At 37.2% G+C, this 138978-nt stretch overlaps 17 protein-coding genes, 1 long non-coding RNA gene and 1 pseudogene across 39 annotated transcripts; 7 read left to right on the plus strand and 12 right to left on the minus strand.

Annotated features, from left to right (window-relative positions):
• Nucleotides 1-17824: 17824 nt before the first annotated feature.
• LOC103937289 (anthocyanidin reductase ((2S)-flavan-3-ol-forming)-like) lies at nucleotides 17825-20795 on the minus strand. Its single transcript, XM_048590918.1, has 6 exons — nucleotides 20604-20795; nucleotides 19354-19520; nucleotides 19066-19266; nucleotides 18812-18971; nucleotides 18505-18721; nucleotides 17825-18184 (listed from the first exon to the last, which is right to left on the minus strand). Exons 1-6 carry the CDS (start codon nucleotides 20731-20733, stop codon nucleotides 18040-18042), a joined length of 1020 nt encoding a protein of 339 aa, XP_048446875.1. The 5' UTR covers nucleotides 20734-20795; the 3' UTR covers nucleotides 17825-18039.
• Nucleotides 20796-23894: 3099 nt separating this feature from the next.
• Nucleotides 23895-26200, minus strand: LOC125480318 (protein HEAT-STRESS-ASSOCIATED 32). The gene is made up of 5 exons (XM_048590987.1): nucleotides 25937-26200; nucleotides 25479-25670; nucleotides 25123-25330; nucleotides 24266-24489; nucleotides 23895-24179 (listed from the first exon to the last, which is right to left on the minus strand). Exons 1-5 carry the CDS (start codon nucleotides 26057-26059, stop codon nucleotides 24069-24071), a joined length of 858 nt encoding a protein of 285 aa, XP_048446944.1. The 5' UTR covers nucleotides 26060-26200; the 3' UTR covers nucleotides 23895-24068.
• A 977-nt stretch (nucleotides 26201-27177) lies between these two features.
• Nucleotides 27178-28427, plus strand: LOC125480383 (protein DESIGUAL 3-like). The gene is given in 4 exon segments (XM_048591184.1): nucleotides 27178-27423; nucleotides 27551-27593; nucleotides 27596-27755; nucleotides 28110-28427. Coding segments are annotated over 4 exon segments (519 nt in total). The 5' UTR covers nucleotides 27178-27324; the 3' UTR covers nucleotides 28327-28427.
• A 132-nt stretch (nucleotides 28428-28559) lies between these two features.
• On the minus strand, nucleotides 28560-29263 carry LOC125480384 (histone H2A.6-like). The gene is made up of 2 exons (XM_048591185.1): nucleotides 29039-29263; nucleotides 28560-28921 (listed from the first exon to the last, which is right to left on the minus strand). The coding sequence occupies exons 1-2, from the start codon at nucleotides 29225-29227 to the stop codon at nucleotides 28712-28714; spliced, it is 399 nt and encodes a 132-aa protein (XP_048447142.1). The 5' UTR covers nucleotides 29228-29263; the 3' UTR covers nucleotides 28560-28711.
• Nucleotides 29264-30702: 1439 nt separating this feature from the next.
• Nucleotides 30703-32220, minus strand: LOC125480382 (probable transcription factor At1g61730). The gene has a single exon (XM_048591183.1). It carries the CDS (start codon nucleotides 32074-32076, stop codon nucleotides 30916-30918), a length of 1161 nt encoding a protein of 386 aa, XP_048447140.1. The 5' UTR covers nucleotides 32077-32220; the 3' UTR covers nucleotides 30703-30915.
• A 1493-nt stretch (nucleotides 32221-33713) lies between these two features.
• Nucleotides 33714-35109, plus strand: LOC103956099. The gene has a single exon (XM_048591447.1). The coding sequence runs from the start codon at nucleotides 33766-33768 to the stop codon at nucleotides 34852-34854; it is 1089 nt and encodes a 362-aa protein (XP_048447404.1). The 5' UTR covers nucleotides 33714-33765; the 3' UTR covers nucleotides 34855-35109.
• A 2765-nt stretch (nucleotides 35110-37874) lies between these two features.
• Nucleotides 37875-39174, minus strand: LOC125480326 (oxygen-evolving enhancer protein 3-2, chloroplastic-like). The gene is made up of 3 exons (XM_048591000.1): nucleotides 38837-39174; nucleotides 38185-38480; nucleotides 37875-38092 (listed from the first exon to the last, which is right to left on the minus strand). The coding sequence occupies exons 1-3, from the start codon at nucleotides 39138-39140 to the stop codon at nucleotides 37994-37996; spliced, it is 699 nt and encodes a 232-aa protein (XP_048446957.1). The 5' UTR covers nucleotides 39141-39174; the 3' UTR covers nucleotides 37875-37993.
• A 1603-nt stretch (nucleotides 39175-40777) lies between these two features.
• On the plus strand, nucleotides 40778-45848 carry LOC125480419 (kinesin-like protein KIN-14C). Its single transcript, XM_048591266.1, is given in 19 exon segments — nucleotides 40778-41013; nucleotides 41222-41464; nucleotides 41577-41721; nucleotides 41965-42074; nucleotides 42200-42319; nucleotides 42433-42636; nucleotides 42828-42888; nucleotides 42891-43036; nucleotides 43134-43208; nucleotides 43293-43439; nucleotides 43510-43648; nucleotides 43755-43864; nucleotides 44176-44248; nucleotides 44251-44336; nucleotides 44403-44623; nucleotides 44782-44863; nucleotides 44960-45064; nucleotides 45167-45271; nucleotides 45367-45848. Coding segments are annotated over 19 exon segments (2397 nt in total). The 5' UTR covers nucleotides 40778-40968; the 3' UTR covers nucleotides 45547-45848.
• Nucleotides 45849-46476: 628 nt separating this feature from the next.
• Nucleotides 46477-48180, plus strand: LOC125480317 (thioredoxin-like protein CXXS1). Its single transcript, XM_048590985.1, has 3 exons — nucleotides 46477-46744; nucleotides 46957-47079; nucleotides 47667-48180. The coding sequence occupies exons 1-3, from the start codon at nucleotides 46631-46633 to the stop codon at nucleotides 47817-47819; spliced, it is 390 nt and encodes a 129-aa protein (XP_048446942.1). The 5' UTR covers nucleotides 46477-46630; the 3' UTR covers nucleotides 47820-48180.
• A 449-nt stretch (nucleotides 48181-48629) lies between these two features.
• On the plus strand, nucleotides 48630-50968 carry LOC125480294 (transcription factor ILR3-like). The gene is made up of 5 exons (XM_048590917.1): nucleotides 48630-49040; nucleotides 49744-49806; nucleotides 49977-50054; nucleotides 50173-50335; nucleotides 50461-50968. Exons 1-5 carry the CDS (start codon nucleotides 48913-48915, stop codon nucleotides 50725-50727), a joined length of 699 nt encoding a protein of 232 aa, XP_048446874.1. The 5' UTR covers nucleotides 48630-48912; the 3' UTR covers nucleotides 50728-50968.
• A 4069-nt stretch (nucleotides 50969-55037) lies between these two features.
• Nucleotides 55038-57255, plus strand: LOC125480466. Its single transcript, XM_048591347.1, has 4 exons — nucleotides 55038-55155; nucleotides 55643-56077; nucleotides 56192-56430; nucleotides 56875-57255. Exons 1-4 carry the CDS (start codon nucleotides 55038-55040, stop codon nucleotides 57253-57255), a joined length of 1173 nt encoding a protein of 390 aa, XP_048447304.1.
• Nucleotides 57256-58709: 1454 nt separating this feature from the next.
• Nucleotides 58710-61939, minus strand: LOC103956699 (cysteine-rich receptor-like protein kinase 29). Its single transcript, XM_018649272.2, has 7 exons — nucleotides 60948-61939; nucleotides 60619-60756; nucleotides 60349-60476; nucleotides 59898-60108; nucleotides 59550-59787; nucleotides 59290-59440; nucleotides 58710-59201 (listed from the first exon to the last, which is right to left on the minus strand). Exons 1-7 carry the CDS (start codon nucleotides 61822-61824, stop codon nucleotides 58845-58847), a joined length of 2100 nt encoding a protein of 699 aa, XP_018504788.2. The 5' UTR covers nucleotides 61825-61939; the 3' UTR covers nucleotides 58710-58844.
• A 3984-nt stretch (nucleotides 61940-65923) lies between these two features.
• LOC125480467 (uncharacterized mitochondrial protein AtMg00810-like) lies at nucleotides 65924-66415 on the plus strand. The gene has a single exon (XM_048591348.1). It carries the CDS (start codon nucleotides 65924-65926, stop codon nucleotides 66413-66415), a length of 492 nt encoding a protein of 163 aa, XP_048447305.1.
• A 10604-nt stretch (nucleotides 66416-77019) lies between these two features.
• On the minus strand, nucleotides 77020-79798 carry LOC125480393 (cysteine-rich receptor-like protein kinase 26). 2 transcript variants are annotated; one of them, XM_048591214.1, is made up of 7 exons: nucleotides 78942-79798; nucleotides 78690-78818; nucleotides 78471-78598; nucleotides 78177-78387; nucleotides 77845-78082; nucleotides 77542-77713; nucleotides 77020-77460 (listed from the first exon to the last, which is right to left on the minus strand). In XM_048591214.1, the coding sequence occupies exons 1-7, from the start codon at nucleotides 79762-79764 to the stop codon at nucleotides 77125-77127; spliced, it is 2037 nt and encodes a 678-aa protein (XP_048447171.1). In that variant the 5' UTR covers nucleotides 79765-79798; the 3' UTR covers nucleotides 77020-77124. The 2 variants fall into 2 exon arrangements, with proteins under 2 accessions (XP_048447171.1, XP_048447172.1); XM_048591215.1 differs by having other exon boundaries at nucleotides 77563-77713; nucleotides 78942-79797.
• A 2458-nt stretch (nucleotides 79799-82256) lies between these two features.
• LOC108865419 (cysteine-rich receptor-like protein kinase 44) lies at nucleotides 82257-89565 on the minus strand. 17 transcript variants are annotated; one of them, XM_048591204.1, is made up of 13 exons: nucleotides 89260-89565; nucleotides 89011-89057; nucleotides 88085-88246; nucleotides 87905-87964; nucleotides 87276-87337; nucleotides 87074-87124; nucleotides 86848-86908; nucleotides 84262-85882; nucleotides 84020-84157; nucleotides 83799-83926; nucleotides 83135-83706; nucleotides 82888-83038; nucleotides 82257-82799 (listed from the first exon to the last, which is right to left on the minus strand). In XM_048591204.1, the coding sequence occupies exons 8-13, from the start codon at nucleotides 85058-85060 to the stop codon at nucleotides 82479-82481; spliced, it is 2109 nt and encodes a 702-aa protein (XP_048447161.1). In that variant the 5' UTR covers nucleotides 85061-85882; nucleotides 86848-86908; nucleotides 87074-87124; nucleotides 87276-87337; nucleotides 87905-87964; nucleotides 88085-88246; nucleotides 89011-89057; nucleotides 89260-89565; the 3' UTR covers nucleotides 82257-82478. The 17 variants fall into 17 exon arrangements, with proteins under 17 accessions (XP_048447161.1, XP_048447157.1, XP_048447159.1 ...); XM_048591200.1 differs by having other exon boundaries at nucleotides 87042-87124; XM_048591202.1 differs by having other exon boundaries at nucleotides 87276-87342.
• Nucleotides 89566-96808: 7243 nt separating this feature from the next.
• Nucleotides 96809-97272, minus strand: LOC125480396. Its single transcript, XR_007260811.1, has 2 exons — nucleotides 96992-97272; nucleotides 96809-96868 (listed from the first exon to the last, which is right to left on the minus strand). It is a non-coding gene; the product is annotated as an uncharacterized LOC125480396 (long non-coding RNA).
• A 4337-nt stretch (nucleotides 97273-101609) lies between these two features.
• Nucleotides 101610-127003, minus strand: LOC103944164 (cysteine-rich receptor-like protein kinase 44). 5 transcript variants are annotated; one of them, XM_048591218.1, is made up of 7 exons: nucleotides 125929-126944; nucleotides 125625-125756; nucleotides 125421-125551; nucleotides 125121-125331; nucleotides 102375-102612; nucleotides 102128-102278; nucleotides 101610-102039 (listed from the first exon to the last, which is right to left on the minus strand). In XM_048591218.1, exons 1-7 carry the CDS (start codon nucleotides 126746-126748, stop codon nucleotides 101719-101721), a joined length of 2004 nt encoding a protein of 667 aa, XP_048447175.1. In that variant the 5' UTR covers nucleotides 126749-126944; the 3' UTR covers nucleotides 101610-101718. The 5 variants fall into 5 exon arrangements, with proteins under 5 accessions (XP_048447175.1, XP_048447178.1, XP_048447176.1 ...); XM_048591221.1 differs by lacking the exons at nucleotides 125121-125331; nucleotides 125421-125551; nucleotides 125625-125756; nucleotides 125929-126944 and adding exons at nucleotides 102737-102947; nucleotides 103036-103163; nucleotides 103257-103388; nucleotides 103493-104458 and having other exon boundaries at nucleotides 102375-102444; XM_048591219.1 differs by lacking the exons at nucleotides 125121-125331; nucleotides 125421-125551; nucleotides 125625-125756; nucleotides 125929-126944 and adding exons at nucleotides 102737-102947; nucleotides 103036-103163; nucleotides 103257-103388; nucleotides 103493-104456.
• Nucleotides 116659-117881, minus strand: LOC125480395 (cysteine-rich repeat secretory protein 38-like). The gene is made up of 2 exons (XM_048591222.1): nucleotides 116967-117881; nucleotides 116659-116846 (listed from the first exon to the last, which is right to left on the minus strand). Exons 1-2 carry the CDS (start codon nucleotides 117739-117741, stop codon nucleotides 116767-116769), a joined length of 855 nt encoding a protein of 284 aa, XP_048447179.1. The 5' UTR covers nucleotides 117742-117881; the 3' UTR covers nucleotides 116659-116766.
• On the minus strand, nucleotides 118053-120979 carry LOC125480392 (annotated as a pseudogene).
• Nucleotides 127004-138978: the final 11975 nt, after the last annotated feature.

The raw sequence follows: 138978 nt of genomic DNA on the forward strand, positions 1-138978 counted from the left end.
TCCGCGCCACGTAGGCTTTGTAATTTTTAGGGTCAACAGCACTCTAAAAATCTCATTCTACACTCCTCACAAATGTATTTTTCTTTCCTAATATAGAAAGTTTAGAGTGTAGAATGAGATTTTTGGAGTGCTAATAACAATTCCCTTTTTTAAAATAGCAGTCATACCCCTAACAATTATATTATTTACCATAGCCCATCCAACACAACTTCAAAGAAATTAATGTGTCTCATCAGCTTAACTCCTCTTCGATTATTTTTGCAGAATCACTTTCGAAAATTACATGTAAAATTAGTTTGTATCCTTTATTTCTAAAATCAGTCCAATCCGTCCTCAATCATTTTTGCAGAATCAGTTTCAAATACATGCAGAATCAGTTTTATATATATTTTTAGTAGAACCAGTCTCTTGCCACAAAATTCGTTTGAGAAGGTGTAGACTTTAATTAGTAAATACGTATCAATTTTTTTTCCTTAAATTAATTAACAATAATTAGAATACAAGTTAACAAAAAATGTTTATGAGGTGGCATGCACTTCATCATTTGGTACCCGAATTTGATACATAGATTTAGTGTCGTTAGCATTACTTATAATAAAATGACTCCATCAATGAATTTTTTTATGAGAATATGAGAATATTTCTGTTCATATTGGGGAAGTTTCCCTAACATGGCATAAAACAAAATCGCCGCCCAGTATCTTGCAAGCATGGAATTTTTGTGGTGGATATATTTCTACATTTTTCCAAGTTCAAAAATACAATCCACATCCCCATAAACAAGATTTACTGATTTTCAGTCCCTTCTTCCTCTTTTTAGCAAAGACACAAACAATATACGAACAACATAGGAGTCCAGTTGTCCTTTCGTGTAGGGTCATTTTTTCATGTCAATTTAGGTAACCCAATACAATGATTTATTTTTAAATGTAAATGACACTTATTTATACGATATATAATAAATTAATTTAAATCCGTTTAGTCTGCCTAGGCCCTGCCCAAGAAAAAAAATTATGTGAGGCTTCACTTGTTACTGGACAATACTGAATATCACTGCCATTTACTAAAGGCATGCCACTTGGTAAGCATTAAGTACAATATTTGTCATAGATTTTATATTTAAAGTTTTCATAATAGAATTTTCTTTTAAATGGCTAAATAATATACACCATTAAATTTATCTATTGTCCCATTTTTTTTCCCTCAGCTAGGCATCTCCTTTTTCTTATCAGATTGCCAGCCGCTTATTGTCTTCTCCTCCCCTTACTTGGATAATTTTTTGGCTTGTGCGTTAAGAAGAGAAGAATGGCTTTTTGTTGGTCACTGGGGGAAGCTGGGCTTTACATTTTTCCCGGTCAATCGTCTCTTCGAAAAACTCTGCAAATGATCCCATTCCTCTCCAAAACATATGTAATTGTAGCTGCCTATCTGTACGTCCGTTTTGCGGGTCGTTCTTCCCTTTCGAACTTGCGTGTCAATTTGAGCAAACATGGAGTTGAAGTCGATCACATGGGATTTGTGATCGGCATTGCGAGGGGGTCCGCATTGGGACTGCTGGTGCCGTGGTGGGATGGTGGCACTTACGATTTTTATGAGAATATGAGAATATTTCTGTTCATATTGGGGAAGTTTCCCGAACGTGGCATAAAACAAAATCACCGCCCAGTATCTTGCAAGCATCGAATTTTTGTGGTGGATATATTTCTACATTTTTCCAAGTTCAAAAGTACAATCCACATCCCCATAAACAAGATTTATTGATTTTCAGTCCTTTCTTCCTCTTTTTAGCAAAGACACAAACCATGTACGAACAACTTAGGAGTCGAGTAATCCTTTCGTGTAGGGTCATTTTTATCTACCAATCTTGCGGTCAGTTTGATCAAACAGACAGTCCAAGTCAACCACGTGGATTTGGTGATCGGCATTGCGAGTGGGTCCGCATTGGGACTGGTGGTGGAGATGATCATAGTGGCACTCTGCCTCAAAAAAAATTTAATGAGACTAGAACGCCGACAGTACATGTACTTGAAGAGATGTTTTTTTAAGTGCCTCTCAAATTGTGTATGACATTTGGCATAAAGCACTTTAGGTCCGTTTTCAAGAAATTTCATTAAATAGCATAGCTAACACACTATGTAATAGTGTGATTATCAAACTGAAATGTTCTAGTAATGTGATACAAATAGTATTATTAGATACTAATTTAAATTGGTTTTCAATATATTAGTTAGAAAGTTGTTCACAATTGGATAATGCGAGAGATACCACCTATTATTTTAGGTATGTATGTATGTATGTATTTACCTACGTATATAGGTATATTTTGTATGTATTTTAAGTTTTTGTCTGTGTGGTTAAATAAGGAGACAAGTGTTATTTACACACTCAATTTTACGTCTCACACTCCATTATTAAATTTTTATCATTAATTTTGTTCAATTTATTTGATTTGACGGGCGGAAACTAAGAAGGTTATGTGAGAAGTGCAAAAGCATGCGTGGATAGCATTAACCAATTAAAGTAGTGAGGGTTTGAATTTGAAATGAGGATCCTCTCTGGATCCTCTTTGTGAGGATTTGGGGATTCGTGAACCGTGTCTGTTCATCTTACATTGTGTGGTCAGAAATCATTTTGAATTTTGTTATTTAAAATTGAACATAAACGGTACCTGACTAAAATTGACCGCATAATATACGATAAACGGATCTCCGGGATCCTTACAAAGAGGATCCGAATTCCTACATTTGTAGGCAAGTTTCACATTGATCCTTCAATTAAGTTTCTTTTTAAATGTAGACTCTAATTGTGTTACGTGTTTCATTTTAATTTTTCGACAATTAATGTATTTGGTTTGACCATCTTATTACTATAGAATTATTATTTGACCCTTGAACTAGACACCATTGATAAACAAAAGTGTACACTCTAAAGGACTAAACTGGAAGAAAATTTTGATTGTGACAGAAATACGGATGATACACCATATGTTTTTATATAAGTGGTGAGAAATTTTATTTTTTAAGTTATTAACTTTTTAACACACATATCTATCATTTATATAGTGACACGTAATATACCACCCTATTCTTTCTTCCTCCACTTTTTAGCAAAGACACAAACCATGTAGGAACAACAGTAATGGGGAAGAAAAAGGGTTGGTGTGGGTGGAGGAAAAGGATGGCCCGCATTTCTAGGCTTTTTTTATTTGTTTAGTTAACAGTTGACTTAACAACCAATTAAACAGATGTACGAAACTATCCCAAAATTAAGATTTGAGGTATGATTATGAGATGAAAAAAATTTCATGTACCAAATATTGAAAACTACAAAACTTCAAAGTAGTAAACTAAGATTAACCCTTAAATTTATCTACCGTCCCATTTTTTCCCTCGGCTACGCATCTCCTTTTTCTCATCAGATTGCCAGCCGCTTATTGTCTACTCATCCCTTTCCTTTGTTTTGTTGCATTTCTTTGAAAAATCTGGAAGAAAAAAAAAAACCCCCACCTTTGCCTTTTTAGCAAAGGCAAAGTTTCCTTTTAGCAAAGACACAAACTACGCGCCAACAATAGTTTCCAAAAAATAAAAAAACTACGTACCAACAACATAGTACTTGAGTTGCTTCTTGTTTGGCCAAAAAGTTAAAAGTACTTTAGCATAAAGCACTTTAGGTTCGTTTTCAAGAAATACTTGCATTTTCATTAAATAGTATAACTAATACACTATGTAATAGTGTGATTATCAAATTGAAATGTTTTAGTAATATGATTAGTAAATGTGATACAAATAGTATTATTAGATACTAATTTAAATTGATTTTCAATATATTAGCTAGAGAGCCGTACACAATTGGATAATGCGAGAGATACCATCTATGAAAACTAAATTTTGTAAATTTATAAAGTGGACGTTGATGATTAGGTTGGTCTACCTAATCATTACTCCTCACAATTACACACCAAGCTTGCCTCTTTTGGGTTTAACCTTGTATGCGTCACCCACCCATATCCTTCCTCTTTAAAATGACGTAGAAAAAGAGAGCCAAAAGTTGTTAAATTTTCGTCTTCGTACTGTAGCCACTCGCTCACCCACCCACACGCCGTCGTTTTGCGGGTCAGTTTGATCAAACAATGAAGTAGAAGTCGATCACGTGGGATTTGGTGATCGGCATTGTGACGGGGTTCGCATTGGGATTGTTGGTGGGAACGGTGGCGCTGTGCTGCAACAGAAACCGACGGAGAAGGTGTAGGCGGATACAATCGCAGAGGTCCATTTCGGCTCTGAAAGAGACGGCGGCTGGCAAAGGAGTGAGTAACGGTGGCGTTGGCTCCTGAAACACCATCACCGTCTCCGAGCTCTCGAACTTGGGGCAGGACTCCCCCAGAAATTCAGAGTGGACCAACATGCTCATGTGGCTGGAGGGACTCCGTCGGAAGAGCGTCGTGTCCGTTTGTGGTATTCCCAAGTATTATTTTAGATATGTATGTATTTACCTACGTATATAGGTATATTTTGTATGTATTTTGAGTTTTTGTCGGTGTGGTTAATTAGGGAGACAATGCTATTTACACACTCAATTTGACATCTAACACACCATTATTAATTTTTTATCATTGATTTTGTTCAATTTATTCGATTTGACGGACGGAAACCAAGAAGGTTATGTGAGAAGTGCAAAAGCATGTACGGATAGCAATTAGGATTTTGAGGGATTTTAATTCTTTTAATGAATTTAGAGATATTTAATTAGGATTTTAAGTAATTCTTTAAAATTCAATGTGTATTCAATCAGGATTTTAAGATAATTTATTAAAATCCTTAGAAATCCATGTGTATTCAATTAGAATTTAAATAAGTTATAACATTCCAGGTGTATTCATTTAGAATTTGATTTTAAAGAATTCGAAAAAGTTGAGGAATTAGAGGGAATATGAGAGATTTTGTAGTGTATTTTAAGCATCTACAAATCTCACATCTCCTTATGAGATTTCTAGAGAATTTAATCAAAATTTTACATGGAATCTCTACAAATCAATTAGGCTCCAAAAAAATCTATGGATTTATAAATTCATTGAAATCTTTCAAATTCCCAATTGAATGCACCCTCCTAAAGTAGTGGGGGTCTGAATTTGGAATGAGGATCCTCTCCGAATCCTATTTGTGAGGATTTCGGGAATTCGTGAATCGTGTCCGTTCATCATACATTGTGCGGTCAAAAATTATTTTGAATTTTGTTATTTAAAATTGAACACAAACAGTACCTGATGAAAATTGACCGCATAATATACGATGAATAGATCTATGAGATCCTTACAAAGAGGATCCGAATTCCTCAATTTGTAGGCAAATTTCACATTGATCCCTCAATTAAGTTCCTTTTTAGATGTAGACTCTAATTATGTTACGTGTTTCATTTTAATTTTTTGACAATTAATGTATTTTGTTTGACCATCTTATTACTATAGAATTATTATTTGACCCTTGAAATACACACCATTGATAAACAAAAGTGTACACTCTAAAGGACTAAAGTGGAAGAAAAATTTCATTGTGACGGAAATACGGATGATACATCATGTGTTTTTATGTAAGTGGTGGGAAATTTTATTTTTTAAGTTATTAACTTTTTAACACACATATCCACCATTTATATAGTGATACGTAATAAATCACCCGTGTTCGTTCTCTTCTAAAGTTGGACATTGTCATTAATATTGATTTGTGACATATCCTTTGTACCATTGATTGCATAAAATACCTGATGTAATGCAATTAGAAACCAGAGGATTCGATGACACATTATTCCTCGGGTACGAGTTTGAGAAGAAAGGGAATGATCACAATTTATAACTTAGCATCAATTTCATTGGATCTTTTACTTGTATGACTTAGATGTCTCGTATTTCTCAAAAAAACGATTCGATTGATGGGATTTGGAATGATACTTATGAAGTCGATGATATCAATAAGATTGATATTCAAATATTTCTTCTTACAACATATTGATTTGACCCCATAAGCGGGACCACCATCCTATAGCATATTGTCACCAGAAGCCCGTATTTCTTCTAAAGAATCTCCTAATTGTTCCTGAGCAACTAGAAAGAGATTCTTTAACCATAAAGAATTCAATTCAGATGTAGGATACCTATCTAGAAGTTTTTGCAACTTAATCATGTATGATGGAATCATCAAAGATTTGACCCTTTCGAACTCTGTCTGTAACTCACTATAGGCTCGAGAAACAAAGAAAAGATGTGTACGAACGAGATATCCAGCAACAAGAAGAAGGAAAAAGAATGAATAGAGGAACTCCCGAACATTTGGCAATCTCAGATGTGTCGATATCAATGGTGACTCATTATTTCGATGAATCATTTCTTCGGACAGAAGAAGATTATGTAAACACTAACTCGAAATATCACTTATCAGATTCCATCGTGGAAGACACAATTTTTTCTGAAGAATTCATCATGATATATCTAATCCATGCATAATATCATGAAAACTGGATACAAAATTTTGGCTGCTACTTAGTATTGACAATAGGTCTGAAAAAGTATCTAAAAATATCAAATTTAGATAATTGTATACTGTTGAAGTAAGGAACCATGGCATATATGTTTGGAATATATTCCATTTTGAGATAGTTGAAAAAGCACTATCTCGTTGAAAGGTTCTATACATCCGCCCTTTCTCAAGACATTTATTTAGACAAAGACCCCGTTTTTATCTCTTTTCGGATGGTAAATATTTCTCAGAACATAGAGTGTGAATCAAACCCATGTTTCAATTAAAATTGAGATACTGATGCAAGTTCTTCCCTTCTGAATTAGACAAATTCATATCTAAAAGAGGTTGACAATAAGTTCTTTCAAAATTGACTATATGTCCCTCTGTTAGAAGTGTTCCAGAAATGTTTACGATCGAGTAAATAGCTTTACGAACGAATGGATCAAATCAAATTGGAAAAAGTAAAGATTTGTACAAGTTATCCCTTTCATCACCATTTTGTGGAAAATCATTAGGTATGAATATTTTAGACATCTGTAACTCGATTGGTGAAGTAATTTCTTTCTCCAAAAAAGTGTTTTTTTTTTTTTTTTTTTTTTTTTTTTACAGCCACACAAAGAAAATATTTTGTTGCGAATGAACAAGATATTAAGGAATTGTCCATACGTAAAATCATAATTATTGATATGAGCCTTTTCCACATAAAAAGGAATCCTTTGTTACAATAGAAGCAAAAATGGTGTGAATTATTCAAGAATCGAAGTCGATTTGCTTTATAAAAAGAAGATATCAATGATTGGGAATTGTTTAATCATTTTTCTCCGAGGAAGAGGTGAAACATAATGAACTTGAATTTGGGACAGCTGTTCGAAATCTTAGTGAAAAACTGGATTTGTTATCTCATGCTTGCTTTTTGTGAAAAAATACCAATTGAAGCGGAGGGTTTCTTCAAACAACAAGGAGCTGGGTCAACTATTCAATCAAATGAAATTGAGTATGTTTCCCATCTCTTCTTGAGAAACAAGTGGGCTATGCAAAATTGTGCTCAATTTCATACGCGGCAATTCCACCAAGATCTCTTCTTTAGGTGGGGGAAGAATTTGCACAAATTGGATTTTTTGAGGAACATATTGAGAGAGAATTGGTTAGACAATGTGTGGTTATTAAACAAAAATCGATTTTTTAGCAAGTTACGGAAGGCATCGTCAAATATTCGTTCAACTAATGGATTCTAGCCAATTGAAAAGATCCTCTGATCAATCTAGAGATCATTTCGATTCCATTAGTAATGAGGATTCAGAATATCACACATTGATCAATCAAAGAGAGATTCAACAACTAAAAGAAAGATCGATTCTTTGGGATCATTCTTTTCTTCAAACGAAACAAATAGAGATAAAATCAGACTGATTCCCTGAATGCCTTTCTGAATATTCCTCAATGTCCCGGCTATTCATGGAACGTGAAAAGCAGATGCTTCATCCGCTTCCAAAAGAAATTGAAGAATTTCTTAGGAATCCTACAAGATCCATTCGTTCTTTTTTCTTTGACAGATGGTCAGAACTTCATTTGGGTTCAAATCCTACTGAGAGGTCCACTAGAGATCAGAAATTGTTGAAGAAAGAACAAGATATTTCTTTTGTCCCTTCCATGTGATCGGAAAATAAAGAAATAGTTAATACATTCAAAATAATTACGTATTTACAAAATACCATCTCAATTCATCATATTTCATCAGATCCGAGATGTGATATGGTTTCAAATGATGAATTAGATATGAACAATTCCAATAAGATTTCATTCTTGAACAAAAATCCATTTTTTGATTTATTTCATCTATTCCATGACCGAAAAAGGGGGGATACACGTTACACCACGATTTTGAATCAAAAGAGAGATTTCAAGAAATGGCAGATCTATTCACTCTATCAATAACTGAGCCGGATATGGTGTATCATAAGGGATTTGCCTTTTCTATTGGATTGGATCAAAAACAATTCTTGAATGAGGTATTCAACTCCAGGGATGAATCGAAAAAGAAATCTTTATTGGTTATGCCTCCTATTTTTTATGAAGAGAATAAATCTTTTTATCGAAGGATCAAATAAAAATGGGTCCGGACCTCCTGTGGGAATGATTTGGAAGATCCAAAATAAAAAATAATGGTATTTGCTAGCAACAACATAATGGAAGCAGTCAATCAATATAGATTGATCTGAAATCTGATTCAAATCCAATATAGCATTTATGGGTACATAAGAAATGTATTGAATTGATTCTTTTTAATGAATAGATCTGATCACAACTTCGAATATGGAATTCAAAGGGATCAAATAGGAAATGATACTCTAAATCATAGAACTATAATGAAATATACAATCAACTAACATTTATCAAATTTGAAAAAGAGTATGAAGAAATGGTTCGATCATCTTATTTTTATTTCTCAAACCGAGAGATCCATGAATCAAGATCCTAATGCATATAGATACAAATGGTCCAACGGGAGCAAGAATTCACAGGAACATTTGGAACATTTCATTTATGAGCAGAAGAGCTGTTTTCATTTTCAAGTAGTGTTCGATCGATTAGGTATTAATCAATATTCGATTGATATTGATTTTGATTGGTCTGAGGATATCAACAAAAAATATTTGTCTAAGTTACTTTCTTTCTTTTTGTCCAAGTTACTTCTTTTTTTGTCCAAGTTTCTTCTGTTTTTGTCTAACTCACTTCCTTTTTTCTTTGTGAGTTTTGGGAATATCCCCATTCATAGGTCCGAGATCCACATCTATGAATTGAAAGGTTCGAATGATCAACTCTGCAATTAGTTGTTAGAATCAATAGGTCTTCAAATCGTTCATTTGAAAAAAAAAATTGAAACCCTTTTTATTGGATGATCATGGTACTTCCCAAAAATCAAAATTCTTGATCAATGGAGGAACAATATCACCATTTTTGTCTAATAAGATACCAAAGTGGATGATTGACTCATTCCATACTAGAAATAATCGCAGGAAATCTTTTGATAACATGGATTCCTATTTCTCAATGATATCCCACGATCAAGACAATTGGCTGAATCCCATGAAACCATTTCATAGAAGTTCGTTGATATCTTCTTTTTATAAAGCAAATCGACTTCGATTCTTGAATAATCCACATCACTTCTGCTCCTATTGTAACAAAGGATTCCATTTTTATGTGGAATAGGCTTGTATCAATAATTATGATTTTACGTATGAACAATTCCTCAATATCTTATTCATTCGCAACAAAATATTTTCTTTGTGCGGCACTTAAAAAAAAAAAAAGAGCTTTTTTGGAGAGAGATGCTATTTCACCAATTACAAGTGTCTAACATATTCATACCAAACGATTTTCCACAAAATGGTGACGAAGGGGATAACTTGTACAAATCTTTACATTTTCCAATTCGATCCGATCCATTCGTTCATAGAGCTATTTACTCGATCGCAGACATTTCTAGAACACTTCTAACAAAGGGATAGATAGTCAATTTTTAAAGAACTTATTGTCAACCTCTTTCAGATATGAATCTCTCTGATGCATAAGGGAAGAACTTGCATCAGTATCTCAATTTCAATTCAAACATGGGTTTGATTCACACTCTATGTTCTAAGAAATATTTACGATTCGAAAAGAGAAAAAAACGGGGTCTTTGTCCAAAGAAACGTCTTGAGAAAGGGTGGATGTATAGAACCTTTCAACGAGATATTGCTTTTTCAACTCTCTAAAAATGGAATATATTCCAAACATATATGCCATGGTTCTTTACTTCGACATGATACAAATACGTAAATTTGATATTTTTAGATACTTTTTCAGACCTATTACTGATACTAAGTAGTAGCCAAAAATTTGTATCCATTTTTCATGATATTATGCATGGATCAGATATATCATGGCGAATTCTTCAGAAAAAATTGTGTCTTCCACAATGGAATCTAATAAGTGATATTTCGAGTAAGTGTTTACATAATCTTCTTCTGTCCGAATAAATGATTCATCGAAATAATGAGTCATTATTGATATCGACACGTCTGAGATCGCCAAATGTTCGGGAGTTCCTCTATTCAATCCATTTCCTTCTTCTTATTGCTGGATATGTCGTTCGTACACATCTTATCTTTGTTTCTTGAGCCTATAGTGAGTTACAGACAGAGTTCGAAAGGGTCAAATCTTTGATGATTCCATCATACATGATTAAGTTGCGAAAACTTTTGGATATGTATCCTACATCTGAACTGAATTCTTTCTGGTTAAATAATCTCTTTCTAGTTACTCGGGAACAATTAGGAGATTCTTAAAAGAAATACAGGCTTCTGGCGGCAACATGCTGTGGGGTGGTGGTCCCGCTTATGGGGTCAAATCAATACATTCTAAGAAGAAATATTTGAATATCAATTTCATCAATTTCATAAGCATCATACCAAATCCCATCAATCGAATCACTTTTTCGAGAAATACGAGACATCTAAGTCATACAAGTAAAGAGATCCAATGAAATTGATGCTAAGTTATAAATTGTGATCATTCTTTTTTTTTTTTTTTTTTTATATATATATATATATAAATTGTGATTATTCCCTAAAGTGTGGAGGACTTGATGCTAAGTTACACAATCGGTGGATTTGTCATAATAATTTGTACTGCACTCATTATCTACAATTTGAACCCTACTTATAAGTAGAGATGAACACAATTAAATCGAAGTACTTTAAGTGGCTCTACTAACACCTTAGAAATCTTCTTTGTTTTGATTGCTTCAGTCATTTTCCCTAAACGTTGTCTTCCTCTTTCAACTCCAAACACTCATCATCTTTGATTTTCTTCATTTACTCCTCATTCTCACATACCATCCCTTCCACAACCTTTGCCCAAAGCTAGAAGGGACTCACCTGTTTTGGCTATCAGATCTAAACCCTCCCTTAATAGCTCCATTCTTGATATAATTAAAAGCATACTACAAAGTAGCACACAAATGTTCTATTGATTTTCCTTATTAACACTAAGATTTGTCAATTGTAGCATATGAAAATAAGGGTCTTTCCCGCAGAAGATTGTTTTATCTAACTACTTAAAATGTCACAAAAACTGGGTTGTTGTCCCTACTAACCAGCCACCGAAAAATAATTAGTAGACTAACTTACACTTATCTAAAGTCTACGGAATTTTATATGCAGATACTAGACACACAGAGCTACACTTACACAAATTTTTGGGATTTTTGGAGTTGATTTGCTGTTTAAATTAAATCCAAAAAAACAGGACAAAAAGTAGTTTGCAAATTAAGAAAAATGAGTTAGGGGAATTGCTATCCACCACCAAATAATCATGCAAAAATGTTATGTTTCATTCAAATTCCTTCTATTTCCAAATGAAGATGCTCAAGTTGGCTCAATGTTAGAACTCAACCTATTACTCTTTCTTATGTAGTATGTTAAGAGAATGGCGTTTTCAACTTAACTTAGTCCTTAACATGCAATCTAGAATGGTGTGTTCATAGATTTAACAAGTAGAAATCATTAAGAATGAAAAGAGTTTGAGTCATCACAAGGCATCGTAAGTACTAGCGTTGTCTTACTTATCCTAGAAATTGGTTCACATGTTAATCGCAATTAACAAGTACTACCCTAGAACATATGTAGGTCCTCATTTGATAAGGGCAGACACACACATATTCATAGCATTAGAATCCTAGATATGCTTACTAAGTATGCATCCGTAGAAAACACATAAAGAATTCATCAATGAGACAAATAATGAACCAATTTTCATCCATTCATAAAAGTAATTCAAACGAAATGTTATAACAAACTTGCAATCATATTTGGGGCTTCAAAACAGTCCCTAACTACTAAAAATTTGGTTACACAATCCTTAAGTTAAAACAAAAGATAGACATGAGTTTGAGAAAATAGAACCGAAAGAAATCGACTAAGGCTTCCCCCCTTTCCTCCCTTCCCCAAAGCTGCTTTTAAACCAATTCTTTTTGTATCATTTTCTTCTCCTTAACTCACCCACTAATAGTCATTTAGTGATGACAATAAGTGAGAGGAAATGCTAAAACAAATGTAACTTTTTGGGCAGCCTTTATGCCCATTACTCTCACTTAATTTTCCATTTCCTCTTATATTTGAATAGGTGTTAGCTGGCTTGTTCTTGGCTGCATCAGTTTTGGCTGTTAGTTTTATTGGATCTATTGCTTTCAATGCTTTCTTGCCAGTTACAAACTGCTCAGCCTCTTGGGAACCTTTTAGTATTAAAACAGCCATAACTTCTTCTAGAAAAATGATATTAACAATCCGCGAAATGCTCCAGAAAATATACATCCGTAGCTTTCCAAGCATGTAAGGTTATTCTCTAATTCATTCTGAGCTGTCCGCAACTTGCTTCCAAAGTCAGCTGACTTGCACAGGCAGTTTTGACGAATTTGTTACTTAAAATTCCACTTGTGCTATTTTTCTTTTCTTTGCTTGATAAATCCTACAAACAAAAAAACAAAGTAAATAGCTCAAAAATATAAGGAACTAACTAAGAAAAGACAAGTGAATTTGATATAAAATATATATAAATATAAGCTTATCAACTCCCGACTGGCATGCCAGAAAATTCGGGTCAAGCGTGTTGCGGCCTAGCCCAAAGTGAATGTGTTTTAGATGCCCCATTAGCCCCATCCCCTCCCTTTTTGTTTTGGTTTTTAGCTCTACTTGTTGGGGCTAGTGTTGGTGGTTCTAATCTGGTGACTCCTATCCAATGTGGCGGTTTTGGTGGCGAAATTTGGTTGGGGAGATCTCTTTATTGTGGGTTGAAAAATTTTATGATCTGATACCTTCGCTGAATTCAATGCGAAGTTGGTTTTCTTGGGACAGCTACCCTTGTGGCAGTTGGCATGGTGGTTGTGTTGACAATATAGTCGTATTTCTGCCTGTGCAAGATAAGATGTTAGTTTTTTTTATTTTTATTTTTTATTTTTTTTTATTTTTTATTTTTTATTGTTCTCCCCTTTTTTGTTTGGGCTTTGGCTACCCCCAATTGTATTAGGGTTACCTATTGTCGTTTGTAACAACCCGTCCTAGGATTTACTGAACAAAAAAGGTATGTTTGTATTTTCACTAAGTTTTGGGATATTAAAATTGGTTTTTGGGTCTTAAATGGTGCGCCCAAGAGGCCTACCCCTGATTTGTTCGTCCCCGGTCCCCTCACCCTGAGATCTCTCTCGTCTTTTCTCTTCTTTCTCCGAGTTCTCTCTTTCAACTCTCACCTTCGTTCTCTCATCTCTCTCTCGAACAACATACAAATGCACGCAGAGCACCCATCATTCGCGGCCCCGACGAACTCATCACCCTCGAGACTCCCTCGTTAGGATCTCCAAATCGTTGAAGTCACACACTCTCTCTCTCATTCTCACCTATGTTCTCCCTTCCTGCACACCCTCATCTCCCTCATCATCAACCATCGCAACAACAACAAAACACCATCACCATCACCATCACCCCTACAAACTAGGATTCAAAGAAAGAACACCACAAAGCCTTCTCTTCCTTTCGGTCGATACTGTTCATCATATTTTCCATCGTGTTTCGTATTTTTCCGACGTTAGTAAGCTTCTAAAAACCCTTGGGGTGTGTTTTAGGGTTAGATCGAAGCTTGTTGTAAGTTGTGTATACGTTTGAATCGCAGAAATAGCTTGGAGTAGCGTTTCTAAATTTTTTTACGAGCACCGTCCTTTTCGAGGAAATTTTCAGCCAAACCACTGCAAGTTGGTTGGTGTGCAAGGTATCAATCTCTTCGTCTCGCTGAGTACTACAACTTTCATTTTTGTTTCACTCGATTTCTTTGAGTAACGATTAAGTTATGAGCCTTGGAAAATCAACCCAGAAACCGGCCAAAGGGTGGCCTGAAAACCACCCTTAACCCAGGCCTTTGGGCCGAGTTACACAACCATTTTACCCAAGCCCTTGGGCCAAGCATTTAGGGCCGAACCCAAGCCTTAGGCCCAGCCCAGGTTCCAAACCCATGAGAACCCAAGTCCCTTTTAAACCAAAACCTTGGGCCTTTGTGACCCAAGCCCAATCCCTTTTAAAACCCAAACTCATCAGAACCCAAACCCAAGTCCAAACCCTTTAACCCTACCCGATCCAACCCAATACCCTTGACCCGGATCTGTTGACTTTGACCTGGTCTGACCATTGACCTATCAACGGTCAGCGTTGACCTTAACCGGTCAACGTTGACCTTAACCGTTGACTTTTTGAGTTTTCATGCGGGACCCCTCCTAGGCTAATTTCGATGTCCTGAAACCTTTTCCAATGTCCTTTTTCCTAAGGTAAATCGTTTGAGTAGAGTTTGACTAAATGTACCATTTATGTGCTTAGGGGCAATTAATTATGACGTTTTCATCTTCGCTAGTTGCGTGGCTCTTCGGTAGCTAAGTACTGTGAGTGGACCCCCTCTAAAAATGCATGTTTTGATAGTAGAAATGCATACATGAAAAGCGTGATTTGATGACTATGTTTTATGAAACATTTTGTGAGATAACATGTTTACTAAAGCTATTTAGAATTATTACTATTTTTCCTATAACCCGTATTCTAATAGAATATCTGATGGATGACGATATGATATTTAGAACATGTTTAGAAAACCTCTTTATAGTAGTGATGATTGATGACTTTATACTATGAAGTTGCTTTTCAATATATGTATGTTCAATGATTTTGTACTTACCTAGTGGTCCTTATTCTGCTATGGGACGTAGGGATAGATTCTGGTCCGTCCCAGGCGACAGTTTGGTGTTGGCATAGGGCCTGGAGTGTGTTTCCTCTGGCTATTAGCACAGGGACGGGGAGCCTGCATGGGGCCTGAAGTGTATTTTCCTCTGACTGTCTGCTCAGAAACGGGGATTTGGGCTCAGAAACGGGGATTTGGGCTCAGAAACGGGGATTTGGGTAAAGCACACTTTGTTTTGGGCATTGAAATTGTGAGGAATATGTCAAGGAGAACCATTGGTCTTTCTTAAAAGAACTATATTGACAAAGTTCTTAAAAGAGTCAACATGGCAAATTGCAGCAATGGTAATGTACCTATAGGCAAAGGAGATAAACTTTCCTTGGCTCAGTGTCCAGTTACAAACCTTGAGATTGAAGACATGAAAAGTAAGCCTTATGCTTCATTAGTGGGAAGTGTGATGTATGCACAAGTATGCACTAGACTAGAAAAGTAAGCCTTATGCTTCATTAGTGAGTGTCTTAGGGATATTTCAATCGAATCCTGGTGTGGCACATTGGAATGCAGGAAAAAAAGTTCTAAGGTATTTGAAGAAAACTCAAGATTATGTTTTGGGGTTTCATAGAGTAGAAAATCTGGAAGTGGTATGCTACATTGATGCCGACTTAGGTGGTTGTGTGGATGATAGGATGTCAACAAGTGGATATATTTTTATGATGTGTGGAGGAGCAGTCTTATGGAGGAGTACGAAGCAAACTACAAGGGCTATGTTTACATTGGTTGTTTCGAGGCAATGAAGCAAAGTAATTGGCTAAGAAACTTAATTCGTGAAATGGAGGTTGTAAGGAGCATTGAAAAGCCTTTGAAGATCTATTGTGACAATGCTGCAACTGTTTTCTTTGCTAAAAACAATAGAAGATCAGAGGCATCAAGGCTCATGGACATCAAATATTTGAAAGTTCAAGACAAGGTTAGGGAGAAAGTAATCGAGATAGAACAGGACGTTCAACATGATTGCAGACCCATTGACAAAGGCCTTACATGTGACAGCTTTCCAACAACATGTAACTAATATGGGTTTGCAAGGATGTCTTGATAATGTTTGAATGTGGGAGTAAGGTATGATAACTTTATTTATATTGATGATTTGATGTTTATAAAGCTATGTTGTTTGGTATAGCTTCAGATAGCATTTCTTATATGTAATTTGCATTTTTGGTTATTTCATGTGCTTCATGGAATGTTACGTAATGCAGAAATAACGAAGGATACATAAAGGTATCGAGAGGACCAATAGAATGTGGGAGGAATACTGGTACCATTTAGCTCTACTGAAGCTCTCCAATTTACGATGCTTTCGCTTGGTTTGATCAGTTTGTAATTCTGGGTACTCATATGATGTATTATGTATGAAGTTTTCTTGAGTTCAACTGATGAGTTATTGTGGATGATTGTAAAAGTCATTATGATTAATAAAAGTTAGTGATCACCTTCGTTTGCTTGAACATATATGTTGTGTATGGTTTAATTATACTCATGTGGGAGAATGTTAGAATTTTTCCATGATGTGAGTAATAATAAAACCATAGTTTAGAGTATGTCAAGAAAACAAATGGACTTATATTAATATTGGACTTGTGGTAATTTAATTATGATAAATTACGGAGGAGGGAAACAATAGAACTCACTTTTGAATTAAAGTTGGTTTCAAACTCTAAAAACTGACATGTAACTGTTGCCCCGATAGGAGGGGCGGCTATCATTTTAGACAATAAATATAGCTTGGTCCCTCTTCTCAGATTACCATGTTCATATAGTACTAGTCCTATTGAAAGTGAGAACTATTACGAATCTAAGAGAAGAGACGAACCTTGCTGCTAGTTTTCATGACGAATCCTGCAAGTAAGCTCATTGTCTTGTACACTTCAATGGAATACTTTTACTGAGTGATGATTTCATGTTGATGTAGTTTATGGTTTGGTTGATGATGTTGATAAACAATGAATGTTTACATTCTAGGCTGCCATCAACACGGAGGATAGACTCCGGTGGCAAGTGATTATGGATTCTCACCTCGACGGAAAGTTCAACACAGAACAGCTGGCGAATGTAGCTGATCTCGCTTACAAATGTGTGAGTAGTGTGTCCAGAAACCGGCCGTCAGTGAGGGGCATTGTACAGACCTTATCGTGGATTTTGAAGATGAGGCATCACAAGAGGAACTGCACGTACTGCTCAACTCCTGCAGCTGAAGAAACTTTCTTTGAAATCAATCTGCTGGAGAACAAAGATGCTTTGATTGAACGCTGAAGGCGGACAAAGAGGTCACCAAACTTAAAAGCTCAGTGTCTTGTACTTGTACATTAAACTTGTTCATGCTTATTCATCTTTTAATTGTAACCTTTTCGGTTTTGATTCGTTAATTGTGCTTAAACGATCAGCCGTTTTCCTAAAAGGACTTATCGTGTAGAAACGGCATCCTACATGTTAGGACTATGAACATGCCTTCACACAAAACACCGCCATTCCTGTGGTTCAACAAAAAAGCAAGCCTCTAATTCTCATCAGAAAGCAACACGCCGCTGTTGCTTTTTCTTCGCTGCTCGATTTTATTACCATTTGCCTAACTCAGCAAATTACGATGCTTTTTAACAAGAAAATTTATGGTAAGCCAGACGATAGAGAGATAGCTAGCTCGATACACGCTGATCGATTACACACATTTTGTGATCCATATAACATGAGGATCACAAGCTAGTGAGACTTGGTTTTTCTAGTTCTGTAGCAGCCCCTTTGCCTTGAAGTACTCCACAGTTTGGTCATATATTTCTTCGATGCCATACTTAAAATCGAACCCCTCCTTGATAAGCTTCTCTGAAGAGATGATCAGTTTGGCCTTGGACGGAAAATCTCCAAACCTGCAATTACAACGGAGAATGAAAAAACCATCCGAAATTGTACAATAGCTGGTTGAGCTCGAGTTCAAATCTAAACCCTTTGAATTTTACTTCAACAATCAATGCAACTTGCCAACTTTTAAGTTCCAAAACTTAATCAGAATTTTCTTGGTAGAAACATTTGAGGGTGACTATAAAAAGCGAATGCAATGTCGAAGTACTAGAACTTAAAACTATAGAACGAAAAAACACCCGGTGTACATAAATCTAAACATACAAATCATCATCAAAAACAGGAATTTATAAATCTAAGTTTTCGAATACTAGGATTACGGGCTTACTCGGTGGGGACTTTGTACTGGGGATATCTTTTGTTGAGGAACTTAGCAAGCTCAGGAACGCCGGTGTTGGCTGCACAGCAAATGTACCGACCAGATGCAGATTCTTTCTCAGCCAAAAATATATGAGCCCGGCAGACGTCCTCCACATGTGTAATGGATATCGAACCTGATAGCATTTGCATACCTTTCAGGGCCATATTTATGAGGAAATCATCTCCTGTAAAACATTAAAAGAAATCATCAGAACACCATGCTTATCGGAGATATAGTGCAAAGTAGTTCATTGTTCTAGCTTCTGGTTTCAAACCTGTGATTAAAGCCATGGCAAGGCCGATACTGCTGGGAACGTCTGGAGTGAGAGAAGGACCAGCCATAAGAGAAGGGATCACAGTGATTAGATCAATGTTGTTTTCTTCGGCAAATTTCCAAGCGGTCTTCTCAGCTAGTGTCTTGGAGGCAGGGTACCCCTGCAAATTTGAGAAAACGTTCTTGTTTGATCAATTTATTCAGCGAATTTCTAGACACTAGACCTATTTAAAGACGAAGGATTTGGTGACATACCCAAGTGGGTGGCTTTACATTAGTCAAGAACTCCAAATCACTCCAATCCTTTTCATCCACAACCAAACCTGTTCCGTCAAGTGTATTGATCGAAACTGTAGCAGCTGATGATGTCAAAACAACGCGCCTAACTGTTTTGGCTTTCACACACGACTTCAGAACATTTAGTACCCCTTGGATTGCTGGTTTGATCATATCATTCTGTTAATTGACAATGTTAGTATTACCACTGTCCTCAACTATACAGAATGCAACATTTCATCAAGAAATTCTCACAAAATCCAGGACCTCTGGGTCCTGTGAGGCAAAGTTGACAGGGGTTGCAACATGGAAAACAAGATCACAGCCTGCTATTGGGGCATCGAAGCTCCCTTCATCAGTTAGATCTCCTGCTAAAATCTCTAGCTCACCCAACTCTTGTAGTGCTGTGAGGTGGGAGACCTTCTTGTGGTTGTCTGCACCCAAATGTATCAAAAATTGAAAACCAATTCATGCCAGCACAGTAAAACAAGAATTTAACTGATAAGTTTTCTCAAAATTTACTGATAACCTACAAAATTACGAAGGCCTCTTTGTATTCCAACAGTAAATTCAGATGAGTAATTAAATCATATTATGAACTTTTACCTTGTCTTGTCACTAACACCTCTAGCTTAATCGTCATATTGGATTTACTCATCACATGCCAAGTACAACGTTTTGAAGTTTCAATTTTTTCTACTAGAGACGCGAAAAATGACAAACTTTTCAGTGCAATGGTCCTATATAAGGTAGATGGAAACAGAGTAGGATTCTCTTTCCTTTGAATTCCCTTCCCCTCTGGTCCCCTTCTATTTGAGCTGTCACGAAAGTGAGAGAGGAGAGGAAGGAAGGGGAGCAGTGGCGGAGCCAGGATTTCATGTATGGGAGGGCATCTCACAAACATAGGTAATTTGAACTTAGAGCATGAGAGACTGGTCCCTTCGCGTTTGTTACTACTACTAACTAGCTTTAATGAACAAACTAATTTGACTTGACATCGACTATGTAGTATAAGAATAATATTTAGTACAGCGAGGGAGTTAGTCCCTGCATGTCCCCTTTAATCTCATTTAATTTAGTCCCTCTACTTAACACGCACAAGATTATATTAGTATGTAGTCTAGCCCAATGACAGTTAGTGAGGCCAAACAATCGCATTTTTAGTGGTTCTGCCATTGAAGAAAAGGTAATTTGGAAGAAAGATAATCCTAGTACGACAAAAACAGCCTTGTCAGGAGGACTGAAAGTGAGGCCAAAGCATCAGTACTGACAATACATGTACTTTGTCTTCGTTCTTTGGTTATGAACATGGTTTTTTACTGGGCATAAATAGCAGTTGACAGAAAAGAAAAAACAAAAATTTGAAACTTCAAAAGAAATTGCATACGAGTTAGTCAAGATATTCACCAGCGTTTTTAATGTCGTTATGTATTAGAGTAGTCTAGAATATCGTCTGGTTGAAAAAAAAATAGATAAATTAAATAAATTGGGAAAAAAAGGAGAAGAGGGAGTCTGACCAGCGTCTCTGACGGTGGTTCTGACGGCGTAGCCCTTCTGGAGCAGCAGCTTGACCAGCAGAGACGCCACGAAACCGGTTCCGCCTACGACGCAAGCCGTCTTCTTTGAGATGGGTTGTTGGGTGGCCATGGCTTCCTCTTCCTCTGTCAGATTTTCAGCTGAAAAGGTCGGTGGGAATTATGGGAGTGGTGTTTTGTGTAACGGGGGATTTACTGGTTAAATAGACCGAGTAGGCACAGTCGCTGTTGGCAGAAGTTTCATCCAATCGAATCGGAAGAGGAAGAAGGTGAGCACGTGAGGATCTAAGAAGCCACCAACTCACTATGCAATTTCAGTCATTCCGTTGTGATCATTCCCCCAGGTGTAAAGGAGTTTTTCGACAAAACACCAAAAACAAACTTTCCTGCTATAATATATCTGTCGACCCAAAACAAATAACAAAACAAAATGGAAGCGGGACTTCAAAATAATCATTCTACACTTGACATTGGCAATGGTTAGAAAATTTGTCATTCAACTGACAAAAACCTTATCTGTGACCTTTGTGGAGCGTCGATAATAGTTCACAATATATATAGAGTTAGTTTGAAAATGCTTTTAAAATAACCGAAAGTATTTCTAATGAAATATAGCATTTCAATTGTTTTTTAATGATTTACTTGAGTTTTTACTAATAATTATTTTGAAAGACAATTTTCACTTAAAAAAAATTTCAATTATTTTAAAAACACTTTAAAACGAAGACGTACCTCCCAATTATAAAGTATTCTTACCCTTGATTCTTATGCTAAAACCGTTTTCATCTTCTTTTTTTGAGTTATATTTATTATGACTTGCCTGACAGACATTTCAACTTTTAGTTTGATTTATTAACGTCCGTTTCATAGATATTTCGTTTTTTCAGATTCTATATTGATTTCATGCTGGAAATTGAGAGGAAACACATTAACGAAGAAATGCAGATGAAGATGCGACAAATATAACAAGAAATGTATACAAAGTGATAAACTGAACCCTTATTCAAACGTGGAGGGAAGTTTAGTGACTTATTTTGGAGCCTAAATAAAGTTGTTACTTGTTTTGAAGCCCAAATAAAGAATCCAAAGCGAATCTTGCTGATTAGAAGACCAAGAGCAGAATAGGAAAGCAATTGGAATATCTAGCCTGATTTGAAGGAGTCAAATAAGGAAAAACGTTCAAAACCTTGGCTTAATGGTTGGGATCAACTTGCAATCAGCTGCAACCCTATTTAGCTTATAAATACTAGGGTTTTAGATCACTTTTATACAAGCCCCCTTTGGGGTCACCTAGAGCTCTCTCTCTCTTCTCTTTCTTTGGCTTTTCTTTCATAAACAAAATCCTATTTCCCTTCACCATCCGTTGCCACCGAAGAAACCATGCAGCCGCTCTGTTATTGAAGAAGTTCAACATCAGAATTGCTTCAAAACGGTTTCTTCTATGAACTTGAATTTCACTCATGTTGTTCTTGATATTTATATATTTTGTAATCATGTTGTGTAATTAAGTTTATAGCTGAGGAAGTCAATGTAGCTTTGCAAACATACTCTAGCATTCAAATTACCAAAATATATATATATATATATATATATTTTACCGCGAATAATTTTTACACATTCTACTCTCCCTCCAACTACTTTTCCTCGTCTTTATTTATATACTTTATTTTTTATCTCCAGCACAAAAATAAAAAATTAAATCTAAAAACAAAATAATTATCAACTAATGCCGAAATAAGCGAAACGATGCACGAAACGACATGACTTTTTTGGTCCGTAAACAACGGAGACTTGTTTGAAATGAGCTAACATTCTGAAACGTGCAACACCGAGTAGGAAGGAAGTAGGTCCTTTTTCCACACACTATTGCACACCTAACCACAAGGGGAGCTGTCTTGCATTATTGCCAAATAATAATATCATTACACATTTTTTTATTAGGAAAATAAAAGTCTAATTTCATTTTACACGCTTTAAGTTTAGAGAGATTTTTAAAATAAATCACGAAAATTTTATTTTATCATATTAAATAAACCGTATTTGCGTCATGTTGACAAAAAGAGTCGCTTTAGTTGAGAGTTAGATGTTTAAGGAGTCAACGTGAAAAATTAGAATCACATTACTTGTTTTAAAAACCACCTCAAACCTGAAGGGTTAAAATGTTAGGTTTCAAAATATGGAACTTTAACAAAAAACTCTCGGTACTGTTAATTTTAATGAAAGATCACATTTTTACAGTAAAATGTTAATCATGTTATTATTCACTTTACTCTTTATTTTGTCTTTATCGTTAAAACTCAAGCTATTTTCATTAATTTTCCTAAGCATTGTGACTAATTGATCAATTGCTAATAGAAACATAGGTGTAGAATTAATTTAACAACAAAAAATAATGTGAACTATAAAGTAACATTCGTACAAATATTCTAATCTTCTTGAATGCAAAAGCCGTATTTGCCCTTGAGCCTACATCACGTGAGAATTACCTGTAGACACAGGGGAAAAAGTCTCGCGTATAACATATTGTATTTCCATATCTCCCTCTCTCTCACCGCATCACACGAACCCCAGGTGATGATGCACCTCCACCTAAGACCATCTCCAACGGAAAGGGTTCATAAGGCTAAGAGGCTGAAAATAGCTCGAAAATTATCTCTAACCGAAGGCTAATCCAAAAAGCTCATGGGCCCCACTGGACAAAAAAAGGCCAAAGGACCAACTGGCTGCTCAAGCCAGGCCAGAATTTTCATTATTCCTGTAAGTTATATCCAACAGGAATAGTAATCCAAAATTTCAAATACAACGGCTAATTACCGTTGGATTCATATATATTTTTTTTTTTGACCAAATTTTTTTTTTATGAATTTAATTTGTAATTTTTAAATTTTAAGTTGTTGTAATTTTTAAATTTAAATAATAAATTATGTTTGATCCTATGATCCTTGGTTAGAGACGGTTTTTTGTAACAAGGTTAAAACAAGCCATATGACCCCTTGACCCTCGGAGATGAAGGCAAATATGACCTTATACTATTCATTAAAATGTTAATATCTTGAAGGACCAGAGGGCTCGTTTCGGTTGGAAATGGCCTAAGTTTCTCTCTGCCGCACGATGATCTCTTCACTACAAGAGTTATATCCTAACATGCCTGCGTATGTAGTAAAGAAAATAGATCCCTACAAGGCTACAACATCAATTTTTCGCACAACGTCAATTATTCAAACTTCAACTTAGGTTACAGTACTCAGAATTGAGTCGTCTGAATTAAAACGATTACACAAAAACCCCAACATAAATTTACTGCAAAAATGACCAAATTTAAGGTACTTCGATAACGTTACATGCACCGGAGGAACACATACATATGCGATTTCAACAGGACAATGGTGATGTTTCCACACATTACCACACCTTTGGTTCTCGCCATTTTTGTAATTATAAAAAGTTTTAAAACAGAAAATAAGAGGAACCCAGCACAGATGCATGATTTTTACCTAAGTTGCGTCCCCGGAGGCACTCGAGATCCATCACATGGGAGTGGTCCACGAAGAGATTCACCTAGTAATTCAGGCAAACAAGAACGATTTAGCAGCATGCGCCTATACACAAAGAAGAAATGAAGAGAGAAAAATATGAGTGTATACCCTTGGACCATATTGTTTGATGAACCACTCTGATGTTCTTGGATTTGAAGCTTCGAACATGGTCTTCTCAACCCCCAGACGCCCAATAACCTTCGCAATTATGTCTGCCCGCAATGAGTCAGCTTGTTTACAGACATCATCAGCGTCGATCATTATCATGTCGGCCCCAGCCTCTAAGCATCTCTCAGCCCTTCTAATCAGAAGATCAACATCTTCAACAAATTCTAAGAAAACAAAGACAACAGTCATGTTTATAAGTTATAACCAAATAACCATAGGGGTGCTCCTACTACTGCACCATATTTCGTGTAATATGATCACAACACACGTCAAGGAAATGTTACCATCTCAAACAAAAGCAATAATCAGAAAGACAAATGCAAGAAGGAAGAATCATCAGCGTGAAAAAATGACTGCAGAACTTTTCTCGAGGTGCCGCGTGGTAATATTGTTAGTTGCTAACTCTTATTCATGGTATCATGCAGCCCAGTAATCGAATGTACAACAGATATTGATATTACATACACCAGACAAATTCAATTACTTGGATTCATGCCATTAAACCGAAATTCTACGTTTCTTTACTTAAGGTTGAAGCGCAATTTTTTCCTCCTTTTTAGGCCTTTGTGGTATGCTATTTGTTTGCGAATGTGAACTAACCTTCACATAACAACGGAACAAAAGGACGAGGATTGGCAATTTCTGGAATTCAGTTTCTATATGTTTTTTAAGCTCGGAGCTATTAAATGTCCCAACAAGAAAATATACAAGTTGTATGCAGAGCTCTCGGACAATATCTAGCTATCAAGGCAAACATATCATTCACTTATTTTTTGAGGAAAGATTGCACGACATACCAGATGATCGTGGGCTTGGAACAACGTAGGCTCCAAATGCTCGATCACCTACAGGAATGTCGGACTTGTTAAACTTGACCGCAAACTGTGGCTTCGCTTTCAGACCACCGCTCTTAATCAAGCGCACGTATCTCAGAAGAGTTTCTTCAGGAAGTTCAAGAGATCCCACATTCAGCTCGATTGTGTCAAACCCCAAGCTCTTACATTCCTAAAGAAATCATAACAGAACACTGAATCATTGCCACTAATAACATCCAAACAAATACACGCAATAATATACATACATACACACACACACACATATATATATATATATATATATCACTGAAATAATGAAATTCTTCCAAACATCTCACCTCCACATACTCTTTGAAAGCCGATGGACCTTTTCGAAGCAAATTTTCAGCCCAATCGCCGGTGCTGACATATACATCATGCTGGTGAGCAACATCAGTCACTTCTTTGATAAACGATTTCGGCATTAAGCTGTCGGAACCTCCAGAAAACTTCAAACCATCAACAAACTGCCCCATGGACTCAAAAATATCCTGTAATAATGTAACATTTCCAATAATTAAAAACATTAATCACCAATTACAACAAATTATGATAAACCCACATCAACTTTTCCACAAATTCAAAAACCCAAGTCCTAAAATCTTGAAAGAAAAGAAAAAAAACTTGAAAATTTCTAAATGGGGCAGGCCAAAATTTTGAAATTTACATAGCAGGACAACATTTTGTGAAAAACCAAAAGCAAAAATGATGATGAAATGAATCCAAGGGAAAATAAAGATGAAATTTTGAGAAGTACTTGGAGGACGTTTTGGCTCAAGAGCGAGTAATGGGGGCCTCTCATTTCTGTGACGCCATAGCTTCGAGGTTTTTCGGGACGGTCTTCGTTCTCCTCGAAGTACTTCCATCTGTACGCCGCCATCGTCTTCCTCCTCAGGAATCGAGCTCACAGGACGAATCAGAGACTGAGAGTATTGGAGAAAAGGAAAGGGAAAGGCAATTTCTTATTGTGGTTGTCTACAACTTTCTCTGGTTAATTCGAGAAGATGACAGTTGATCTAGTTGGTTCTAGAAATGTTTTGAGATCAGATACAGGAGGCAACTCAAATGAACTGCCACTTGTCCGCTCCTCCATGTATCCAGCTGTAGAGCTGGCAAATGGTTGGATCGGTTTAATGGGTGGGTTGATTCGGGTTTACGGGTTAGGTGCAAATTGTCACCTCCATCCAACGGTACAATCCAACTTGAGAAAATACTTTTGCTCAGTCACTTCATTACTTGTCGTTATAAGAGTTTAAATTTTGATATTTGTGTAATAGATAGATTAAATATAATTTATTTAACTATAACTAATAAGGTAGTGAGCATCATATCGTTTAAAGGTAATGAGCAAACAAATCCTCCCAACTAGTCCATCTTAGACATCAGTGGATGACAAATACAAGTGGTATAACATGTGTGTGCTACATTGCTTAAGAAGTCGAGATTGTTATGCCCAAGAATTTCTCCCAATTAGGATCCAATATACATGAATTTTTACTTTGATTTTAGCACAATGATATCTTAAACTACTTCTATCGATGAGGAATAAATTGAGCTTTGGTGCAAAAAAAGCCAAGCTGTTGCTAAGAGGCTTATGGAATTGAAGAAATAATTTGAAGGGAAATGTGATTCTTCTCGGCTGTCATACACGTAAGAATCTAAGTTAATTCCCAATCCCAACCGCATGTAGATGATGAGAAATTTTTTAATGTGCCGGAAACACGATTTAATACACAAAGTGTTACAATACAATTAATTGAAAATTCTTTTTTACAAATTTCCAACTAATTCTAGTGGAGTTCCGGACTTTGTTATTAGCACAATGAAAAATTTCTCGTGGATGATACTCTACTTTCCTTGCTCCCCATGAAAGGAATCCAAAATTCAGAAAGCAAAGAATAACAACAGGCAAAAGAAGGAAGAATAAAGGTTTACCAAAAAAAGAAATGAAAAAGGAAGAATAAAGTGAAAACTGTCAAGACAAAAGAAGCTTTTACTCATAAAAACCACAGCTAATTTCCTTCCTAATCTGTCAGATAGACAGCCTCTCCCTCGTCCCTCCTCTACTACATAAACCCACCGGCAGGCAGAAGCTGCCTATAAACTCCACACCCATCATCCCCTCCTACAACCAACCCTGCAAAGATGGTTAAAAACGCGACTCCTCTCGTCTGCCTCTCGGTCTTGATTATGGACGTCGTGGCCGGAATCCTTGGGATTCAAGCTGAGATTGCTCAAAACAAGGTAAAACAAATTACTATTTGACATGTATGCATAAATTTATGCTTCCGGCATGCGTAACGAGCCAAGCAATGCCCTTTATTTGAGTTACTAATCTATATATGGAAATTTCTTGGCATGTGAAAAACAGGTGCACCATTTGAAGGTGTGGATCTTTGAGTGCAGAGACCCAAGTTACCAGCCTTCAAATTAGGGTTGGCAGCTGCTGTGATACTAGCAGTTGCACATGTAATAGGCAACTTGCTTGGTGGCTGCATTTGCATCTCGTCCAAGGAAGACTACCAAAAAGCCACAGCAAATAAACAATTAGCAGTTGCTTCCCTCATCTTATCATGGTAATTAACTAATTATCCACAATTAATTAACTTCCTGGCCTTTTATCCAAAATGGTTTTTGAAATAGTATAACTCACTTTGATTCTTGAGATTTAAAATTGATATAAGCGGCTCCTTAATTGTCCACCATCAATTATTTTGTTCGAAATTTCTGTTAAATTAAAGATATTTTTGTAAAATTAACATTTTCACTTAAACTAAGGATTTTTTTAATTAATAGAGATTGTTCACACGATAACCACTTCTAATTTTAAATCCAAAAACTAAAGTAAAGAGTAATAACAATCTTAGAGACGAGTTTGGTTAAAAATCGTTTTAACTTCCTAGCACTAGTCTATAATCAACATTATGCAGGATTACATTGGCGGTGGCATTTTCACTGCTGATTGCGGGGACAATGTCAAACAGAAAGTCGAGAAAATCGTGCGGGTTGTCACACCGTCGGGTTCTGTCCATCGGAGGGATCTTATGCTTCTTCCATGGATTGTTCATCATTGCATATTACGTCTCTGCCAAAGCCACGTTCAAAGAAGGGAAACTCAAACCCACCACACCCGGCAACCCAGCTTGACCTCCTCCAGCTTAATCACTTAATTACCATTTGATTAATTTTGTGTTTACTGTTTGTAAACTCAAGTTTAAATTATAATGAAGAACAGATTGGAGTTGAAATTCTTATCAATCGCCAAGAACTTGTCAAATTTCCCAAAACCCCAATTCGAAATTCATGTCAATTTCGTATCTTGATTTTCAATTATTAAATTTAAAATTCTCAAGTGGAGATCGAATATAACGAACAACAAATTCGACCCATAATTTCATCTCTTTAAATTGATCAAACCAAAAAGCAATCCAAAAATTGCTCAGTTTCTAACCTCTCTAAACCACACTACTTTCCATTTTTTGCATTTGTGCCATCTCTTTTTTACAAAAGGGAACTAATCGAAGCTCAGTTTCTAGTCTTCGGCGGGGCCAGATTTGCCGGTGCCGGTTTTCTTGGGGAGGAGCATGTTGTGGATGTTGGGCATAACGCCGCCGTTGGCGATGGTGACGGCGCCGAGCAGCTTGCTGAGCTCCTCGTCGTTCCTGACGGCCAGCTGGATGTGCCTCGGCACAATCCTCGTCTTCTTGTTGTCACGTGCGGCGTTTCCGGCCAATTCCAAAACCTAAAAATCCAATTTTCAAAGAAATCAAACTTTAATTCAACAAATCAAAATTTAAATCACAGAAAAGATAAAGATGCAAAATTGAGAAACAATTAAGGTTCAGGTTGAGAAATTGACCTCTGCGGCGAGGTATTCAAGGACGGCGGCGAGGTAGACAGGGGCGCCGGCACCAACACGCTCGGCGTACTTGCCAGCTTTCAAAAACCGAGCGATACGGCCGACGGGGAACTGGAGACCGGCCTTGCTGCTCCGAGACGTGGCCTTCTTGGCGGTGCCGGAGCCGATTGATTTTCCTCTTCCGGCCATGGATTCTAAGAGCGGTGGATTTCGAGAAGAGAGAGAGAGAGAGAGTCAAATTATTCGCGAAGTAAATGAAGTTATGAAATAGCGGGATGAGTGTTTTGGGGAGTTTCTAGGTTTATATAGGGCGTTCGCTGCTTATGGAGAATTAGAGCCAATGAGAGGGAGTGACGCGGATTGAAATCTGTGGCCGTTTGTTTTAAAATAATTGGACGGTTGGATGGTGATGTTTGGATTCAGCCGGTTCGGTTGTGCTTCTGTATTTGTGTGAGAGCGGGAAGTACAAATTTTCACTGGGATTAAATATGGATTGACCAATTTTGACCATGTGCTTTTCAAATTTGTTTTGCTTCAATATATTTTAATTCAAGAGCAAAATTAAAAGAACGAAGAAGCTGATGAGTTTTTCTTCTGATGAGTGCTGTTACGCCTACTTATCTGTCAATTAGACGTCAAAAGTTTCTCATTTTTGTTAATAAGTGCTGTTACGTCTACTTACTCGTCGTAAATTTGCTATCACATTGTTGTAAATAACGCTATAACATATTAAAAATTTTTATAAAGACAGTTTTTTTTTTTTTAAAGCAACTTTATTTGTAGTCAAAAGATCGTTTATTGGTGTAAGGATGGGTTGGTTTTAATTAAGTTTGTCAAGTCTCCATCACTTAACACTACAATCTAATGATATTTTTCTTCATTTATAAATGAAAAGTCTTAAGTTTGATTCTCGCAAATGACAAATTTGAATCACATTATTGCTAGCCCGTTGTGAGGCTAAGCTCACCCATTCTCCTTAGTTGGTGGTTGGACAGGAGTTGGACGCGCCCTAAAATCAGCGCATGCATACTCCCCATTCCTCCACCAAGATAACGGATTAGATTGTCTCCCCAATACAAATCATGACCAGAAGATTTTAATCACCTGCATTCGACAAGATTCGTGAAACTCTACAAACCAAGAATCCCAAACACAACTCATAGACACCAACTCAGCCAGCCCTTGGTTTTTCTTTGGTACTAAAAACAGCGTTATAAGAACACAAACAGGAAATAAGCATCGCACAACCAATGCACATCACCACCGAAGACTGCATTCAAGAAATGGAATCAACAGCTCCACTGCCTGGCCGCTGGTGCAAACATTTTGGAGATAATGTAAGACCTCCAAGCATGTCAAGTACCAGATTACTGGGAAGATCATACGAAAGACCCAATCAAATGATTGAACCATGACTATGAGGACAATGAAGCGCATCTAGCGAATTAAAATGTGTTTTGAATGATCATTCCCTTCTACGCTACGATTATAGTGACCGAAAACAATTGCAGCTATTTAACAAACCGAATAATACCACAACATTAGTAATGTACCTAAGATTTCAACGACACTCAGCAAGATAACTGATTCACCGCAGCATTATGTAACCCTGCTTAACATTATCAGAGATAGCAACATAACACAGCGGAATAATAGATACTCGATGGAAACAAAAGATAGCACTCTGCCACAACAATAACCTCAAATAAACACATAGGAAGACACCGATGGCCAGCCATTATCCGAGCAAAGATCTAATAGACAAACTTAGCAACTAAATGCTACAGAATTCTTAATTAACAATTACTAAAACCTTAAACATGGTCTTTCTAGACATCAACACAAGCATCTCGACTTGCTATACCTGATCCAACATTCTAATGGTCGGATGAATTTAAAGCCTCCAGAATCACCTTCGTCTGATCTCTCATTAACTCGGACCGCTTCACAAAAAGCTCCAATTCAGCAACATGCAGCTTCCTCCATTTCTCCTTCAACTCAGCTCGCTTGGGCCCTCCAATCAACTCCAAACCCTGCTTCACCAAACGCTCCGGCAACCCCAGCTCGCCGAAACCCTTGTCAAAACCAATCACCTCACTCAAACTTTCCGAAGAGCACGGGGTCAGACCCAAATCCACCTTCGCAGCCTCCTTTGGCGGCTCCGGTGAGCTCAAACTATCAGCTCTAATCGAAGCGAGAGTCTTGGTATTCCTAGCTTTCCCATTAGACTTTGGCTGTTCAGACAGCCCGCTGACACCACTCGACCCATCCCCGCTACTGCTGCTACCCCATACCTTCTTGGACAAGTCAAACACCTTCTGGTCATGAGCTTTAGTAGGATTAAACTTCTTCTTCTTCACATTCGTCGCATACTTCTTCTTCAGCCGACGAATCTTATCTTGCAATTGGGTTTTGTTCACATCAACCTTCAGCGATTTCTTGATAAATTCATGGAAGGCACCCATATCGGAATACGGGTCCGCCCCTTTCTTGGTGGTGTAATCAACCATGCCCTTCAAGATAATTATCTCATCCTCATCGCTCCAAATCCTCTGGAACAGCTTGGACTTCTTCGCTTCCTCCTCGAGCTGGTCCGGTTCCTTCTTCTTGAGCCGCTTTGAATCCTTGGGCTCGGTCTCGCTCGGCCGTTTCGACCCAGATTTCGCCACCGGCGTAGCAGTAGCCGCGGGCCTTGATCTGGGCTTCTTTGTCTTCGGCGTCTCTTCCATTGGCTTCGAGGCAATCGGCTTCACCACCAAATCCTTATCCACATCGGAATCGGAATCGGCCTCGGAACCAGAGGATGAAGACTCCGGCTTCGAATTGGCGGCGGAGGAGTCCGGTTTCTTAGATGGCGGCTTTTTCTCGGAAACCGGTGCGGAAGACGAGATCTTCGGAGGCAGTGGCTCTTCGGGTTCGGAATCCGACCCAGATCCGGATTCCTCCTCTTCCCCTTCTTCTTCCGATGAGACTTCCTCATCCTCCGCCGAAGAAGCTGCCGGGGGTTCGTCCAGCGGAGATGGGCGCTTGGGAGCCATGGGAAGAGATGGAGATTTAGGGTTTTTGGGAAATTAGGGATTCGAACCGGGAACTTGAGAGACTGACCTTTTTCTTTTAGGGGAATTTGTGTGCGCGAAAACGGCAAATAAAAGTCACCGCGTCGAAGTTGAGGAGGTCAATCACCTTGGAAAGTAGCACTGTGTGTGAACGATATAGTGACCTTTTATTTGCTCCGTTACCTTTTATTCCTGACCCTTCGATTGGATGAAGTCATCAAACAATATTATGAAAATACTTTTAAGCAAAATGATTACTGAGAATAACACAACTCCTCGCTTTGATCTTCAATAATGAAAGTTGATATCAATGGTCTCTGATTTTGTCTATTGTAAATTATTTTGGTTTTTTTGAAAAAAAATCTGTCAATATATTTCATGAAGTAGATAAGGTAATTTGATAAAAATACCTTTAAAAAATGATAACGTGATCATTCACTTAACAATTTAACAAAATATTAAAAAACAAATATTTTACACGAAGATCAATATCGAAATGCGATTAATTAGTTAAATCAGTTGTTGAATTAATTTGCATCTTCTAGAAATCAAAATACAGAGTTGCTTTACCACATAGCAGCTTATTTTAATGGCTGCAGCTTGTTCTGAATTGATTGGGAGGGGGCAAATATAAACAGTGAATCGAGTAATTAGCCTTCTTTGTTCTATTAGTCTTGTCTAGAGGTGGCAAAATTAACACATTCGATTGTTAATCGGTACTCGTTAAGATTTGTTTAATTTGATATTACTTTAATATAGATGTGAGATTCGTAGTAGTGATGATAGTGTAAGATGAATTCAAACTAAATGGATCTTAATGGGTACTTAATAACAACTCAATGTATTGATTTGCCACATCTAATCTTGTCCGCCAAAACCTATAGAAGTTTGTGAAATTACGTTTACGGTGAATTTCTTATTTCGTTAGTTTTATTTGTGCATATATTTCTCGTATATATTCACCATTTGGACGTCACTTTCTTGATTCTATTAGCCTTGTATGCGTTGAATAATGTGAAAGTCGTCCCACATCGGCCATCTTAATTACAAAATAATTGCAACTTGTATTAAATGGTTTCACGTTTAATTGTATCGACATCCCGTATGATTGGTAGTGGCCCGTTGACCCATATATGTCTTTCATATATAGCTTAAAAGACATTCCAAAATTCTCATAGATTATAGAGGATGCAAACCTCAAGTCAAATTTGTGGAATTCAGGTAATTTCTTTTCTTATTTTTTCTAAGCCCTTCTTCTTTACGGTCTTTTGATTCAAAGCTAGGCTTTGAATTCAAAGCTAGTTACCTTAGGAATTAGGGTTTTGGTTTCGAAGCTAGGGCTTTGTTACCTTAGGAATTAGGGTTTTGGTTTCGAAGCTAGGGCTTTGAATCAAAGCTAGGTTATTCTTAAACCTTAGGAATTAGGGTTTTGGTTTCAAAGCCAGGGCTTTGATTAAAGCTAGGTTATTCTTAAACCTTAGGAATTAGGGTTTTGGTTTCAAATCTAGGGCTTGCGTAAATATCAAAACTCTGTGCATATCAATTGACTAGCTAGCTTAATATTGACCTTCTTGTTCTAATTCTGATTTGGGATTTGTTCTCTGTCACTCTAGCTTTGAATCTCTCGTGGTCGTGCTCTTCTAGTGTCCTTGAAATATATTGAGATCGACAATGATGTGTTACTACCAAAGAAGAAAAAGGCCGACACAGGTATCGTCAGAGCTTCCTTTTGAAATTATCAGTGAGATTTTGAGTTGGCTTCCTGTGTTGTCTTTGTTGAGATTCAAGTGCGTGTGCAAGCAATGGTTTTTGTTGCTTCAAGACTACAAGTTCATTGCAAAGCATAGCGATCGGACCCGTTGCATCCTCTCACCTTATTATCATTGCGAATGGGAAAACAAATCGATTGTCACTGTTAGTGATAAAAAGTTTGAGCTCAAAGGTTACTGTTCTGGCTTGTCCTTGGAGAAGAGCACAACATCTCAAGTTTGCCGCATTAGAAATCCTGCGACCTGCAAAGTGCTCTACTTGCCTGATGCACACGACGAGGGTTCCAAAGAATTAATGGACCTCGGTTTGAATTCACTCACTGGTGAGTGTAAAGTGTTCCGTGTCTACTTAGATACGGCACAGGAACAGGTAGGTATTGAAGTGATAACAATCGGAAAGGATGAAATGTGGAGACCTTTGCACAAACAAAACAAGAATTGGCTGGGACGAGGCAAACCGGTGCTGAAACAATCTCGTTGTGGGGCAGATAAGGTTGAATGGGCTCTTCACTTACCCGAAATTATAACCGAGGGACGTAAGTTGTGCTTACAAATTCATTCTCTTGATCTGTGGAGTGAACGTCTCACCACTACTACCCTGCCTCAAGGAGCTTTCGTAGATTTGGAGAATCTCTGGCCTTTTCTTTGGGATAATCGTCCTGCCATTGCTGATATAGTAGGGGGGGACCTTCACATCTTGGTGTTAGTAGACTTCAAAGAGCACAAATGGAGTCAAAACAAGATCATCTTTCCCTTGAAAAATTTAGAGGTCGACGACACAATTTTGACGGATAAACTTGTACTTATACAAGGTCGTTCAAATCAACTCGTGTTTCTAAACGGAGAACAACTTATTTCATATGACATTGAGAAAAAGACTGTTAAGGTTTTTGCCAATTTAGAATCCTTGAAGGAACGAATACCTCGACTTAAGTCAACCCTCATGACTCTCAAGGAAATGACACCAGAAATTAAAGGAGCACAAGGCTAGAGCAATGATGTGTACTTTCACTCCACATGGATTCCTTGTTTGCAAAATCTCGTCTTTCTGTTCATCTTTTTAGATTGTTTGTGTTACAGTTTATGCTGCTCTCCAAAGGGAAGTTTGAACTTTTTAGCCACACCTGTTGTAACATAGCACTTGTGCCAAGATTCCATTACATGTTTTGCTGAGTTTTGTCATGTCATGTGGAAACATAGCTAGAAACCCTTAAATGTTCCCTTGGACTTCTTAAACGTCGACGCACTTTTGAAGCAAAAACAAGACTTTTAATTTAGTTGTACCAGTTGCTAAATTTTAGTTTTCTAGCTAAATTAAAAACAGCCCTACAAGCCTAAGTGTCGTGAAACATATACGGGAGAGTCCCCCTACCAGAATTTCTTGTCTAAAAACCTCTTAGTAGTAAACTTGCGGGCCTTTACCACATTAAGTGGTGGAAAGGAGTTGAGACCTTGTATGATGGCATGGATACGAACCCCGTCGGTGGCTAATATAACATCTAATCTAACAAAACCTATAGTTTGACAAAAAAAAAAATTGCGGGCCAAGGTGTTATCATGGAATTTAGATCACGGTAAAATTCATCTCTCTCAACTTTTTTTTTCTGCTTTTCTTCTTTTCAGTCATTTAAATGGAATTTTGGTGATTCGAAAGTTGTATGTTTTGGTTTTAGAACATTTTTCCAGAACCTTTCTGGAATTCAGCACTAGGGTTTTTATACAAATTATTCCAAACGAGTATTATTGAATCCCAAAGGGTCTTGTTCTTTCAATAATTTTGTTTCCCATCAATCTCTTCCACTGATAAAATAAAGATTTATACCCTCTGAAGATGACTTCAGTTAACTTTCTGATACAGTAAACGAGTGGTGCGACCAGAAGCATCGGAGCCTCCCTTTGAGATTATCGTTGAGATTTTGAGCTGGAATTTAGAGTCTTTGGTTAGGTTCAAGTGTGTGCAAGTTATGGTGTCTGTTGATTGGTCAGGTTTATCACAAAACATGAGAGCCTGGCCTGTTACGAGTGGCTTCCTACCGATTATAATTTCAACATTGAAAGCCGTTATGCTGGCTTGTTTCTGGAGAAGAGGGGTTCTTCTCAAGTTTGTCGGATCAGAAATCCTGCAACCCACCAAGTACTTTACTTGCCCGATTCACATGAGAGTGTCGTACAAATGTACATCATTTTCAATTCACTCGCTCATGAATGCAAAGTGGTATGTGTTCATTCTCTCGATTGAGAGGCAATGCACCTAGGATTTGAAGTTCTAACGGTAGGGAAGGATGACAAATAGAGATCCTTGAAACAACCAAACCAAAACTTTTTGGAACATGACAGACTGGTGGTGGAACAACATTTTTCACTTCAGATAAGGATGGAGGGATTGTTCATTTACCTGAAATTCTAACAGATTGGATATGATTTGTACCTAGAAGTTCCTTCTCTTGATTTGTGGAGTGAATGCTTCACCACTACTACTTCGCCCGAAAGAGTTTTCTCAGATTTGCAACAAGTTCCGTTTTTTCTATGACTGTCTAGCGGTTTCTGATATACCAGAGGGAGCCCTTCATGTCTTTCTGTTAGAAGACTATAAAGAGCACAAATGGAGTGGAACCAAGATCATCATTCCCCTGAAAATTTTAAAGGACAACCCACTTTGGAAGGATCAGGTCGTTATTGCCATGGTTCATCGTGATATAAATATAATCAAGTTTCATGTTGGAGATGAAAGTTTTATATATGATGAAATTGGAGAAAATTGAGAAGTTGATCATGAAAACACAGGTTGGGGATAGAAAGTTTACTGTATATATGCCAAGCCTGATGAGTTTGAAGGGAATGAGAACAGAAAGCGAGACGATGTCATCTTAGAGAATCTTGTTTACTTCATGTTCATCTTAAACAATCTTGCTTTATTACTCTTTAGGAGCAGTTTGAAACCTTTTAGTTACATAAGCTGCAACGTTTTGTCTTCATACACTTGAAGTGGCGGAGTATTCAATATTGTCGAATATTTTAAATTTTGCGCATCTATATGTTAAAAAAACAAGAGTGGCAAAATTGCAAAACATATTTTCTCAAATTTGTCGCATCATGCGGAAACATAGCTAGAAGCCCTTAATGTCTTGGTGACCAAAACTTGTGGGAGTGGTTGAATTTTCTCTAGTTCACATCAAAACTGTGTATTTGAATTCATGACTAGCGTAATAGTAACCGAGGGTCTCCTTGGTACTTTTTTTCTAATTCTGATTGGGATTTGTTAATTTTGTTTTGTCATTCTAGCTTTGAATTAATCCCATGTCCAATACAATGGGACAATGTGTTGCTACCGAAGAAGAAGAGGTGTCGAAGCAACGATTACCAGAGCTTCCCTTTGATACTGTCACTCGATTTTGTTGTGGCTGCCTGTGGTGTTTTTGAAGAGCGCTTTGAGCTTGAACCTTTTAGTTATGCCAATTGCTACATCGATGCAAAAAAATTTGTCTTCTGAACATGAACATGTCGTACAAATAGATGCTGTTTTCAGTTCACTCACTTGTGAGTGTAATGAAGTGACATTTGTTTGTGATCTCGATCGGGAAGGATGTCAATTGGAGATGCTTGAAACATCCAAACCAGAATTTGTTAAAACAGGGCAAACTGGTGGTGGATCAAGCAGAATTTTGTTCATGCAGATACAGCGAAGGAGGGGTTTTGTATTTACCCGAAAGTTTAACAGATGGACACAATTTGTACGTAGAAGTTCATTCTCTTGATTTGTGGAGTGAATGTTTAATCACGAGTACTTTTCTGGGAGGGATCCTATCAGATTTGAAACAAGTTTCGTTTTACCTTTGGGGTGACCGTCTAGCGGTTGCTGATATAGCAGAGGGAGCCCTTAACGTCTTTTGCTGTAAGAAACTTTATGTTCATCTTAAGAATTTTGAACCTTTTCTGTTACACCAGTGTTTTCACTGCATCTTTTTACGTGGAAAACAAAAGAATATGTTCACGATTTTTATGCAGAAATAATGACATTTAAATATCACTAGATTTCCTCCAAATAGCATCCGAACAATTTGATCTCACAAACAGTCAAACAAAGCTCTTAAAAAGCCTTACATATCAAATACATTAATCCCTTTTAGGGTTTAACCAAGCTTTGCAAGAACATCACTGAGGGAAGATACGGTCGCGGCGTAGTACTTCTCTGCTTCCGGGGTGCTCTTGATCTTCGCTGCATGGTCCAACTGTCCCCAGACACAAAACAAAAGTACATGAATCATGTACAAACCAAAATCTATGTCAAATAAAAGACGTGTATGTGACATGGTGAACTTACGCCGTCAATGTCTTTGAAGAGCTTTCCAGCGAGTTCCTTGAGGGGCTCCTTCTCGCCTTTAGGTTTGGCAGAAATGACGGTCTTGAGGTCATAACGGAGATACGAGGCTCTGAGACGAAGATCGTTCTGGACGTAGGGCCATGCCTTTTTGTCAATGAACTCCTTGACAGCTACAATTTCCTTGGCTGATTCCTTCGCCCGCGCGGCAGCCTGAGCCGGAGTGAGCGGTTGGAGGAAGAACCTCTCCTTCAACGGCAGGTCAAGGTCTCTTGGCTCATCCGAGTTTAGGGTTCCAGCTGCCACAACAAAAACAAATTCACCTTCATGAGTTCATCAACGCACCCAATAAACAATTCATGCACATCATATTCTCAATGATTCAGATCAAACTAAACATGTTGTGTTGCAAATCCAATTCCAATGTTTAATTCTGCAATCAAAATAGTGCTTTTGAAATAAGCATTTGCAATTTTGTGTTTCTAATAAAAACAACGCTTATGAGCAAAAGTGCTTCTATAGAAACAGTCTCAAACGAGTCCTAAAACATTGTACATTTTTCATGTAACAGGTTTCTATATTATGTTTTAGTATTCTAATGCAATTGCCATGCTAAGATTGAAAATAGCGACAAGATCAAGAGTGAGGGTCTTACGCAATCCGCCGGAGGGAGGTGGAGGAGGACCGACTTTGATGGGCTTAGCCTCGGCAAGCACAGCTTGGACAAATGACCCGGAGGCCAAACCAACTGCGACGAGACCAAGCACTGCCCTACGACTAGTTTCGGGCTCTGAAGGCACTTGCTGGGCTCTAATGGTGAGCCCGGACCTCGCCACGGCTAGCCTGCCGGTGCTGCTGACCGTGTTCAAGCGTGATGAGCTGCTTAGGTGGAGGCTGCCCTCCAAAACTGCCTGGGAGGAACCGTGCAGGCCAGCCATTGAAGCCATAGCTTGTGCCATTTTCTTAACCTCCTTAACTTTTTATTTGTTTTTTTGGCAATGATCAGTTTTCAGTGGCAGAAATGTAGAAATCATATGTTTTGTTCTATGCTTATGTGATGTAGAGTGGTCTTGGGCAAGGACCTTATCTGCCATTTTCTTGTTGGATAAATTGGATATGGTTATTAGCCAATTGGGATTTGACAAGTGTTCCTTGTTGCATTTTCTATTTGACAAGCTGGATTATGTTCCAACTAGTACTCTGTCATTCTGACACCTGGACTCCATGAGATTATCACAATGATGTTATTAGTCTCTCTAGCTACATAATACCATTCATTTCAAGTTGAAAGATTAAAGTGAAACATTGTCTATATTTTATTTGGAAACTTCGCGGTACGAGAGAAATTTTTTTAGCGTCTAGAAGTTAAAATTCACAAAGGCATTAAACTCGACTTCCTTTAAATCATAATAACGAGAGCGCCTTGCATAGTGTCATATTGAATTCTGATTAATGAAAATTCTAAGAGAAATTCACCTACACTGTGATTATGACGTTTTCCAACTCACTTGTACTCATGCGTTAAAGTTTTCATATGTCAATGCGTAATGGACTTTAGATACTGCCACAACGACATACTCATTGTATGAAAGTTCTTTAAAACTCTGAACAAAAATAAATTAATTAAGAGGAATCATCATGTCCATCTACTTTCAAGTTCAATTTTTTGTCAAAATCTCATATAGTGTATAGTCGTATACCAAATAAGTTATAGATGAGTTTGCCATTTATGTGTTAAATCCAAATTTAAATGTCTTCCAGAATTAATGAAATTTGAAATTCCATTCAATGAATTACTAGCGATGCAAATCTAGGTTTTACGTCAGAATACTAAATCCAATTCGAACAAGAAAAAAGAAAAAAAATATTAAATAATGAATGAAAATGCTTCGTTTCATTTTAGTTTTCAAATAGCGATATTCGAATGCAACTTACTTAAATTCCTCTCCCGATTGAAGCCTTCTAAGTTCTAGTCTCTGTACTGTATGGAACAGCATCCAAAAGGGTCCAAAATTACAATACATGACAGGTGAAAATGCGGTTCTTTGTACTTTTTAGTTTGTTATTTCTCTTTTGTTTAGTCTTTTGGTGTTGCTTATCCGCTTTACAAATTTCAATTATTTGGTGGCATTTTTGACTTTATACCATTGAACCTGGATCCTCTTCGGATCCCAATATCCCAAGTCTAGGGATCATTTAATTCGGGGCGTTGAAATTTGATCCAACGGTTACAATTATTATAACTTTAAAGGGGTCTCATGTTTGTAGCTTTTTGATCGAATTTCAACGGCTCGAATGATTTGATCCCTAGGCTTAGGATATTGGGATCCGGAGAGGATCCGGGTTCTATACCATTAACCACAAACAAATGTAGAGTTAGGGATGGTTCAGGAATGGTATTTGGAGATGAATAGTTTTTTAGTGTGATGAGAACATGACCTGAATGACCAAGTATCATAATACAATTGATTGGGCTTTTAAAACCGTAATTCATTAAGTAACTTGGCCCTTTGAAACCCGCATAAACCGGCCCGGCCCGGCCCATATAATCACCAACGTCCTTTTGGAAGAGCGTGTTGATGTTTGTACCGCCAGATCCAATTTCAAATTTTCACTCTCTGTCTCTCTCTCCTTTTTCTCTCACACACTCTTCTCCAACTCTCGAGCCCTATCATCCGCCAAATCCCCAATTCGATTTCACCAATCAACTCTGCAAATTCAACGTCACACCCTTATATCAGACCGTCGGCTCCACCAGATCGGCAGCTAAGAAGCGGAACCTGATTAATGGCGTCTCGCAACCAAAACAGGGCTCCTCGGAGCCCGTTTTCTGTAAGTGAGAATAAAACAATTAAAATTTTCAGTTTTGATTTTGTTTGCTTAATTCGGTGGGTGATGAATTTGTTGTTTTGGGTTCAGAATGGAAGAAAAATGTATGAAATGACTTTTGGGGTTGGTTGAAAATTAATGGTTATGTAGGATTGTGTAAATAAAGGTTTCGGATGGGGGATTGTAATGGTGAGTTTTTTGTTTTGTGTAGAAAAAGAGTAGTCTTGATGAAGTTCCCTTAGACAAGCGGCGGAGAATCGAAACAAGAAAACCGGAGGTACCGAGTAGTATGGGCCGCCAACGACCACCACTCGCTGTTGTTAAGCAAGACGCAGCAGGTACAAGCGATATAGGCAGTGTGGAGGGATCAGAGTGTGCCAATGTTGAGTTTACGAAGGAAGAAGTTGAGGCGTTGTTGATTGAGAAGTTAAAAGTGAAGAAATTTGATCATAAGGTTTATTTCTCACCCCAATTGTTTTAATAACTAGGGCTTTCTTGTGTGATTGTTTTGAAATCTGAATTGATGTTTTTTTTTTGTAACGTTTTTTTATCTGGTCATATGGCAGGGGAAAGCTGAGCAGTTAGCTGATTATAGTAAGAGGCTGAAGCTATGCATCAAATGGTTGCAGGAAGTTGGGGAAGGCCATATTCTCGAGGAGGAAAAACTACGGAATGCATTGGCTTCTGCAGAAAAAAAAAGCGCGGATACTGGTATTTCTTTATTCTTTATTCATGCCATTGTCTGTTGGAGTGGCACAACTTCGTAACTAACCAATGAATTGCTTATGTATGGTGGTATATTAAGTATTATAGAGTTTTCAGATGGAAATCTCAAGTGATTTGTCAAGTAGTATCGTGCTTTTGTTACAAGTGAACCTATGTGGTTATGATATTTAAGAGATTTTGTTCAAAGGAACAGATTTGTAATATGTGTTCAATTTGTTTATTTTTAAGAGGTGGAGATGAAAAACAAGGTCGACGAGCTCAATGCTGTAAATTCAAAGCTGAGGGAAAATATAGCTACTTTAGAAGAGAAACTTGCGAAAGAAGAATCAGAGAAGTTGGTAAGGTTTCCAGTCATGCAGTTGCACACTAATTTTTGTGATATGATTGTCATTCCCGCTTTTGGTTTTTTTTTTCTTGGGTCTTTTCTTCGCATTTTATTTTCATCCTTTTGTTTAACATTCAGGATGCGATTGCTAGTCACAGAAGTGAAAAGGAAGCAAGGGATGCTGCTGAGAAGTTGCAAGCTTCTCTCTCACAGAAGCTTGAAATAGTGCGGGAGGAGAAATTAGTTGCAGACAAGAAGGTAATACAGTCAGATTTTTCTCTTCCTACTGCATATTACCAATTCTTTTCCAAATTCTCCTCCGGTTTATCAAAATTTGCATTCGGTAATGTTTCTAAATTATGCCGCTGCAGGTTTCTTCGTATCAGGATTTATATAATCGAGCACAAGAGTACAACAAGAGTCTACAACAGTACAATAGCAAACTCCAAAAAGATCTTGAAACTGCCACCGAGTCTCTCAAACGAGTTGAAGATGAGAAAAGGACAGTTCTGGAGACGCTTAGCAATTTGAGGGTTCACAATAAGGCATTGCAAGATGAGTTGACTAAAGTAACAGTACGTATCTGTGCAGCAATCCTTGTTTTGATGATATATACTTTTTTGTCACCTTTCACCACCCTATATATATCCTAGTTCAATTTTTTTGTCAACTGAGAGACGATTTTCTTGGGAAATGACCCATTTATTTACCTGAAATCCAAGAATATAACACGCCTTTTTACTGTATGTACATGATTTGCGTGTAGGCCTCACTGGACGAAACATTAAAGCAGAAGGAATTATTAGATAATGAAATCAAATGCCTTCGTGGGAACTGCAGCAAGTTAGAGATGACCGTGATCGCCATGCAAGAGAGATTCAAGATTTGAGGGATCAAGTGGTGAAGTACAAGGAAAACACTGAGATGTCGTGTGAAGAGTTAGATAGATTGATGAGAAAATCAAAAGCCTTGGAGGTTCGTATTAGATTCTTTATTTTGTTTTAGTTTTTTTATTTTATTTCATGATTTCCTGCTGTATCAACTTTTTAATATTGTGGGCATGCTTTTTTAGGAAAGAGATTCATCTCAGAAACAGGAGATAGATACATTAAGGCATGAGCTAAATGCTGCAAATGATAAATTGAAGGTAATATGAATTCAGTTGGGGTTTTAAAATGTTGCTTATACCTGTCAATTTATAAGTTAACATCTACTGTTTACTTTCTCTTAGATGGTCAGTCAATCCGCTTCAGAAACATTGACAGAATTTGAAGAACATAAGAGAATCGTACAGGAGTTACAAAATCGTCTGGCTGAATCAGAGCTGCAAATACTGGAAGGAGAGAAGTTAAGGAAAAAGTTACATAACACTATTCTGGTAATTTTACCTATGCTTAACATGTTATAGAGTTAATAAGATTTCAGGGTACTAATCTTTTCTTTAATAGGAATTAAAAGGTAATATTAGGGTGTTCTGTCGAGTGCGTCCATTGCTACCTGACGATGCCAATGCAACAGACGCCCCTGTAGTTTCTTATCCTACAGGAACAGAATCTCTTGGCAGAGGCCTCGACTTGGTACAGAGTGGTATGGGCATGTCTAATAATTTTTTACTTTAATTAGTTTAAAATATAAGTGTACACCACTTTACTTAGATTTTTTTTTAATCTAATTCCACTATAAATGTTTGCAGGCCAAAAATTTAATTTCACATTTGACAAAGTGTTTCACCACGAGACTTCCCAACAAGATGTTTTTGTGGAAATATCGCAACTTGTACAAAGTGCACTTGATGGCTACAAGGTATAAGTTGAATCTTGTTCATGTGTTTTTAAAGGAATTAAATGTTCATTGGACTGAATTTTTTACTTTTTCTTCCCATTATTTTGGTTTCCGAGTCCATAATCGAGATAACTTTTGCCCTTAGGAATTAGCTGCCAGTGTGTAATATTTTGTGTATTTTGGTTATGTGCTGATCGTTTTTCTTTCCCCTTTAAGTATTTTATGGATTATGTTTTTAGAATTAGAACTGCTTCCAATTTCTTTGGTGAATTCTTTTACCTTTCATACAGGCAAATGCATGCACTGAAATAAAAATTGATTTTCTTTTTTAGGTCTGCATATTTGCGTATGGTCAAACAGGTTCCGGAAAAACTTATACTATGATGGGCAGGCCAGATGCTCCAGAGCAAAAGGTTTAATACCTCGTTCACTCGAGCAGATATTCCAAACGAGTCAAGCTCTTCAGGCCCAGGGTTGGAAATACAAAATGCAGGTACTATAACTTGTTTTTTGTTTGTTTAGGTTTGCAAATTATAATGTCCTTTCAAAATATGTGCAGGCCTCGATGCTTGAAATATACAATGAGAACATTCGTGACTTGTTATGCACTGGTCGTTCAAGCAGTGCAGACTTGTCAAAGATAGAAAATGGTGTTTGCGGAAAGCAGTACACGATAAAGCATGATGCAAATGGAAACACATATGTTTCTGACCTAACGATTGTTGATGTTTGCAACATAAACCAAATTTCATCTCTTTTACAACAGGCTGCACAGAGCAGGTATGCATCAAAAGTATTCGAATTGGTCGTGATATTTCATATATGTTAGTTCATTTTGAGTCACTTTCATATGAAAGGCTGCACTTAGCAATGTTACTGTCAAGTTTTCAAAACATCAAATCTGATGTGGCTGTTCATTCTTGAATGCTATTTCTTAGGTCTGTAGGCAAGACTCATATGAATGAGCAATCTTCGAGAAGCCATTTTGTTTTTACCTTGCGTATATCTGGGATTAATGAGGTTTGTTTTGCGCTGATGTGATGTTATTGTTCTTCCTTACCAATCTTTCATTCGCTTTTTAAGTTTGATTACTGACACGCTTTCTTGCCTTGGTAGAACACGGAACAACAAGTCCAGGGGGTCTTAAATCTTATTGACCTTGCCGGTAGTGAAAGACTATCAAGGAGCGGTGCAACTGGGGAGCGTTTGAAGGAGACTCAGGTTCTTTTCTTCTTGAAAATCTCCAATCTTCTTTCCCGAATAGATGTAAATATATTCTCAAGTTTTATATTGGTTAGCTCACAATATGACATTAACAACCAGGCCATTAACAAGAGTCTCTCATCATTGAGCGACGTCATATTTGCTTTGGCGAAAAAGGAGGACCATGTTCCTTTTAGGAACTCCAAACTGACATATCTTCTACAGGTATAGTAATCTTTGATTAGTTTTACCATTATGGCAGCTTGCTTTGTTCTTTGATTATTTTTAACATTATGACATCTCGTTTAATGTACAAACAGCCTTGTTTGGGAGGAGATTCGAAAACATTGATGGTTGTTAACATCTCCCCGGATTCCTCTTCGGTTGGGGAATCCCTCTGCTCACTTCGATTTGCCGCTAGGGTCAATGCTTGCGAAATTGGGATTCCTCGGAGGCAAACCTCCATGAAACCTGCAGATAATCGCTTAAGTTACGGCTAGCTTTGTCATCTTTTCTGTTTGGAGGTTGGTTGCTGTCGTCTGTATGTGGGAAAGGGTGTGTTTTGTAGGTCTTGTGCTTTAAGGTACTACAAAATTTGTACTTGTAGATTTGTATCGTGTACTGAGAGATCAGTACGTTGTTTTCTATGCTTATAAGTTATGACAATATATATATTTATTGTTTTAGTAACTTGATTTATTGCTGTATGAGAAAATATTCCTTATTGGATCAACACTTATCACAAGTAATGATTGGCATATTCCTTTGTTAGTTGAATACAATAACAACATATCTTAATCTCTCTAATTGGGTTGGCTGTATGAGTCCAGAACACCACGTGTCCTATTTTACCTCAATAAGGTACTTGAGTGCATTGAGACTTCATTAACTCTTTGATATGGAACCATTTTTACATCTTCTTATGTCTACTCACGTGTTGTTCGATTTCATGTCCGTTTCGAATACTATAAAAGTAGTTGATGTTACATTCTAAAATTGATTTGCTATAGAGATACTAGCACAACTCTTTATAAGCCGTTGACTTTACTTAGCTTTCTGATGAGAAACAATCTTCACATCCTCACAATAAATAGCCGAAAAAGTACCCTAATTTTTTTTAGTTTTCACTATTTATTGTCTTTTATTTATTTGACAAACATACATATTTAATCACGTCAGTAAAAATAATTTTTTTTCCCCATGCAGTAAGCACTAAGTTTGAATTTCCCGTCTAACACTATAAATTGATACAATTAATATATTTTAATTGTAAAAAATTTGTCAACTTACCAATGAGGGTAAAGGGGGCAAAATCATCATACCATAGTTTGCATTATATAACGGTGGGGGTCCAAAAACATTCATATCTATCCTAATCTCTTTTCTCCTTTTTGATAAAACTAAACTGTCTAGCCCGTTGTTTTCAAACCGTGACAAAAAATAAGAATAAAGTGGTATTAGCAGCATCAGAATTCCAGAGTTTTACAGAGTCACGGATATCCGAATCAAACTACAAAAGGCCACCTAACTGAGCCAACCGTGCCAAGCAAGAGAAGCAACAGAAAGCAGAGAAGGAAGGGGAAGATGGCAGGTCAACTACAAGAAGAGCAGCAGGTAACTAGGCCCAAAGTCATGAAGGTTGACTCTGTGGAGACTTGGGACTCGTATGTTTCCCAAGCCACCAACCAAGGCTGTCCTGTACGTCTCCTCAACCCTCTCGATTTTCAGTTTAATTCGAGCGCTGTTCTAATCTAATCTAAACTATTTGAAAAATGAGGATTCGAATTTGCGCGAGAGCAGCACACCGCTCTAGCTGACTTGGCTGTTGCACGTGAACATGATTAATTTGATCACAGTTGTGGAATTATGAGTTCGTTGTTGAATTGGTTTTTGGTTGGATGTGTTTGTAGATTATTACACATTTCACTGCTTCGTGGTGCATGCCTTCGGTGGCTATGAACTCATTCTTCGAGGAAATTGCCTCAGATTATCCGGATGTTCTGTTTCTCACCGTTGATGTCGACGAGGTTAAGGTAATTAACCTAATTTCTTCAAACAAACATATGTCTAGTCTCTATATGTATGGTTATATATAATTATCGAACCGGTAAAGTTATATGTTAGAACCCTGTTTGCATTTGGTGATGGTTTATGTTGTGAAGGAGTTTGTTCAAGCCTTTCTTGAATCTGTTACTCAACAACACTTAATTGATCTTCTGAACTCGACCAGATTCCGACCTTTTGGTCCGGTGTTTTCGAGTGATATCTAGTTTGAGGTTATGTCAAACTTTACGAGTTTTACAAACCATTTTGGTGCAAAAGAAGATTCAAAGAAATGGTAATGGAAGAGGACTAAACCTCTTTTCGGATATTGCTTGTTGAATTGAGTTTTTGGCTTGACATCAACCTCTTTTGGAGCGTTCACTCGTGTGTTTACAAACCTTTTCGCTGCGAAGAAAAGGAAGTTTGAAGACTTTCCTGTCAAGTAATTGCAGCAATCTAGCAAAAGAGAGGGACTAAAAGCTCTTATTACAGCAACTTTTCTCTAAAGATTTTGATGTTGTTTATGATGGCGATACCGATATGGATGTAAATATCTCTTTCCCTTTTGTTTTCATAGGAGGTAGCGACCCGACTGGAGATAAAGGCGATGCCAACGTTTTCGCTGATAAGGGACGGTGCAACGGTTGACAAGCTCGTGGGTGCCAATCCGGAAGAGATAAGGAAAAGGATTGAGGGTTTCCTTCAGTCCAAACGTGTGGATGTTGCGTAGAACTAGCAGCAGTGTGATATGATGCAGTTTGAAATAGTGAAATAAGTGGTTGTGAATGGTTTTAACACAGATATAAATGATAAGCTTTTTCTTTGGCTGCTGTACGGACGGCGTAAACCGAAAACCTACCGATGCTTCAGTTGATAAACTTGTCACTATAACATTTTGTGCTTTGTAATTTTGTTTCTTCTGTTCTTTCTGTCTCTAGTGATTGTGCTCTGAAGATGTTGTAATCTTTGACCTCCAGAAGTTGTAAATTGTGGTTGTAAGTGCAGTGGGAAATTCATATAAATGTGGGAAGAAGTTGTAAATTGTGCTTGTAAACGTTTCTTAAATAATACATAAGTTTTGGGCGGATAAATTAGCAGGCTTCAATCGTATAACACGGATGTGAAAAACTTAATTGCATAACTGCACCAAACAATCAGGTCTGTATTTCCTCGTACTAGCGGTCAAACAAGGCCTATTAACATCGGACTAGGATTCTTTCTCTTTTTCTTTTCATTCCTTTCTATATCCTCCTCTCAAATTTTTTATTTTGTCTTTATCTTTTTATGAAAAATTAATATAAAATATTGTTGTGATTTAACCGTGACCAATAAAATAAGAAGAGAGGAAAAGGAATGGAAAAAGAAAGAGAAGAGAATCGTTCTCCATTAACGTCAAAGCTCGTTGATTTCATGGATTGGATCCAAAATAAAAGGCCCATTTGTTTGGAATTCAAGGCCCAACTCAAAGAACAAAGGACTAAAGATAAAATAAATCAAAATAAAGGGGTGCAAAACGAAAAAACGAATAATTTTGCAGCAGCACGTTTCGTGGTGGCTGTGCAATGGCGACGCACCACCTCCATTTTTGTTTGCTTTTCCATAAATTCGCAATAAAATAATATCTCTTCCCCTTTCTCTTCCTCCCACATATATATTTCCTACCACCGAAATCCCATCGACCAAAATTCACTCAGAAAATTATTTAATAAAAAATATTAATTAGGGAATATTCCCTCCCATTGCGTTTCCCGGCCCATCACGGCGGCGCTGTCTCAGCGAGGGTTCACCGCCGGAAATTCGGAAGTTCCGGCAAGCATTAAAACATGGGATCGCCGCCGCAAAATCCCAACTGGGTCTTCGATTATGGTGTGATTGACGACATTCTTCCCTCTCTTGACCCGCCCGGTTTCTCTTGGCCGGATCATTCATTTGCCGGTCCCACCGCCCCCAGGTACCGTATTCACATTTTTTGCAATAAAGTTCATTTTTTTGCTGCAATTGGATTTTCCCTGCTGTTGAATGTGATTTGGGTGTCAATGTTTCTGTGGAGATTATTCAATTTATTTTATTACTGTTTTATTCGAAGTGTCAATTTTCAATTTTGTTTATCAATTCCGGATTTTCTTTTTAATTTTTAATTTTGGTTTGATGAGCGAGCGGTAATATAATAATATTTGAGGACTTAATTTGATGATTTATGATAAGATAATAATGAACTGCTAATAGGAAGGTCATAGGTTCGAGTCGTGAAAACAGCAAAGCAAGGGTAAGGCAGCATAACGTTCACCGACCCTCGCACAACGTAAGCTTTGTTGGCTTGAGGTTGCCCTTTTATAATAATGGACTGGAGGGAGTTTTGCGAGTCTAATATTTGTCATTAACTGCTTAATTTTGTTTTATTTGTATTCCAAATTATGAGAAATGCTGGCCGTTTTGGGTTATGAAATTGATTGATGTTATAGTAAATGTGCTTTGACCATTTAGTTGAATTTACTCCGAAGAGTCCGGAGAGGATGGCGGAATTTGATGAGTAATGTGCTTAGACATTGTGTTGAAAGTGTTCCCTTTGATCATTTTCTGGCTGTACATGTTGACCAAGATCAACTTACCTTTGTTTTGAGGACGAATTCATTTTCGTGTTGCTATTTTCTCAGCGTGGAATTTGATGACTCGTTTGGAAATCCAGATAGCATGAAGGAAACTGGGTTGCGGAAACGGTATGTTTACTCAGTCTTTTTCTTCTTCACTTGTTCAACGGATAATGAAGTACTAACCTGTTTGAGTTCATAGGTTTTTGGACTTGTTTTTGAACTTGTTCAGAATAATTTTGCTATGTATTTATCCTTCTGCTTCATCATGGTTGAATTACACATTGTTTCCATCGCAGGGCGAGGACTGGATCATGCAATGTGTCTGGTTCTAAGGCATGTAGAGAGAAAATGCGGCGGGACAGACTGAATGACAGGCATGCTCTAGTTCTCTAGTTCTCTAATGCTTAATGATCTCTCTGTTTCTCTGTTTCTCTGTCTGTCTGTCTCTCTCTCACTGTCTTTTTCGTTTTGACTTTTTTGCGTTACTTTAAGGTTAGTGGAATTGAGTTCTATCCTTGAACCTGAAAGGCCACCCAAAACTGACAAGGTTGCAATACTGGGTGATGCTATTCGAATGGTAACTCAGTTACGCGGGGAAGCCCAACAACTAGAGGAGTCAAGAGCGAATCTGCAGGAGACAGTAAATGAATTGAAGGTATGTGTGGCTTTGTCCTTCAGATTACCTTTTATTTATTTTATGGTATATATGAATATGCAGTTCGTGTGAGAAGCTTCGTTCACTTTAACTGCTTGGATGGCTGAGTGGATGCTTTTGTGTAGGCTGAGAAAAATGAACTTCGTGATGAGAAGCAGAGGCTCAAAGCAGAGAAAGAAAACATTGAGCGGCAAATGAAAGCGTTGGGTACTCAACCAAGCTTCTTGCCTCACCCTGCTGCAATTCCAACTCCGTTTTCTGCCCCGGGCCAAGTTGTTGGCGGGAAAATGATGCCCTTCGTCGGATACCCTGGAATGTCCATGTGGCAGTTCATGCCACCGGCTGCAGTTGATACCTCACAGGACCATGTTCTCCGCCCTCCCGTTGCTTGAGTTGTCAGCTTTGAATTATGGCTTCTCGGTCTTGTAGAATCCTTCAAAGTTGTTTCTCGTTAATGATTATCGTGTTCTAGTTTTCGACTTTCATTGACTGCTTTGGATAAACATTGTAGTTCTCATCAAACATTTACCTTGGTCATTTGTATAATTTTCCAAATTTTGACCTGTAAACTGATCGGGATCGACGATTTCTGTGCTGTAAGATGCAAACTTGGAGGCATTCATTACACCTTTAGCAACTTATGTTTCCTTCTATAGCAAGTATTCGAAATTGTTCTCTTGAAGATCGAGATGCTAGAGACTTTGCACGACAGGTCGTTACGAAATTGTTCTCTTCAAAATCGGGTTCTAATAATTGAATTCAATAATTAATTTTGGATTTAATTAATCTTTTATTTTTCAACAGACATATCCGAAAGGATGAAGTTTGAGAACTTCTGAAAAGTATAAGCCACACGCCTTTTACGTTGAATAGTCACCTCCCAAAATCATATATGTTGCGAACAGTTATATGACTACTTTAATTATATGCATCTACGTACTGAGATAACCACAAAGAAATACGCCAAAAACTAAGTTTTCAGGTGTTGGAATCTTAGTTTATATCGTTGAATCCTGGTGAAGCAATTGCTGACAGAACTCATAGAGGAGGGGCGAATTTCTATTTCAATGATATTGTGGTATGCAAGCCTCGATTTTATCTTTATTTTATCTGTTTAATAGTAATTTCGTTTGTTCATACTTTGTCAATATACTTAATTGCAATTCATTGTTTATTAGCATATTCGAATTTATTTCTATATATATATTTGTTATTGATTGCTAATTAATATCAAACAAGGTCTTCCATTAGGTCCAAGTACTCCATATCTTTTCTTACTATCTCTTTCAAAATCTTTATGGGTCACACATCCAACGAAGCATTATGATCTCCGCTCAAGGACGGAGCTGCCATGGGCCTAGGGGGGCGGATGCCCCCACTGAGATTTTTCTGATGCTGGCATGCTGCTCAAACTGATCTGGTTCTGCAACAGCAAAGCCCCCACTGAGATTTTTTTGGTTCCTTCGATCTGGTTCTGCAGAAGCAGAGCTGGGTCTTTGTTTATTTTTTTTCTTCTCAAAACCAGGCCAACACGACGTCATTTTGGTCATGGTAAAAAAAAAATTAAAAAAAAATGCAAACGAAACGGCCTCGTTTCGTATATGTTTGGAGAAAAAAAAAAAGTATGTTATAGTGGGGGACCGCTTGTCCCCACGGTCCCAGACTCCCATTCCATCTCTCTACTTTGTTTTCATTACCCTTTGCTACTTGCCAATCAGAGAGCAGCGTGGACCGCGGTGCTGCTCTTCCCCCAACAACTTGAAATGGAACGGAACAGGAGGAAAGTTGCTCTTCCCCCAGCCACGCCAGCAGCCAACCACTCCAGTCAGCCACTCTCTAGTCGACATATATATATTTAGGTAAATTTTTTAATTCTTAAATCCATAATCCCTAACCTTAATTAATTATTTAAGACGAATTTTTGTTTAATTGGTATAGAAATATAGAATCATATGGATATGGTCATGCACTAATATGGTTATTGACTTATTGATTATTGATATGAATTCTATGATTATTGATGAATGAAATTATGAAATTACGAATTCTATGAATATGGGTATACATTTATTCATATGATTAGTTGAATTAAATGTTTATTTGTTGAATAATTTGTATGCTTATTGGTATTGGTTAATTGAATTATCGCCTTGGTTGGATCTTGGTTTGATTAGATTGCTATGTTAATCAAAATGTCCCCTGTAGTATGTTATAGGGTTAAAGTTTTACATAAGTGTTTTTTATGTAACAACCCGTCCTGAGAATTACGTAAGAAAATAGGTATTTTTGTATTTTCACTAAGTTTGAGGGATACCTTCCTTTTCAAAATTGTTTTTGAACCTTAATTGGTGAGCCCAAGGGACCCACCCCCTGTTTTGTCCCCCGGTTCCCTTTCCCTTTTTTTTTTTTTTTTTTTTTTTTTTTTCTGAAAAGTCTCTCTTCTCTCTTCTTCATCTCTCTTTCTCCATTCCCCCTCTTGGTGCTCTTTTCTCCGAGCAGAACACACCCACACACACACACACACACACACACACCCATGCCCACACCTATAGCTCTTTTCGAACCCCGTGGTTGTGTTTTGGACGTCAAACCACGAAGAAACCACCTCGGAGACATTTCCCAGTTTTCCGGCGAGCACTGCCCCTTTCGAGGCAATTTCCGGCCAAATCACGGTGAGTTGGCCGGCGTGAAAGGTATCAATCTCTTCGTCTCGCTGAGTACTACAACTTTCCTTTTTGTTTCACCCAATTTCATTGAGTATTGAAGAAGTTATGCTCATTTGAATCTTACCCAGTTTCCGGCGGACACCCGTGGCTTCCAAGCTGTTTTCCGGCCAACTACGACCACTGATGACACGAACCAAGGGTATATTTCAATTCCTTACCTTCGGGGCTTCAATTTGGTATATTGAATGACATGTTTTGGTTGAGTTTTGAGCTCCATCGGAGCTTGGGAATTCTTCGGCCGAAATCCGGCCTTCACCCTCCTTGGAAATCCGGCGAACCACCCAAACCCAAGGCCTTTGGGCCTTTCCTGCCAAGCCCAAAAACTTGGGTAGCCCAAACCCATAACCCTTTTATTTAGGCCTTTGGGCCGTATGGTTTCTAACCTAAAACCCAACCCACCTAACCTAACCCAATTACGCTAACCCAAAACCCTAGCCCAAAACCCTAACCCAAAACCCTAAGGCCCTGACCCGTGACCCTGACCCGTTGACTGTTGACTGGGTCGACGGTCAGCGTTGACTTTTGACTTTCACCAGTTAACGGTCAACGTTGACGTTGACCGTTGACTTTTTGGGTTTTCATGCGGGACCCCTCCTAAGCTAATTTCGACGTTCTAAACCTGTTTCCGATGTTCGTTTCCCCAAATTCAATCGTTTGAGTAGAGTTTGACTAAATGTACCCTTTATGTGCTTAGGGGCGATTATCTGTGGCGTTTCCTTCTTCGCTAGATGGCGTGGCTTTTCGACGGCGAAGTACTGTGAGTGGACCCCTTCTAAAAATGCATGTTTTGATAGTACAAATGCATACATGAAAAGCATGATTTGATGATTATGTTTTATGAAACGTTTTACGAGATAACATGCTTACTGAGACTAGTTTGAATTATTACTATTTTTCCTATAACCCATGTTCTTATAGAATATTTGATGGATGACGATATGATATTTAGAACATGTTTAGAACACCTCTTTATAGTATAGATGATGCATGACTTTATACTATGAAGTTGATTTTCAATATATGTATGTTCACTGGTTTTGTACTTACTTAGTGGTCCTTTCCGCTACGGGACGTAGGGATATATCCGGTCCGTCCCGGGCGACGGTTGGGTGTTGGCATAGGGCCTGAAGTGTGTTTTCCTCTGACTGTCTGCTCAGAGACGAGGAGCCGGCACGGGGCCTGAAGTGTATTTTCCTCTAACTGTTGGTTCAGAGACGGGGAGCCGGCACGGGGCCTGAAGAGTTATATCGGACATTCACTAGTGTTTATTATTTATGCGATTTATGATTTAAAACATTGCACGACAGGCTAGGGTTTGGAAAACCTATATTTATCATTATATATATGTGTTTTCAAAAAACCTGGGGGTTAGTATGTTGATAACTGTTTTATTATATATATATATATATATATATATATCAACCTGGTCCACTCATGTTTGTTTTGCGCCCCCTTCAAGACTTAGAATCGAGGCATACAATCCCGACGTCTAGGCACTTCCACATCGGCATCTTCGAGTCCTCTCGATGTAGGACCCACTCCTTTGTTTCATTCAATTTTATATTATTTTCTTTTAGTGTTCTAGATTAGAGGTGTGCTCTGAACATGATCCTTATTTGCATATTAATTATTCTTTTATATTTATAAATCTTATTTATCCCTTATTTTCAGCATTTGCACTTAATAAATGGCTTTCGTCACCCTCGGGTGTCGGCCAGCACGTGCCTATCCTGGTATTCGGGGAATATCCGGGTCGGGGCGTGTCACTTTAGCAACTTGGTTTCAAAAGGTCTCAGTTGCATATCTAACTTGTTTCTCATGTGTTTTCATCCTGAAGGTTAGAAAAGATGGGATTTTTGTTGAGATTTTTATTCTAAGAATTTTATTGAGATTTTTATTCTATAAATTCTAAAAATTACGTATGAATCTTATATGTTATTGGTATCAATATGAATGACTTTGCAGACTGAAACATCATGGAAAGGCTTTTCAAGAAAATATCAGTGCCACCATCCTCAGTTATTGAGAAAAATAATGATACTCGTGGACAGGATAATACAGAATTTATTTTATCAAATCTTCCATCAGATCCTGGTAAGCGAATTCGAATTTTGGATTACAATCCTAATATTCGAGATCAAGTACGAAGAGCGTATGTGCTAGCTGGTCCTCAACAACCTAAAACCCATAATTTTCCTTACAAGAAATATGGAGACACGCAAAGGCGATTCAACCCTGCTTGGTTGGATGATTTTCCTACTTGGTTGGAATATAGTGTAGAAAAAGATGCTTGCCCTTTGTCTGTGTTGCTACATTTTTAAACCAAACATTGGAGAACAAGTAGGTGGTGATTTCTTTGTTGGCGAAGGATTTTCTAACTGGAAGAAGAAAGAAAGACTTCTAACTCATATTGGAGGTGTCAATAGTGCACACAATCAAGCATGGAGTAATTTTGAAGCTTTAAGGAGTCAAAAGCAACATATCCAGTCTTTTTTCTCTAAAACTCATGATGAAGCTCGAATTCAATATAGAGCTCGGTTGAATGCATCAATTGATTGTTGTCGATTTCTTTTGAGACAAGGGCTTGCATTTCGTGGTAATGATGAATCTGAACATTCAAGCAACCATGGAAATTTTCTTGAGCTTCTACAGTTTCTTGCCGACCACAATGAGGATGTGAAAGCCGTTACTTTGAAAAATGCTTCGGAGAACCACAAATTGACATCACCAGATATTCAAAAAGACATTGTAAATGCTTGTGCAACTGAGACGATCAAGGCTATTATTGAAGACGTTGACACTTCGTTGTTCTCTATTTTGATTGATGAATCTTGCAATGTATCAACGAAGGAACAAATGGCTATTGTATTGCGTTATGTGGACAAGAATGGGCATGTCGTTGAGCGTTTTATTGGCATTGAGCATGTTACTAGTATTGATGTTCTCTCACTCAAGGAAACCATTGATGAGGTATTTTCTAGGCATAAATTGAGTATGTCTAGGTTGCATGGGCAAGGTTATGATGAGGCCAGCAATGTGTAAGGTGAATTCAATGGTCTTAAAGCTCTTATTATGAAAGAAAGTGGTTGTGCCTATCATATTCATTGCTTTGCACATCAACTTCAATTAGCTCTTGTAGTTGTGGCAAAGAAGAACATCCAAATTGAGTCTCTTTTTAATATAGTTACTATTTGGGTAAATGTTGTTGGAGCTTCATCGAAGCGTTGTGATCTTCTTCGAGAGAAGCAATCTATTGCAGTTATTGAAGCACTAAACAGTGGTGAGTTTACAAGTGGGAAACACAAAAATCAAGAAACTACTTTGAAACTTGCTGGAGAAACACGTTGGGGTTCACACTTTGGTACTTTAGTAAGTATAATGACTATGTTTTCATCCATACTTGATGTACTTGAAGTAATAGCAGATGATGGAAAAAGCTCTCAACAAAGATGTGAAGCGAATAATTTATAAGATTCCATGCAATCATTTGATTTTGTGTTTAATCTACACTTGATGAAAGATATACTAGGAATAACTAATGAATTGTCACAAGCATTACAAAGGAAGGATCAGGATATTGTAAATGCCATGAAGTTGGTTGGAGTTTGTCAGCAAATGTTGGAGATAATGAGGAAAAGTGGTTGGGATTCTTTACTTAGTGAAGTCTCAGAATTTTGTCTTAAACATGATATTGATGTGCCTAATATGGATGATATGTTTCTTTCTTGAAGGCGAGGGCAAGGAAAAGCACAAGAAGTCACAAATATGCATCATTATTGTGTTGGGATATTTTTTGTTGTTTTGGATTGGCAGCTTCAAGAACTAAATAATCGTTTCAATGAGACCAACATTGAGTTACTTCTTTGTTTGGCATGTTTATGTCCAGCCGACTCCTTCTCTGCTTTTGATAGCCAAAAGCTATTGAGTCTTACCCAGTTTTATCCTAAAGACTTCTCTATGAATGAGCTGGTGATACTTAAGATTCAACTTGAGACTTACATTTTGGATATGTGGTCTAGCATTGAGTTTTCAGGTTTAAAAGAGATTGGAGATCTTGCAAAAAAAATGGTTCAATGCAAGAAACACAAGGTGTATTCGCTGGTTTACTTGCTTGTGATATTAGCACTAACTCTTCCAGTTGCTACTGCAACCGTTGAAAGAGCATTTTCAGCCATGAAAATTCTGAAGAATTGATTGAGAAATCGGATATTAGATCAATGGATGAATGATAACATGATTATTTTTATAGAGAGAAATATTTGATGGTATTGGTAATGATGTTGTCATGCAACGCTTTCAGAACATGAAGACGCGTCGAGGGATATTGTAAGGGACTGTTGTATGAAAAACTTTATGGATTAATATATAAGTATTGTGTTTAGTAAATTTTTGAGCTTTGTAATTATGACTTTATTGATTGAGGATGCCCCCATTCACACAAATCTTTGGCTTCATCCCTGTCTCTGCTACACTCATTTTTGGCACGTGTTGTTTTTTGACTCCCCAACATTCCAAGTAAGATCTCTATCAAATTCTCCATTCTTTTACAAGATAGATCCAAGATAACGAAAACGTTCACTCTTTAGTACTTCCTGATCTTCAATCCTCACCTCTATCTTATATGGACTTCCATTTCCATTGAACTTGCCTTTCATACATTCTGTCATCGCGCAAATACAACATACTTAATTAAATAGTAAACTCTTGAGACGGAATTTCACCGCCTCTTTGTTCCCACACAATACCTAAGAAGCCCATCCACCCCAACACGGCCGCCCTCCACCAACGCGAACGACTTGAGCTTGGCGAATGAAGATGCATCACTAGGTTTAAGCAGCACAGAGACGAATGCATAGACCAGAGCACAAGAAACCAAACCCACCAAGAGGCGGACGAGAGAAGATCAATGTGGGGCTTCTCGGTCGTTTTGCTTCCAACCGATTTGAGAACAGGGGGAGAAGAGTGAGACTCAGAAGGGAATTTAGGGTCTCTGGGCAAAGATTTTTTATTTTTTTATTTTTTATCAAATGATAGATTTTGTTAGATTAAATGTTAGATTAGAGAGTTTAGAGATTATGGCGTTGACTTTGGACAAGATTGATCATGGTGAGAAAGAGGGGAACAAAATAATAGGGAACTGGTGCGACGTCTAGGAGGGACAGATGAGATGAGAATCGGGAGAAAATGAGGGAGAGGAGAGAGAGTGTTGGTAGAAAATAATTAGTGGATTAATAATAAAAAGAGTAATAAAATATGGATGAATAGTGTGTCTTTTTAGGTAATTATACATATTCATTATGTTTTTATATAAAAGTTTATTAAACACTTCGATACTACTTTTGGACTCAAAGCACTTTTGCAAATCTAATTCACCAAATACATGTCATTTAGTAATACAGTCTAGTGATATTCATTTTCACTTGTATGTGAGAGGTCTAGGTTCAATTCTTGCCAAAGACGAGTTTGAACTATATTATTGCTAGCCCATTGTGAGACTAAGCCTACTCCCTCCCCTTTAGTGTAGATAATATTATTGGTTAAAAAAACACCAAAAATCTAATTGTTTTATTTCACAACTGATTATTTTTACAGCATAATAAAAACAGTTTTTTTTTCAAAATACAGCAATACCAAACTAGTCCTTAATCTCTCACACAAGGTCCCAAGCTCATAGCAATTACCTAAACAAGAGTAAATTGTTGCACCATTGAAAAGAACAATGAACCATGTAAACGCTAAATTACACATCATAATAAAAAGAAATGCAGTTTCCATCTAAAGAGTTATCTAGGATATACTTCGGTTATCATCGAAACCTCTTTTTCTGGTGCTTTGACAGAGCTGCTCTTGGATCGATCCGACCCGGTTGTCATCACCTCTGAACTATTCCTCCATCCCAAAGACATGTCAGATCCAACGTTACTATCCCTGAAAAATGCTGGTTGTGAGGGTACTGGAAGTGTGACTGAGTAACTATTAAGCATTAGAACAATAGCATTCATGGTTGGCCTATCAGCTATATTTTCTTGCACACACAGTAACCCAATGTGGATGCATTTCATTATTTCATTTCTTGAACCATTCGTCAATGTGGGATCGATTAGATTCGAAGCTGTCCCTTGCCTCCAACATATCCATGCCTGCAACGATTGTAAAATTTGTAGAAACATAATTAGGGGTTTAATTATTTTTCTTGATTGCAATATGCATGTTGTTTCAAGTACTTACATAGCTTAGAAGATCCTCCACATTTTGTCCATGACGAAAGCAATTATTTTTCTGTCCGCTTACTATCTCCAAAACTAAGACACCAAAACTATAAACATCCGACTTAACAGAAAAGTGCCCATATAATGCATATTCTGGAGCCATATATCCACTGCATATCAATAACAAGAATAATGTTGTTTTTAACATTGACATATTGAATTATTGATATAGATTTACACAATTCTAATACAAGCCACGTAGAATCGTCAAGCACTTACTAGGTCCCCACAATTCGACTGGTGTTGCCTTGTGTTTGATCAAGCACGAACAACTTTGCCATGCCAAAATCTGATATTTTGGGGTTCATTTCTTCATCTATCAATATATTACTAGCTTTGAGATCACGGTGAATAATTCTTAGCCGAGAATCCTCATGAAGGTAAATAAGTCCTCGAGAAATGCCTATTATGATTCTGTAGCGCCTATTCCAATCCAATTGTGTGCGCTTAATTGGGTCTGCATTTTAATTAAAAACAAGAATATAACGTTTGTTGTATGTTACATTATGATAAAATTTTGAAGTTAAAGCCAAAAAGGAGAAGAAGATCACACTGATGCATAAATACCAAATATGATGTGGTCGAGACTTGCATTAGGGACAAACTCATAAATAAGAAGCCTTTCAATTCCTTCCAAGCAGAAACCCAAGAGCCTAACTAAGTTCCGGTGTTGAAGCTTTGCCACTAACAAGACCTCATTTTTAAACTCCAAATCTCCTTGTCCAGAATTTACGGAAAGCCTTTTCACTGCTATTTCTTCTCCATTCAATAACCTACCCTGGAAGAGTATCAAAACAAAAAGGTTTGCATTGGTGTTGCCCGTGTGATGTTGTCAAGATTTCAAAGGCATGTTAGGTTTTATCACAATAAGCCGGCCTCGGTGTTACTAATAGTGGAATAATTGTTATGTTGTATTTTATTTCGTCAGGTATGAAGTGAGATTTTATATTCTTCAATATACATACATACATACATACATATATACATAGATACATATATATATATATATATATATTACCTTATAAACAGAACCAAATCCCCCTTGTCCTAGTTTATTGGCTTCAGAAAAGTCATCTGTGGCAACTCTAATGGTGTCAAAATTGAATTGCAAGGATTCTACCCTTCCCATTTCGTCCGCATCTTCTCCTGGGGTACAAATTTAACAAAATTTACATAAGTTCATATCTAAAATAGTTAGATCTAGATGTTGTAACAGTAGTAAGCTTCTCCACTTGAAGGAAATTGAGTTAAATGTTGCTGTGTTTATTTTGTCACAGTACGTACGTACCTGGGACTAAACTACTTTGAATCTTTTTCCTTGCCTTCCGTACTCTTAGACAAAAGCACATTAACATAACTAGTAACAAAGAAGCAATAATTGGCACAAAAATAATGATGACAATCCGAGATTTGTTGCTCTTCGATCCTGCAAAGTAAAATCAGAAATATATCTTTTTTTTTTAATTTTTTTAATTTTTTAGAAAACCTCGACGGTACGAGGAGAAGAAATATATGTTTTTTCATTGATCAATTAAATGGAGACCAGTGTAAAGCAAATTACTAGAATCATAGGTGTATGTAATGGAGTATACATACATATACGTTGTGCATACATACCTTGTGAAGTATTTGTGGTATTGTTTGATGGTGGAAGAGAAGATACTGATGGTGGCATTGATAGTGGCACGGGTGGCGGGCCTGGCGGCGATGTCAATGGTGTAAAAGTTGTAGGGTCAATGAAGCTGAAAACCTCGAATCTAAAGTTACAGCTAGGACTAAAAACTCTCCCACCTTCTGTCCCTTCACAACATTTGTGGATATCTACAAAAGCTCCGCCTAAGCAATCACTGCACGCTTGCTTGGATATGTCCGGCGTGCACTGCGCTAGTGCATATACTGTTTGGGAAGTTGGGACACTTGCGTTTCCATATGCAAACTTCCGAAGAGAACCACCCGCTGCAGCCTCATTTCTTATCCTGTCCGCTACCTTCCTCAGCTCTTGGTTGAATCCATCCAGGCCTGACGACGATATGTTATTAGGATTCTGCACATAGAAAGAAGGACTAGCTTCCATAACGCCATAGAAGGAGCGGTTTGAGTAGCGTAGCATGCATTCGTCGTGCCAACCAATTGCTTCCTTCTGATTAGGGCAACGCTGAGGCAGAGCATATCGGGAGTTATTTAGGCAGGTGCGGCAATCTTCCGCCATGACATCTCCTCTACAAAGTCCGATTGCATAAATTTGTTCGTTCGACGAGTTTTCACCATAGGATGCATTGTAAAAACCGTACCCGTCACCGTTTTTTTCAGAGGGCAGGGAGGAGAGAAGGCGGTTGAGGTTTGTCTGATAGGTGCTATTGGTGGCATAGTTTCCATTCTCGTTTACACAGAAGTGGTGTAGAAAATCTGGAACTTGACCAAGGGCTTGATTAATCATGAGAAACAGAATGGGATAGAGGCAGTATAGAAATCTTGAGGAAACCATTGCTGGCATTGTTTGATATTTTTGCTGAAATTGGTTTGTAAAAGGGGATTATAAATTTATAATTATGACAGAAAACTTGCTAGATTTCTATATATGAAGAATGAAGAACACCCCACTTTATGCAATGCATGTGATGAGGATGTAAGGTTGATAGAGATGGGAGTGGTGGGCGACATGCCAAATTTATCGAAGTCGTCGTTTGACTGGTACCGTGATTGGTACGCTGGGAGTACTGGTCCCAAAACAACTCTTAGTCTTTCTCTTACACAAAGCTGACAAGAGTATTGAATCCACCACAAATCTCTCCACCACATCTGCTTTCAAAACGTGATCCCACCATTCTCTCCATATTGTTTATATAAATAATCAAGAGTTATTAGTTACCTTTTATGTTGTACAAAGTCAACTATAAGCTTGTAAATATCTTGTATCAATATGATAAGCAAATCAAGAAATTCATTTTGTAATACATACGGCTTTTCCCTACTCTTCTCTGTCTGTCACTATCTATTTCTATATATGGTATCATCCTTTCTCACAAGCTAACTGCTTCCTAACGTTCGATCCTTTATACGCCCCCACCACCCCAATCTCCACTGCCTCCTCTAATTCCTCTCATTCTTCAACCATGGCCGCATCTATTGCTTCCCTCCCCACCACCTTCAACATCTCCCACACCATCAATACTCCCATGGACAGAAATAATTATCTCAGTTGGTGATCCTAATTTTCCGACATTCTTGAAATTCATGGTCTGGAAGATGTCGTGACCACCAATACCAAACCTCCAAAGAAGCTTGATGATGGATCTCTTAATTCGAATTATTCTTGGGACAAACTTGTCCTCAGTTGGATCAAGTCTACTTGCTCACCATCTATCCGCTCTATACTGCTTCCTTGCACCTACGCCTTCAATGCTTGGTCTCTTCTCGAAAAGCGTTTGTCTCCTGTCTCCAAGCTCACATCGGCACCCTTCGTGAACAACTCCGCACTCTAAAAAAGGATTCAAAGAAGTCCATGTCTAATTATTTGCTGCATGCCAAAAGCCTTGCGGATTCACTTACCGCTGTTAGCTCCATTATTTCTGACGAGGAACTCATTGAAAGCCTCTTGGACGGTCTTGGTCCTGAATATAAAGAGTTTACAATAGCAGTTCATCTTCGATCTTCTCTCTCATACGATGACTGCTACGACCTGCTCCTTCAAGAAGAACATCTCATAAAAAAGATGTACACTCTTTCCTTGTCCAGTAGCGCTGCTTTTGCTGCCTCTCGTCGTCGTGCTGGTTCGTCTCATTCTACCTACAATGGTCACCGATCATCTTCCTCACATCACTCGTTTAGACAAGGCAATGGTCGTGGTCGACATTGGCGTTCTTCAAATCAAAACCGTCAAGCCAACTGGAATCCTCCTCGGCCTAATCCCAGTTCATCGACCGACACTCGATCACCTCTTCTTCCCACACCGTCACTGCTACCTAAGCCACCGACATTTGAATATGATGGCTACTATCAACTTTGTGAAGAATATGGTCACAAAGCCCGCCAGTGTCCCACCCGAGGAAACTTTGCCTATCTAGCAACTGCGGACTCTCCCTCGTCAACACCTTGGGTGGTCGATTCTGGCACCACAAATCACATGACCAATGATCCTTCCGCTCTCACACAAATCCAACCATACACAGGTACTGATACTATTGTTGTGGGCAACGGAAATCACCTGCCTATATCTCATGTCGGTAAATCCTCTATATCTGGTTTACATGGACCTATGTTGCTAAAAGATGTGTTATGTGTCCCTGCCATTAAGAAGAACTTATTATCTCTTCGTCGATTTTGTTATGACAATCACTGTTTTTTTTAGATGGATGATCGTTCTTTTCGTGTGAAGGACAAGAAAACGGGCCAACTCCTTCTGATTGGGCATAACTATGGCTAACTTTACTATATTAGAGCTACTCCTCACGTAACTCCCAAGCTTGTGTTTTATGGCGAACGGACGACTAGCGATGTATGGCATGCTCGCTTGGGTCACCCCTCCACTGTTATCTTTCAAGTTTTGGTAAATAAATACCACATCCCCATTAGTGGTGCATTTTCATCTAATAAAAAAATGTCATATTTGTCCAATTGGCAAGGCTTGTCGTCTTCCATTTTCCTCTCGGACGTCCATGACTCAATATCCTTTAGACCTCTTACACCTTGATGTATGGGGCCCCGCTCCTATTATGTCTAATTTTGGCTATAAGTACTATTTATCTATGGTGGATGATTATTCAAGATTTGTGTGGTTGTTCCCTCTTGTTCGTAAGTCCGATGTCATGACTACCTTTGTTACTTTCAAATACATAATTCAAAATCGTTTGAATCGCACTATTAAAGTATTACAAACAGATGGTGGTGGTGAATTCACTAGCCTTGCATTTCGGCATTTTCTTCGTGATCATGACAGAACACACCAACTCTCTTACCCACATACGCCACAACAAAACGGTATAGTTGAGCACAAACATCGCCATGTTACTGAAATGGGTCTATGTCTCCTTGCTCAATCTCATATCTCGCAAAATTTTTGGGTGGAGGCATTCACAACCGCTGCATTTCTTATCAACCGATTGCCTCTTCATAATCTTGGGAATGTTTCTCCTTATGAAAAACTCTTAGCCAAAGTTCCTGATTACCGATTTCTTAAGACATTTGGGTGCACATGCTTTCCTCACTTGGTTCCTTACAACAAACATAAGTTGATGCCCAAGTCCATCCCATGTGTCTTTATTGGTTACAACAACTACTACAAAGGCTACCGTTGTCTCGATGTTGCTTCTGGTAAGGTGTATATTTCTCGCAATGTACAACTTGATGAACTCACCTTTCCGTATAAAGACCGCAGGACATATTCTCCTCCTCACGAGCAGTCCCATTAACCATTATTTTTGGAGCCACTGACGCATGCGGTAACACCTATTCTTCCTTGCACCGTATCCCAGCCCACCACACCATTTCAGCAAGCAGCAGCAACATCCCAGCGACAAGAACTACAACCACTGACGCATGCAGCAGCACTTGTGTCTCCCAGCAACATTCCAACAACTGCTTCTGATCCTCCTACGCCCCATTCTTCATCCACGGCTATTGTAGCGCCTATACCTACTTCACCTGTAACACATTTTCAGTCATCTGCAACCACTATTGCTTCTTCACTACAACCTGTCACTTCTCCAGACTCTACTCCTCCACGCAAATTTGGAAGCATCAATGCCCTCACTTACGACTCGCCTAGACATCCCCTTCCTCGTGGTTTAACCGCAGTCCTTGAAGATCCTATGTCCATTGAGCCCACTAGCTATACTCAAACATCTAAATTCTTGCATTGGCAGCAAGCGATGAAAGAGGAACATGATGCACTTTTTCAGAATCACACTTGGTTTCTTGTTCCTATTACTCCTCATATGAATATTGTGGGATGCAAATGGGTATTTCATGTTAAACGAAGGGCCGATGGCTCCATTGACCGCCACAAGGCTCGTCTCGTCGCCAAGGGGTTCAATCAACAAGTTGGGGTTGACTACGACGAGACCTTTAGTCCTGTTGTTAAACCAGGTACTATCCGTACCATTTTTACCTTAGCAGTCTCACAAAATTGGTCATTGCAGCAACTTGACGTTTAGAATACTTTCCTGAATGGTATTCTTCACGAAGAAGTTTATATGAAACAACCACCTGGCTTTGTTGATTCCAACCACTCCCAGTATGTTTGTTGCCTTCACAAAGCTCTTTATGGCCTCAAACAAGCACCTCGCGTTTGGTTCCAGCGTTTTGCCTATTTCTTGTGTAATCAAGGCTTTTCCCATAGTAAATCGGATGCATCCCTATTTATTTACCATTCCTCTACATACTCATTCTATGTTCTGGTATACGTTGATGATCTCATTGTCACAAGTTCAAACAATGATGCTATTCACAGGTTCCTTGATAAACTATGTACCACCTTTGCTAGCCGTAAGTTAAGTGACCTTCATTTTTTTCTTGGAATGGAAGTTACTCGACAAGGCAGCTAACTATCTCTCGCTCAAAGCCGTTATGCATCTGATTTACTACAGAAATTTAAGATGGACCAGTGCAAGCCCAGCCCTACACCATTCATCTCCTTATTACGTTTGTCTGCTTATGATGGTGATCCTATCTCGGATCCTGATGTTTATCGGAGCATGGTTGGCGGACTTCAGTATTTGACTCTAACCCGCCCCGACATTTCCTTTGTCGTTAATCAAGTTTGTCAGTACATGCACAACCCTAAATCAACATATCTTCAGGCCGTCAAACGTATCTACCGCTACATCAAAGGGATTGTTGAACAAGGTCTTTTATTTCGTTCATCTCCAGACTTCTCCATTCGAGGCTTTTTTTATACTGACTGGGCCGATTCCATTGATGATCGTCGCTCAACAAATGGTGCTTGCATTTTTCTTGGTCCTAACCTTTTTACATGGATCGCCAAAAAGCAATCCACCATGTCTCGTTCTAGTTCCGAAGCAGAATATCGTGCTCTTGCCACCACAGCTGCTGAAATTCGTTGTTTTGTTATCTCTTCTGTGAACTAGGCATTCTGCTTCGTACTCCACCTTGCATTTTCATCGACAATGTCTCTGCCCTTCACATGGCAGCCAATCCTGTTTTTCATGCGCGTACTCATCACATAGAGATTGACTACCACTTTGTTCACGAGCTTCTTGCCCACGGTGTCCTTCAAACTCGACACATCTCCTCTCATCATCAAATCGCTGATATCTTCACCAAAGGACTTTCCCCCGATCGATTCTCTTTTCTTGGTTCCAAGCTCAATCTACACTTTGTTCCGTTTCGCTTGAGGGGGGATGACAAGAGTATTGAATCCACCACAAATCTCTCCACCACATCTGCTGTCAAAACGTGATCCCACCATTCTCTTCATATTGTTTATGTAAATAATCAAGAGTTATTAGTTACCTTTATGTTGTACAAAGTCAACTATAGGCTTGTATATATCTTGTATCCATATAATAAGCAAATCAAGAAATTCATTTTGTAATACAAACGGCTTCTCCCTACTTTTCTCTGTTTGTCACTATCTATTTCTCTATAAAAGCCTCACAAGACTTAATGCAATTACCTAAACAAGAATGAATTAATATTGCACCATTGAAAAGCAAAAATGAAACAAATAAATGCTAACTTACTCATTATATTTTCAAATGTTCCATCACCTCTGAACTAATGTTCCATCCCAAAGACACGTCAGATCCAATGCTACCATGCCTGAAAAATGCTGGTTGTGAGGGTACCAGAAGTGTGACTGAGTAACTATTAAGCATAAGAACAATAGCATTCATGGTTGCCCTATTAGCTATATTTTCTTGCACACATAGTAACCCAATCGGGATGCATCTCAATATTTCATTTCTTGAACCATTAGACAATGTGGGATCTATAAGATTTGAAGCCATCCCTTCACATCACCATTTCCATGCCTGCAACGATTGTAATATTTGTAGAAATATTATTACGGATTTAATTATATTTCTTGGTTGCAATATCCATATAGCTTTAAGTACTTACAGCAGCTTAGAAGATCTTCCACGTTCTCTCCATGATGAAAGCAATTATTTTTCTATCCGCTTACTATCTGCAAAACTAAGACCACTAAAATTATAGACATCCGACTAAATAGAAAGGTGTCCATGTATTGTATATTCTGGAGTCACATATCCACTGCATATCGAAAACAAGAATAATGTTGTTTTTGTCACTAACATATTGGATTATTGACATAGATTAACATAATTATAATATAAGCCATGTAACCTCGTCAAGTACTTACAAGGTTCCCATAGTTCGACTGGTGTTGCCTTGTGTTCGATCAAGCACGAACAAATAATTCTAAGTCGAGAATCCTCATGAATGTAAATGAGTCCTCGAAAAATGCCTACTATGATTTTGTAGAGCCTATTCCAATCCAATTGTGCGCGCTTGATTGGATCTACATGTTCAATTAAAAACAAGTTTATAATGTTGGGTAATGCTAGGGAGACCAACTATTTCGATCAATTTTTATAAACCATATAATATGGTTGTTGATTATTGAATTATTACTGAAGTATTGATTAACATGCTTATTTTCTATTGGTGACATCACATGATTTACAAGTAGCTTGTAGCAATACATGTGAGCACCGAGCAGTATATATATGAACCGTAGAGAGTTTGCTTTCCCCACAAGAATCCTAAGCCTAGTTGCACGCAGATGAACTCAACTCATGTGTTTATGTTGTCATGAGCAATATGTACATGTGTGTGTGACTGGCCAGCATCCAGAACAAATTCAAATATAGAACATACACGAGGAATTAATTGTGTTATATTACATGAGAAAACATAGGGTAAGTTTCTCGTAACTTCCAATAAAACACATAATTTCAATCATTTAATCATCAGATTTTCATATTTGTAGGTAAAGACATGATGTCATAACATGTGGACTACTAGTTAGAATGTTTGACATGTGTCGAGATTCTCTCCAAATCTCTATGTTTGGAGCCCAAAGACTCGAAGATCTGGATCATTGACGAGAGAGAATTAGAGAGATCTGAACCTATGGTTTGTGTGAGGTGGGCCAATAAAATTGACTAATGAGAGTCGTAAAATTTAAAATGAGTAGTCCAAATCTCCATAATGATGGTAGTGTTATAGTCTAGACCCTGCAATTACTGGCATGTGGGTTGGTCCATATGTTTTTTGCATTTTCTTTTCTGATGAAGGTTTGTCTATTCTATGTTCTTCTTCTTTTTGTTAATTAATTTGTTTATTCTATGTTCAGGTCTTGATATTCGTCGCTTCATTTAGACAGACGGTGCTTTTGTAGTTTTGAACCCGTTTAAGTTTCTTTCCATGTGTTTTTGATAGAATGATATGCTAGCTAATTTCACAGCATATGCTTTTCTCAAATCCACGAAGATAATAAGAAAGGGTAATTACATTTTGTATCTTTCATATTTGAGGTAATTTTAAAATGGGGCTATTAGGTTTTAAATTTTTCAAGTTGCACTGTAAAATTTTGAATTTTTTATCAATTTTTGTCTTATGTCTGTTTGAATGTTCATTCCTCGGTCAAATTGATGACATGTCGTATGTGTGAACCATTTTTATCTAGGCTGGCATACGTATACGCCACACTTGCACTTTTTGGACCAAATTGTACGATCAATATTCGTTTTAGGATCGATTTAGGATAAGTCGAAGCTCAATAATGAGATATTTTTGTTCTTGTGAAGCAAATGTAGCTTACACGTTAGTCCATGATGGATCTCAAACTTGTAATGCCATCAATTTAAGGAACATATATGTTCAAATAATTTGAAAGTATATATTAATTGATTCGATTTCAAATATTATGAGAAAATTGAAATGCAAAATGTTGTTAGCCGTGATCGAATTAAGTCACCGTCAATAGGCCAAAAGCGGAAGTCCTAAATGGTTGATAAATTAACTTGACGAACCCCAATTCTTTATGTCATGCATGCACGCGTGCATGTTGGTACTTTTTGATTGGCTGGACTTTACGAATTAGCACCAAATCCACACCATTTAGATCTTGAATGCTTTACATGAAGACCAAGACCTAAGGAGATTTATTTTTGGTCGGTGAGGTAAGCAGATACATATCATGCACGCGGAGGATGAATAATAATGAATTTCTGATGTTTGGGTCCCTTGCCCACTTGAACACTTCCAGTTAGTCCTTTCTAATCTTGATTAGGGAAAATAAGCATTTGCCTCATTACTATATAAGTAATGTGATGTTCCGCCTTGTGTTTTAGGCACACTGAAAAATCTCTTCTCTTATGGTCCCTTGAGTGCGCTTAATTTGATCTACATACAAGGTTATAATATTTGTTGTATGTTACATGAATGAGATTTTATGATAAAATTTTGAGATAAAGCTAAAATGTACAAGAAGATCTTGAAGCATAATACCAAATAAATATGATGTAGTCGAGACTTGCTTTACGAACGAACTCATAAATAAATAAGAAGCCTTTCAACTCCTTCCAAGCAGAAACCCTTGGAACTGTGGGAATAAGAGGAGCACGCTGTTGGGATATATAAAGATCTAATCCTGCTTGGATTAGGGAAGTATTGGTTTCCTCTTTCATTAGGAAACTTTTCCCTTTTTTTTAAATCTTCCCTTTCTGATTCTTCCTGGTTAGGGTAGGTAATTTTCCTTTTAAATTTCCAATTCCATATGGGCCTGGGTTGGTCTCTTTACGGCGTGGCCCGTATACGTATTCAGTTGGGCTCCTTTCGAATTGTAGAATTCCTTTTGGGTGTTCTTTTTGCTGGACGTTCTAGGTGTTGAGCTACTATTGCTATTTTATTGTTACCTCAAACATCACCACTAGACATTTCTTCCTCGGTTTTTTAGCCAAAATGATTTATAAGATTTGTATAACTTTTTATTTTGATTTTTGAGATTTGAAATTAATAGAAATAGTTTCTGAGTTTATCAACCATCAGTTATTTTGGTCATTCAATGAAAAATCTTCATTAAATAAAGCTAAAATGACAAAAATACCTTGAATTTTTGTCAAATCATTTGGCCTATTGTTTATTAAACTGAGGGTATTTTTGTCAATTTAGTCCTTATTTAATATAATTTTTCATGGAATAACCAAAATAATTGATGGTGAACAAACTCAGAGACCATTTATATTGATTTCAAATCTCAGGAACCAAAGTGATGAGTTATGCAAATCTCAAGATCATTTTGGCTACAAAAGGCTTTCATTCTCACGACATGCATCTTGTTGCCAATTAGTAACATGTCTAGTGATATTATTCTAGTAAATATATTGTTGTATTAAAAAAAATATTAAATACATTTGTTCACATATGGTAAAGTAGCATTTTTGTCCTCCTATATCAGGACATGACATGGCTATCCGATTAAATTACATGGTCACATGATGTATATGCATTTATATACCCAAGTTCCGGAACTCAAGAATTTGCCTTATACGGACGGTCCAAACAAAATTTCCAATTTAGCATCGCCTCGTATACAGTTCTACCTAGCTAGTCAATTAGTATTTTACCAACAGGAAAAAAAGGAAAACTAAGCTCTCGTCTAGTGGTGCTTCAAAAATTCTTTCATTCCAACATTAACCATTTTGTATGTATTCAATCTAATTAAACTGACCACCTCGGGTAAGTAGTATAAATCAGAAAGCTGGATGCTCTTTTTTTCTAAACAAAAGCAATCCAAAGTCCGAGTCACTTGCGCGATAAATCTCATATGTAATGATTGGAAATTAAAGTATATAAAAAATTGAGAATAAGTAACTGAGTTAATATTACTAATTGTTTCAAGTCATGTGGAAATGAAGGTTTATGGGTGGAGTTTTCTGCCAAACTTCGTTCTTGCTTGTCCTTTTCTTTAAATTTTCAATCAATTACATCTTCATATAAATATCCACGCGTCTTGGAAAAATGATTGTCTTTTGTGGGTCTGGATTGAATTTCTTCTCCCAGTTTGTGGTCACAATTTTGTGTGACTGGATTGAATCTTCTTCTCCCGGTTTGTGGTCGCAAATTCTTGGAAAAATGTTTTCTTTTTTGGATCTTCTTCTCCCAGTTCGTGGTCATAAATTCAAGGATGAAAGTATTGGTCACAAGTTCAACGTCCGACTATTTTCGATATTGATATTGATATAACTACCACGAGGAAATGAAAAATTTTTGGTTCAAAAGTAACAAATGATGCTCTAGCCGCAACTTATTACATACATAGGATAAATATTATGATTAATTACTTTGAATTATAATCAAATCAAAATCGTTTAATTTTTTTAATTTTTATTTCTAGATCATTTTACAAAAAATAATTTGAAACGGAGTTTATTTAGTCATTCAAATAGATCAACTAAATAGACGGTTAATCATTCATCGATTAGTCATGATTTATTAGATGTATTTAATTGACTTAACTATCTTCATTTATAAAAATAATTTTTAAATGCAACTTAAAAAGTAAACAGTACTAAATATGAAATTCTTACGGTTAATGTATATTATATATTTCGCAATTTACGTTAGTCATCACTTGGGATTTCCTTGAACCAAGTACAAACTAATATCACAGGCGGTCATTATCTAGTATTAAATCTAAAAATATACCAAGTAACTCTCAACTTTTTATCATTATAGCAACTTTTGATCATCATATGTGCAACGATACGTATTCAGTTGGGCTCCTTTCGAGCTGTAGAATTCATTTTGGGCCTCCGTATGAATCCGTTTTTGGTGTTCTTTTTGCTGGACGTTCGAGGTGTTAAGATTCCTTATTTTATTTATTTATTTATTTAACGCAGGTGTTGAGATTCTATTGCTGTTTTTTTGTTACCATCAAACATCACCACTAGACATTTCAACCTCACAACATGAATGTTGTAGCCGATTAGTAACACGCCTAGTGGTATTCTTCTTGTAAATATATTGTTGTATTAAAAAATATATTAGATACCTTTGTTCAAGTGTTAAACTTGAAAATTCACCGCATGTGAGAGGACCTGCTGAAAATCTTGCATTGGAGAAACAATAAATATTGTATGTGCTTATAAATAATTATATTACTTTTCATATTGATAATTAATTTTACAGTGAAATCTCAACTTTCTTCACTTTATCCCAACCCCTCCTATATGAGGACGTGACATGGCTATCCGATTAAATTACATGGTCACTTGATGTATATGCATTTATATACCCAAGTTCCGGAACTCAAGAATTTGCCTTATACGGACGGTCCAAACAAAATTTCCTTTTTAAGTTCTACCTAGCTAGTCAATTCGTATTTTACCGACAGGAAAAAAGAAAACTAAGCTCTCGTCTATTGCTGTTTCAAAAATTCTTTCATTCCAACATTATCCATTTTGTATGTATACATTCTAATTAAAGACCTCGGGTAAATAGTATGAATCAGAAAGCTGGATGCTCTTTTTTTCTAAACAAAAGCAATCCAAGGTTCGAGCCACTTGCACGATAGATGTCATATTTACTGATTGAAAATTAAAGTAGATAAAAAGTTGAGAATAAGTAACTTGGCTACTCTTCATATTACTAATGATTTTAAATCATGTGAAAATGAAGTTTTCTGGTTGGAGTTTTCAGCCAAACTTTGTTCTTGCTTGTCCTTTCCTTTAAATTTTCAATCAATTACATCTTCATATTAATATCCACGCGTCTTGGAAAATTGTTTATATTTTGTGGGTCTGGATTGAATTTCTTCTCCCAGTTTGTGGTCACAATTTTGTGTGACTGGATTGAATTCTTCCTCTCCCAGTTTGTGGTCACAAATTCTTGGAAAAATGTTTTCTTTTTTGGATCTTCTTCTCCCAGTTTGCGGTCACAAATTCAAGGATGAAGGTATTGGTTTCTATGGAAATATCGACATTGAAATGTTTTGATATTTCAAGGATGAAAGTTGTTTAGATCCAAATATTCACCATCGGCCTGCGCAATCAAGGCCGTTGAGTGAGCATAGCTCTCAATCGTCGGATGGAAAAGTGGAGATAATTTTTGTCATTATTAAAGGATAATATCATGATTTTTATCATAATAATTATCTTTTAATATGAATTATCTTAGCATCTTCTTCAACCAGATAAATAAGGTGCGAATTATATCCCGAAGCAAGTGATACAGTTTAAATTGAGTTGGGATGTGTGTGGACATGTGGATTGGATATGCTGCAAGATGATATTAAAGATGATGACTTTGGGTGATGATGAGACAAGCCTAGAAAAGCTAGGTTTTTTGGTGGTGGTGTAATGATCACCTAGGAAACCTAGGTAGGCTAGGCTTTTCTTGTTTTTTGCATGTTGATGGAAGTAAGAGTTTCTGCTGAAGGTTTTTAATGAGATCAGAAGCCTAGGTGGGTTAGGTTTCTGATGTGGTATTGTAAAACCTAGATAGGCTGTTGCTTATCTAATTGACGAGTTTGAAAAGTCAAGGAACAAAGCCCACAGATCAATTTGAAGGATATGCTTTAGCTCCGCAAATTAGGATTGCAGTGGGACTCTGCAAAATTATTTGGCCGCGCCACACAACATTTGCCTATAAATACAAGACTCGGTGCAACGGAAGAAGGACCTTCAATTCAACACATAATTGCCCTGCGCAAAACCTCTCAACATCTTGAGATTTTTATTTTCTTTTCTCCAGCCGACACACCTTCAATTTGGATAAACAGAACTATGGAGGCAACCGACAAACACCTTCAGTTTGGATAAACAACACTGTTGCCGTAGAATCAGCCGACCAAGGAGTACCTTCAGTTTGGATAAACAGCACTGCGTCGAGGCCGACTGGTTACCTATCCAAGTCTCAGTCGAGAAGGGTTTTCGAGTCCTTATTGGCAAAGGTCATCTTATTAGCCTTCTCGGCGAAGTAAGCTGTTACGAGTTACGACATTCGGTGTACTGGACACCGAGTGCTTTTATGATTGGGTACTCACAAGTGAGTTTCAGAGTTCGACAATCTGACGGCCGAACCACATTCACCATCATGACATACATCACCTTTGAATACTTGTGTCCGTATAGTCTGATGTCGATTCGACATGCTTATACTCTTACGAATATAATTACAGTGATCGAATCAGGCGCCGACGATTTGTGAACTTCGCAGAACTAGCAGCCTTGTCTTCAGGCTCTAGAACCCAAAGACCGAGAGTGTTCCTTCCTCGGTCGCAGTCGCAAGATAAAGAAGTCAACATCGCGCTCAACGTGACATCAATGAATTTTACTCCTCGGCCGACGAGTTGGCACGCCCCGCATTCAACCGAATGACGTAGTTAGCTTATTAGTTACTCGACCTGCGCACCACGTAGGCTTTGTAATCTTTAGGGTCAACAAAAGTATTGGTCACAAATTCAACGTCTGAATATTTTCGATATTGATATTGATATAACTTCCATCGAGGAAGTGAAAATTTGGTTCAAAAGTAACAAATGATGCTCTAGCCGCAACTTATTACATACATAGGGTAAATATTATGATTAATTACTTTGAATTATAATCTAATCAAAATCGTTTAATTTTTTAGTTTTTATTTCAAGATCATTTTATAAAAAATAATTTGAAACAAAGTTTATTTAGTTATTCAAATATATCAAATAAATTGACGATTAATCATTAATTGATTAGTCATGAATTATTTGATGCAAATGATGCTCTAGCCGCAACTTATACATACATAGGATAAATATTATGATTAATTACTTAGAATTATAATCTAATCAAAATCGTTTAATTTTTTAGTTTTTATTTCAAGATCATTTTACAAAAAATAATTTGAAACAGAGTTTATTTAGTCATTCAAATATATCAAATAAATGGACGGTTAATCATTAATTGATTAGTCATGAATTATTTGATGTATTTGAATGACTTAATTATCTTCATTTATAAAAATAATTTTTAAATGCAACTTAAAAATTAAACAGTACTAAATATGAAATTCTTACAGTTAATATATATATATATTTCGCAATTTACGTGAGTCTTCGCCTGAGATTTCCTTGAACCAAGTACAAACTAATATCACAGGCGGTCATTATCTAGTATTAAATCTAAAAATATACCAATCCCACACGCACAAAGAAAGAGTCATGTCTTTTAAATTTCTTTGTGACATAAGCTTTGGATGTCGCTGGACATTTTCAACGGGATACCTCTCAACTTTTTATCATTATAACAACTTTTGATCATCATATGTGCAACGATACTTTGCGTGACCATGAATATTTTGTCCTTTAAATTTGTCATGCAAATATCAAAAACTTTAAGTGACGAATATTGGAAACAAATTCGCGCACATCTGCAGACGGAGACAAGAACTCAGTCGGACTATCTAATGATCTTCGATGAGAGAAGAATGGGGTTGATTGGACGGTGTGGTTAAATCGGGGTAAGAATTGCCTACATATTTCCGAGAATGAGAATTCACCCACGGGTGTAGTTCTATGAAAGAATGGTGTGAACCAGCCTTGATGAATAGCCTATGGCGAGACGTGAGGAAATGAGTTCTACATAGACGTGCCTACGCGTAGACGGCCGCATGCGGACCTATGTTAAGCATAGAGAGAATAAGTGTGTATATGTCTGAGAGAAAGATAGGTAAAGGAGATGTGTTTGTCTATATACACCAGTCTTGTAGAGAATAAAGTGATTGTCCCTCGATAAATATCCAGGCTAGTGTATTTATAAGGACCTTAAGAGTCCTTATAAAGAGAGTAATCTTCATCAAATTGGGAGATCTAGTGACATCTTTGTTTGCTCGATGGTTGAAGGTTGTTGAATTAGTGGTACAAAAGGCATGCGGATTGCATGCATGAATATTAACGTTAAATAATAGGAGGCAATCCCTGAAAGACCCTCATAATTTGCGTTGACATATTCAACACAATTTTCTCTTTTTCTATTACTAATTCAGCAAACATAAAGAATTGATTGGGAGAGGACATAGAGATCCACTAGTTTTATTGTAAATTTTTCTATAAATATAAGTTACAATTACAAGCAAACCAACTTTGAAACAAGAATACAAAAAGATTTTAATGTGTTTCATGATATATAACAATGATGGAGTGGATTTGATGTTGTTTAATTTAAAAACAAAAAACAAAAATATGACTTATGCTAAACAGAAAAACATAAAAAAAAAACGTTATTATATGAGTAATACTATCACATTTTTCATACAACATTTGTTGTATCAACTTTTTTGTAAAGTAAGGCCCACCAATAAATGTGAATTTCATCTTTATAAGAGAAGTGATACAAATATGGTAAAGTAGCAATTTTGTTATTATAATTTATATATAGGATAATACTTGAGTTCCCCTAATGGGGAAATACACATACTTGTTTCAAATGATGTAGCATATAAACTTCATAATCGGAACCGTTTAATTTCTTAATATTCATTAAAAGATCATTCATACAAAGAATCATTCGAATCAGTATGGTTTAGTCATCCAAAAGTATGGAACAAATTGACGGTGTGAGTACCAGATAATATTTTCATAATTAACCGTCTATTTATTTGATATATTTGAATGACTAAACGATATTCGATTCGAATAAATTTTTTTTTTGTAGGGATATGAAGATTAAGAAATTAATTGATTCCGATTATGAAGCTTATACGGTGAATATACATTATTCAAAAGAAGTGGGATATGTGCATTCCTCTCCATTGGGAACATAGCTCATAACTAGCGAGGATATGGTTCAGTAATATTTGAGGGCTCATTTTGTGTCACATAGATGGAGCTGCTTTTGGATTCATCAGACTCTGTCAATGTCGTCAAACACATGTCTGGTTCACCGTCGTCTTGCAAATAAAATGCAGGTTGTGAGGGCACTGAAAGTGTGAGAGTCTCGCTATTAAGCATGGATACAATTGAAACCACAGTCGGTCTGTCAACCGCATTTTGTTGGACACAAAGTAAACCAACGTGGATGCATCTCATTATTTCGATTCTTGAACTTGTCGTCAACGTAGGATCTATGATATTTTGAGGTGTTTCCTCCCTCCAATTTCTCCAAGCCTATAAAAGTTCATCAATATAGTCAAAAGGAAATTTTTTACTGCCAGTTAATGTTCTTTGGCAGGCAAAAGAGGGAATTACCAAATTGATTATACTACTCACATAGGTTAAAAGGTCCTCTTCACTTTTACCATATCGAAAACTGCCAACCTTTTTACCACTAATAATTTCAAGCACTAACACACCAAAACTGAAGACATCTGTTTTGACAGAGAAGCGTCCATGAATTGCATACTCTGGAGCCATATATCCACTGCAATATTATATTCCAAATAAAAGAATGTAATTCAGTTCTAATGGAAACTTGAAAAACTTTGATTTCTGTTGTAATCAAAGCACAAGATTAAATTTTAAGATAGCTTGCAATGTTATTAGAGTACTTACTAGGTTCCCACAATTGTCTTTGTATCTCCTTGAGTTTGATCAATCATGAACAATCTGGCCATACCAAAATCAGCAATTTTGGGGTTCATATCTTCATCTAACAAAATGTTGCTTGCTTTTAGATCACGGTGAATAATTCGGAGCCGAGAGTCTTCATGAAGGTAAAAGATCCCCCGAGCAATGCCTTGTATGATCTTGTAACGTGTTTCCCATTCCAAATGCGCATTATTTTGGGGGTCTAATGTATATTGTTTCGTTAGAAGGAACTGTGAATTTTTTATCTATAAGAAATCAGTATAAATTATACCAACAAAAAGATAGAGCAAATATACCAAAAATGAAGTGATCAAGACTTGCGTTAGCCACGTATTGGTAAATGAGGAGTCTTTCCTTTGCTTTTATGCAAAATCCAAGGAGCCTTACTAAATTCCGGTGTTGAAGCTGAGCAAGTAACTCGACTTCGTTCTTAAATTCACGATCACCTTGTTCAGAATTCTTAGAGAGCCTTTTCACGGCTATAAGTTGCCCATTCAATAGCCTTCCCTGAATGTTTAACAGAAAACATAAAGTAAGGAAACAATTGTTAAGTATCATCTTTTTCTTGTGGAATTTATTTGTTTTGTTACCTTGTAAACGGTTCCAAATCCACCTCGTCCAAGCTTATTTGCATCAGAGAAGTCATCTGTTGCAGATTTTATAGTTTCGAAGTCATATTGCAACGACTCCACCAAATTTTCATCTGAACTCCCGTGACCTGAAAATAACAAATGTTCCAAAAAAGTTGGATGAGATAATTAAATGCATTTTAAAGATCAGAGTGTGACGACAAAACAGGTTGAACTTACCTTCACGTAATTTTACTCTTCGTTTCATCATTCTTAAGAAAATACATATGCTACTCATGATAATAGCGACAGCAACCGAAACCACAGTGATGATGATGACAATTTCTCTTGTGTTACTCTTCTTTGCTGCTGAAATATTGTAAATCACAAGCGTAGTTTTGTTAAGAATCACACCACATAATTGTGAGGCATCGATTACATTTAAACATATGCAGGGAGCTGAAATACTAATTAATTGAAATACTAGCATACCTGGTGCTGGTGCTAGTGCTGGTGGAACTGGAATATCTATTTGCGAAGTAGTGAAAGGCCCGAAGAAATCACCATTATTCTCGTACCTTAAGCTACAGCTGGGTTTAAGAACTCTTCCTCCACTTTTTCCACCGCAACATCCTGGAATAATTGAGAAGGAATCTTTAAGGCAATTGCTGCAATTTTGCTGGTTTATATCTGGAGTGCACTGGGCAAATGCATGTATTGTTTCGGCATCCGGGATATTTGCATGCCCTGCCGCAAATTTTTTAAGCGAATCCCCAGCTGCAGCTTTCTCAATTAAAATACCCAACAAAGGGTTAAGAACCGCCTCAAACTGTTGAGAGTTTTTCGCAGAATTTGGGCTGGGCAAATACTTAGTTGGGTCCCCTTGCTCAATACCAAATATTAAGTTGTACGAGTAGCGAACCATACAACGCTCTCCCCATAGGATTGCTTCCTTATGATTTGGACAATTCTGCAAGAGAAGATGAGTGGTCTCGTTGACGCAAGTCCTACAATTGTCAAGTGCAAGGTCTCCTCTACATAATGCAATGGCATTGACTTTGTTGGAGTCTTGTCCCCTTGAAGAACTGTAGAATCCAGATTTGTTTCGGGTGTCGGAGGAGAAGGAAGAGAAGAGTCTTTTGAGGTTGGATTGGTATATGTCACCGGGCGTGTAGTTGCCTGCAGTATCAGAACATATCCAGCAGTATTCAGCTGCGCTAGTGCAGGTGCGGAGGTCAAATTGGGCCATGGTGGGAGCTAGAAGGTTGAAGATAGCAGGAAGAATGAAGAGAAGTAATGGTCTGGAGAAATCCATTTCTCCTGCTCAATTCCGAAGCAACGCGGTTGAGGTTTGGCTTTATATAATTATACATGTATGTATGTATGTACATATGTACATGTATATATGTAAATGTATGTAATGTACTTGTATGTATGGGTAGACAAGATCCCACATTAGAAATAATCTACGAACTTCAGTTTGAATTTTATCGCTAATATGGACAACTGTAAATCTTCTTTTTGGTCTTGCTTTTTCAGCAACATGTTGGAATTGTGATGTCATTACATTAGTCTTTCTTATGACTTGATTCACGTAACCGTTTCGATTCATTTATTTCAATTGAAGACCCAAATTTAAATAAGAAAAATAATTACTCATCTCAATAAATTCATTACTATAAACTGATGGCCAGTTATAAAATTAAAATTCATGAGAGAAATTGAGAAATTATAAAAATTTAAGGGGGAAATTTGCAAATTTTAAGAGTTTAGGTGGGTACTTAGCTAAAATTAAAATTTAGAGAGAAATTTCGGCTAATATCTCATGTGTACGTTAAAAGTATGTGTTTCGCTGCTAATTACCCCGAGACGTTCAATTAATACTTTAATAGAGTAGCTAGCATTGGTCGTATCTTCTATAATCATCAACCCACCCTATTGTGAAAAAAATAAATAAATAAATAAAAATATAGATAAGTTTCTTGTTTTTTTTTTTTTTTTTTTTAATTTTTTTTTTTTTAATTTTGATGCAACGATATATATGCTAAGGATTGAAAGAATAAATTTTTGTAGAATTTACTATTTATGAGATTCGAATTTAACAATTTTCTTAACTAACGACATTCAAATCTAATAATCGAACAAAAACAACGATCAAAATTAATAAAAAATATTTTAGAGGCTAAAATTATATGTTTATCATTTTCCTATTTTCTTCTGTATACGAAGGAAAATGTTCTAAACTTGTGGAACCTATTTTTTCAGTCACTAAAGTAATGTTTTTTTTTTTTTTTTTTTTGGGTCCGGTCACTAAAGTAATTGTCATATATTTGTTTTTAAGCTGAAAATCCAATAAAAAAAAAATCAGGAGTGGCGTAGAATTGTCCGGAGAGTTGAAAATTGACAGTGATTGACAGTTTCGTCATGGTCTTTCAATTTTTTTTTTATTTTTTATTTTTGTAAAATCTTGGTCTTTCAATTTGACTATCTATGCCAGGATTGAGATGCCGTGTGAAGATGAAGGGTTCTGGATGGAGTTTTTAGCCAAACTTTGTTCTTACTTGTCTTTTTCTTCAAAATTTCAATAATTTCATTGTCATATTAAATATTTAGTCTTCACGCTTCTTGGAAAAAATGTTTCTTTTGTCGGTGTGGATTGAATCTTCTTCTCCCAGTTCAAATATTTAGTCTTCACTCCTCTTGGAAAAATGTTTCTTTTGTACGAATTTTTTTTATTGATAATAAAAAAGAAGTTGTTTCTAATCAGGGGATATAAACCTTACTCCTCTTAAAACCAACAAAAAAAAAAACATGAAAAAGAAGAAGAGACATAAACCTTATATATCTAGAAACCAAAACAAGAAAGATACAAAGAAAAGAAAGAGGAGACATGAAACCTAAACTCTCTAAAGCCAAACCTAAAATGTCTAAACCTATAAAACAATTCGAACAACACCACAAGGTTAGGATAAAAAACAACAAAGTGAGACAAACCTGTATGTTGAGATGCATACTAATTTGAGAAGCTGCAGCCAGGCAAGCCAACATAATCTGAAAACAAAGCATGAGCTGCTGACGACGGTTAATCATGTTATGTTAAAGTTGGAGAAGACAAGTCCATATTAGCAAAATTGTTCACAATAAAATTTTCTTCGCGATATATGTGAAATGCGTAGAAAGTTATTTCTGAATGCGGTCCAAACAAATAAACTATTGTGTATGAAGAGACCAAATGTGTACGTGAATACTCTTTTCCACTTGACTCTTCCACCCTAGTTTCAGCCCCTCTAATTTTCACTGGAAGATCATGGTTTTAGATATTCTTTTGTAGGCCATAAAAAATGACGGTGGTGGTCTTTTTAACATCACCCTTTGAATATTCCTTTTTATTTTTCATGACCGACTGTATACCTTACAAAATTTTTCTATTTTTAGCATGTAATTTTGCTTTATAAAGTTCATTTATCTATCGACATAAATATTTAAGAGAAGGTTACTTGTCAACTACAATTTTTTTCATAGATGAATTGTTGATTTTGTCTCTAAATTGGCACTTGAGTAAAAATTAGGTCTTTAAACTATTTTTTTTTCGGAAAAAATTAATATAAATAGCTTAGTACTAGTGTCTAGTATTGTTACTCTTCATTTATAAGTGGAAGCATCTTGTGACTCGTCTCTACATGTCGTAAGAAATTCTTATGTTAGAGACCTAGCTAACTTGTCTTCTGTGAAAATTAAACTTTAGCTGCTGTTTGGTATTTTCTTTCTTTACTTTATTGATCAAAACGTTTGTTCTGAACACATAACTCTGGATTTATCTACATGCAGGAACAAGTTCCCTTTCAAAATAAAGAAAAATAACATTGTCGGTGTTCCAAGTACACAAAAAACTTTCTCCACACAATCAACATAAAACAAATTTGTGCTTAAATCAAACCAAAGCGCCTACATATGTTAATATCAATGCTGGAGTGAGATTGACTTTGCAGTTTATATAATAAAATTAAAAACAAAAAGCATACATTTTTTTTAGCGAGGATATAGCTCAGTAATTGAGTCCTCATTTATTGACACATGCTCAGGGTTTTTAGATTCATATGATTGTGTTCGTTCCGTCATGTCTGTTTCACTGTTATGCAAATAATATGCAGGTCTTGAAGGCAATGGGAGTATCATAGAATGACTATTAAGCATCGAAACAACTGAAGTCATTGTCGGTCTGCTAGCCACCTTTTCTTGGACGCAAAGTAAACCAATGTGGATGCATCTCATCGTTTCAGTTCCTAATCCCGTCGTTAGCACAGGGTCTATGATATTTGACACGGTATCCGCCTTCCAATTTCTCCATGCCTATAATAAAAGTTGAGAAGTACATTAATGAAAGAAAGTTCATGTACTGAGAGTTAAATAATGTGTAAAGGAGTATATTCTTACTCACATAGGTTAAAAGGTCCTCTTCATTCTCAGCACTTCGGAAACTGGTAATCTTTCTACCACATAAGATCTCAAGGACTAACACGCCAAAACTAAAAACATCTGATTTGACAGAAAAACGACCATGAATCGCATATTCTGGAGCCATATATCCACTGCATAATTATATTCACCAAATTAAAACATGAATTTCGGGCTTCTAGCAAGGCAAGCACACCAACGTGTTTTAGCTAGAATTTTTGTATACTTACTAGGTCCCCATGATTGTCTTGGTATCTCCTTGAGTTTGATCCATCATAAACAATTGAGCCATGCCAAAGTCTGCAATTTTAGGATTCATATCTTCATCTAACAGAATGTTGCTAGGTTTAAGATCACGGTGAATGATTCGAGGACAAGAATCTTCATGAAGGTAAAGAAGCCCTCGAGAAATCCCTCTTATGATTTTGTAACGTGTTTCCCAATTCAAATGTCCATGATTGATTGGATCTAAATACAATTGCAATAGAATGCAATATGATTCATAAGTTTTTCTTTTGTTGATACAATTTTCGATAACATAAAATTTAAGAGGAATGTTGTCAATTATGCCAAAAGATAGAGCAAACATACCAAAAATGAAGTGATTAAGACTTGTGTTGGGCACGTATTCGTAAATGAGGATTCTTTCCCCTGCTTTCAAGCAAAAACCTAGCAGTCGTACTAGATTCCGGTGGTGAAGTTGAGAAACTAACGTGACTTCAGTTTTAAATTCACGATCACCTTGTTCAGAATTCTTAGAGAGTCTTTTCACGGCTATATATTTTCCATTTGGTAGCCTACCCTGAAGTTTATAAAGAAAAAAAAAAAAAAAAGTCAGTTGGGTTAAACAATTTTTCAGTAAATCGTTTTTCTTGTAATATAGTGTTTTGGTACCTTGTAGACAGCTCCAAATCCTCCTTGGCCAAGCTTATTTGCATCAGAGAAGTCATCTGTTGCAGATCTTATAGTTTCGAAGTCATATTGCAACGATTCCACCACACCAATGTCATCCGAATTATCATCTGAAAAGTGCGTGACGGCTTAATCATCACATCTGTTCTGAGAGAAAAGCATAATATATGAGACTATGTGACAATAATCACAGTTGGACTTACTTTCAAGTTTCAGTTTTTTCCTTCGTCTCCTCATTCTTGAGGAAATAAATATTCCGATAAGAATCATAGCGACAAAAACAATCGCAACAACAGTGATGATGACGACGATGACTGCTTTTGATATGGTACTCTTCTTTCCTGCAAAACATCAGAAGGGTGCTTTCATTTTATTGGGCATCACAAACAGATAGCAAAGACAAAGAATTAATTGTAATGAAAGCATCCATTAAGTTTAACCATACCTGGGAGAACTACTAGAGAATCGGCGGTAGAGTCATAGAAAAGACTTGTCTCGAATCTCAAATTACAACTCGGCTTAAGAACCCTGCCTACTTGCTTTCCACCACAACACTCTGGTATTTTAGAGATAGCCCCCTTAAGGCAACCACTGCAATTTTGCTTACCCAAATCTGGAGTGCACTGCAAAAGTGCATATATTGGTTGGTTTGTTGTACTTCCTTGGATAATCACATGTCCTGCTGCAAATTTTTTAAGAGAATCCCCCGACGCAGCTTTCTCGGTTAAAGTATCCAAAAAGAGATTGAGCACCAAATCAAATTCTTCGGGATCAGTTGCGCTACTCAGGCTAGGAAGGTACTTAATAGGCTCATCCTCCTGAGTACCAAATATTAATTTTCTCGAGTATCGCACCATGCAACGCTCCCCCCATATGATTGCTTCGTCTTGATTCAAACAATCCTTGAAGAGAATGGAACTAGACAGGTTGACACAAGTGTGGCAGTCGTTGAGGGACACATCTCCTCTACACAATGCAATTGCGTTCACCTTGTCGGGGTCTTGCCCCGTCGATGAATTGTAAAAGCCGGAGTTGGTTTGATTGTTGGAAGAGAAAGAGGAGAGGAGGGTGTGGAGGTTTTTTTGGTAGGCGCCACCGTCTTCGTAGGTGCCAGTGTAGGAACATCTCCGGCAGAAATCAACTGTATAATTGCATACAGCGTCATTGACTTGGGCTACGGCGGGTGCAAGAAGGTCCAAGAGAATGGAAACAATGAAGAGAAATAACATCCTTGATGAATCCATTTCTGTTTCTCAAGTGAACACTAGTTTGAATTTTAATTGTAGTAGTAACCAGTGTATTAAAAACCGAGGCATGAGGCGTGGCTGGGTGGTCTTTCGAGGTGGGTGGTCTTTCGACTTTATAATTGATTATATATATATATATAAAGATAAAATGCTGATTTAGTCGCTGAACTATCAACTCAATAAAAATTAGATCCCTAAATTATTTTTCGGTAAAATAAGTCCCTAAATTCATTAAAAATTGCTAATTTCATCCCTATTATTATATTCAAAACTATTTTATCCAATTTTTCGTCAACTTAAGTCACTTGACACACTTTAAAGTGTAATACCATCATTTTCTTGTCTATAAGCTCTTAACATTTCATATAAGTTGCGAATTTAATATCTAATTTACCCTCAAAAGTTAAATTACACTATTTCTTTATGAAAAACTACCAATCTACCCTCCAATGTGTATCACATGCAAGTAAGTGGCAGATTTTTATTGACACGCCCCGACCCCGATATTTCCCGAATACCAAGATAGGCACGTGCTGGCCGACACCCGAGGGTGACGAAAGCCATTTATTGAGTGCAAATGCTGAAAACAAGGGGTAAATAAGGTTTATAAATATAAATGAATAATGAATATGTAAATAAGGACAGTGTTCAGAACACACCTCTAATCTAGAACACTAGAAGAAAATAATATAAAATTGAATGAAACAAAGGAGTGGGTCCTACACCGAAACACCCAAACATAATTCATGATATCTGCCAAAAAGAAAATACCTCTCGATTAGATTTCTTTCGTTCATGAACTTTCTCCTTGACAAACTCCTGAGATAGAACCAAAAAAGAAAATATGTCACAATAGGTGCAAGTAGAGGGGAAGGAGGCAGAGAAAAGTAGGAATTTATGAGTACACCACTCCTGTTTTAGGTTCCCAACTTATAAGGATGCTAACTTCATCCTATAGGACTACCGTTAAATGCATTTCTTTCCGAAATTAAATTAAGAAAAAAATTCGACACCCACATGCCACAACACAATGTTACATGAAGTAATCTTACCATCACAACCAAATTGACACAAAAGTTCTATGTCCTTTTGAAAGCGAAAGTCAAGCGATTAATCAAATACTCATTTTCCAAAAAACAAAAAAACCCAACAAAAATATATACAAAGTAAAAGTAACTAAGTTCCCAATAGTCTAAACCATCAGAAAAATACAAACTTGAACATGTTTGGGTATAAGGACCATAAGAAAGAAGCAGGGGATGCAAAATTTAGAGAACAGGTCTAATAATACTCATCAAGTACTGATAATCAAAGTTAAAAGGAGGTAATAAAGGTATAGAAAAAAGAAGAATATATTCTACGAATGAATGAAACAAAAGATGGTGACATTGGAATGGAAACACTTCAGGAGGCCAGAGGAAGAGGGACAATTTTTTTCTTTCTAGCATTTACCGATAATGATGCTAACTTCATCATATAGTACTACAGTTAAAACACATTCTTTTCCGAAATTAAATTAAGAAAAAATTCAACATTCACATGCCACAATAATTATACTGTTCCATGAAGTAATCTTACTATGACAGCCAAATTGACACAAAACATTTGTTCAGCAATCTGATTATGAAACAACCAACTAATTAAACACCAAATGATAGGCACGATTCCGGTAACCAAATTCAAAGAACAGAGTTCAGATAACAAAATGCAAAGAACACGATACATATAGTAAAATTCAAGAACATGATTCAGAGGATTTGAACTATATTGTGTTGAAAACTTACCAAAGAGTGACGATTCCAGGGCAGTAGCAGTCAGGCTTCTTGACTCCTCCAGTTGCGGGTGCTAATTTAATTGCAGCATACACAAAATTAAAACAATTAGCAACTTAGATTCAATAATCTGATTGTTTCTTGGAAAAAATCGCTTGCAATTATCAATTCTAATTTTCGACATTAGAAACCCAAATGAAATGCACCTTGGTGGCAAGTGCCTTCCTTAGAGCCTTACCACTTCGTACGACCCATTTCTTCACAAATGAATGACAAAAATGCAAAGAATCTGAAGTAAGAGAGACGAAGAACCGTAAGAATCCAGAGGTTATGAACATAACCGGGCAATTAACTTTGAAAGCATAAAGAATTACGAAAACAAAATATTATGTTTCATTATCATCATATACAAATTCAATCTACAAACTCATCGTTTCTACCTGATTACTCCACTAACAGCACCGCTCCAATTTGGTATCTGCATCACCAGAGTCAGAGAAGCCTAACCTGGGAAAAGCACTATCCAATTAGGAGGCTTCAATTGAAATTCCTGATGCATAAAAATCAAAACTAAATTGAAATTATAATCAATTAAGGGGCTTCAATCAAACCAATTCCAAATTCAAAATAAAAATTTCTAGTAGTCATCGTCCTTGGATTCCATCTTTGTCTGACCACAAAATCCTAATGGCGACTGTACAATGCTTAAACACAACCCAAAATAATTCAAACGAAATATGCACAACCCAATCCCAACTCTGTGAACCTTGCACCAATAAACCAAAAAGCCCAACAACAAAGTAAAACAAAGGAAAGTTTTTATAAGACAGAGGAGCACAAACTATATTAAAATAGACCAAAATGAGTAATAAGTCATTGGAAATTGATGTGTCCTTGGAAATTATGATAAGTGAAGAACTTAGCACCATGGCTAATACTTCACCATTCTAAGCATTTCCATATCTCTCCTTGTATATACGAGGGTACACATTCAACCCTCACCTGTTTCTTTTTTGAGAGTTCTGCATACTAATTGGAAGAAACCAAGGAATTCGAAGCTTTTCCATACCTCGGCTTATATTGAGGGAATTTGATGTGCCATAGAACATACCAATTCAAAGTGAGAAATCTGAGTCACAACACTTTTTGGTTTTACAATTTTGTTCAAATACGAAATGAATCCGTGCATACAAAGACTGATACAAAAATCCGAAATGAACATGATGTCTACAAAGGTTTTAGAAGTTACCAATATACGACGCTGGAAGAAGACACAAATATGGCCCCGAAAATCCCAGAAGAAGCAGACGACTCCTTCGACCAGAAAAACTCATAAGTGAAGAAAGAAGACGACGACCCAGTTAGAAAACGACGTGCCCCTGAATTGCTTCCCACCAATGTGACTCCTCAACTTCAAATAGGGAAACATCAAATCAATTTGGTCTAATCAAGTGAAATCACATTATTCTGGAAATGATAAAATCATTCATGTAAGAGATACTCACATATCTCCTTTCATACACAGATTTTTTGTGCATCTAAATAAATCTTTTAGGATTGTACTGGCTAAAATATATTGGAAAATAATCAGAAGAAAACACTTTTAGTTGTTTAACTATTATAAATTACGGAAATTAGTATGAAAGTACCAAACTATATCCCAATTAAGACAAAAGGCTTGCTTGACCAAGTTTAATAAACCAACATAGATGAATTGATCTATCATTATTGTTTGTCATATATTTGTTGCTTTATCTTTCATCTTTTCGTTACTTTCTCGATTTATCTCACACTACAACCTCATTCATCATTCAATGAATTCAGATTTCAGATAAAGACAGAGGACACCTTATTAACTCTAATCCTCACTAACCAACTAAGCTTAAATGCTACTGTTTTGCTCAAATTAAATAAATTGTACCCCTCTTCCCCCACTTCCCGCGCAATTCACCACCTAAACAATGCAATAAAAAACTGAAAGAAGGGACTTTACACACATATATCATTCCATCTCTCAAACTTATTGACTCTAATCCTCACTGACCAACTAAGCTTAAATGCTACTGTTTTGCTCAAACTAAATAAATTGTACACTCTCTTCCCCCATTCTCTGCGCAATTCACCACCTAAACAATGCAATAAAAAACCGAAAGAAGGGACTTTACACATATATACCTTTATACGGTTTGAAATCGCCTCCAGCCCTTTTCGTAGTCCAATCCCTAAAAACCAAAACCAAAAACAGAGAACCCATCAGAAACCCTAGACCATCCAAATTCGAAGATACCCATAGCCCCCAGCTAGTCCAATCCACAAAAAAATCATAAACCAAGCAAAAAAATTAAAGAAATCTCATACCTTCTATAAAAAATCAAAGTGAAAACCAGAGAAGCTACATTGGTGAGGAGAGGAAGAGATTGATACCTTACCGGACGTTGGGGTGGCCCGAATCAACCGAAAAAACCTTGCGCGATTTCGTCGTTGTATGGCAAACTTAGGATGAATTGAAGTTTGATGAGAAAAAACGGACGAACTTCAAGAGAGAGAGAATTCGAGAGCTCTGTTGCAGTTGCCATCGCAGTGTGGAGACACTGAAGGCGAAGGAATTGATTCGCAGTATGAAGGGATCTGGAGATGACTGTTGAGAGGCTGGGGCCGACTGATTTGCAGAGCTTCCATGTGAAGGGAAGGATTTGCAAATCCCTGAAATCCCTCTCTCTCTCCTCTCTCTATCTCCATCTCAGAACTCCAGCGTGGAGCCCTCCCTGCCAATACACTATTCAATCCACCTAATGAACAGTAACTGTCTTTAATGAACAATAAGTAGCTCTGGCAATATTATTTGCATCTTTACCGTTACACTTCAATAGCCTTGGCAATATGCAATAAAATATTAGTATTTTTTTTATTTATAAAATAATACAAAATAATTTTAATTGTAATATCGGATAAGATTTTTAATCGTTCTCGTTGCGCTACGTGTCATTATCCGAAGTATTATTAAATAATACAAAATAATACAATTATTGGTGATGGATTTCTGATAAGATTATTAACCAATCACGTCGCGCCACGTGTCATAATCTGTTCACAATCTTTGAGGATAGATTTCCATCAGATTTTTAACGAATGACGGCATGTCACGTGTCATAATCTGTTCACAATCTTTGAGGATAGATTTCCATCAGATTTGTAACGAATGACGGCATGCCACGTAACATTATGCACAACCTAATCCTTTCTGAATCCTCTATATAATTCACCATCTATCCTCACAAATCTCACACCAAAATTCTTAAGATCTCTATCATTAATCATAGTTTCTGCTTTCTTATTCACAAAAATCTATATCATTATTCATAGTTTATGTTTCTTTCTTTCAATGTCTTCTTCTTCTTGCTCAAGGATGATGTGGGAATTCAATCAGGAAGAGGAAGAATTGTTTAACGAATCAGAAGCAATGTTCAATCACCAGGTGGTAAGAAATGAGAGGGAAGAGGATAAGGAGCGTCAAATGAGAGATGACGAAGTCAGAAAGGGCAGAGCCTCACATTCCCGTCGAGTCATCCAAGCTGCGGCTCAGATCTGCAGGCCCAGCCGTTCCGGAAACCTTGATAGAAGCAGGCAACGACGAGGTATGGAACTTTTGGATGATTATTTTGTTCCTAATAGTGCATTCCCGGATACGTACTTTAGACGTCGTTTTAGAATGGAACGACATTTGTTCAACAAAATCATGATTGTTGTTTGCAACCATGATTCTTATTTTGTGCAAAAAAAAAGATGTTTTTGGTGCTATGGGTCTACTGCCTGAGCAAAAAATTACTGCTGCCTTGCGGATGCTTGCATATGGAGCATCTGCAGACCAAGTGGATGAGATAACGATGATAGGGCAATCAACCATTCTTGAGTCCCTGATGAGGTTTTGCAGAGCAATCGAATCTATCTACACCGCTGAGTACCTCTGCAAACCTACACACATGGACTTGGAGCGGCTGTTGAAGAAGGCGGAGATGCGTGGCTTTCCTGGGATGATTAGAAGCATTGATTGTATGCACTGGACGTGAAAAAATTGTCCAAGTGCATGGCAAGGCGCTTACGGGGACAGAAAAGGAGCAAAAAGTATCATTCTGGAGGCGGTGGCATCGTTTGATACATGGATTTGGCACGCATTTTTCGGGGTCCCAGGAGCTCAAAATGACATCAACTTCCTTGCTCAATCCCCAGTGTTCAACGATGTCCTGCAAGGAAAGGCACCAAAAGTTACGTATGAGGTCAACGGACGTATGTACGACGGGCCATACAACCTAGCTGACGGCATCTACCCGCACTGGTCAACATTTGTCAAAACAGTGCCACGTTCGCGGAGTGCAAAGGAAAAACACTTTGCAAACTGTCAAGAGGGGTGCAGGAAGGATGTGGAGCGTTGTTTCGCTATCTTCTAAGCTCGCTGGGCGATCGTCAGGGGTGCTGCCAGATTGTTTGATGTAGAGTCGCTTCGATCCATCATGATGACGTGCATCATTTTTCACAACATGATTGTGGAAGATGAGTACGATTATGAAGCTGTTGATGAATATGAGCCAGACCCGATGAACAATTCAATAACACGTATATATTGTGCTCATGACGCCACCGATGAGCCCGTGCAACATGAGCCATTACAAAGGGATGGATGTTACAATGAAAGGCTCATTCAACAATATACTGCATTTCAAATGCCAGATATGCACAATGCCCGACAAATTGACTTGATAGAGCACCAGTGGGCATTGAAACAAGCTGAAGATAATTAAGTTCATTTAGTGTGTTTTTTTGAATTTGGTATGTTTATGTTATTTTATTTGGTGTGTTTTATTATTTGGTATGTTTATGTAATTTTTTTATGTTTATGTTTATGTAATTCTTAGTATGTTTATGTTTATATTTATGTAATTCTTAGTATGTTTATGTTTATGTTTAATATTAGAAAGCCAGATGAGTATTTATGTTTGGCTTTTAGTGTTTGTTCAAATTGCTTGCAACCTTAAAATTGTGATTGTGCATAATTCTCATCTTAATTAGTTACACTCTTTATTTTATCATGGCTTTGATGTAAGTAGTAGACGCTATGTTCACATATGTACATATTTTGCTTTGGTTAATACATTAAAGCATATCATCATTAAAGAGAATGCCACCATCATACAAGTAGACTTTATGTTTTTTTCTTCAAAATAAAAAAAAGTAGACTTTATGTTTTTGCATGTATATATTGTTCATCTTCGTGTGGGTTTTAATCTATGTAAAGGACTTTTAATTAGAACCATGGACTTTTAATTATTTTATACAAGGACTTTTAATTAGAACGATGGACTTTTAATTATTTTATACAAGGACTTTTAATTAGAACGATGGTCATGGTCATGGACTTTTAACAACATAAATAACTTACCAAATTAATTCTTAGTATAAATAACTTACCAAATTAATTTGAATAAATATTCAAGAAATTGGAAACAACATAAATAATACAAACAATAAATAATAAATTACAACCCAAAGTGATTGGAAAATTTTTTTGAATTTTTTTGAATTTTTTACAATTTTTTTTAAATTTTTATTCAGTTAATTAATCTCTGCCGTTGGATATAAAAAAATTTGAATTCCAACACTCCAAATTGTGCCACGTGTCACAACGGTAACTTTTCAGATTTTTAAAACTATTTTTTCATTTATTTTTTAATTTATAAAGCATTTTAATATCCACCGTTGATCTCAGATCGAACGGTGGATATTAAATCTGACTTAATTTTTTTTTTTACCGTTGAGATCGAACGGTCCAAGTTAAAGAATCGTTGAGATCGAACGGTCCAAGTTAAAGAATCGTTGAGATCTAACGCACCGTGGGAAGCCACGTGGCTTCCCAACAGTAACTGATGGATTCTTTTTTTTCTGATTTTTGTGTTGGCGACGCGCCCCCACGCGCGGGTGGGGTGCACGCGCCTAACACAAAAAAAATTAAATATTGCGCTGACGCCACCCTGGCGTCAGCCTGACGTCACGCCCACCTCGGGCTCTCGGGCTGGCAATCCTCCACGGGCCCGGAGCTCGGGCCTTCCCCTTCCATCGGGCTACCCCACGCTGGAGGCCTCCCACCGGCCCTCGGGCCATTGTTTTGGACCCTGTCCCCCGAGCAAAACCCAACGGTAGGAATGCTCTCAGAGGCAGCATGGCCTCCTGCCTGTCCTACAATCCCCTCACCATCAATCCCAATCAGTCCCAACAATTAAGATGACAAAAGTACCCTCCAAACTTTTAATACGGACCGTTAGACATTTGATTTTGCAATAGAATTGATGAAACTAAAGTTACTATGAACATTGAACTTCTTTGTATCTTATTACAAATTCTTACCTCTACTCAAATTTTAATAAAAGGTGTAATCAAATTCGGATTTGAAAGAATTTTCAAAGACTTTAAAATTTTAATGTAGTCAATTAAAAAAATTTAAAGGATCTTAGAATCCATTCAAATCTAGATGTAGTCAATTAAAAAATTTTAAAATCCATTCAAATCAAAGTTTATTAAAAAAATTAAGATTTTGGAGGATTTCTGTCATGCCCCGATCCCGACATATATCGAGGATCGACACGTAACGTCACCAAATACTCATCTCTAACTTACCCCGCCTCTGGAAAAAGTGAAACATAACTTAAGATCTGACTGCACAATTATTCTTTGTAGACTTTATGGCTACATCTAACATCCTCGTTAGATTGCCTACCTACCCTAAATTGGAATCAAGTCATTCGTAATTCATTACTTCAGTACACTCGAACATTCATCACATAAGTCGTTATGTCCCAACAAAATATCGCCATGAATATCATGCAATCTTTCAAAGAACAAACGACGAAGCACAATCATATTATCTCGCCATATTTATCAACAAGTCAGTCATAACAATAACAATGATATCTAACATAATAATCCCACAAGACGAATAACATTTCCACTTCATCCATCATATAAATCATCACATTCCCACATAAAACCACATTTCATAGCGTGTAACATATTAAAGAATTAACAAAGCATAATATTATTCTCCAGAAATATTAATCAACTAAAATAATCATAATAACGACACTCATATCCAACGTCACTCCACAATCCTGTCAATTAATCAATTCGTGAATCAAGATGTACAATCTTAGCATTTAATTACGTTCATCAAGCAATGCGATAACAAAACATTTCACGAATTAACCAAGAAACTCTATATAATTCCCCACTTGGGTTATGAGTAATAAACATGATAATTCTAATTTGTTTTCACAATATCTATGGTGAGTAATTCCCATCTACTTGAATTTAGGATTCTAAGATCACCTTACGGAATGAACAAGAGCAAGGATTCCGGACCACTCAACAAAATCCAACAACATCGGGTTCCGAACCACTCAACGGAACCAAAATATCAAGCGATTTCTCGTAATCGACCTAGACCTGTCATATGTAAAGTCAATGCCCACATTATGGGATTGGTGCTCTGGCAAATCAAGCACTCAAATAAGCTGCAAGGCTCGGGTGAGTGACAGTAATATAAGCATGTGATACAATAATAAAACTAGTCATCAATCACAATTTATAGACCTTGAATATAAATCATTCATAAGAAATCAATACCGACCCTTTGAAAACTCTGAAGGAGTCACCTAGACATCCAACGGTTCATCTGAAACAAATCACAATATCTCACAACCATAATCACAATGAAAAGTAGGGCTAGACGGATGCAGTTCGACCGAAGCCTACATAAGTAACCAAACAGGAAGTGGCCCCCCAAAGCGGTTAACTAAGCAGAGCCATCCCTAAGAAAGTAACCAAGCAAGCAGTGACCCCCCAATGTGGATTAACCAAGCAGAGTTACTCCTATAGCTATTAGGAGGTGATCATCCAATGTGGATTAACCAAGCATGATCACTTCTAAGCATACATGGCTATAAGGATCGCCCAACACAGATTAACCAAGCGCGATCCATGCATATAGTATGGTCCCCCAATGCGGACTAACCAAGCAGGAACACTAATGACCCCCCCAATGCGGATTAATCAAGCAAGGTCTTAGTCCACTACTAGCCCTCACCTTTCATCAAATCAGGCCAATCATACAAAACAAACCATATTTCCAATATGTACGCCAAATCCCACTTCATAAACTACCTTGATGGCTAAATATAAAAATTAACAATTTATAGGAAACATAATTATAAAACCATTTCATATTCACATATATCAAAGTCACTCACATTTCATCATATCATACCATTTATGCAAATCAACCACCTTTCAAATATGCACGTCAAATCACATATCACGATCATCGTCAGTACACAAGCCAAATCATGTTTAATAAACATAGGTCTATGGCTAAATATATATATATATATATACATATATATATATATATACATATATATATATCACATTATAAAACAAAGTCATATTCACAAATGATACCAATATAAGAAATCAAGGTAATAACCACATCACATATGTTCAAGTCACTCTCTAACCAATGTAGGTCCACTAGACTTCACTTAAGTCTCATATAGTACTAATTTTATTATTTAGAACGTATCGAGACATGTTAACTACAATTCAACTCTCGGTCAACGATAGGGTTCACCACTCTACGTAATTCGATCTTGAAGATCCGCACATCGGATTTATGATCCATAACTTCCCAAAGTCCACATTATGCTTCTAGAATAACATACTAAAATTTTATTATGATCCAACGGTCGGATTGTTGTCAATCACACAAACAAGTGGCGGTCCAAGTTGATCACCACACCACAAAATTGAATTTTTGGAAACCGAGCTAGACATAGGTTCACAGGGTCACTAGAAGGTATTTGAAACTTAGACAACACTCGTGAACGATCCCACGCACCGCCACACATGGTGGTAGTCAAGATGGATGGTTTAGAAATCCCAAATTTTCAACATTAACTAGATGAGCTCAACTTTACGTGGTAGTTAGAGCTCAACAAGAGAAACACTTTTCACAACTAGGCCGCGCGATAATTTCTAACCGGAAACCGTCCAAATTCACAGGAGAAAACCGGATTTCTAGGGTTCTAAACACCCAACTCTAAAATGAATACAAAAGCACAAAATAAGCATACCAACTTGAAGATTATGAAGAGTAGATGAAGTTTCATACCTCACTCAAAGGAAGGGGTTGTTGGAATCATCAGAAAAATGATAAAACCGCCGGAAAACTCGTGGGCTTTGCAGCTTCAAACTGCAAATATGGAAAAGAAATTGGGAAATCTAACACCACAGAGGTGTAGGGTTCGTCAAGAGCTTTCCATGGACATCAAGATCACCCAAAACGGAGTTCGGATGAAGAAGATACAAGCAGATCAAGTTTTGTGGGTTTACGGGTCCAAGTCTCTCCTAAAACGGGTTAGTAGCAGCTCCCATGCCCACTTTCAGAAAACCTCCCCCTTTTCTGGAGGTTTCATAGGGGTGGGTTCGGTTGTTTTTTGCCAAAACCGAAACCAAACCGAAATTTCGGTTCGGTTCATTTTTTTTTCGGTTCGGTTTTTTTCGGTTTCGGTTTTTTCCGGTTCGGTTTTGGTTTTTTTTCGGTTTTTTATTTTTATTTTTAAATGATGTAAATGGAAGGAACCTACCTATCAACCTCCCAGTTCTCATATATCAGAGAATTGAGAGCCTTAAAATCCTGAATATATTCAAGTAATTCAACTACTTGTGATCAAGCAGAACGAATTCAAATTTTCAAAAGTTAAGCAAATACATAAACATATATTCTTCAAGGAAATGTACATCGCCAGGATTCAAAATTCAAAAACTTTAAAATTTACAAAATCATGAAATAACTCAACAAATTAACTGATCGATGCAAATCGGAAAAAAAAAAAAAAAAGCAATTTGGTTCTTCTAAATACCATAATCGGACTTCAATAGCGCGTGCCCAGTGCCCACATTCAAATTCATAGTCAAGTCCACAATAGATCTAGAAAATTCCAAAACATATTTAGAGAAAAATACAAACTTTTTCACCTTAAATTACATAAATTTCAAATGGGTAACCATACAATTAAAAACCTATGAACTGACAAATAAATAAAACCACAACCTTTGTTGCAGCGATATAGCCATGATCGTCGCAAGCTCTTTCAATTCCTCTTTTTGTCGGATCTAGAAAAGGGCGAGGGAAAATCATGGTTTGGAAGAAGGAATCCGCGAGGAGGACAGGAGAAGATTGGAAAGAGAGTGATTTGGAGGAAGAGAGGAAGGAGAGGGAGAGGGAGGGAGAGAGAGAGAGAGAGAGAAAGAGAGGAAGCAAAGGCAAAGAGGAAGCAGCGGACGGAACAGAGAGGTGTTTGAGATCTGAAATGAAATGGGAGTGAGACAGCTAGGGTTTGTAAAGTTAAGAAATAGTCCTTTTGCTGGAAGTTCGAATGGCTTCTAGTATGGATGTGTCTCAGCTTCGCCTGATGCTCGAGATCATCTCAATCCCCTCTCCCTAATGGTATGGTCGAGCAATCACCCGCTAGTTGAGTGTGAAACCTTGGTCCCTAAGATTTGAAATCAATAGAAGTAGTTCCTGAGATTGCCCACCATCAATCATTTTAGTCATTCCATGAAAAAAATATGTTAAATAAGGATCAAAATGACAAAAATACCCTCAATTTAATAAACAATATGACAAAATGATTTGACAAAAAATAAGGGTATTTTTGTCATTTTATTCCTATTTAATGGAGATTTTTCATGGAATGACCAAAATGAGTGATGGTAGACGATTCAGGGACCAATTCTAGCAATATCAAATCTCAGAGACCAAAGCGATGAGTGTAAATCTTAGGGATCATTTTGGCTAAATAGCCTAATTATTAAGGTGAACTACGAATGACTTGATCCCGTTTAGGGTACATAGGCAGCCTAGTCTAAGGATTGGATGCAGCTATGAAATAAAAGGAAAATTTATTAAACTTTTGAACTGTTGGTCTCTATTTTCTTTGTCATGTCTCAAAAGCGGGGCATGATAGATGAATAAGTATGTGGTAACGCGCCATGTATCGATCGTAAATGTATCTCGGGATTGAGGTGTGACAGATTCAATTGGAGATCAATCACCAACTTTGATTTGATGACTTATTCAATTCGATGTCATATGTATTCTCCCCACGATTTTGGTACCTAACCTGGATATGGTATGTTAGTTTGAATAAGGAGGAAGGTGGACAAAGGATCCTCGGCGGCAAGCGACGAGGAACGATAGTGGCCGCTGGCGAGGTAAGGTGGTTGTTGGGGTTGGATTCGTATTGGTAGGGAGTTGGATGTGTCGTGTTCTCTCATTCAATGGTATGAATTTTTTATTATTTTTTTTAAAACACAAAATAATAGTACTTAACACTATTAACATTGTGTTAAACACGTATCAAGTAGACAGATAAGAAATATTGAAAAAGACACAAACTTGAGGACAACAGACCGCACATGATAAACAAAAGCTAATCAATTGATTAAAGACGTGCAAGAAAATAGGTCTAATAGCTAGGATTACAAATCAGCATATTTTTATTTTTATACTAGCATACCCTGAAGATTATAAATTGATATAAACATGTAAATGCATATAATCCCTCGATTATAGGATTAACTAGAAAATGTGCTTGCGCTTTGCTGCGGGCGTTGAATGTGAAATTCCGTTCTTGGATTTCACTATTTAAAATTACGTATTTCGTATTCTTAGTTTCAACGCGTATATAATTACAGCGTATAGTTTTTTTTTTTTTGATAAGTAAAATGATGAAAACACCCTTAATGAACTAAACGGACTTTTTGAGGACGTATTTTATTCCTAAATGTTTTGTCACTTTTATTTACATATTTGGATAGAGCTCGACCTCACGAGTGCGTAGGCGAAAACCATTCGCCAAACGGAACTATAACGAAACAAGATATAAACGAGCAAAGATGAACGAAATGGTCTGGAGAAATCCGTTTGTCCTGCTTAATTCCAAAGTAACGCGGTTGAGGTTCGGCTTTATATAATTATACATGTATGTATGTATGTATGTATGTACATGTATATATGTAAATGCATGTAATGTGCATGTATGTATGTATGTATGGGTAGACAAAATCCCACATTAGAGAGGAACCAGGTAATGTATGATTTCTTTTTTCTTTTCTTCCGCTAGTTCACTCCATTCACTTTAGTTTCAATTTATCGCTAATGTGGACAACCATAAATCTTCTTCTTGGTCTTGCTTTTTCAGCAACATGTTGGGATTGTGATGTCATTACATTAGCCTTTCTTGTGACTTGATTCACGTATCCGTTTCGATTCACCTATTCCACTTAAAGACCAAAATTTAAATAAGAAAAGTAATTAGCCATCTCAACAAATTCATTACTATAAAATGATGGCCAGTTGTAAAATTAAAATTCATGAGACAAATTATAATAAAAGTTCAAGGGGAAAATTTGCAAATTTTAAGAAATCAGGCGGTATTCGGCTAAAATTAAAATTTAGAGAGAAATTAGCAGCTCCATACAAGTTCAAGAAAAAAAAAATCGTCTAATATCTCATGTGTACTTTAAAAGTATGTGTTTCGCTGCTAATTACCCCGAGACCTTCAATTATAACTTTAATAGAGTAGCTAACATTGGTTGTATCTTCTATAATCATCAACCCACCCTATAGTGAAAAAAAAAAAAAAAAAAAACCTAAAAATATAGATAAGTTTTTTGTTAATTTTTTTTATTTTGATGCAACGATATATAGGTTAAGGATTGAAAGAATAAATTTTTGTAGAAATCACTATTTATGAGAATCGAATTTAACAATTTTCTTAACCTATGGCATTCAAATTTAATAAATCGAACAAAAAAAAGGATCAAAATTAAATAAGAGTATTTGAGAGGCTAAACTAATATGTTTATCATTTTCCTATTTTCTTTTGTATACAAAGGAAACTGTTATAAACTTGTGGAACCTATTTTTTCAGTCACTAAAGTAATTTAAATATATATATCTATATATATATATATATCTGATCAATAAAGTAATTGTCATATATTTGTTTTTAAGCTGAAAATCCAACAAAAAAAAATCAAGTGTGGCGTAGATTTGTTCGGAGAGTTGAAAACTGACAGTGATTGACGGTTTCGTCTTGGTCTTCTTTGACTATGTATGCCAGGATTGAGATGCCGTGTGAAAATGAAGGTTTCTGGATGGAGTTTTTAGCCTAACTTTGTTCTTACTCGTCATTTTCTTCAAATTTTCAATAATTACATTAAATATTTAGTCTTCACGCTTCTTGGAACAACTGTTTCTTTTGTGGGTGTGGATTGAATATTCTTCTCCAAGTTCAAATATTTAGTGTTCGCTCCTCTTGGAAAAATGTTTCTTTTGTAGGTCTGGATTGAATCTTCTTCTCCCAGTTTGTGGTCACAAATTCAAGGATGAAAGAATTGGTTTCCATGGAAATATCTTTTTGTCAGAAAACTTCGGTGGTATGAAATTTTTTTGTATTCATAATGAAAAAAGAAGTTGTCTCTAGTTAGCGGGATATAAACCTTACTCCTCCTAAAACCAACAAAAAAAAAATATATGAAAAAGAAGGAGGGACATAAATCTTATCTCTCTAGAAAACAAAACAAAAAAAATACAAAGAAAAGAAAGAGGAGACATGAAACCTAAACTCTCTAAAGCCAAATCTAAAATGTCTAAACCTACAAAACAATTCGAACGACACCACAAAGTTAGGATAAAAAACAAGAAAGTGAAACAAACCTGAATGCTGAGATGCATGTTAATTTGAGAAGCTGCAGCCAGGCAATCCAACATAATCTGAAAGCAAAGCATGAGCCGCTGACGGCGGGTAATCATGCTATGTTAAAGTTGGAGAAGACAAGTTTATGTTAGCAAATTATCCACAACAAAATTTTTTTCGCGATATATGTGAGATGCGTGGAAAATTATTTTTTGAATGCGGTCCAAATAAATAAACCAATGCGTACGAAGAGACCAAATGTGTATGTGAATACTCTTTTCCACTGGACTCTTCCACTCTAGTTTCAGCCCTTCGAATTTTCACTGGAAGATCATAGTTTTAGATATTCTTTTGTAGGCCATATAAAATGACAGTTGGTGGTGGTTGTCTTTTTAACATCACCCCTTCAATATTCCTTTTTATTTTTCATGACCGACTGTATACCTTATAAAAATTTTCTGTTCTTAACATGTAACTTTGCATTACAAAGTTCATTTATCTATCGACATAAATATTTAAGAGAAGGTTACTTGTCAACTACAATTTTTTTCATAGATGAATTGTCAATTTTGTCTCTAAATTAGCACTTAAGTGAAAATTAGGTCTCTAAATTATTTTTTTGAGAAAAATTAATATAAATCACTTAGTACTAGTATCTAGTGTTGATACTCTTCATTTATAAGTGGAAGCATCTTGTGACTCTTCTCCACATGTCGTAAGAAATTCTTATGTTAGAGACCTAACTTGTCTTTCCATGATGCAATCTGTGAAAATTAAACTTTAGCTGATGTTTGGTATTTTCTTTCTTTACTTTATTGATCAAAACATTTGTTTAGAACACGTAACTCTGGATTTATCTACATGCAGGAACAAAGTTCCCTTTCAAAATAATGAAAATTAACATTGTCGGTGTTCCAAATACACAAAAAAATTTCTCCACACAATCAACATAAAACAAACTTGTGCTTAAATCAAACCAAAACAGCTACATATATTAATATCAATGATGGAGTGAGATTGACTTTGCAGTTTATACAATAAAATTAAAAACAAAAACAAAAAACCTTCATTTTTTTTAGCGAGGATATAGCTCAGTAATTGAGTCCTCATTTATCGACACATGCTCAGGGTTTTTAGATTCATATGATTGTGTTCGTTCCATCGTGTCTGCTTCACTGTTGTGCAAATAATATGCAGGTCTTGAAGGTAATGGGAGTGTCATAGAATGACTATTAAGCATCGAAACAACTGAAGTCATTGTCGGTCTGCTAGCCACATTTTCTTGGACGCAAAGTAAACCAATGTGGATGCATCTTATCGTTTCAGTTCCTAATCCCGTCGTTAGCACAGGGTCTATGATATTTGACACGGTATCCTCCTTCCAATTTCTCCATGCCTATAATAAAAGTTGAGAAGTACATTAATGAAAGAAAGTTCATATACTAAGAGTTAAATAATGTGTAAAAGAGTATATTCTTACTCACATAGGTTAAAAGGTCCTCTTCATTCTCAGCACTGCGGAAACTGGTAATCTTTCTACCACTTAAGATCTCAAGGACTAACACGCCAAAACTAAAAACATCCGATTTGACAGAAAAACGACCATGAATCGCATACTCCGGAGCCATATATCCACTGCATAATTATATTCACCAAATTAAAACATGAATTCCGGGCTTCTAGCAAGGCAAGCACACAAACGTGTTTTAGCTAGAGTTTTTGTATACTTACTAGGTCCCCATGATTGTCTTGGTATCTCCTCGAGTTTGATCCGTCATAAACAATTGAGCCATGCCAAAGTCTGCAATTTTAGGATTCATATCTTCATCTAACAGAATGTTGCTAGGTTTAAGATCACGGTGAATGATTCGAGGACAAGAATCTTCATGCAGGTAAAGAAGCCCTCGAGAAATCCCTCTTATGATTTTGTAACGTGTTTCCCAATTCAAATGTCCATGATTGATTGGATCTAAATACAATTGCAATACAATGAAATATGATTCATAAGTTTTTCTGTTGTTGATACAATTTTCAGTAACATAAAATTTAAGAGGACATGTTGTCAATTATGCCAAAAGATAGAGCAAACATACCAAAAATGAAGTGATTAAGACTTGTGTTGGGCACGTATTCGTAAATGAGGATTCTTTCCCCTGCTTTCAAGCAAAAACCTAGCAGTCGTACTAGATTCCGGTGGTGAAGTTGAGAAACTAACGTGACTTCAGTTTTAAATTCACGATCACCTTGTTCAGAATTCTTAGAGAGTCTTTTCACGGCTATATATTTTCCATTTGGTAGCCTACCCTGAAGTTTATAAGGAAAAAAAAAAAATTTAGTTGGGTTAAACAATTTTTCAGTAAATCGTTTTTCTTGTAATATGGTGTTTTGTTACCTTGTAGACAGCTCCAAATCCTCCTTGGCCAAGCTTATTTGCATCAGAGAAGTCATCTGTTGCAGATCCTATAGTTTCGAAGTCATATTGCAATGATTCCACCAGACCAATGTCATCGGAATTATCATCTGAAAAGTGCGTGACAGCTTAATCATCAAATCTGTTCTGAGAGAAAAGCATAATATATGAGACTATGTGACAATAATCACAGTTGGAATTACTTTCACGTTTTAGTTTTTTCCTTCGTCTCCTCATTCTTAAGGAAATAAATATTCCGATAAGAATCATAGCGACAAAAACAATCGCAACAACAGTGATGATGATGACTGCTTTTGATATGGTACTCTTCTTTCCTGCAAAACATCAGAAGGGTGCTTTCATTTTATTGTGCGTCACAAATAGAAAGCAAAGACCAAGAATTAATTGTAATGAAGGCATCCATCAAGTTGAACCATACCTGGGAGAGTTACCAGAGAATCGGCAGTAAAGTTGTAGAAAAGATTTGTCTCGAATCTCAAATTACAACTCGGCTTAAGAACTCTGCCTCCTTGCTTTCCACCACAACACTCCGGTATTTTTGAGATAGCCCCTTTGAGGCAATCACTGCAGCTTTTCTTACCCAAATGTGGAGTGCACTGCAAAAGTGCATATATTGGTTGGTTTGTTGTACTTCCTTGCATAATCACATGTCCTGCTGCAAATTTTTTAAGAGAATCCCCCGACGCAGCTTTCTCCGTCAAAGTATCCAAAAAGAGATTGAGCACCAAATCGAATTCTTCGGGATCATTTGCGTTAAACGGGCTAGCAACGTACTCACTAGGCTTATCCTCCTGAGTACCAAATATTAATTTGCTCGAGTATCGAACCATGCAAAACACCCCCCATATGATTGCTTCCTCTTGATTCGAACAATACGTGAAGAGAATGGAACTAGACTGGTTGACACAAGTGTGACAGTCGTTGAGGGACACATCTCCTCTACACAATGCAATTGCGTTCACTTTGTAGGGGTCTTGCCCCGTCGATGAATTATAAAAGCCGGAGTTGGTTTTATTGTTGGAAGAGAAAGAGGAGAGGAGGGTGTTGAGGTTTTTTTGGTAGGCGCCACCTTCTTCGTAGGTGCCAATGTAGGAACATCTCCGGCAGAAATCATCTTTATAAGTGCATACAGCGTCATTGACCTGGGCTACGGCGGGTGCAAGAAGGCCCAAGAGAATGGAAACAATGAAGAGAATTAACAATCTTGAGGAATCCATTTCTGTTGCTCAAGTCAAATGTAGTTTGAATTTTAAATGTAGTATTTACCAATGTTTTAAAAACCGAGGCTTGAGGCGCGGTCTTTCAAGGTGGGTGGTGAGGAAAACGTCTTTGTCAAGTGAGAGTAAGCTTAAACTCGTTTAGGCATGATCAGACACACATGTGCGCTTGAGATGTCAATTAAGGTTAGCCTTCACCTTTTAAAACATTGGTAGTAACCAACGTGTCTTCAGTGGTTGGTTTAATGGACCACTAACTAGCATGATACATTTGCTTCGCTAATCATCAAGTCACTCTGGACTTGTATTCATATCCTTTTCTAAACTAGTTAAGAGAAAAAACTTGAACGTAAGAGAATGACATATTGTCTTCACTCGCTGATGAAACCCACATCCATCTATCCCACTTGATAATTTTGACTTGGAATAACTACAAATAATAAAGGGAACCCTGACTTTAACTCCATTATTGAATTAATTTTGTTTTTGTGCTTGTGCTACAATATTGACCAATTCCACATAACATCTCCTTCGCTGTCCATGTCTATTTCTTGATAAAATGAAAAGTAGGGTGAGTTATTAAAGGAAATGATGGTGATTTTATGGATAAACAAGTGTCTTACTTCTTTCATCTATCTTCTTGACATGTGTCTTCTATTTTTTGTTTTTTTTTTACGTGTCTTCTATTTAACTGTTGTCTCAGGTTTGTCTCTTTCCATAGCAGTGTTAAATCTTATTATTATTATTATTATTATTAACAATGATATAATCTATATTAAGGAGAATGGGCGGACTTAGTGACACGCTCCGATCCCGATATTCCCCGAATACCAGGATAGGCACGTGCGGGCCGACATCTGAGGGTGACGAAAACCATTTATTGAATGCAAATGCTGAAAACAAGGGGTAAATAAGATTTATAAATATAAAAGAATAATGAATATGCAAATAAGGACTGTGTTCAGAACACACCACTAATCTAGAACACTAGAAGAAAATAATATAAAATTGAATGAAACAAAGGAGTGGGTTCTACACCGAGAGGACTCGAAGATGCCGATGCGGAAGTGCCTGAACGTCGGGATTGTATGCCTCGATTCTAAGTCCTAAAGGGGGCGCAAAACAAACATGAGTGGACCAAGTTGATATATATATATATAATAAAACAGTTATCAACATACTAACCCCCAGGTTTTATGAAAACACATATATATAATGATAAATATAGGTTTTCCGAAACCTAGCATGCTGTGCAATGCCTCAAATCATAATTCGCATAAATAATAAACACTAATGAATGTCCAATAACTCTTTAGGCCCCATGCCGGCTCCCCATCTCTGAGCCGACAGTCAGAGGAAAATACACTTCAGGCCTCATGCCGGCTCCCCGTCTCTGAGCAGACAGTCAGAGGAAAACACACTCCAGGCCCTATGCCAACACTAAACCGTCACCCGGGACGGACCGGATCTATCACTACGTCCCGTAGCGGAAAGGATCACTAGGTAAGTACAAAACCAGTGAACATATATATATTGAAAATCAACTTCATAGTATAAAGTCATCCATCATCTATACTATAAAGAGGTGTTCTAAACATGTTCTCAATATCATATCGGCATCCATCAGATATTCTATAAGAACATGGGTTATAGGAAAAATAATAATAATTCAAATTAGCCTCAGTAAACATGTTATCTCGTAAAACGTTTCATAAAACATAATCATCAAATCATGCTTTTCATGTATTCATTTATACTATCAAAACATGCATCTTTAGAAGGGGTCCACTCATAGTACTTCGCCGTCGAAAAGCCACGCCAACAAGAGAAGAAGGAAACGCCACAGATAATCGCCCCTGAGCACATAAATGGTACATTTAGTCAAACTCTACTCAAACAACCGAATTTGGGAAAACGACATCGGAAACGGGTTAAGGACGTCGAAATTAGCCTAGGAGGAGTCCTGCACGAAAACCCAAAAAGTCAACCCCGAGGTCAAAGTCAACGTTGACCGTTGACTGGTCAACGGGTCAAGGTCAACGGGTCATGGGTCAACCCGTCAGAGTCAACCTGGTTTAGGGTTTGGGTATTGGGTTTGGACTTGGGTTGGATCCGGGTTTGGGCCTAAAGGGTTTGGGTCTAATGGGTTTAGGGTTAACGGGCTGGAGGCCCTAAAAAAAAGGGCCCAAAGGCCTTTAAATTAATAAAATAAAAATAAAAATAAAAAGGTTGGGTTGGGTTGCCCAGGGTTTTGGGCTTGGCAGAAAAGGCCCAAAGGCTTTAGGTTTGGTGGTTCGCCGGATTCCAAGGAGGGAGAAGGCCGGATTTCGGCCGGAGAATTCCTAAGCTCCGATGGAGCTCAAAACTCAACCAAAACATGCCATTCAATATACCAAATTGAAGCCCCGAAGGTAAGGAATCAAAATATACCGTTGGTTCCCATCATCGTGGCCGAAGTTGGCCGGAAAACAGCCTGGAAGCCACGGGTGTCCGCCAGAAACTGGGTAAGATTCAAATGAGTATAACTTCTTCAATACTCAATGAAATTGGGTGAAACAAAAAGGAAAGTTGTAGTATTCAGCGAGACGAAGAGATTGATACCTTGCACGCCGGCCAACTCGTCGTGGTTTGGTCGGAAATTGCCTTGAAAAGGGCGGTGCTCGCTGGAAAATTGGGAAAATGTCTCTGAGGTGGTTTCTTCATGGTTTGACATCCAAAACACAACCACGGGGTTAGAAAAGAGCTATAGGTGTGGGCATGGGTGTGTGTGTGTTTTTGTCAGAGAAAAGAGCACCGAGAGGGGGGAAGGAGAAAGCACGGGTAGAGAAGAGAGACTTTTAGAAGAAATAAAAGAAAGGGAAAGGGAAAGGGAACCGGGAACAAAACAGGGGGTGGGCCCCTTGGGCTCACCAATTAAGACCCAAAAACAATTTTAAAAAGGAAAGTATCCCCCAAACTTAGTGAAAATACAAAAATACCCTTTTTCTTACGTAAATCCCGGGACGGGTTGTTACAATCTACCCCCCCTCAAAATAAATTCGTCCCGAAATTTAAAATCACAACTTAAACCGAAATACTCAAAAATAGGAAGAAGAATATATGTATAAAGAGAATTCAAGTTAGAGTGGGTGCATCAAAGAGAATATGCCACACCGTTGCGAGCGGTTTGCCAAATCCTCTATCATGCCTCCAAGCTCTTACTTCCTTCCCCATCAGTATAAAAGCAGAAACATACTTTAATAAGATATAAAGTTGACAACATATATAGACGTAAGTTCAAAAATAAGTACACAAAATACTATAGCGTCAAAATAGATATGTACTAACATATAGGTCAAAAATTCGTGGTGAACTTAAAACTGAAAACGAGAATACCTCCCCCAAAACATTCTAACGAAAAAAAACAAATAATTAAAGAAAAGGAAGTTAAAATACTAACACTGAAAATCAAAACTGAAACTCAAAATTGAAAAATGAGAGTGGGTCTCACCTAAGCATACGAAATGTCACGTACTTCGAGAAAAGATGTGCCTCTAGGTCAACTCCTAACAATAGCAAATCCGTACCAACTGCTGAAGACGAATCTTCCTGCCTACTTGCTTAACGAACCCAACGAATAAGTTTTCAATACCACAGTCGGCCGCCCGTGATATCGATTACACATTTGTTGTCTCGATAAGTAAGCAGTAATTTGCTGAAGGTGCACAATTTCACACATCGTAAATTCAATCTTTTGAATACTAGTTCACAATACTCCGCTGCTAACCAGTATTGCCTGTAGAACTCTCGTACCATGTCGCAAAAATGGCGTACTCAAACCGAACAAAACAGGAACTGTCGTCATAAAACTCTATCCAGTATCAAGTATCTTATCCTCCTCAATTCTGCCAAATGTGACCAATTACTCTAGTGTTTTGCCAACAAAGAACCCATTTGAAAACTGTACCTTGGGATTCAAAGGAAGTGGCTACCATGTTAATAGTAGACCCAAAAGCTCGAGCCAAGCAAGCAGAAAACGAGAAGTCACATTTCCCAACAAGCAGTATCTCTTGGGAATCATTATAGTGCTCAAACCACTTCTCCAATTTTGCTTAGTTGCAGATTTCTAGTAAAACAAGGTCAACGTTGATGGAAAGAAGGACTCTCAAGTGATCAACCTAAAACAAATGAAAGTACATACCTTTTGAGAGAAGTGTAAAGATTATCCCATTCTCGCCTCGACCACGCTGGGGTGCCAACCCAGAGTACACTAAAAGATCTGCTAGAAGTGTTTCAATAACCACGTACTCACAACAAAAGAGTCTTGGAGTGAAACAATGAAAAGATAAGTTGAGACGACACATAACATTGGAAAAGAATCGATGTGATGCCTATGAATTATAGTAAGATGGTGATACAATCCGCTGATCTTCTGTACTCAAACCTTCATCCAACTCTTACTAAAAGATCGCACAAACATCACGCTCACGTGCTCATGAATCGAAGGATCCTGGTGCCAAGGTAGTGGAAAGCTACGTTGAGGCGAACACATCACATCATCAAAAAGGTCTACCAAAGTACGATATGATGGTTATGAATTGTAACAAGATAATGAGTGGTGACCATTCAATTCAGCGTGAAGATAATGATGCAATCTACTGCTCACTTGCACCACAATCTTCACCAACCTCTTACCACAAGACGACTCCAACCTCACACCCACGTGGAACTTTTTCTGGTAAGTAAGGTAAGCTTGTGAAAAGATTATGCTCCTAACATTTCTGTCTGAAAAGATAAGAATTGGGCGCATACTCCTGCTGAATTGATCAATCGTGAATTCTTCACTGATTGAGCAAGAAACCATGTAGAGAAGGCTAAAAGAACACTCAAGAATTTGAGGATCAAAACAAGTTTATTAAAACTAGAGTACAAGATATCTGGATGAGTGAGAAATCGTGCCAAGAACAAACAAGCGAAGGAAGGTAAAGATGCAGAAATAGAAATCACTGTTTATGATTATTTGGTTAATCAACACGGTAAGGTTGACTGGTTCCTTAGCCAAAAAGGAAATAAGTATTAGCTCAAGAGTAGTCAAGAACTGTTAATAAGATCTGACGAGGCCAAAGACATTTCAAAATTAAAAAAACTTTGTGAAAGCTGTTTCAAAGTTCAAAAAATTAAGCATAGAACCTCTGAACCAACAGAATGACGAAGAAGAAAGATACAAAGTAATCTGTGTATGCATGCAGTGACACGATTGGCTAACTCAAAGTGATGCTCTTGAGCAAACTAAAGCTCAATGAGTCCAGAGAAGTTCAAAGTAAAGCTCGATCTTCGTATAATGATGAATATGGTAATCTTAAGCCATTACATTGAAAAGTTACAAAGCTGAACAGTTAATGGATAAGAGCACTGGTCAGTTGGGCTACACGTAAGAGGCTAAGTTCACCTCCACCGAAAAGTATATGGACAAGGTGCTAGGATTTACCGCCTAGTGCCAAACCCAGGTGAAGTTCAAGAAGTCTGTTTATCTAAACAAGTATGGATCTTCATCAACTAAATTCAACTACAACAACAAAAAGAATCGCAACTCCTTTTGGAAAATTGGTGGGAATAGCGTCTGCTACCGAAGAGTCACTTAAGAAATTATTTAATTTAAATGAAGTCAACGCCCGAAGAATATGGTGTAGAGCTAACGGTCAAAGGTTAAGGAACTTGACTTCGCCGTTGAGGTAAGCAATGAGGTTACTGATGAATCTACCGATTCACACGAGTTCTTCAATGGTAATGAGCCTGAGAACATTGATTTGCTCTCGCTAACTACCACTTACTAATTGTCGTCACCACTAGCGCTTACTTGCTTTCTCAAACACACACTTCGAATATTTCAAGTAGTTGCCATTGCAATATGACTCTGTCCGCCATTCCTAGGGAACGCATGTCGCAGAGTGATGTCATCGTTTCATGGTTCTAGTTGATCTCAACCAACTCGTACCGTCAAGATTTTTTCGTTTCTCGAGATTTCGATGTAGAGCCAACTCTGCCCGCAATTCCTAGGGAACGCATGTTGCAGAGTGGTATCGCCATTTCGTATCTACAGCTGGTCTCGACCAAACTTCCTCAAACTAAGATTTCTAGAACACGTCGCTTCTAAGTAACACTAACTGTGCCCGCCATTCCCTGAGAATGCACGTCGTAGAGTACAAAACCGCTTCATATCTTCCAAATTCAACTCACTTAGGGTTTTTTCTTTTCCCAATGCTCCTAGGTAAATCCAATTATGTCCGAAATTCCCAGGGAATGCATAATGTAGAGTATCGATCCGATGTTGAAAGTCATCCAACAATCCACTTCATTAGCACTGAGGCATAATCTTGACACGAATTCTTGTATTTCAACCAGAAGATGACAATTCAAACAGAGAAAGATTTGCACAACTATGCCGAATGACACCAAATCCAGAAGTCGTGACATCCAAATGATGTCATGACAGACACACTACTACAGTAGCAGAAAGTCCTAAGTATGCTCTGAACAAAACCACGCTCTGATACCAATCTGACACGTCCCGATCCCGATATTCCCCGAATACCAAGATAAGCACGTGCTGGCCGACACTCGAGGGTGACGAAAGCCATTTATTGAGTGCAAATGATGAAAACAAGAGGTAAATAAGGTTTATAAATATAAAAGAATAATGAATATGCAAATAAGGACCGTGTTCAGAGCATACCACTAATCTAGAACACTAAAAGAAAATAATATAAAATTGAATGAAACAAAGGAGTGGGTCCTACACCGAGAGGACTCGAAGATGCCGATGCGGAAGTGCCTAGACGTCGGGATTGTATGCCTCGATTCTAAGTCCTGAAGGGGGTGCAAAACAAACATGAATGGACCAAGTTGATATATATATATATATATATATATAATAAAACAGTTATCAACATATTAACCCTCAGGTTTTATGAAAACATATATATATAATGATAAATATAGGTTTTCCGAAACCTAGCATGCTGTGCAATGCCTCAAATCATAATTCGCATAAATAATAAACACTAGTGAATGTCCGATAACTCTTCAAGCCCCATGACGGCTTCCCATTTCTGAGCCGACAGTCAGAGAAAAATACACTTCAGGCCCCATGCCGGCTTCCCGTCTCTAAGCAGACAATCGGAGGAAAACACACTCCAGGCCCTATGCCAACACCAAACCGTCGCCCGGGACGGACCGGATCTATCCCTACGTCCTATAGCGGAAAGGATCACTAGGTAAGTACAAAACCAGTGAACATACATATATTGAAAATCAACTTCATAGTATAAAGTCATCCATCATCTATACTATAAAGAGGTGTTCTAAACATGTTCTCAATATCATATTGTCATCCATAAGATATTCTATAAGAACATGGGCTATAGGAAAAATAGTAATAATTCAAACTAGCCTCAGTAAGCATGTTATCTCGTAAAACGTTTCATAAAACATAATCATCAAATCATGCTTTTCATGTATGCATTTATACTATCAAAACATGCATCTTTAGAAGGGGTCCACTCATAGTACTTCGCTATCGAAAAGCCACGCCAACAAGCGAAGAAGGAAACGCCACAGATAATCGCCCCTAAGCACATAAATGGTACATTTAGTCAAACTCTACTCAAATGACTAGATTTGGGAAAACGGATATCGAAAACGGGTTCAGGACGTCAAAATTAGCCTAGGAGGGGTCCTGCACGAAAACCCAAAAAGTCAACCCCGAGGTCAAAGTCAACGTTGACCGTTAACTGGTCAAAGTCAACGCTGGGTCAACGATCAACGGGTCATGGGTCAACCCGTCAGAGTCAACCCGGGTCAACCTGGTTTAGGGTTTGGGTATTGGATCCGGGTTTGGGTATTGGGTTTGGACTTGGGTTGGATCTGGGTTTGGGCCTAAAGGGTTTGGGTCTAATGGGTTTAGGGTTAACGGGCCGGAGGCCCTAAAAAAAAACGGCCCAAAGACCTTTAAATTAATAAAACAAAAATAAAAATAAAAAGATTGGGTTGGGTTGCCCAGGGTTTTGGGCTTGGCAGAAAAGGCTGAAAGGCCTTGGGTTTGGTGGTTCGCCGGATTCCAAGGAGGGAGAAGGCTGGATTTCGGCCGGAGAATTCCCAAGCTCCGATGGAGCTCAAAAATCAACCAAAACATGCCATTCAATATACCAAATTGAAGCCCCGAAGGTAAGGAATCGAAATATACCATTGGTTCCCATCATCGTGGCCGGAGTTGGCCGGAAAACAGCCTGGAAGCCACGGGTGTCCGCAGGAAACTGGGTAAGATTCAAATGAGTATAACTTCTTCAATACTCAATGAAATTGGGTGAAACAAAGAGGAAAGTTGTAGTACTCAGCGAGACGAAGAGATTGATACCTTGCACGCTAGCCAACTCACCGTGGTTTGGTCAAAAATTGCCTCGAAAAGGGCGGTGCTCGCCGAAAAACTGGGAAAATGTCTCCAAGGTGGTTTCTTCATGGTTTGACGTCCAAAACACAACCACATGGTTAGAAAAGAGCTATAAGTGTGGCATGGGTGTGTGTGTATGTGTTTTTGTCAGAGAAAAGAGCACCGAGAGGGGGGAAAAGAGAGAGCACAGGTATAGAAGAGAGACTTTTAGAAGAAATAAAAGAAAGGGAAAGGGAAAGGGAATTGGGAACAAAACAGGGGGTCGGCTCCTTGGGCTCACCAATTAAGACCCAAAAACAATGTTAAAAAGGAAAATATCCCCCAAACTTAGTGAAAATACAAAAATACCCTTTTTCTTACGTAAATCCCGGGACGGGTTGTTACAATTGTGACATCCCACATCGCCCAGGGGAGTGATCCTTATATGTATATTCCCATTCCTACCTAGCACGAGGCCTTTTGGGAGCTCACTGGCTTCGGGTTCCGTCGGAACTCTGAAGTTAAGCAAGAAGGGGGCTAGAGCAATCCCATGATAGGTGACCCACTGGGAAGTTGCTCGTGAGTTCCCAAAAACAAAACCGTGAGGGAATGGTAAGCCTAAAGCGGACAATATCGTGCTACGGTGGTGGAGCGGGCTCAGGAAGTGGTCCCGCCCGGGCCGGGATGTGACAATTTGGTATCAGAGCCTAACCCTGGTCGTGGTGTGCCGACGAGGACGTCGGGCCCCTAAGGGGGGTGGATTGTGACATCCCACATCGCCTAGAGGAGTGATCCTTATATGTATATTCCCATTCCTACCTAGCACGAGGCCTTTTGGGAGCTCATTGGCTTCGGGTTCTGTCGGAACTCTGAAGTTAAGCGAGAAGGGGGCTAGAGCAATCCCATGATGGGTGACCTACTGGGAAGTTGCTCGTGAGTTCCCAAAAACAAAAGCATGAGGGAATGGTAAGCCCAAAGCGAACAATATCGTGCTACGGTGGTGGAGCAGGCTCGAGAAGTGATCCGCCCCGGGCCGGGGTGTGACAGTTAGTCTCATAATGGGTTAGTAATAAAGTGGTTCAAATTCTCCTTTAACGAGAATCAAACTTAAAACATCTCATTTACTAATGAAAATTAAAGAGAAATACTACTAGACCGTATTTTGTTTTAAAATACAAAAAATAACAAATAATAAATTTACATCAGACCATGGGAAAAGAACCAATACAACGCAGACCCAAACGCCCCACAATTGGCGGATATTGCCTTCCTCCTCACCGCCTCAAGACTCCTTTGCCCCTTCACTTTCTTAACCTGTCTCCTCGGTTACCGCTGACATATACCGCCTGCAAGTACTAGATCCAAATATATCGAGCAGTGAAAGCCAAATCCGAACAAAATCACTCAAACTTCTCGTTTGTTCCGAACAAAAAACCCTAACAAAACCAAATCCAATCCCACAGTACGAAACAATGGACAACGATAGATTCGATTGTCATCTATTTCTTAATAAAATATTTTTTTAAAAAGTAATAATTAATTGTTTTTCAAAGAAGAAGACCATCTCTTTCTTTTTCCTCTGTTTAAAGTTTTCGATACTCAACTTCTAGTCCATGGTTTTTTTTGCCACCCTAAAGGACAACTTAATTTGCTGGGTTTTTTATTTATTTATTTATTTTTTGGCTCAATTTTGTCCTAATTTTTGGTCCATTGGGATTAGGCAATTCCAAAGTCATCTTTATGAACCCTAATAATGAAAAAAAAAATTATTTATCGCCTCCAAAATTAAGTTGAATGGCTGTTTGCTTTACGATCATCTATTTTTTAATAAACTATTATTTTCAAAGAATTAATTAAATTTTTATCTTAGTTTGTTTTCATCCAATGGTCTTCTACTTGTCTTTTTTTTTTAAGTGTTTAATGACTTGTACTTTATTTTGTACAATTATAAAGTTTTCTTTATTAAATTAGTAAAGGGTAAATTAGTAAATTTATAAGCAAATTTTGACTGAAGGGGTTATATGAAAGAGAATTAAAACCTGATGGGGTGTTTGCGTAATGTCTCAAATGTGAGGGGGTTTTGTGAAAACTCGATAAACCTCATGGAGTGTTAGTGTAATTAACCCAATTTGGGTGCCCACACAGGGCATCCTTTTTTTTTTTTAATATTATTTTGCAACTTTGTCACCGATGTGAATTAGGGTGGCACTGGGGGAAAGGCACCAATGCAATGATGGTAGCCATTGTTACAATAGAGTCCTCTACATAGGCCACACTCTCTAGTTTAGTGGGTGCTTGGTGGCCATAGAGGTTTGCCACCAATGTGAGTGGCAACACTTAACAATAGCCACCAATAAAAAGGGTGGCTTATAGCCAAATTTTTAGTAGTGCTAACCTGGATATATATGTTAGTTTGAATAAGGAGGAAGGCCGACAGAAGGATCCTTGGCGACAGGCGCCGAGGAGCGATAGTGGCCGCTGGTGAGGTGAGTTGGTTGTCAGGCTGGATTCATGTTCCTAGGATGTGTCGTGTTCTCTTAACAATGTTAACATTTTGTTAAACACGTATGAAGTAGATAGATAAGAAACCATCTTCTCCGGATCCTCTTTATGAGGTCCTGAAGATCCTCAAATCATGCTCGTTCATTGTATATCGTGCGGTCAGTTTTCGTTAGGTATTATTCATATTTAATTTAAAATAAAGTATTTAAAATGATTTCTGACTGCACAATGTACAATAAACGAATACGATTTGAAGATTTTCATAATCCTCACAAAGAGAATCCGGAAATAATCCTCATTCGATAAGAAATATAGAAGGAGACACAAACTTGAGGACAACAGATCACACCCGATAAACGAAACCTAATCAATGGATTAAGGAAAGTAAGAAAATAGGTCCAATAGCTAAGATTACACATCATCATATTTTTATTTTTATACCAACATACCCCTAAAATTATAAATTGTTATAAATATGTAAATGCATATGATCCTCGATTTTAGGATTAATAGATGAACGAATTCCTTAATTGTAGGATTTGAACTAGTCCGTTAATAACTTCAACTCTCTCATGTTGGGTGATTTTTGGGTGATTGTGAGGGATGAAAAGGGGAGGTTTATTGCTGCTGGGCATCAAGTGGGAGTATCCTCCCCTTTAGCTGAAGCTTTTGCACTCCATGAGTTGCTAGTGGCTGCGTTACGGCCGTTTTTTAGGGAAACTTAATGAGAGTACTTGCGGGAAGAAAACATTGTGGCTAGGGATGGTGTGGGAAAGTGATCCGAATACCATACTTCGTTTTGTTGGTGTTTATTTAGCTGTATGATAGATTTTTTTATTAATATACCATATATATCACTTTTTTTTTTATAATCTATCACAAATTAATTGTTTATTTCTCATATTTTGTCTAGATATCTAAGTATTGCATTTTCACTTGAAGCAATTTGATAATGACCATGTTTGTATTACAATCGATATTAGAAAAGAAGAATTTAAACACAAAACTTGAGCGGCTTAAAAATAATGCACTTTAAACCATATAAATTATAGTATAGTGTCGGCAGGCCTTTTCTCAAATTTGCTATCTCAAATATGTCGAACCATTTCTGTAGCTTCAAACTATGCGCTACGGTGTAGCTTCCATTTTCTTATAATTCGATAGTCACGTCATTTAATACTACGGTCAAGTGATATTCTTCTTCACTTGTAAGTAAGAGATATTATGTTCAATTCTCGCTAATGACGAGTTTGAATCACATAATTGAAGCCCATTATAAGACTTAGTCCGTTCTCTCATTCCCTTAGTATGGATGATATTGTTGTGTAAAAATATAATTAGACAGCAACGTCTAATATTAAATTTAGTATTATTATTGACTTAAACCTAAAAAATTCTAAAAATTAAATGTACGAAAGCACTAAATATCTTCTTTTTATAGCGTACTTTCGACGGCGGAGATGTGGCCCAACTCTCGCACAGGCCATCAGCAACTCTCGGTGAAATGAGAGGCGCTTTCTTGACATGCATGCATGGCTTTCTCTTTAGCATTCCTGTCATGCACCCAGATTAACCAATAAGCCAGAGGACCGCCACAACAGCTTGGACGGTGACTCTAACAGCAACGAAAGATTTTCTCTTCCCTATTCCTGCATGCAAAGATGGAATTGTACATACGTACTGGGTATTAATAATATCAAGCCAAAACCTAATCAACATAATACTAATTAGTTAATTAAATTGACCATCATTTTAATCATAATACTTACCCCCACTTTTGGTTGGCTTTCCTTCCCCGTAGAAGAGGTCAGGCCCGTACCTCACCTGACAGCTTGGCGAAAAAATCATACCCCATGTTCTTCCCTCACAAGTCTCCTGATACCCACCGACACCCGCCCTCAAACACCTTTGGCAGTCAGTCCCATTTATGTCCGGAGTACATTGCATCAAACAATATATCGACGTCCCTCCGTTGCCTTTCTTGTCATCCCCGGTTGCAAAATAAATTGGAGTCGTATTCCCAACAGCTTTGTCCACAAGACCATTCATCAAATTCAACAAGCTCTGATTAAACTGGTCTTTGTTTGAAACTTTGTTCACACTGCACCAATACCGCCACGGAAGCTCCTCCTCTGTGGCAGAGATGGAGCGGTTTGAATATCTCAACATGCATTCCTCATACCAAACGATGGATTCCCTGTTGTTGGTGCAATTTTGTTTGAGGTTCTTGGCAGCGGAGTCGATGCAGTCGCGGCAGACTCCGGACTTGACATCACCCCGACAAAGGTATAGGCCGTACACTTTTTTGTCGTTGTCTCCGGATGAGGAGTTGTAGAAGCTGGTGCCGGAAGATTTAGAGGAGAGTTCGGAGAGGAGTTTGTTGACGTTGTCTTGGAACGGGGCGTTTTGGGCTTTGTTAACTTCTAAAGAGCAGTAGTGGTGGATGTAGTGAATTGAATTGGAACAGATCACAAGTTTGAATAGGCTGATGAACGAAAGGGATACAATTATTAGGGTGTGATCATGAAAATTAACTAATGACATCTTAATTTGTTTGATCGAATCCCTTAAAGTTCCTTAACTGGTGGTGCAAAAGGATCATAATTAGAAATAATTAAGGTGTTTTTTTAGTGATGGAGATCAACTGACATCTTTGTTTGCTCGATGGTTGAAGATTGTTGAATTAGTGGTGCAAAAGGAATGCAGATTGCATGCTTGAATATTGACTATAAATAATAGGAGGCATCCCTGAAAGGCTCTCATAATTTTGTTGACATATTCAACGTGATTTTCTCATTTCTATGACTAATTCAGAAAACAAATAATGATTGGGAGAGGGAACAGACATCCGCTAGTTTCACTGTAAAAGTTTTCTATAAATATAAGTTACAAGAATAAACTCACCAACTTGAAGCAAGAATACAATAAAATGACTTGTGCTACAAAAATAACAAAAAAAAAAAACTCAGCATATATGTTCCCAAAAAAACACATCAGTCATCACTAGAGAGGATATGGTTCAGTAATATTTGAAGGCTCATTTTGCGTCACATAGACGGAGCTACGTTTCGATTCATCAGAATTTGTCAATCCTGCCAACAATATGTCTGATCCACTGTCATCTTGCAAATAAAATGCAGGTCGTGAGGGCACTGAAAGTATGAGAGAATGACTATTAAACATGGATACAACTGACGCCATCATCGGTCTGTCAACCACATTTTGTTGCACACAACGTAAACCAATGTGGATGCTTCTCATTGTTTCAATTCTTGAACTTGTCGTCAACGTAGGATCTATGATATTTTGAGGTGTTTCCTCCTTCCAATTTCTCCAGGCCTTCATCAACATAGTTAAAAGGAAAATTTTTACCACTAGTTAATTTTTCTTTGGCAAGCAAAAGAGGAATAACCAACTTGATTATACTCATACTCACATAGCTTAAAAGGTCCTCTTCATTTTCACCATATCGAAAACTTCCAATCTTTTTACCACTAATAATTTCAAGAACTAACACACCAAAACTAAAGACATCAGTTTTGACAGAGAAACGCCCATGAATTGCGTACTCTGGAGCCATATATCCACTGCAAGATTATGTTCCGATTATAAGAATGTAGGTTTCTTCTTTTGTAATGGAAACTTCAAATTTTTTAAATCAAACACAAAACTAAATTAAGTGTAAGATAGCTTACAATGTTATTACAGTACTTACTAGGTTCCCACAATTGTCTTTGTATCTCCTTGAGTTTGATCGATAACAAACAATCTGGCCATACCAAAATCGGCAATTTTGGGGTTCATATCTTCATCTAACAAAATATTGCTTGCTTTGAGATCACGATGAATAATTCGGACCCGAGAATCTTCATGAAGGTAAAGGATCCCTCGAGCAATGCCTCGTATGATCTTGTAACGTGTTTCCCAATCCAACCGCACATGATTTTTGGGGTCTAATAAATATTGTTTCGTTAGAATGAAATGTGATATCTTTTCATCAATAAGAAATTACTACAATACACACACACACACCAACAAGGGCTAGAGCAAATATACCAAAAATGAAGTGATCCAGGCTTGCGTTAGCTACGTATTCGTAAATGAGGAGTCCTTTCATCTGCTTTCAAGCAAAATCCAAGGAGCCTTACTAGATTCCGGTGTTGAAGCTGAGCAAGTAACTCGACCTCGTTCTTAAATTCACGATCGCCTTGTTCAGAATTATTATCCAGCCTTTTCACGGCTATAAGTTGCCCATTCAATAGCCTTCCCTGAATGTTTTACAGAAAAAAAAAAAAAAAAAAGAAAAGGAGTAGTAAGGAAACAATTGTTAAATGTCATCTTTTTTTTTTGGAATTTATTTGTTTTGTTACCTTGTAAACAGCTCCAAATCCACCTCGTCCAAGCTTATTAGCATCAGAAAAGCCATCTGTTGCAGATTTTATAGTTTCGAAGTCATATTGCAACGACTCCACCAAACTAACTTCATCTGAATTCTCGCGAACTGAAAATAGAAATGTTTCCAAACATTAGATGAGATAAATGCATTTTAAAGATCAGAGTGTGACAATAAAACTTGTTGAACTTATTACCTTCAACTTCAAGTAATTTTACTCTTCGTTTCCTCATTCTTAAGAAAATACATATGCTGCTTATGATAATAGCGATGGCAACCAAAACCACAGTGATGATGATGACAATTTCTCTTGTATTACTCTTCTTTGCTTCTGAAATATTGTGAATCACAAGTGTAGTTTTATTAAGAATCACACCACATAATTGTGAGCCATTGATTGCGTTTAAGTATATGCAGGGGAGCTGAAATACTAGCATACCTTCTTTGGGTGTTGGTGCTGGACCTGCTGGTGCTGATGGATTTGAAATATTTATTGGCCAAGCAGCGGAAGGATCGAAGAAAATACCGTCCTCATACCTTAAGTTACAGCTGGGTTTAAGAACTCTTCCTCCTTTTTTTCCACCGCAACATCTCGGAATTATTGAGACGGAATCTTTGAGGCAATTGCTGCAGTTTTGCTGGTTTATATCTGGAGTGCACTGGACAAATGCATATATTGTTTCGGCATCCGGGACGGTTGCATGTCCGGCCGCAAATTTTTTAAGAGAATCCCCTGATGCAGCTTTCTCACTTAAAATACCCAACAAAGGGTTAAGCACCACCTCAAACTGTTGACCGTTTTCAGCAAAATTTGGGCTAGGCAAAAACTTAGTTGGGTCCTTTTGCTCAATACCAAATATTACTGTTGTACGAGTATCGAACCATACAACGCTCTCCCCATAGGATTGCTTCCTTATGATTTGAACAATTATGCAAGAGAATGTGACTGGACTTGTTGACGCAAGTGCGACAATCGTCAAGTGCAAGGTCTCCTCTGCATAATGCAATGGCATTGACTTTGTTGGAGTCTTGTCCCGCTGTAGAATTGTAGAACCCAGAGCGGATTCGGGTGTCTGAGGAGAAGGAAGAGAAGAGCCTCTTGAGGTTGGATTGGTACATGTCACCTGGTGTGTAGTTGCCTGCAGTATCAGAACATATCCAGCAGTATTCAGCTGCGCTAGTGCAGGTGCGATTGTCGAATTGGGCCATGGTGGGAGCTAGAAGGTTGAAGATACTAGGAAGAATGAAGAAAAGCAATGATCTAGGGCAATCCATTTCTCCTGCTCTAGTCCGAAGTAACGCGGTTGGGGTAACGATATTCATTGGATGACTATTGCTTCACTACACGATTTTTTCTATCCATCCACCCCACCCAATATAATTATGTTAGATGTGGGTGAGTGGATTGATAGAAAACAATCCCCCGTTTGAAACGTACCAAATAATCTATACTTAAAAAGGAGTAGCTAGCATTGATTGCACCGTCCATATAATTATCAACCCACCTAGTCGTGGAAGAAAAAGTATAGATAAATATACATAGGTAACGATAATTCATTGGATAACTATCGCTTCACTACACGATACTTAAAAAATCTCTTGGAAAATTAGGCCAATTGACTGATCAGGCTGCTAAATATGCGCAATATGCAGTTGTGGGCCACCCACAAAGAAGAAGAAAATTAGGAGATGTATTTCGGAGGACAAGATCTACACACCTTTGTGTCTATTTTTTCCATCATATGAGTTACAAGATATTAAAAAAATATTTATAGTGGTGTAACATATTTGGCACCGCTTTGTATATATGTCAGCCCATCACAAAATTAGGAACAAGGTAAAAGTGATTTCCGAGTGCCAAAAACAATCTTTGAAATGTCGTACTTTAAATGCAAGAAGCTTACGCAAAGTAAAAAATGCAATATAAGATATCTTATGATAATTTTGTTGACGACATTCGCACTTAAAAAAAAAATAGTGCTACACTTACCATTTAGTTATATCATTACTTGTATCATCTTCTTCTTCTTCAAGTAAGTCTTGATTGAGATGTCAACATTAATGGACAGGAGTGTTGAGTCGTGTGGAAATGAAGGATTTTTTAGGTGGAACTTTCATCAGCCAAACTTTGTTCTTGCTTGTTTTTTTCCTCAAACTTTCAATAATTACATCTTCATATTTATTTAGTCTTCACGCCTCTTGGCAAAGGTTTGTTTTTTGTGGGTCTGGATTGAACCTTCTTCTCCTAGTTTGGTGTCACAAATTCAAGGATGAAAAATATTGGTTTCTATGGAGTATCGCCAACTTAATGTCCGAATATTTCAATATTGATATGATATCACCCACTAGGGGTGCAACTTAGACGGGTTGGAAGATCAACCCAATCCTAACCCAACTTTTACAATTTGGGTTCAGGTTTGGGTTGGGTTTCATTCGGGTTCATTTGGGCTCGGGTTGGGCTTGGTTTAATTGGGTTTGGTTTGGATTGCCCAACCTTTTTAAGTTTAATCTTGTAACAACTTAGTTTCCAAGAATTCCTAAAAAAAATAAAGCAAGTAGCATCAAAAGCTAACTTTAATTTCATAAATCAATTTACTATAAAACTTTAGGATTTAGAGGCTATGAATATAGGCCGACTAATCAAAGCCTTTATTCCCTAAAACTTAAGTAATTATAAGAGGTAATTTATTAAAAAAATATTAGAAAGGGTGTTGGTTTTTGGACTTGGCTCACGTGGGTGTAGTATGAGCATTAATTAATATGAGTTACAATCTGGTTGAATTGGATTTGATTAGTTAGGTTGGGGATAGACGGGCAAATGATCAACCCAACTCAACCCAATCAATGAATGGGGTGAAATTGAGTTGGGTTTAGGTGTATTATAACTATAAAAAAATCCACTTGTTCGGATTTAAAGTTAGGTTGGATATTGGCAAGTTTGAATTGGCCCAACCCAAGTTGCATCTCTGTCACTCACCGTCAAGGAAATGATGAAAATTTGGTTCAAAACTAACAAATGATGGTCTAGCTAGCCACAACTTATTAATTACCTAAGATATATATTATGATTAGAGAAATGCTTATGGGACTCTCAAATGTAGGACTCTCCATAGACTCACTCCTATCTCATATTTTTGACAAAATATTTTATAATGTTGGCACGATAATTGATGTTAAATTGTCAAGTGGCAGATAATTCATGAATAGTTTCACATTTGAGGATCTCTTTAGAATTTCTCGATTAGAGAAATTATTGTCATAATGATTTGTTATCAGCGCTTAAAAGATTGCTCTCTAGTTTGTTTCAGAATTAGATGTTTATAAAGACAGTGTAAATCCTTAGGAATTAAGGTCTTGCCAATTAATATATAGTTTGTTCCATGGGTAACCTTCTTGACAATTTTGTAGTGATCTCTCTTTCGTGTCTATGAAATAAAATAAAGAGTTTTGCCATCAGTTTCTCTTCTTTTCGTCCTTAATTAATTTGGTATGTTGACTTTTTAGAGTGCGAATCAGCCTAAAAGTTATCATTCGAAACTCAAAAGGTGTATTCAATTGAGATTTTGAAGGATTTTAATTCTTTTTGATGAATCTAAGTGTTATATCTCATATTGTCTAGGAAGTGGATCATCTATGCCTTATATGTACATGTCCACCTCCTTTAGCACGAAGCCTTTTGGGAACTCACTGGCTTCGGATTCCATTGGAACTCTGAAATTAAGCGAGTTTGTGCAAGAGCAATCCCAGGATGGGTGACCCACTGGGAAGTTCTCGTGTGAGTTCCTAGAAACAAAACCGTGAGGGCATGGTTAGAGCCCAAAGAGCACAATATCGTGCTATGGCAGAGCTAGGCCTAGGATGTGGTGGAGCCCGGGTCGAGATGTGACACTAAGGGTATTCAACCAGGATTTTAAGTGATTCTCTTAAATTTAAGATGTATTCAATTAGAATTTCAAAGAAGTTTATAACATTCCAGGTGTTTTCAATTAGAAATTGATTTTAAAGAATTTGAGAAAGTTGAGGAATTTGAGGGAATTTGAGAGATTTCGTAGTGTATTTTAAGCATCCATAAATATCACATCTTCCATGAGATTTCAAGTGAATTGAATCAAAATTTTATATTGAATCTTTACAATCAATTAAACTCCATAAAAATCATAGATTTATAAATCAATTAAAATCTCTCAAATTCTCAATTAAATACACCCCCTAAAATAGCATGACTTTTGCTTGTCTCCTGTACCGTACGGCGTCTTTAAATGATGGTATATCTGAAAATGAATCGTAATTCCAGTTTTATTCATCCAGTAACTTGATTCAGTTCGAAAGCAGAGATCAATAGTCAATAGACAGATAACTCCCCCATGGAGATAAACAGGCATAACTATGCTCCTTTAGAAGCAGTTTTACTAAACATAAACACACCAAGAAGAAGCAAGATACAAAAATATGACTTGTGCTACAAAATAAGTAAAAAGTACGTAAACCTATGGTTCAAAACTAGCGAGGATATGGTTCGGTAATATTTGAAGGCTCATTTTTCGACACATAGATGGGAAGCTTTTTGGATTCATCAGACTCTGTCATCCCCGATATGTCCGATTCACCGTTCTTTTGCATATGAAATGCAGGTTTTGAGGGTGCCGAAAGTGTGACAGATTCACTATTAAGCATGGATACAACTGAAGCTGCTGTCGGTCTATCAACGGCATTTTCTTGTACACAAAGTAAACCAATGTGGATGCATCTCATCGTTTCAATTCTTGAACTCGTTGTCAACATGGGATCTATGACATTTGAAATTGTATCCTCCCTCCAATTTCTCCATGCCTGTAAAAGTACATAAATATCCTCAATAAATAAATTTCAACACTTCGCCTTGTAGAGGGAATCCACCAACTTGATTATACACATACTCACATAGCTTAAAAGGCCCTCTTCGTTCTCACCATATCGAAAACGACCAATCTTTTTACCACTAACAATTTCAAGAACCAAGACGCCGAAACTGAAGACATCCGTTTTGACAGATAAGTTCCCATGAAGTACATACTCAGGAGCCATATATCCACTGCATGATTATATTCCAATTTAAGATTTTAAGTTTTTCCTCTTTTGTAATAATTTCTTTTGAATTCTATTGTAAACAAAGCAGAAAACTAAGGTGTAATTAAGTTAGCTTGCCATGTTATTACAATACTTACTAGGTTCCCACAATTGCTTTTGTATACCCTTGAGTTTGATCGATAACAAACAATCTTGCCATACCAAAATCAGCAATTTTGGGGTTCATATCTTCATCTAACAAAATGTTGCCAGCTTTGAGATCACGGTGAATAATTCGAACGCGAGAATCTTCGTGAAGGTAAAGAATCCCTCGAGCAATGCCTCCTATGATCTTGTACCGTGTTTCCCAATCCAAGTGCATATGACTGTTGGGGCCTAATATTATTTAATTAGAATGATATATAAGTTTTTATTTGTAAGACGTTACTATGGATTGTACCAAATTTGAAATAAAGAATTATACCAAAAATGAAGTGATCAAGACTTGAGTTGGGCACATATTCGTAGATGAGGAGTCTTTCTTCTGCTTTTAAGCAAAATCCTAGGAGCCTTACTAAATTCCGGTGTTGAAGCTGAGCAAGTAGCATGACCTCATTCTTAAATTCACGATCGCCTTGTGCAGAATTCTTAGCGAGCCTTTTCACGGCTATAAGTTGCCCATTCAATAGCCTTCCCTGAATATTTAAAGGAGAAAAATTAGGAAACAATTCATATATAGATGATCTTCTTTCTTGTGAAAATTTGTTTATTTTTGTTTATATACCTTGTAAACAGCTCCAAATCCACCTCTACCGAGCTTATTTGCATCAGAGAAGTCATCTGTTGCAGATCTTATAGTGTCAAATTCATATTGCAACGATTCCGCGAAACTGATTTCATCTGAGTTCTCCTGATCTGGAAAAGGAAACTAAATTAGCAAAAGTTCCAGCATCAGATGAGATAGTGTGACAATAAGAGTTGCACTTACCTTCACCTTCAAGTTTTACCCCTCGTTTCTTGACTCTCAAGTATACGTATATGCTGAGAACGGTAACAAAAGCTACCAAAATCACTAGCACCACGACGATGATAATTACTTTTTTGTTACTCTTGTTGGCTGCTGAGAATCACAAGGGTGCTTTTATTAAGAATCACACCGCATAATCGCACAGTGATCAAATATCAATTATGTTTTATTCTTAAATACTACCAAGGCTAGTGATTTTTAAACCTCTAATTTAAACGCTTGTGATCCTCATGTAGATGCAGAAATTTTCAAAATTGTGCCATACCTTCTTTGGGAGCTGGTGCTGCTGGAACCGGAGGTGGAATATTTACTGGCGAACTGGCTGTGGACTCAAAGAAAAGACTAACCTCATACCTTAAATTACAGCTGGGTTTAAGAATTCTTCCTCCTTGCATTCCACCACAACATCCGGGAATATCTAAGACTGCTTCTTTAAGGCAATTGCTGCAGTTTTGCTGGTTTATATCTGGAGTGCACTGGACAAGTGCATATATGGTTTCATCTCCTGGGACTGTTGCATGCCCTGCCGCAAATTTTCTAATAGAGTCCCCTGATGCAGCCTTTTCACTTAAACTACTCAACAAGGGGTTAAGCACCAGCTCAAACTGTTGAGAATTCTTAGCAGGATTTGGGCTAGGCACACACTTTACAGGGTCCTCTTTCTCAATTCTGAAAATCAAGTTGTTCGAGTATCGAACCATACAAGGCTCTGCCCATATGATTGCTTCCTTTTGTCTAGAACAATTTTGCAAGAGAATATCTGTAGACCTATTGAGACATGTATGGCAAGTGTCCTGAGAGAGGTCTCCTCTGCACAACGCAATGGCATTGACTTTGTTGGGGTCTCGTCCCTTGGAAAAATTGTAAAACCCGGAACTGATTTCGGTGTTTGTGGAGAAGGAGGAGAGGAGGCTGTTGAGGTTCTCTTGGTACATGTCGCCGGGTGTGTACATGCCAGTATCGGAACATTTCCAGCAGTAGTAAGCTGTGTTTGTGCAGATGCCGTCATCTTGGGCAGTGGTGGGAGAAATAAGGTTTAAAAGAAACGGAAAAATGAAGATAAGCAATGATCTTGCGGATCCCATTTCCCTTTTGCCCGTGTCAGAAGTATCAACTTGTCTTCAATTATAGATTTTCATAGACTAGATGAAGTGGAAGACGCGGCAAGACCTTGATTCCTTGACTCAAAGTCGTCCACCATAGTCCCAGATGGATTCCTGCCCTTAATTTTATTTGCAGGCTTTTTCGGTGTTTGTGGAAGACGCGGCTAGACCTTTGTACTTTTTTCTTTTTTTATTTTTATTTTTTTTAATTATTCTATAACAAACTTAAGATGTTTATAAAAGCTTTTATAAATACAATGTCTCACGATACCACAATAAATAAAAAGTAAATTGTAACAATGGTCTCTTAATTTTAACTCAATTGGAGCAATGATCCTTTAACTAAAAATCAACTATCATTGATCCCTCAACTTATCAGAATGTGCAGCTATCCCTCAACTAAAAATTCATAATCATTGGTCTCTCAACTTTAATCCAACTGGAAAATGGTCCCTCAACTTTAACTCAATTGAATCAATGGTCCCTCAACTTTAACCCAATTGTAGCAATGATCATTTCAACATAATTCATTTTTGACAAAATTTTGATGAAGTTGACGAAAATGACCATAGCTACTCGTTTTGATGAGTTGAGGGACTCCAATTGTAGCAATGTTCATTCCAACATAACTTATTTTGACAAAATTCTAATTAAGTTGACGAAAAAGATCATAGCTACACATTTTTATGAGTTGAGGGATCAATGGTAAGAGATTTTTAGTGGAGTGATCATTGCTCCAATTTGATTAAAAGTTCAGGGACCATTACTATAATTTACTCATAGATTAAAGTTACATCACCGGAATGGTGCTAGTCACAACTAGGTTTCAAACTCATAATAAATATACGCGTGCCATAACTTGGAGAATTTTTTATTGTGACCGGAACACGAGTGATACATCATGTGTTTTTATATAAGGGGTGAAATTTTTTAATATTTAAGCTATTAACTTTTTAACATACATATCTCATTATTTGTTTAATAACACATAATGTACCACCTCGTATTCTAGTCATATTGAAAAATCTCTCTATAACTTAAGACTTCCTTCAACCAAGTTGACTAATATTACTAAAAAAATGGCTAGGTGGTCATTATCCAGTATTAAATCAAGAAATAGACCAATTCCATATGAACAAAGAAGGAGTCCTTGTCTTTTAAATTCCTTTGTGACATAATAACCTTATAGATGTCAATTTTTTCTAAGGGGTACCTCTCAACTGTTTATCATTATAAGTGGAAGTGGAATTTATGTTTTGGCACCGCTTGGAAGTGGAAGTAATAATTGTACCTTTGAAGGGAGATTAGGCCAAGTGAATGATTTATGTGGAATTTTGTGTTGTGGGCTAACCACAATGAACAAGGAAACAACGATGTATATGATGTGAATATTCTTTTCCACCTCGAGAGAGAGAGAGAAAAAAAAAATAAAAAACCCTCTTTTCTACTTGACTCTCCCACTTTAATTTCAGTCCACTTTTCCTTTATTTTTTTTTTTTTAATTTTTTTTTATGAATTATTGTAAATGCGTCGATGATAACTACAAGGACTCAGATACAATGTGAATACATTTGCTTCTGAAAATTTTCTGTTCTTGGCATGTATTTTTTTGCTTAATGTGGTTCATTTATCGATACAAATGTTATGAACAAATTACTTATCATGTTCAGCAGATATCCCTATTAGGACTTTACAATAAATGAAAAAAAAAAACCTAATATGTTAAGGGTATAACAATAATTAAAATTGATATAAAAGAAAATCAAAATAAGTCATTTAATATTATGATCAAGTGATATTTTTCTTTACTAATGAATGAAAGATTTTAGATTCGAATATGATGGATAACAAGTTCGAAATCAATTTATTCTTGCGCCCCTTAGTGTATATATATCGTTATATATATATATATAATAAAAATAAAAACTCATCTGTGTGCAGCTATATTTGGAATATGAATGTGATTATGTAAATTTTAATGTATCTAGAGATATTTTGGAATATTCTCTTTAGTATATATTATTCTATTAGAGTTGTAATCCTATTAGTGTAAGAATTTAACATATCCTACCACTCACAATATTGTAAAATACAACACACCTTACAGTTAAATCTATCTCTTCTCTCTCTTGCCGCCGGCCTTTCCTTCTCTATTCCCTTAGAATAGTTTAATCAACTAGGCGTACAACAATCTACATATTTTCCCACTAATTCATTTTGCTTTTTGTTCTCTATTTCTCCAATAATAACTCTACATCCACGTACGTAACATGTTTAGGATTGTTAACCTTCACTGAATAAGCACAACAGACAAAATGGTCCATTAAGCCCAACCAAAAACCACTTTCAACAAAACAGTACTTTCAAAAGAGAGAGAAAATAAAGGCGGCACACGCGGTCAAACAAATCATCGAGGGACGAGGAGCAACGCTAGAAGATTTTTCAAAATAGGTCGGTATATGGGATGGTATATCATGTGTTATTATATAAATTGTAGGATATGTGTGTTAAAAAGTTAATAATTTTAAAAATAAAATATTTCATCATTTATATAAAAACATGTGATGTACCATCCATATTCCGATCACAATACAAAATTTCTAGGGCAACACAACATCCTAAGGAAAGCATCTTGTGACTCTTCTCCATATGTCATAAGAAATTCTTCTGTTAGAAATGGAACATGTCTTTCTATGCTTGATGTTATATGTGAAAATTTAAACTTGAGCTGCAATTGGTCTTTTTAATAAGGGTAAAATGTTAACAATTAAGTTTGTTAGAGGTTGTTATAAGGAGGGTATGGTAGTTTGTAATTAGTAAATGATTAGTTGGATAAAGATGTAATTAGATAGTTAGCTAATACTAGTGACTCACTAGTATATATATACATCAATGTGTAACTTTATTGATATGATGAAATGAAAGAGTAACTTTCTTGATATGGTATCACTCGCCTGAGTCCTATGACATTTGATCCTCTCCTTCTGCTTCCCGTTTCTTCCTCTTCGAATCTTCAAACCCTAGAAATCGCCATAGGCTGGCTCTCCTTCTTCTGAATCTACTTCCCCTGTTCATCCAATTTCGATGAATTCTTGCCCTAATTCTTCTCTCTCCTCAGCAACATCGTCGATTACGATCTAGAATATTGGATCTATGGTGTCAATCAAGCTCACATCGACAAACTACCTCACCTGGAGTGCTTTGTTCGCTCCAATCTTTTGCAGATACAATCTCACCGAAATCATTGACGGCACGATGTTTGCTCCGCAGAAATACCTTCGTGACTTCTCTGGTAATCGAACCTCTACTCTCAATCCTCAGTATGTTACTTGGTTTGAAAATGATCAGAATATCTTGATTTGGATTAATTTTACACTATTGGATACCCTAATTTCGCACACTGTTAGAGTCAATTCGGCCCGTGAGCTCTCGTCCAAATTGGAATCTGGACTTGCAACTGACTCGCAATCGCACATTCACGAGCTTCGTTCTCGTCTTCGTAGCATCACAAAGGGTGATTCTACGGCTGCGCTCTATCTTTAACAAATTGAAGAAATCACAGATGCTCTCACAAATACCAGAGCCCTAATCGAAGATTCTGAGTTGCTTTCTGTAATTTTACATGGTTTGCCTTCTGAGTATGAGTCTTTTATTGATGCAATCCAATTTCGCCTTGGTTCAACCACCATTGATGAACTTCATGGGCTGCTTTTGAGCAATGAGCTTCAATTGACTGCTAGCAAGAAAACCTCACCATCTGCCCCAATTCAAGCTTTTAATTCTTCTGCTGGTCTTCTTCCAACACCACTTGGTGATTTTGGTGCTCAAGCATTCTTGACTCATAATAGATCTCCTTCACAATCCTATGGTACTCCAAATCGTGGCAACTTCTCTCAATCTCGCAATTACAACAATCGTGGACCACAGAGGAATAATCAAGGTTTTCAGGGCAATCAAAGATTCAATCGTGGTAATCTGGGTAATCATCGTTACAACCGTGGTTCTCGTTCTCAGTATAATAATTCCAATAGAAAGATTTCTTGTCAAATCTGTCGTCAATTGGATCATGAAGCTGTTGAGTGCCCTCAGCGCATGAATCCTAATTTTGGTACCAAGAATTCTCCAGCTGCCTATCATGCCTCCACAATTCCTACTTGGCACTTTGATTCTGGTGCTAGCTCACACATGACTCATTCCTACACGAATTTGCAGAATCCTAAGGCATACACTGAACTTGAGCAAATGTATATTGGTGATGGAAAAGGTTTGCCCATACTCAATTCTAGTTCTTCTACACTTAATACTGGTTCTCATAGCTTTGATCTTAGAAATGTCTTGCATGTTCCTCATCTTAAGCAAGATTTGATTTCCGCCAATCACTTTATACTTGATAATTGGTGTTCTATTCATTTGTATCATTTTCACTTCATTGTGAATGATCTTTCTTCGGAGAAAACGCTCTTTAAGGTCTTGTGAAAGCTGGTTTCTATCCATTTCATGCATCATCTATTGTTGGTAATCAAAAGGCATTTGCAGCTTATGTTAAAGCCTTACATCAGACTTGGCATCAAAGATTAGGTCACCCTGCACTCACAATACTAAATCAACTAGCTTCTAAGTCTTGTATTTCAGTTTCAAGTGCTTTAAATAAATCTGTGTACTCTAGTTGTGCTTTAGATAAGAGTTCTAAACTGTCTTTTGCTTTTGCTTCTTGTACATCAAGTAGACCTCTGGAGCTTCTGCACACTGATGTATGGGGTCCTACACCACTCATTTCTGTTAATAGATATCGATATTATCTCATTTTTGTTTATGACTACACCAAGTATACTTGGTTCTTTCCTCTTAAATCCAAATCTGATGTCTTTGATACATTCAAAGTGTTGGTGGAAAATTTACTTAGTGCTAAAATTGTTACTTTGAGATCTGATTCTGGTGGGGAATTTCTTAGTCTCAAGTTTATCCAGTTTCTTTAAGAACATGGCATTTCCCATCAGTTAAGCTGTTCCTCACACACCTAAGCAAAATGGTTGTGCTGAGCGCAAGCACAGACATTTGGTTGAAATTGCTAGAACTCTCATAGCAGCATCCAATGTTCCTCATTCCTATTGGGTTGAAGCGTTTGCCACATCTATCTATCTCATCAATAGGATGCAAACAACCACCAAATTATCACATTGGGAATTATTGTTCACAGAATTTCAGATTACATCTCATTGAAAATCTTTGGATGTAGATGTTTCCCATGGTTAAAACCTTATGCAACTTCCAAGCTTGATTCCAAAAGCAAGGAATGTGTCTTTTTGGGGTACAGTTTGAATCACAAAGGCTATAAGTGTAAGATCCCACATTGCCCAGGGGAGTAGATATTGTAAGCCTTATATGTATATTCCCATCTCTACCTAGCATGAGGCCTTTTGGGAGCTCATTGGCTTCGGGTCCTATAAGAACTCCCAAGTTAAGCGAGTTCACACATGAGCAATCCCAAGATGGGTAACCCATTGGGAAGTTCTCGTGTGAGTTCCCAGAAACAAAACCGTGAGGGTGTAGTAGGGGCCCAAAGCGGACAATATCGTGCTACAGTGGAGTTGAGCCCGGGATGTGGTAAGGGCCCAGGCCGGGATGTGACAATTTGATATCAAAACCAATCCCTGGCCGAATGTATGCCGACAAGGACATTTGGCCCCTAAGGAGGGTGTATTGTAAGATCCCACATTGCCCAGGGGAGTGGATACTTTAAGCCTTATATGTATATTCTCATCTCTATCTAACATGAGGCCTTTTGGGAGCTCACTGGCTCTGGGTTCCATTGGAACTCCGAAGTTAAGCGATTTCACGCGAGAGCAATACCAGGATGGGTAACCTACTGGGAAGTTCTCCTGTAAGTTCCCAGAAACAAAATCGTGAGGGTGTGGTAAGGGCCCAAAATGGACAATATCGTGCTACGGTGGAGTCGAGTCCGGAATGTGGTGGGGGCCCGGGCCGAGATGTGACAATAAATGTCTTGATCCTTACAGTAGTAGAGTGTATATTTCTAGGCACGTGATTTTTTATGAAGATACATCTCTCTTTGCTCAAAAGGATCATCTTTAGCAATCAAGTTCTAGCTCTAATTCTTCTTAATTGCAGAAATCCAATCCTATTCCAACCATATTGACTTTTCCTTTTATATCTTAACCTTCTCAAGCTCCATCTCCTACCTTACCCATAACTCTACCTTCACCCTTTACATCATCATCTTCTCCTGTCCCCTCTTCTACTACCTTACCTACCTCTCATCTTCTTTTTGTCCCTAATACATTTTCTGAACCCTTAATACCTCTCAATACCCATCACATGCAAACCAGATCTAAATCTGGTATTTTTAAACCCAAAGCACTTATGGCAACCAAACATCTATCTTTTCTGATTTATCTCCAGATTATACATCATCCATTTATCTTCAAGCATCGAAACACACTCATTGGAGGCAAGCAATGCAGGAAGAGTTCAATGCTCTCATTCTAACTGGCACTTGGCCTCTAGTTCCTGCTAATCCTACTCAGAACTTAGTTGGTGCAAAATGAGTGTTTAGAATCAAAAGGAAACCAAATGGTACCATTGATAGGTACAAAGCTAAGCTTGTTGCCAAAGGCTTTCATCAACAGCAAGGCATTGATTATACTGAGACATTTAGTCCAATTGCCAAGCCTATCACTATTAGGCTTCTTCTCACTCTGGCTGTTAAGTTTGATTGGTTTCTTAATCAACTTGATGTTAGCAATGCCTTTCTGCATGGTACCTTGACAGAATTTGTGTTCATGATCCAACCACTAGGATTTAAAGACCCTACCAAGTTAAATCATGTTTGTCATCTCCATAAGTCTTTATATGGGCTAAAGCAAGCCACCAGGGCCTGGTATGACAAGTTAACTACTGCATTGAAGTCTCTGGGTTTCTCAGGTTCATCGAATGATCATTCCTTATTTGTTAAGAAGGATCCTGCATTAGTTTTCATTTTGGTCTATGTTGATGATATTATTATTACTGGACCAAATGCTCAACTCTGTCAAGCAATTATTTCTCAGCTTAGTTCTTTATTCCTTGTCAAAGATCTTGGTCATCTTCATTACTTCCTTGGTATTGAAGTCAAGAGGTCATCCTTTGGTATACTTCTATCTCAGACCAAGTATATTCTTGATCTCCTTTCCAAGGCATATATGGAAGTTCCAAACCTTGTGTCACTCCACTTAGTACAACTAAATTGGATCATGGATCTTCTCTACTAGATAAACCTGAGGAATATAGGTCTTTGGTTGGTGGTTTGCAATACTTAACATGGACACAGCCAGATCTATCTTATGCCGTAAATTTGGTTTGTCAATTTATGCAAAGCCCAAGACAAGCTCACTTTTAGGCAGTCAAACATATTCTAAGATATCTAAAGGGCACTATGTCTCTTGGATTGTGGTTTCCAAAATGTGCTAAATCTCTTACTATCACTGCTTTCTCTGATGCTGATTAGGCAGGTTGTAGTATTGATCGACGATCTACTGAGGGGTTTTGTGTCTATTTGGGAGACTCACTTATAAGCTGGAGTGCCAAGAAACAGCCTACTGTGGCTCGGTCATCGACAAAAGCTAAATATCGATCATTGACTAACACTGCAGCTGAACTGACATGGATATGCAAGCTCTTAGTTGATGTTGGTCTTGTTCTTCCTTCTTCCCCTCAGATTTGGTGTGACAACATTTCTACCATTTCATTGGCTAGAAATCTAATCTTCCATGCTAGAACTAAGCATGTGGAGATTGATTATCATTGCATTAAGGAAAAGGTGCTTGCTAATCAAGTTCAAGTTCTGTTTATGTGACTTAAGATCAGGATGTAGATATCTGCACCAATGCACTGTCCAAGCACATATTTCATCTTCTCAAGGACAAACTCTCCCTTCGGTTACCTCCATTAGGTTTGAGGGGGGATAATAAGGGTAAAACTGTTAATAGTTAAGTTTGTTAGAGGTTGTTATAAGGAGGTTATGGTAGTTTGTAATTAGTAAATGATTAGTTGGATAAAGATGTAACTAGATAGTTAGCTAATACTAGTGGCTACTAGTATATATATACATCAATGTGCTAACTTTATTGATATGATGAAATGAAAGAGTAATTTTCTTGATACTTTCCTCTCTTTTATTTATCAAAACATTTGTTCTTCTGAGCTCGTCATTCTGAACAGATTTCATGGATAATGAATCAACCATGTGTTTCAAATACACATAAAATTTTCTCCACAAGACCCAACTTAAAACAAAGTTGCGCTTAAAAAAATAAACCAGAAAGCCTACAATTGTAATCAACCCCACTAACGAGGATATAGCTCAGTAATATTTGAGTCCTCATTTATCGACACATGCACAGAAGTTTTAGATTCCTATGATTGTGTTCCTTCAGTGGTGTCTTTTTCACTGTTATGCAAATAATATGCAGGTCTTGAAGGTAATGAGAGTGTAACATAATGACTATTAAGCATCGAAACAATTGAAGCCATGGCCGGTCTGCTAGCCACATTTTCTTGGACACAAAGTAAACCAATGTGGATGCATCTAATTGTTTCGGTTCCTAATCCTGTTGTTAACATAGGGTCTATTGTATTGCTTCCAATTTCTCCATGCCTATAATAAAAGTTGAGAACTACATTAGTGAAAGAAAGTTCATACGGCTTTGGTATTTCACAGTTAGATTGTAGATATTTGAAAGATAAATGTTTTTTTATGTTTTGAAGTAAAGTTTATGTGACAATGTAGTATGTAAATACTAATTTAGTGTGCCTTTTTTATTTAATTATTTATTAAAATAAAATATATTTTCTTTATCATGTAACGGATCAGATCTATTACCCGTTAATTTTAATGAGTCGAGATAGGTCATGTCATATTACTCCTTCATTTTAACGGACTTGACACGACTCAATCTATTAAAATATCGAATATGTCACAAAAACGATACGAGCACGACACACACGACACGATCCTCAGATCTAACTCAAAATCCACTATCGTCCCAAATGTTTCTCGACCCTTAATTTGATTTGCAGGTTTTTTTCCCTTGACCAATATAGCGAATAGTGTTCCAAATTTTGTAGTAATTATACATATACATACACACACACACACACACACACACAACTAAGATGTTTACAAAGACTTTATATATAAAATGACTCACAATGCCACAATAAATTAAAGTCACTTCACCGAAATAGTGTTAGTCACAATTAGGCTTCAAGCTCACAATAAATATACATACTTGAGCTTTCCTTCAACCAATTAAGTAGACTAATATTACTAGACAAATGGTTGGTGGTCATTATCTAGTTTTAAATCAAGAAATAGACCAATCCCATATGAACAATGAAAGAGCCTTTGTGTTTACCGAAAAAAAAAAAAAAGAGAGAGAGAGTCTGTCTTTTAAGTTTATATGTGACTTTATAAGCTTTTAGATGTCATTGGACTTTTTCTAAGGGGTACCTCTCAACTTTTTGTCATTATATGTGAAATTTATGTTTTGGCACCTATTGGAAATAATACTCAAACCCTTGCAGGGAAATTAGGCCGAATGACTAATTCATGCGTAATTGTTTTTTGTAGGCCAACCACAAAGAAAAAGGAAATACTATATATATATATATGTGTGTGTGTGTGTGTGTGTGTATTATTTTTTAATTATTATAAATAAACCGATGAGAAATATAAAAATTTAAATTCAACGAGGTAGAGGATCCTCTTTGGATTCATTTTGTGTGAATCTTAGGGATCTTCATATCCTAGCCGTTCAATGTATATCGTGCAGTCAATTTTTGTCAGGTACTATTTGTGTTTAATTTTAAATAAAAAAAAGTCAAATGATTTATGACTCCACAATGCACAATAAATGACTAAGATGTGATGATCCATAAGATTCAAATCTTTCTTTTTTTTTTTTCTGGAAATTTTCTGCTCTTAGCATGTATTTTTGCTTAATATAGGTCATTTTATCTATTGCTACAGATGTATGTGAACAGATGTCATGTTTCAGCAGATACCCCTATCAACACTTTACATTAAATGAAAAAAACACCTAATAAGTTAGGGGTGCAACAATAATTTAATTGACATATAAAACAAAACTTAAATATGTCACTTAATACCAGTCTAATTGTCTTCTTTTTCACTCATAGGTGAGAGATTTTAAGTTTCAATGTTATCAATGATGAAGTTGGTGTCTTTTACCTCTTCGTAAGTATATTTTTAGGAAATTGTTATTAGCACTCCAAAAAACTCATTTTGCACTCCAAACTTTCTATAATTAGAAAGAAAATATACTTGTGAGGAGTGTAGAATGAGATTTTTGGAGAGTTAATAACAATTTCTTTTATATATATATAAAAAATAAAAAAATGAAACTCATCTACTTGTTTTCCCACTTAATTGACTTTGCTTTTTGTTCTCTATTTCTCCAACAATAACTCTATATCCACGAACATAGCATGTACTAGTGCTTAATACCCGAGCGTTGCTGCGGGTTTGAAGTTAAGATAAGATGTTAAAAATAAAAAAAAAATTCGGTTACAAAATAGGAACAACAATAACAACAATGAATTTGGAAAGTGTTAACTGGAAAAGGTTAAATTTAGATAATATAAAGATACAAATTATAGTTATCCATTATATTGTAGCAGTTGTATGTATTTCTGGACCAGGAGGAAATATAGAAATTCCTGGTATAAAGATACAAAAAACATTATAATAATTGAATTTCTTCTAATAACCCCATCTAGTATACTGTGTTCCAGCTTTTGCATACAAAAAATGAGGAGATGCTGTTGTATGGGGATGCAAAAAATATTGTTGAGTTTTAGGCAAAAAAAGATATGTATAGGTTGTTAAACATGATTTAATATAGATAAACAAAACACGGTAAACATTCTTGATCAGAGTAGTGAAAGGTGTCTTCAGCCCTTGTTGTCATTGATAAAGCAACCTGAACAAACAAGAATAGAATAGAACATATTTAGATAGGATTTAGTATCACATTTAAATGGTAATGGAGGAAAAGATAAAACAACTTGAAAACATACTAACCTAATCATTATTTCCAGTGCTACTGTGTGGCTTTGCAAAAAGCAGAGCAAAACCAAAAAATAAAATAACCAAAGGCAAGGTGGAAGACAGCAAGGCTTCTCATAATTTTTAATATTTGGTTTCCATGCATTCGTGGAGTTCTTACCTGGAACTCGTGGGAGTCCAACCATACCATTTCCAGGTAAGAACTCCAACGTTTTCACGTCGATTCGACGATGTTCGATTTGGGTACTATTCATGCACACGTGATCTCTCACGTTTTAGGGAAAATGAAGCTTGTAGATAGCTTAGTGAGGTCCCAAGGAGGCTCGGAGTAGTTCGTTTGAAGGAATTGGACGTCGGGATCGTTGGTTTCGAAGTTAGCCGGAGTTGGATCGATTTTGCAGGTGAGATTTCATGGTTTTTAGCCCTTAAAAGTTGTATGGTTGTGTTCCTCTAGTTCTAGGCTTCATTTTGGTACCAAAATCGTGGAATTTGGTTGAAAAACGAAGGAGTTAGGACGTTTTAGAAATTTTCCAGTTTTCCGGCTCCGGCGACGTCGCTGGAGTCTCGTCGGGGAAAGAGACAGAATATTCCCTCAAGTCTGACGGAATATTCCTGACGCCGTTGACGAAATCTGTCAAAACTGACGGAATATTCCTAACGGCGTCAGTTGACGCCGTCAGCGTGCCAGGCACGTGCCTGCGCGTGGCCGGCACGTGTGGCCGTGCCTTGGCCGGCGAGTGGGGGCGCGTGCGGCGGTGAAAATTTTTTCTAAAAACTTGTGGATGTTCGTGAGGTTGAGTAGATCACGTTGGTGTATTCATACACCCCATTTGAGCAATGTATGAGAAGTTATTTCGAAAGTTTGGTTATGTGCTTTAAAATTAACGTTTTTATAGTTATTTCGCATATAGGTGAGACGTATCCCGAGGACGAGCGTGGTCACTCAAGGCAGGGGGGCTACGACCCTTCCACTTATCAGTGAGTGGGCTTTTGGTTTTCCATATATACCTATATACTTATATTTTCCCAGAAATTGAATTAAATGTTTATTAGTTATATGCCATGCATTATATTATCGTCATTTATGCATTATTAGTTGCATTATTGGGCGTATATATTTATATAC

This window comes from the organism of the source record quoted next, unplaced genomic scaffold (genome assembly GCF_019419815.1).
Source record: "Pyrus x bretschneideri cultivar Hongxiangsu unplaced genomic scaffold, Pyrus_bretschneideri_v1 Contig33, whole genome shotgun sequence".
NCBI classification, from domain to species: Eukaryota; Viridiplantae; Streptophyta; class Magnoliopsida; order Rosales; family Rosaceae; genus Pyrus; species Pyrus x bretschneideri.

Excerpts from the sequence above, each read along its gene's own strand:
- LOC103937289 (XM_048590918.1), bottom strand. The coding sequence starts at position 20,733 with ATGGCCACCCAACAACCCATCTCAAAGAAGACGGCTTGCGTCGTAGGC. Across the intron at positions 18,972-19,065 it reads ATGTAAAGCCACCCACTTGG|GGGTACCCTGCCTCCAAGAC; the intron begins GTATGTCACCAA and ends TCAAATTTGCAG. Across the intron at positions 18,185-18,504 it reads CAGTACAAAGTCCCCACCGA|GTTTGGAGATTTTCCGTCCA; the intron begins GTAAGCCCGTAA and ends TTGTAATTGCAG.
- LOC125480318 (XM_048590987.1), bottom strand. The coding sequence starts at position 26,059 with ATGGCGGCGTACAGATGGAAGTACTTCGAGGAGAACGAAGACCGTCCC. Across the intron at positions 25,331-25,478 it reads CTTTCAAAGAGTATGTGGAG|GAATGTAAGAGCTTGGGGTT; the intron begins GTGAGATGTTTG and ends TGATTTCTTTAG. Across the intron at positions 24,180-24,265 it reads TCAAACAATATGGTCCAAGG|GTGAATCTCTTCGTGGACCA; the intron begins GTATACACTCAT and ends CTGAATTACTAG.
- LOC125480384 (XM_048591185.1), bottom strand. The coding sequence starts at position 29,227 with ATGGCCGGAAGAGGAAAATCAATCGGCTCCGGCACCGCCAAGAAGGCC. Across the intron at positions 28,922-29,038 it reads TTGAATACCTCGCCGCAGAG|GTTTTGGAATTGGCCGGAAA; the intron begins GTCAATTTCTCA and ends TTGGATTTTTAG.
- LOC125480382 (XM_048591183.1), bottom strand. The coding sequence starts at position 32,076 with ATGGCTCCCAAGCGCCCATCTCCGCTGGACGAACCCCCGGCAGCTTCT.
- LOC103956099 (XM_048591447.1), top strand. The coding sequence starts at position 33,766 with ATGATGTGTTACTACCAAAGAAGAAAAAGGCCGACACAGGTATCGTCA.
- LOC125480326 (XM_048591000.1), bottom strand. The coding sequence starts at position 39,140 with ATGGCACAAGCTATGGCTTCAATGGCTGGCCTGCACGGTTCCTCCCAG. Across the intron at positions 38,481-38,836 it reads ACCTCCCTCCGGCGGATTGC|CTGGAACCCTAAACTCGGAT; the intron begins GTAAGACCCTCA and ends TTGTTGTGGCAG. Across the intron at positions 38,093-38,184 it reads TCTTCAAAGACATTGACGGC|TTGGACCATGCAGCGAAGAT; the intron begins GTAAGTTCACCA and ends GTCTGGGGACAG.
- LOC125480317 (XM_048590985.1), top strand. The coding sequence starts at position 46,631 with ATGGCAGGTCAACTACAAGAAGAGCAGCAGGTAACTAGGCCCAAAGTC. Across the intron at positions 46,745-46,956 it reads CCACCAACCAAGGCTGTCCT|ATTATTACACATTTCACTGC; the intron begins GTACGTCTCCTC and ends ATGTGTTTGTAG. Across the intron at positions 47,080-47,666 it reads TTGATGTCGACGAGGTTAAG|GAGGTAGCGACCCGACTGGA; the intron begins GTAATTAACCTA and ends TTGTTTTCATAG.
- LOC125480294 (XM_048590917.1), top strand. The coding sequence starts at position 48,913 with ATGGGATCGCCGCCGCAAAATCCCAACTGGGTCTTCGATTATGGTGTG. Across the intron at positions 49,041-49,743 it reads GCCGGTCCCACCGCCCCCAG|CGTGGAATTTGATGACTCGT; the intron begins GTACCGTATTCA and ends CTATTTTCTCAG. Across the intron at positions 50,055-50,172 it reads CGGGACAGACTGAATGACAG|GTTAGTGGAATTGAGTTCTA; the intron begins GCATGCTCTAGT and ends CGTTACTTTAAG.
- LOC125480466 (XM_048591347.1), top strand. The coding sequence starts at position 55,038 with ATGGAAAGGCTTTTCAAGAAAATATCAGTGCCACCATCCTCAGTTATT. Across the intron at positions 56,078-56,191 it reads GTCTAGGTTGCATGGGCAAG|CTCTTGTAGTTGTGGCAAAG; the intron begins GTTATGATGAGG and ends AACTTCAATTAG. Across the intron at positions 56,431-56,874 it reads GTTCACACTTTGGTACTTTA|CTTCAAGAACTAAATAATCG; the intron begins GTAAGTATAATG and ends TTGGATTGGCAG.
- LOC103956699 (XM_018649272.2), bottom strand. The coding sequence starts at position 61,824 with ATGCCAGCAATGGTTTCCTCAAGATTTCTATACTGCCTCTATCCCATT. Across the intron at positions 60,109-60,348 it reads GATTTGGTTCTGTTTATAAG|GGTAGGTTATTGAATGGAGA; the intron begins GTAATATATATA and ends ATACTCTTCCAG. Across the intron at positions 59,202-59,289 it reads TGGAGGATCTTCTAAGCTAT|GCATGGATATGTTGGAGGCA; the intron begins GTAAGTACTTGA and ends CAATCGTTGCAG.
- LOC125480467 (XM_048591348.1), top strand. The coding sequence starts at position 65,924 with ATGGACCAGTGCAAGCCCAGCCCTACACCATTCATCTCCTTATTACGT.
- LOC125480393 (XM_048591214.1), bottom strand. The coding sequence starts at position 79,764 with ATGGATTTCTCCAGACCATTACTTCTCTTCATTCTTCCTGCTATCTTC. Across the intron at positions 78,388-78,470 it reads GATTTGGAACCGTTTACAAG|GGAAGGCTATTGAATGGGCA; the intron begins GTAACAAAACAA and ends TTAAACATTCAG. Across the intron at positions 77,461-77,541 it reads TGAGTAGTATAATCAATTTG|GCTTGGAGAAATTGGAGGGA; the intron begins GTAATTCCCTCT and ends GAACTTTTATAG.
- LOC108865419 (XM_048591207.1), bottom strand. The coding sequence starts at position 85,060 with ATGGATTCATCAAGGATGTTATTTCTCTTCATTGTTTCCATTCTCTTG. Across the intron at positions 83,927-84,019 it reads GAAAAAACTGAAACTTGAAA|ATGATAATTCGGATGACATT; the intron begins GTAAGTCCAACT and ends CGCACTTTTCAG. Across the intron at positions 83,707-83,798 it reads GATTTGGAGCTGTCTACAAG|GGTAGGCTACCAAATGGAAA; the intron begins GTACCAAAACAC and ends TATAAACTTCAG.
- LOC125480395 (XM_048591222.1), bottom strand. The coding sequence starts at position 117,741 with ATGTCATTAGTTAATTTTCATGATCACACCCTAATAATTGTATCCCTT. Across the intron at positions 116,847-116,966 it reads AAAGCCAACCAAAAGTGGGG|GAATAGGGAAGAGAAAATCT; the intron begins GTAAGTATTATG and ends CTTTGCATGCAG.
- LOC103944164 (XM_048591216.1), bottom strand. The coding sequence starts at position 126,748 with ATGGGATCCGCAAGATCATTGCTTATCTTCATTTTTCCGTTTCTTTTA. Across the intron at positions 125,757-125,928 it reads AGCACCAGCTCCCAAAGAAG|CAGCCAACAAGAGTAACAAA; the intron begins GTATGGCACAAT and ends TGTGATTCTCAG. Across the intron at positions 125,332-125,420 it reads GATTTGGAGCTGTTTACAAG|GGAAGGCTATTGAATGGGCA; the intron begins GTATATAAACAA and ends TTAAATATTCAG.